At 42.3% G+C, this 144,179-nt stretch overlaps 2 protein-coding genes across 4 annotated transcripts; both read right to left on the bottom strand.

The window, feature by feature from the left end:
• Positions 1-972: 972 nt before the first annotated feature.
• On the bottom strand, positions 973-11,215 carry LOC116242415 (uncharacterized). Of its 3 annotated transcripts, XM_090149886.1 has the most exons (6): positions 10,493-11,215; positions 10,305-10,379; positions 9,826-10,020; positions 9,619-9,741; positions 8,988-9,068; positions 973-1,200 (listed from the first exon to the last, which is right to left on the bottom strand). In XM_090149886.1, exons 3-6 carry the CDS (start codon positions 9,946-9,948, stop codon positions 1,180-1,182), a joined length of 348 nt encoding a protein of 115 aa, XP_090006012.1. In that variant the 5' UTR covers positions 9,949-10,020; positions 10,305-10,379; positions 10,493-11,215; the 3' UTR covers positions 973-1,179. The 3 variants fall into 3 exon arrangements, 1 of the variants encoding a protein (XP_090006012.1); XR_016470881.1 differs by lacking the exon at positions 8,988-9,068; XR_016470880.1 differs by having other exon boundaries at positions 8,988-9,741; positions 10,498-11,215.
• Positions 11,216-41,663: 30,448 nt separating this feature from the next.
• Positions 41,664-129,201, bottom strand: TBX15 (T-box transcription factor 15). The gene is made up of 8 exons (XM_031613137.2): positions 128,857-129,201; positions 76,883-77,096; positions 69,852-69,953; positions 67,581-67,752; positions 67,033-67,200; positions 63,398-63,462; positions 57,002-57,099; positions 41,664-43,563 (listed from the first exon to the last, which is right to left on the bottom strand). The coding sequence occupies exons 1-8, from the start codon at positions 129,056-129,058 to the stop codon at positions 42,779-42,781; spliced, it is 1,806 nt and encodes a 601-aa protein (XP_031468997.1). The 5' UTR covers positions 129,059-129,201; the 3' UTR covers positions 41,664-42,778.
• Positions 129,202-144,179: the final 14,978 nt, after the last annotated feature.

Here is a 144,179-nt window from a genome sequence, read left to right as displayed (position 1 = left end):
TCGAGATTTCATGCAACAGCAGACAGAATTATTCACAACACCTGATTGCCCCTTTCAGAGGAAAATGCTCACATCCCAGGCTGAGAGTTCTTAGTCAAGTATTTGCTCTTCTCTGAGGGCAAAAGTCCCTGAGGAAACAATTCTACTTCCAGTGAAGTTAACTACATGTAACTGAGGCCTGTGTTGGCTCATTTGTCCCATTAAGTCTCCCTAAGAATTGCTGTGAGGCAACAGGCCTATGTTTAGAAGATCTTACTTGTTTTGCCTCCAGAAGTGGTGAGGTCTGCAGTATCAAAATTAGAGAACTCTGGATACTGCCCTCAGCTGTCCCTGAAAGAGAGTTCTACCCATGTTACTCACAACCTTGACGTAAAACACCAGCTGCTTTGCCCTTCTCTCTGAATTTTGACCATGTGCTCTCCAAGGTCATGACAGCAATAGGTCCAAGAAAGTTCAAGTCAGTGCAGTGCCATACCTACTTCCTCTGCTGATGCATCCAGGGCACCCCAGCTGAACATACCATAGATAAGCCCTCTTACAAACCTTTGCCCTTCATCTCAAAGCCTTAGCTGGTCCATAACTATGTTTTTTTAAAAGACTGTCTCGACATTGGCATTGATATCCAAAAAACTTCAAAGAAGAATGCTGGAAAAGCAATTCCAAAACACTGACAGAGCAAAGAGGGATCGTGGAGCACAGGAAGCCAGTAATTCAGTTGCATATACCTGGATTAAGGGGAGCTCATTCCTTGCCCTTTTGTACCACATCATTTAAAAACTGGAAAGAAGTTCTGTCCTTGAATCAGAAACAATTATACAGATAACTCCCTTCTCCTTCTCAAGTTACTACCACCCTGAAGCAGTCGTGGGATGAAATAGGTCTGCATTTTGCATTTTATTAGTCGCTTTGTATTTTATAGACTTGGAAATGTCAGAAAAGAACACCCGCTACATAGATCTTTTATTTCACGTGTCACACTTTATTCATGAACTCACACCAACTGGCTCCATGTGTTGCTGTATTTGGCATCTCCACAGAGGAGGAAGAATCTCCCTTCAGTCCTCTCCCAGGAGGTGACCTCCATTCTCGAGAAACACAGGGATTAGCTGAGCCAGTAGAGCATGTGCATAATGCTGCTGCGGAGAATGGAAAGTGCTGCATGGCTTCAGTGGAGTCCTATTACATGCACACAACTAACAACTGCAAAAAAAAAAAAAAAAGGAAGAGGCTAAGAGAGCATGAGAGGGGACTGAAGCACACAGAATAATGACATGGCTTGTGAACATCACCTTCAAAGTTAAAAAAGACATTGCACTTAATGCTCGATTCTCAAAGAATTCCACAGATGTTCCACCTGCTCTGCAATTTTGTGTGGTTATGGAAGAGGTCATTCTAAAGAATACTTTCAGTAACTCCAACTTAACTAGTGTTTGAGAAATGGATTGTTAAAAATATCAACTTTCTTACTGGTTCAACTGAGTGTTGGTATTTGCTACACTTTTTGAAAGGAAGCATCCTATCTTCTCTACATCTGGTTGTTAAGGCTGTATCCATCTGGAGTGTCTCCTGTTGCAGACAGTCACTACAACAGTAACAGGAATTACTTACATTTTCTGATCTTTCAGGCTGTAAAGCAATCTTAACCCAAATTAGCCAATAGATCCCTGAGTGTTACTGAGGATGGATGGGAAGAAAACCTGGACACTTACATGGTCGGTGATACATATAAAAGAAAAACATTTTAAAAAATTAAAAAGATTTATTCAACTTAAAGGAAGTAAATTGTTATTTTTTGATTGGCTGGTGTACAGAATTGGACTCCCAGACTTATGGATAGTGTCTTAGCAGTGAATGAGAAGACAGGGGAGGTGAAGGACAATCAGTAATTGTACTTCATTAAGGATGAAATATTAATAAGGCAGGCAAAATAACTTGATGACATATGTAGCTTATATAGATGCACACATACAAGTTAATTAGCACATATGAAAGATAAATATCTTGTACAAAATACAAAACCAGAAACATTTAGTCAAATTGTTTTAACAAATGTAAGAAATCCAGTGCAGATTGCCTTACTGAGTATTTGTGGTTTTAAAACCAAATAACTACATGTTGTCAACTGATGGTAAGTAAAATGTAAATAAAAAATAAACAAAACAAAACACTCTCCTTGATTAAGAAAAGATGAAACATAGCTCATTTTTGATGTACTAAACATGGATCTCTCCTTGGAGAACTCCTTAGAGTTTCCTTGGAAATGCATAACTTTCTAGCTGTGATTTTGCACAAGAAATATCATCAAGAAGAGAATCTCCTTTAGACCAGTCATGACCATCATATAAGGCACCAAAATACGGAGAGTTCCAAAATCTTAAAGCAATATCTTCCTCTGAAAAGGATCCAAAACCTGTGCAATTCCTGGAGCACAGAACTTGGAAAGTAGCCCAAAATAAGATCTATTGTTTTAGAGCACTGTACTGGTAGATGTGGCACAGTCTGACAATGGCCAGCTACTGTGAAAGTTTAAATACCTTGAAGTCAGAAGATCTTCATAGGATCATAGAATGGCCTGGGTTGAAAAGGATCACAATGATCATTTAGTTTCAACCCCTCAGCTAAGTGCAGGGTCACCAACCACCAGACCAGGCTTCCCAGAGCCACATCCAGCCTGGCCTTGAATGCCTCCAGGGATGGGGCATCCACAACCTCCTTGGGCAACCTGTTCCAGTGTGTCACCACCCTCTGTGTGAAAAACTTTCTCCTAATACCTAACCTAAACCTCTGCTATCTTAGCTTAAAACCATCTTAGCTTGCAGTCAAGACATTTTAAAGTGGATCGTGAAGCTTTCTGTGATATTGGATTTAATTTCTGAAGTTTTGAGGAACTGGAATAATATCCAGTGAAATATTAAGAAGCTAGTCTGCTGACATTTTATAGTGATGAATAGCCTAACAGGGGAAGTTACAGGTCAGCTAGGGTGATAATGATACTGCGAAAAACAGCAGTGGTACACAGTCAATAAACAGTTCAAATACAGAAATTTAGTGAGTGTTAATAAATGAGGTTTCATGGAAAATGGATTCTAATAAAATAGCGTCACATTGTTTACTAAAAATATTGTAATCCTGGCTACTTAATCTTGGTAATGTAGAGTTCAGTTTCTACAGAATGTGATTTAGAAGTATTTTGCATTCTTATTACAAACTAGGCTAGTGCCAAGACACTACAGCACATATTAAACAAGTTAGAAGTCAGCTAAATGACTGAAAACTGTTTGCTAATGGGGAATCTTCAATGAAGGGGTATGTTCTGTTCAGTTCTCATGGAGTTCTGATTTTAGTCCTGCACTGTTGAATATTTTTGCTGATGATAAAAGCAAGTATAAGAAGAGTTTCTAATTAAGTTATCTGATCACACAGGACTTATGACATGGTAAATGAGGTGAGAGCACGTGATGGATGTAAAGAAAATGGGGTTAATCATTAGGCTGAAAGCAGTTGAACATATGTGTGAATACATCCACAGTAACACATAGAAAAACAAAAAAAGTGCAGATGACGTTTACAAGATGGGAGATCTCATTCTCAAAAATTAATTATTTATTTAATTAATTAAAAATTAAAAAGCTATGGAAAGAACATTGGAAGTGTGAGTGAGAAATGTGTCCACTTAAGAAGCACTTCAGGTAATGCACTCAGGGAGGCCACAGAAGAGGCAATGGGGAAATGGGTGCTTTGGTCCTCATGAGAAACAGGTTGGGCACTGCCACTGTAAGTATCATGAGGAATGCGCATGATGAAGCATGGAATCTGGGAAGCCCTACAGTTGCAGCAGGGCTGTTTCAGGGAGTATTTTAGAATTACAGCTATGGGGAAACCACTAAGATCAGAAACTTCCTGTGGTGTACAAGGTCACTCAGAAATGTCACATCCCCGAAAGAAACTCATAAACTGGCTGGCTTCCTCTTGGTAGGCTTACAAAAGCTCTCTGCTGAGGTTAATTGGGAAGGCTCCCTTGAGGCATTCTCAGTGATCACACTCAGTGATCACAGCACCAGGTGATTTCAATCTTGTTATTTCACTAAGAACAAAGTAGCCTTTGGATGCAGTTCATGGTTGAACTGAAAATCCTGGGGAAGGAAAGGGCAGCATGAGTTAAGTGAAGACGCTGATTAGGCGGGGTGGCTGTTAAGGCTTTGCTTTTGCTTCAGATAACGTCAGCATGGACAGGATCTCAGTTACTGGCAGACCTATATGATATCTAATGGCTTCTATAAATCTGTGAAGTAGGGAGAGGATGATGATTCAAAGTGTCATCTCCTAGGCACCTTACTCATCCTGGTGGTAGGCACTAAGAGGCCAAAAATTAACAGGCAGGCAAAATATTTGGAAAGACTTTGGAGCATTTTTTCTTCTTGTATGTGAATCTTTGTCTCCTTACCTATTTCAGAGTACTTAAATATTTTTAGACCTGGTGTTAGTTTTGTGTTGGAGTACTGATGTACTGATGTTAGAGTAGGCATCAGATTTACAGAACAGAAAGGTTCTGTTCTAAACTGAAATCACCCTACCCTGAGCCTATAAATTCAGTCATTGCTTTGGCTAGCAAAAAACCTGGTATCCCCTTCATATTGTCTCCACAAACATTTATTTTGCTCAGGGTCAGCAGGGTACCTAAGGTCCTTTCCTGAGTTCAGAAATTGAAGGCTGGGAGAAGCAACCAAAAAAAGCCAGTTATCTCAAGGATACTGGCTGAAGGAGTATATTTGCCGTTCCACAGACTGTCATAGTGTTCACCCTCATCAAATTTAAGCATGTCATGGGGGTAGGGATCAGAGACAGCTGTGGAGGGGCTGGCAGCCAGTGGGAAGAATGCAAATCTTCCTTTTGTTTCTGCCTGCAATTCTCTCTGCCCTTGCATGGGTTGGAGCTGTGTATCTTGATACTGGGGAGCAAAAGAAAACTTCAACATAGTGCATTCTGTCATCTTGAATAGGAAATGGGGCTTGTGTAAAGGCCCTCAGTTCTAACAATCCCATCCCTGCATGCAGAGTGGTCTGTGGTACTGGCCTACCAGGCACTCTGTGAAGACCATCGACACTCTGGAGCTTTCTTTAGCTAATTACAAAGATGCCTCCAGGTATTGATTTGTGGAAGGTTTGCTGTTGCTCATCAAGTCTGTTGAGTGGCAGGAGTGGGTGTGCAATCTAATTATTTTACCAAGTATTTTATCTGGATTTGCAGTCTGTACCAATGTTGAGTATATGAAATAGACTGTCTAACCAAAATACAGTCATGGAAGAGTTATTTTGCTAGATCTTCAGGATGCAACCAACCTGAATTGAAACCCTTGCAAAGAACAAGCCTTCACCCTGCAACATACTACCTAAAATGCAACTGTAATGCAGATACATTCAGCTCCAATTTCACTAGAAGGCTGAGTTTAATGTCTTACAGGATCTTTATTTACAAAGAATATATTGAAATGCAAACAGAGTGCTGACAAGCTTCAAGTTTCTGGTGGGAGCTTCTGTTGTTATGGGCTGTTAGGAAGGAAGAGGAGATGATCTTTGACTGATAATTTGGCATGAAGGGCCACATTTTGACAGTGATCTTGACCTGGCCTTGAAACTTGCACCTGCTGTTCTCCAAGCATGGTATTTCTGGGGGAGGGTAGAGAATTATACTTTTCCATTGCTCTAATTTGATTTTGCAGGCGGAGGTACAGTCAGGCCCTTAATACAAATCAGTGACAAGTTCATAAACATACACATCACATAGCTTGTCTGAAGACAAGCTGACAGTGTTTGAATTGTACAGAATTTGGAGCTGTGATTAAAAATAGATCATACTCCACACTTGCACAACACTCAGACGGGCAAGTGAAAATTCACGAGCCATCTTTGAAATGTCTCCCAGTATTTGCATTTCATTCTGTCAAAGGAAAATTGGGTGGTAATAGCATGGCTGGCTCAACAGCAAATCCAAACCTTGCACGATAATTTGAATTACATACTACTAGCCTGGGCTGTAGCTGCCTAGATGGAACTGGTCAGGTAATGAACACCTCCAGGTAAATTCTGGGAAAGGGCTTATGTCAGGTTGACAAAAAAGTCTGCAAGAATGACAGAATTCCATGTGTGACAAGACCAAATTTGCTCAGTGTAGAAAGGAGAAATAGATGAGTGAAAATGATAATAAAAGTAAAGGACATCTGTGAATTTTAGTGGCAACATCAGTTTAAAAGGTCCCCAGGAGATTTTTTTTTACATGGTTTAGAGTGAGCCCATAGTGGTCACTAACAATTGAGGACTGTGTCAATATTTAAATAAGATTAAAAAGTAGCTGAATGCTTACGTGGTAAATGAAAATTATTAAATTACTGTGGAAAATAATCCTAAAATGAATGGTATGAACCAGTTCATTTCTGTCTAGAATAAGAAGGAAGCAGCTTTCCCTGTTGTTCCATGTACACAGACATGCAGTTTCTTCTGAAGACATGAGTATGGAGAGAGGAAAACAGGATACCTTTCATTTCTGTTTGATCAAGTATGCCAATTTTCATATTCCTCCAGAAATAAATGGAGGAGAAACATTTTTAACATGTAATGCCCAAATGAATGATATGAGATCCTCAAAATATATTTTTTTCTGAAGTCCTATTTTGCAAATAAGCAGAATTCTTGATTCTTTTTCTGCTTTAATCATGTTGATGGAAGTGTTGTCATACTAAACTCCCACAAAAAACTTTCAAAAATTCAGCATGATCCACATGTCTTATATCTATTATTCCACACCAAACTTTACAACCTTCTTGCCTTTCACAGCATTTCTGATCAGTCCCTTTGTGGTACATCTTCAGATATTAATATTGATGAGTGAATACTTCAGGCCTGCTCTGAGATTAGAGTACTTACTTTTCCAAAACACACACAAGTTAATCCAGCATCTCATCAAATAGTCAGCTACCCCCTAGCATTTATAATAAATAACAAAAGCTTTTTTGTAAAGCAATCTTGTCATATAAACAGTAGTTAAAAAGACTAGTAAATGCCCTAATACTTTGGAAATGCCTATGAAAGTAGCATTAAACTTCTAGATACAGATTAGGCAACACAAATTGATTCAAGTTATGTTAAGGGAAAAAGTCCATACCCACAAGTAGATTTACAAAAGTCTACTGCTTTTAGATATTGTTCATCAGTATATCAATATGAAAATGTTCTTCATTGGAAAGAAGTGATGATAGACACATATTTCAGGTATACTTTTCTTTCTCTTTATGTAGACATCCCTGCAAACAGACTAATTTCTCATTAGAATTAAAGATATCTAGTTCTCTTATCTGTCAGAGACCACTAAAAACTCTTGTGTGATTTAAATATATTTTATGCTGCATACCAGTACAATGTCCGCTTAATTCTTTGGCCTTATGAAGCCTGTTGACCATCCACATTCTCTGGAGGCTCAGGATGAGGGAAAATAAATGTGAGCATCTTTTCTGAGTAGCTTGCCAGCCCAAGCATAAAGATTGAACCAGATTAAGAAGCTGCTAATGTACTATATCCAAATTCAGATGATGTCTTTGAGCAAGCTGTTTATCAGAGATAAACATCACATCAAGCCTGAAGTGATGGGCATCTCTAAGGCAGAAAACCTGACAAGTCTCGGCACTTTTATTGTAGACTCACAGGCTCTGCAGAATGATGCCTTTGAAGATGTTAAATCAGGATTATCAAGAGTGCTAGAAGAGCTAAGTAAGAAAATATACTGAACCAGCTCAACTGTTGATGGGGTGACAGGTCAGAATACCCCATACTAGGTTGTGCCCAACGGAATTGTTAACAATGAGTTGAGTATGTTGGTATTTGCAAAATAAATAAATTAGAAAATAAATTATGGTAAACATATCTCTATTACTGTAAGCAAGTGAACAATGTAAATGCACACATGTAACAGTGATATGTAATGCAGAGTGTAACTAGATTTGCTCTTTCTTGATACAAAATGGATTTTAGAAGGATTGCTTGTCTGTAAGGCTACTGAATATGAGAAAGGAGAAAGAAAATGAGTCAAGGGGTCTTCCTCTGTGAGGTGGAATAAACCAGAAAGTCTCCTGAAAATCCTCAGAACTTCAGGTGACAGGCAGTAGAAAAGAAAGAGAAAACTAAATTTATGAGTAGAAAGGAAGTGGCTTAATGCAAGATATGTTTTAATGTAGGCTACTTTGCCAAGCCTAGCAACAGTTTCAGAATAGATTTGGAAGAAAAGTGAAACAGATTTGTCACTAACATATTTATTCAGGTTTCCTGTCCTTTGTCTCAGCTCTGTTTAGGCATCATAGATTGGAGTTGACATTCAATGGTGGAAACTGGGGAAAAAATACTTGAAAGTACGAAGAACTAATATCATTTATGACTAAGAAAATAGAAAATATATGGCATGTCCTTCTGAACAAAATGGCAAATATGTGTATCTGTTTCCAAGATCTGTGCTCTCTGAGCAAGCCCTGAGCAGTCTGGTTTGCTCACATAGATGACTCTGCTTTGAGCAGGGTCTTGGGCTGGAGACCTTGGGACAGTCGGGATCCTATGATTCTCAATCATGATCATTTTTATATCAAGGCATCCAGATTTGCCACTTTCCAAATCCTGGCATCTGGACATGCTCTGAATACGTACGAATTGCATGACAGGATGACAGATGATATTCACCAACCCTTACCAGCCCCTTTTTCTTTACAGTTAGAGAGATAGGTGCTCCAGCAGGTCTCCTTGTTTGAATAAGGCAGAGGCTATAGGGACACTGGGATCTCTTTGATGGACAAGCACCCAAAAGTGCTTAGTGCATACTGAAGTTCTGTAAGAAGGCTTTGTCACTGCGATCACTGGGAACTGTTAACTCCACAACAGACTCAAGTAGAGGTCATTTCAGAATCACAGAATCACATTTGCTGAGACTGAGTCTGTTATTCTCATACTTACCTGGTCCCCTGGCAGCTCAGCCTGTAAGGGCATCTGGGGAGTAATGTTCATTGATTTGCCAGCAGCAGTGTACCAGGAGTCCTGTAAACACAACTGCTACCTGTGAATGCTTGTGAAACTTAGGAAGACCTCACATGTCATGCTGGAACAAACAATGCTCTCTTCTTACATCCAAATGAAGCTCTTGGGCATTCAAGGTTATCTCTAGCACACTTTCTTCTGCCTGTAAAGCCCCCAGCTCTTGGTACCTTCCATCCTCTGGCTGCTGAGCTCCAGTGCTTATGCGCAAAGCTGCAGCCCATTTAAATCAATTCTGACACCCAACACCTCTCTGTTTTCTCAGCCTGCCTGCCCCAAATATTTCCCTCCAGCCTTGACAGAACGGGTATTCACAGGGCAGCTAAAGAATAACAAGTTTCCATTTCTGAGACGGTTGTATGGGGAGCTTTGTGGTGTGGCAGCTGGCCAACGGGTGATCACTTTGCCAGGGGAACTCACTACTGGGTAGTTAATTTGACATGCAGAACAGAGGGGTTAGGCTCTCTCCAAAGTCCAGTCAGACACTTCTAGATTCTCAGTATTAAATTATACCTGACATGTAACTCCAAACTAATGGCACTTGAGTGCAAACCTTGACTTCATGAGGCTGATCAGACCAGCAGCAGCTCATTTGCTGTGACACAATCAATTTTCCTTCTTTATAGACATATGTGATTTGCACCACTAGGCTCTCCACAACATCCACATCAGTAAGCTGGAAGAAAAAAGATCAAGATATAGTAGTGACAAATAGTGATGATGAAACCATAAGTATTAGGTTAGAAAGAGCAGGACTTACTTCAGTGTTAACAGTCCAGGCCTCTGAATTCATTCTTTTTCCAGGAACTGCAGAAATTGTAGGAATAGGAACATCACTGCAGAGATGCGTTCCTTCTTTACACGTGCACTTTCTCCATCTCATTTAGGGCTTGGACTGAATAGTCGTTATCACCACATGGTAGCTATCAGGGGCTAGCTGACATGTTATAAAAACCTAATGTAGACAGTGTGTATTAGAATCTTGGCCAACACCTGAATTATTTGCCAGAACACTTTGAGATAGACTGTTTTGTGGTATTTGTATCATTGGCAAGAAGTAAAAGAAATCTGGAAAACATTTCTCAGTGAAAAAAATCTATGAAGTGTTGCAGAGTCTAGAAGCAGATAGATAGTACTGAAATTCTGATTGTTTATTCAAATGGGTGTGGAGTTCAGGAGCCTTTTGGGCTCTAAGATCAGTGATTGATATGTTCTGATTGTGTTTACAGTTGTACTGACCTTGTCCTTTGTGTTCTCTGTGATTCACTGGCCACTCATGTTGCCCAAGGTCTGCACTTCAGTGTTGCGGTTGCTCTAAATATGAAAACGGAAGGATTGTGCCTGCTATTCTCAGTCACTTGGAAATCAGGGGAAAACACTTAGACTATTAATAAGAAATGTATTATTCTGTTTCAGGTGACACTGACCTTACCTGTTTCAGCGTTGTCCCCAAATTATATGAAGGATCCTAAGGCCCCAAGGAAGCACTTGCTATCTGATTAGACATTTGTGGAGTAGGATGATAACTGGACTATAAAATAAAATAGCCATGAAGAACAAACAGTCCATTGGGAATGGAGTTCTAATGCTATTCATATACCTCTCTCACTCTGAGCTAATTGTGAGAGGTACTGTAACACCACTTCTAGAGTCCTGGGATGACAAACGGAGAAAAAAGATGATTCTGCAAAAACAGTTGGAATCTGCAGTACCCACTCACCAGGGAATGAACTTTTCCATCCCCATAGATTGATTACAAAACTATGAGATTTTACACCCCAATAGAATTTCTCAGGTGTACTGACTGATCTCTTTCTGACATTTCTTACAGAGTTTTTTCAACAGATCCAAACTGTATCTGATTTATGAAACTGAACTGGAATTGTTCCACTCAAGGGATAGTTTGGCTTTGTTTGTTTTCTTTCCAAATCCCCAGGAGCTGCAACATATCTCCGGAGACTCTCTGTGTCCACTGCATCCTCTGACAAGGTCTGGGGTTGAGCTTCTTCTTGCTGTTGCTCTGCTGTGGTTTTCCCACACTTTTTCATCTGTGGTCAGATAACTTTCAGTAAGAAACATAACACTTCAATTTGTGCTTTATAAAAAAGGATCAAATATAATTGATCAAATATAATTTCATATTTTTTCCTTTTTTTTTTTTTTTGCCCACTTCTTTAGAAATTTACAGTATCTTTACACCTTTTGCCTGAAAAAAACAAACAATGAACAACAGGAGAATTAATAAGATATGCTTTACAAACATGCAATAAATCTGAGAAAGTGGAAATAGAAGTAATTTCTAATCCAACTGCTAGAAATGCCATGTGGCAGAAAGTCTGGAGAAAAGAGGGAGGTGGGTGCCTGAGACCCAAGGGTGAGAATGATGTTAGGAATCTATGTTGCAACTGAACATGCTCCAGGTGGGAAATACATGCGTTTTGCTGGGAAAGTCCCAAGTGCCAGGCTGAGAATTCCTGCCAGTCAGCTCCTTTTGATCCCATAGAGCAAACACAGCTTGGCCACAGGGTTCCCAGTGATTCTGAATGTTTTGTTGTCACCTCCAAGAAATGTGATTTTTGAAGTCTTCAGGCTTCAGGCCACATTTACAGCAGAGCTCATGAGGAGTAGCAGTGAGGTCCACCAGAATGAAACTACCTTATCCTATAACATCCTATCTTAAAATGAGAATTAAATGCCTATGCTGGTAGAAATGGGATTTTTGATTAGCAGAGGAACCATTAGCGCTATCTGTGTCTTACTAGGCCTGCAAAATAAAAGGTCACAAAATCCAGGAGCCTGTATCCTAAATGACTCTGCGAGTGCCAGACTGGTTCCCTACTGGGTGTTAAGTGAACAAGGAAATCCACATCAAGGTCGCACCAAATGGGAGCTGAAGAACTGACTAGTGCCGTGCTGACATGTCCCTTACCCTGTGTAGCTGTAGGCATTTGACACCTACTTCTAAAGTTCTTGTTCCAAGCACATTCACAGATCACCTTTCTGGGAGATTACTTTGTCATAGGCAAATACGAGGGTATTTGGTACCAAGGGGTAGATCTTTGTTAGAATCAGAAAATCATAGAATATCCTGAGTTGGAAGGGACCCACAAAGATTGAGTCCAACTTCTGGCTCAACATAGCACCACCCTATCTGAGAGGGTCTGAGAGCAGAGTCCAAACATTCCTTGCACTCTGGCATGTTGAGGCCATGCCCACTGCCCTGGGTGGCCTTTGCCATGCCCACTGCCCTCTGGTGCAGAAGCTTTTCCTAACTCTCATCCTGACCCTTCCCTGACACAGCTCCATGCCGTTCCCTCAGATCCTGTCACTGTCATCAGAGAGCAGAGCTCAGGGTGCTCTTCTACTCCTCTTAGAAGCTGTAGGCCACCATGAGGCCTCCCCTCAGCAACTCTGCTCTGGGCTGAACTAACCACAAGACCTCAGCTGCTCTTCATACATTTTGCCCTCCAGACCCTTCCCATCTTTGTAACCCTCCTTCGGATGCTCTCTCACAGTTTTATGTCCTTCTTACATTGTGGCACCCACAGCTGCACCCAGTGCAGGAGGTGAGGCCGCACAGCACAGAGCAGAGCAGGACGACCCCTTCCCCCACCCGGCTGGTAGTGCTGGGCCTGATGCACCCCAGGATACAGTTGGCCCTTTGGGCTGCCAGGGCAACTGCTGGCTCAGATTCAGCCACAACCCCCTGATCCCAGTCAGATCTGGGATCTGCCACTTGTTCTCCAGTTTGTACACATGTCCAGGGCTGCCACATCCAAGGTGCAGAATCCAGCACTTGCTCATGTTAAACTTCATGCAGATGATGACTGCCCAGCCCTTTGATTTATGAAGTTTTCTCTGAAAGGTTTCTCTATCCCTGAGGGAGTCAACAGCTTCTCCCAGTTAAGTACCATCTACAAACTTCCTTAGCGTACCTTTGAGTCCTGTATCCATGTCTTCAATGAATTCTACACAGAACTGGCCCTAAAACAGAGTTCTGCAGAACACTTTGATGACCAGCAAGCAGCTTGATTTAACCCCATTTGTTATAACCCTTTGAGCCCAATCCATCAGCTAATTTCTCATCCATTACATTATGTTTTTGTCTAGCTACAGGCCGGATATTTTGTGCAGAAAGGTACTATGAGAAACAGTACCAAAAACTTTACTGAAATCCAAGAAAACTGCATCCACTGGCTTCCCTTGGTCAGCTACATGGGTAACTGTATCTTGAAAGGAAATTAAGTTCATAAACATGACTTTCCCCTTGTAAATCTGTTTTGGCAATGACCAATGGCTCCATTGTCTTTCAGGTGTTTTTCAGTAACTCTCAGAATAATTTACCCCATAATTTTGCCAGGCACTGAAGTGAGACAGCCAGGCCAATAATTATCAGAGTCTTCTTTCTTGCCCTTCTGGAAAACTGCCAGCCTTCAATTGTCTGGGACATCTCCAAATTCCCAAGATCACTGAAAAATAATTGAGACGTCTCAAGATGCTATCAGCCAGTTCTTGGAGTACTCTGGAATAAATCTTTTAATTCCCTGAAACATGCACAATTCTGTCAGATTGTGGACCACAGATGTTGTTGGTGTCTATACCACTGTGGAGGAGCTGTCCATTTTCAGAATAAAGTGCTCTTAATGAATGATTTTTTGGAGCTTTCTCTATGCTTCCTATCATGTAATGACTACCTCTTTCCTTTTCCTCCCAATTAGTTTAATCTAAACATTACAGTTTGCACCTTAACCTCCATCAGTCTGTTATCCACAGGGAAAGAGTACAGGACATGCATCTAAGTAAAACTCCAACAGTGGCTGATGCCGTAAATCAGAGGGATTTTAGAATCTGATGACAAACCAAATTCCTATCAGAACAGAGTGGAGCTGACTCCTCCCAAACTGTCATCGAAACTGGGCCATAAAAATCACAGCTGTCACCAAAGCATGCTGGGCCTCTGGGGGACATGCCATCCTGGGGACTCATCTGCTATGTCCACGGCCAAATTCCAAGCCCTCAGGCACATTCCACTTGACATTTTGTCACATCTCTTACTGGTGCATCTGTTCAAGAGCATTAACTCTTCCTAAATCACTTTATTCTTTTTTTTTTTTTTTCTCAGTGAAAATCCAAGGGCACAGGAGATGTAGAGGTCTGAGCTGGGGTCTGCAGCAGAAAAGAGTCCATATGTTTAAGAATGGGCTGTGGACAGCCTTGTAGGTAAATAATCCTGTAGGGCATATTGTTAATGTTACCTGTGTTCACATAAATTCATTTAAATATTTTAAATTACATTCATACATTCAAAATGATAGAAAATGTTCTTAGCTATGTCCTCTTGAGTTTTAGCCACAGACAGAGATCTGTTTTCAAAGGAGAGGAGTAAATGTCTAGTTGGACCATGTTGGTTAAGGTTGTCCTGAGATGACTGTGTAGTCAATAGTGGTGTAAACTCGTAAAGACATTGAGGCACTTTTCCGTAACCAGTTGTTGGGTCCAGGTTATAAGATACCACCATGTACGTGAGTGAAAGGAAAATTTATGTGTTCCACCTGTTTATGAGATAATAAGCAAACTGGGCCATATCAATCCTTACATTCTAGGTGCAGTCCTTACACCTAGGATGGATTAAATTTTACAACGTGGACATTAAATGTCATAGTTACAACCTGTACAGTGAGGGAAGCAGAGGTGAAACTGTGTCTCCAGATATCAGAGAGACTGCAGTGTGTACTCCAAAGTCAAGATTTAGAAACATGAAATTTGAATATATGAGGGCTAAACATCTAACTAGTTTCACTAAGGATAGAAAATGACAGACATCTAGCTGAGAGGAACCTGGGAAACATTTGCTGAACTTCTCATGTTCTGTTGACAAAACTTTTGAGAGTTTCTAAAAATAATAATTGGTAAGTTCCTTACACATGGTATGCTGCATCTGCAGTGAGATAACTCAGTGCCAACTCTTGAACAGAACAAAAGGTAGAAGCTAATCTAAAGGTCATTGGTTGCCTGAACACCAGTCACTGCAGAAGTGTATTTGTCATATATGAAAAAAATCACATGAAACAATAATTAATTTTTTTATCTGAAGCTCCAATTCCATTTTCCAAAGCTTTAACTATTCCTGATTAGAAAATTTGGAAAATCCTAGCTAAGCTTTGGAATCCCTTGTGAATCTCCTACCAGGTCAATGGCACAGTCCATCATTGTGTGCATCCATAAAATGTTACAGTGTTGGATATGGATGGAAATATAGCTCAGTGGAAATCAGACTGGTTAAAAAAGCTATCTGGAAGCAGTGATTAAACAAGAAGATGTCACATAAATAAGGTGGAAGTAGCTGATGATTAATATAATTTACAAATTAAGAATACGTGAGTTTTTAAAATGAAAATGAAAATGACCAGTGCATTAGGAAAAAAGAAAAGAAAGCCTGGGTTAATACAGGTCATTTTAGCAGAAAAATTGGAAAGTTGAAGGTGTTTATCTCCCATTGTTTTTCAGTTCTATGGAGAAAAAAAAGGCAGTGGGCAGGTTTTATTGTATATGGTTCTATAGATGGAATAAAAGTTTGCCACCTGTAGCAAAGGAGAATGCAAGATGAATGCTACTTAAATTAAAGAACCTTAAAATAGCTTAGGAGCTTCCTGAGTCATATACATTTCACAAATGTTGGCATTCTGGTATAATTTAGAAGTAATGGAGGGTTCTTACTTTTGCTCCAGTGACTAACAAATACAGACCTACCGGGAAATTTTGAGACTTTGAAATGCCATTTCAATTTCCAGCAAGAGAGCACACAGTTTGGAAAGCAGTGGCTCAGAGAAAGTCACATGCATCAAAGCTCTCTGCAGAAAAAATTATCTCCCTTTGCATTCAGCATTCTGCAAAACCCTTTGGTTCTGTGTAACTCTTCAAACGAGTAACAACTTAAAGCATATATAGTACATCAGAATTTCCTCTAGTTCATTGAAGTTATCCTAAGGGAGGTTTTCCTCGGTGTTGAGCTTACCAGACGTATTATGGTATTCTTTCTGGTTTTTGGGGAAGGAAGTAACATTTTCTTGCTTTGCATTTTTCTAAGGCCTGAGAAATGAGCTAGAGCCAAACTCATCCCTTTGAGGGGGAACTGGTCTCTTCTCTAAAGCAGTTCTGCTTTAGATGCCTTGTGATACCTTGTGCTGAAGGTCACAACCTCAACTTAAGGTGCAAATGGGACTTTGCCAAGACCACAGTTGCATAAAATTCTTCTGCAGAACAGAGTGCACATTGTTTGCAGGGCTGTAGGTTGTGTGCATGGATCACAGAATCACAGAATGGCCTGGTTTGGAAGGAACCACAAGAATCATGAGTCTCCAAACTCCCTACCACAGGCAGGGCCACCAACCTCCCCATTTAATACTAGACCAGGGCCCATCCAACCTGGCCTTGAACAGCTCCAGGAATGGTGCATCCACCCCTGCCTCTCTGGGCAGCCTGTTCCAGCACCTCGCCACTCTCACAGTAAAGAACTTCCCTCTGATATCCAACCTAAATCTTCCCTCCTTCAACTTAAAACCATTTTTCCTTGTCCTGCCATTATCTACCCTTTCAAAGAGTTGACTCCCCTCCTGTTTGTAGGTTCCCTTTAGGTACTGAAAGGCTGCAATGAGGTCACCCCACAGCCTTCTTTTCTCCAGGCTGAACAAGCCCTGTCCCTGCTGGCCACCTCTCTTCTGATGGAGCCCAGGGTACCATTTGCTTTCCGAGCTGCAAGAGCACACTGCTGGCTCATGTTGAGTTTTTCATCCATCAGGACCCCCAGGTCCTTCTCTGCAGGGCTGCTCTCAAGGACCGCCCCTTCCAGTCTGTATAAATGCCTTGGATTCCTCCAGCCCAAGTGCAAAACCTTGCACTTTGCTGTGTTGAACCTCCTCAGATTCACCAGGCCCACCTTTCAAGTCTGTTGAGGTCCCTCTGAATGGCATCCCTTCCTTTCTCCGTATCAACCACGCTACTCAGCTTGGTGTCACCAGCAAACTTGCTGAGGGTGCATGTGATTCCATTGTCGATGTCATCACTTCCTTGCTACTGCAGAAATATTAGCACAGATATTATCTGAGAGGCTTCTATTGTGCCTAGACTTTGGCTTCAGTCAAACTAAAGTTGTGGGACTTAATGTAAAAGCAGCTGGGCAACACATAGCACACCGATGACAAAGAGTAGGTCTCTGCAACCCGGTGGGTCCATCTTTCCTGTGAATCTCTGAAAATACTTTAAAGAGTAACTCAAGAATGTTTTAAACAATTACTAAAATTTAACATTTTAAGATCCACAGACCAGGCATATGTCAGCAGAGAGCTCAAAAGAGCTTTGCTGAAGAGTATTCTGAGCTATTCCAGTTGATATTTCATATGTTCTGGAACACTGAGGCAGCTTGAGATGATTGTAAAGAAGCTAGTTGTTGTCCCTTTGTTCAAGAGGATAAATGGGATTGCTCAAGCAAACACAGGCAGATTAGGCTGGAATCAGTCCCAGGGAAAATTATGGAAAGATTTGTATGAGACGTGACTGGTAAAGAATTAAAGGATACTGATGCATTTAAAGATCATTAGTATAATAATATGGAGAGCAGATCCCATAGGAAAATAATTAAAATCTCTTTTTTGGAGAGTGATTGCAATGTGACTGATAGAAGTATTTCTGGAGGCTAAAGCACTTGATTTTGTGCAGCAACACTCAGATGTAAGTTTCAGCTTGTACCAACATCTAGGCTATGCTTGTTGCTGGAGACTTTTTCCACTGAACCAATTTTTAATAGAGAACAATTATAGTTATACATTTTTAAATAGGATTTAGTTTTATATATTTTTTTTTCTATTTGAGGAATTGAAAACATCTGTTTTGGTGTTGGTCTCTATTGAAATATTTCACTTTGCTAAACTGATGAAAAGCTGTACTTGCCCATGATAATTCAAAGTATCATTGAAAATGTAGATGTAATATGCTCATATATTTTTCTATTTCATCCTATAAGAAGCTGTTTCATGGACACATGAAAGCTCTTTCACCTCCACAAAACATTCTCGTGTCACTGCTGAACTGACCACAGCTCTGAATAAAAACTTATTCTCAGTGAGGAAACCATAAGAACTTGTAGCGCTTACCTGCACAATTTTAAGTCCTTCAGTCTACAGCCAACTCACATAGACTGCATTTAAAGGCCTTTGGGGTTAGAATAGAAAATCTAAGCAGTTCATCACCAGCTTTGAATGCTCCAGATCTCTGAAGCTAGAACCTAAAGCAGCCTTTACCAAATGGAAACGAGGAAGACAATGCTTACTGGAACCTTTTCCCCTGGAGCATCTTATCTGCTAAGCCTTCTGCTGCAAAGGTCTCCCTTGAAAGCAGTTGGTCCATGTCAGAAAGGCAAGAGTGTGATTAATTGCACTATTACTCTAGGTTACAACAGCAGAGCCCAGTGCTTCTGATGACTTATAACACACTCTTTGCTTGCACCACAGCTTTGTGATGACTCACGTAGCCTCTGCTCTGCTTTGCTCATTAGGGCTCCCTTCCTAGTGGCACACGTATAGGTCAGACTGCTACAGTCCTACATAATGGAGAGTGGGAGATCAGTGTTTACAGTTTGGTCTTTAATTCTTTTATGGTTTGTTGCTGCCAGGAGTGAAAATAGTGTGTAATGGTCTTCACTTCCTTTCTTCCTCATTACTATCATTGTTCCTACCACAGTTTTCTCAGTCTTCTCCCTGTGCTCCATTACTCCTAGTGCTTATTTCTTCCCTGTTCTTTGAGGTTCCTCCTTCCTGACCTGTCCTTTTCCTTTTTCTCTTTTGCTTTGGTTCCTTCAATTTTCCTTCCTAATCACCCCTTGTCACCAGCCTCTTTGCCTCACAGACTCACAGCTGGCTGCTTTCCACATTCCTTATCCTTGCTTCTGATAGCTGTTGGATTTTAACCTCTCGGAAACAATTTTTTCTCTCCCATATCCTTTAACCTATTGCATCTGGAGGCTGGTGCTGACACAGCTAGATTCACAGAAGAGACCTTTAGCAAGCTGCCCACTCCCATGGCTTTCACAGCTGCTACTCTGCTTCCCACCTTCAGGCTGAAGGGTGTTTTGTTTCTTTTTGTTAGGTAGGATGGGGGTACATTGAATTTTGCTTCAATTGGAACTCAGTGGTTGCTCCTGAACAGCTCCAATGCAAAATGAAAGGAAACAAAATTTGCAACTTTTATCCTTCAGAAGAAATTAAAGTCACATGCACATTATAGTGAAGAACCATCACAGAAAGGGATTAAATGTTGCACAGTAAATATTGACAGATACGCAGCAAATATGTATCCCACTCTTTGCTTTTGCACTCTCTTCCTCTCCTTCTATCTGAGCAGCCAGCTCTGTTTCTACTTTCTTCCATCTGGCAGCTCTCAGAATAATCTCACCCACCTGTTAAATGAGAGAACGTCAAGTTAAATTTACAGCAAGGCCTGGAAACAGGATGCTACACAGAAGTATTTTAATTAAAATCCTCTAATTGAATGCATGCTTCCTTGTGAAAAGGGAGGTGCCAAGAAGGGCCTTGATGTCACCACCTCTACCCTTGTTTGCCAAAAAAGGGAGACAATTGAAACCAGCTCTCAAGGTGGAAAGAGGAAAGGGCATTTCCAGGGAGTTTTCCAGGGTCACCCTTGCAATGATGTTAGATGGTTCATGAGAGGTTTGCCCTTACCAGAATCAGAGCAGAAGATGTTACAACAGCTCTACTTCTTCTGGCCAGGCACTTTGCAGAGGAACAAGATGCCACATAGTAAAGGATAGGGAATATCTCTATGAAACCTGAACTCTGGATAGAAATGTGACAAATATAAAGCCTCTCTCTGATGTGGAGGTTTCCATGGTGTGAGTTCTCCTGGGAATGCTTCACAAACAGCTTCATTAGGCAAACAAGTAGGATTTTAAAACTCATTTTGTGACAATTGCTGGAATGGAGAGCAACATTTTCATAGGGACAGATGGAAACTGATAGTAAGAGACAAAAGTCTTGGGATCCCATTGGGAGAGTCTGGATTACCGTGCCTGGATGGGGCCAGTGGACCCTCATCCGGACACACAGTCAGCCTGGGATCTGCTGCAGGATATTAAATGCAGTGTTAATATGTTAAATTACAATTGTCCGGTAACCACACAGCACTTGGAGAGCGGAATAACAGAGTGGGTATGTTCAAACAAATAAGAGTGGGAGTCAGGAAGAAGTATTTGGGGAGAAGAGGGAATTAACAAGTGCTGTAGAATTGCGTCACTGCAATGTAATTCTAACTCTTCTAAATACTATGCAAATCCACTGACACTATATACTTCCTGTAAGCATGACACCTCTGGCTTTTCTTTCCTTGTTATACAGTAGTTAACTGTTATGAAAAGAGAGTTATGGAGAACAGAATGCACAGTACATGCCTCTATCTAAAGACACAGTAGCACTAGTTCACTACATTCACTACATTCACTACTTTCACTACATTCACTACTTTCACTACATTCACTACATTCACTACTATTCACTACATTCTGCAGTATTTACAGGTTTTTCCACTAGGCTGCCCACAATGTTTGGAGGGGAAGTTTGGCATCACTGCATTCCTGTGCCTCCATGATGGTAAAGGTCACTTCCCAGGAGCCTCAGGTCACAGAGGAGAAAAGATCCCAGAGTCCTCAGGTGTTTGCCAGCCCTCCTTCCTTGGCAACAGAGAATCCTTTCATAAAACAGATTCATTTTATGTTTCAATATTTTAATGCTTCTTTGGACTATTTAGAAATGGGAAAATCTTACATCCCCTCTTGAGAAATCTGGCAGGCACATTTGGCTCATGCTGGGAAAGCAAAACCACTGGCAAACCATCCAGTCTTCACTAAAATTTAAAATGGATACTCCGAGTGTTAAACACATTTTTAACACCCTTTGGGATCTCTGGGGCATCAAGCATAAAGGACTGAAGACCTAAGGAAGGGTAATTTTAAGTTTTGTTTTGTTTTGTATTGTTTTCACAGAGCATTAGAGCATTCTGGGATACAACAGTGCCTTCCAGACCAACAGTAGGTAACCCAGGTTTTTAGGGTAACGGGGAATAGACATGCCAACACTTGTCCACTTTACCTATATTCTTGTTAAATGGATATTAAGCTTAATTACAGCTTTGAGGAAGTGTTGTTTAGATTAGCAGCACAGTAGCTGTTCACCAGACACCAGCATCAGTGCTTGCCTATTATCCATCAGTTTATATCACCAAATGTGCTCTGGAGAATGCTTGAACATTGATTTGTTGATTGACAGTGGAGTTAGTGGACCAGGAATGCAAAACCAATGAAGCAAATGTGGGCATGTTGACAACAGGGATAGGGGTTGGAGAGAAAGTCTTAGGATGATTTGGAAAAGAACTGATAGTAGAGTTTACTCTGTCAGGCAGAGCTCACATATTTGAAGATACAAAGCATCTTTTAGAAAGCAAGATAATGGAAATCACTAACGAAACACTTAGCAAGGTTTTAAAAGATAAACCTTGTGACTATGCTCCACTGTATGTAGAACAATTCCACACAAAAATGTGCACAAAAATGAAGAGGCTGAAGGTTTCCATAAAAATGTTGCTCTATAGCTGCATTATCCAAAGTGAATTGCAAAAAAGTGTTAAAAGAGTCTGGAAGTGGGGTTCAGATCCTCAGCTGATGAAAACATTTCTGTAGTTGGCAAAATCTGCATTTTGTTTCTTGCTAAAATGACTCAGAAGAGTGCAGACACACAAGAAAAAGTTGATTCTGCCTAAAATCCTTTAAGTATTCTACAGCACTAAGTGTGTTCAGAAATAGACTTAATTCAGACCGTATGAACCTCTGGAGTAATTTTCAAGCAATCAGAAGGTAACAGCTCAAGATCAAGAGACTGAAAAATATAGCTATTGCCACACTGCAAGCCTTGCACAGTATACTCATACAGAGTGCCAGGAATATCTGTTTCTGCCCAGTTGTTATCAGGCTGTTAAGCTGATATATAAAAGACAGTGAGAAGTGTTGTCACTTGCAGCAGGGATCAACAAGGCTGACAGAGCTCCAAAGCAGCAGCTGTAAATGGAAGAGTCGGTGTCATTTTAAAGAAAGTTTTAGAAGCAGAATAGAAGTCGGGAAAGAAAGAAAAATGCAGAAGCTCATATAGATCAAGGCTGAATGAAACCTCCCCACCACCACTTAGTCTCTCCCTGAAGCTCGTGGTGGGGAAAAGCCAAATGTGACCACTGACAGAGGCTCTAGATCAGGCTGCTGTTTCAATAAAGTAAATATTCAACTGGAGCAAGGAGCACTCAGCTGAGGCAAATTGCAAAGTGAGGTGAGCTAGGTAGTGCATGCTTGTTTTGGGTCTCCCATTGAAGCTCAGCCCTATGCTGCAGCAGTATGGCAGTGAAAGGGGTTCCAGTTGGTAGATGCCTGTAAGAAACAAGCCTAGCCAGCATTTGGTGTTGCTATCTGGCTGCCTTCTTGTGGCTTTTGCAAGCCTCAGTAAATGCAGCCAGCATCTGAGAAAGTCAGGAAGACTAGGCTCACCATTCACTGGTAGAAGTTGTCAGTCCAGGTTGGGTGTGAAGTTAAGCTGTGTGGCCAGAGCCCTGTGTAGTCACAAGGAGATGGCTCTGTCTTTCGTCAACTTGCTTGTCTTCCCTGGAGACAAAGTTCCAATTTTTAATGATGTGAACTGGTACATCTCACTGCTCTACTGACCATTTTGAAGGAAAATGTTAATCACACTTATTTGTTACAAAGAAAAGACTCAGCAGTTCAAACCACTCAAATTAGTAGCACTGTTACTGACACACTGTGGAGCTATGTCTGAGTCATCACAATCAGCTAAATGAGCATAATATTTTTAGTGAAGGAGTGCTGCATTTTGCAAACACCAAGGCTTTTAATGGAAGAAACCATCTCAAGTGTGAGTGTGTCTCTGGGGATACCGTATAATCTGCTAAATCAAGATTTGGGAGCTCCAGAAGCTAAAAAAGAGACAGTTCTGGCAGTCACCCACAATGTGAATTATCTGTGTGACATCGCTGAAGGGCCTGTTTGAAGATGAAAGTCCCCAGGCTACATAAAATGGCAACTTCATTTATGCCCACTGCTAGAGTGCTCAAACTCTTTGGGGTGCTTGAGGTCTCGAGAGTATGTGAGTTTCCACTTTTTACCAACTGCTTGCCCATTTCCAGAGCTATGTGGAACTTCCAAAGGGTGTGCTGGGCCATCACTTCCACTGCCAATCAGTCGAGCAAAGAAGTTGTCCCCACTTCTAGTTAAGTGTTACTCAGATAAGGCTTAGTGTGCTCTGAGAAACGCAAACAAACAGGGATTTCTCAGGACAGATCTTCACTCCTCCTGGAATCTCCATATGCACTGCCTGTCCAAAAACTGTGCTTGAATATATCTACTCTGAGCCTTGCAGGGAGCTGTGTGGGCCAACAACTATTCAGGGGAGGAGAAGAAATGTCTCACCCAAGGCAATACTATTCCAAAAGTCAGTATCACCTCTTTGACTCCTTCAGCAAATCCCCTTTGCACTGATGTTGGGTTAAACATCATGTAACTAACACACGGCTTTCGCTGCTTTTACCTATTTCTTCATTTCTATGCCCAAAGGGAAAATTTCCCAGCCCCTGACTTGTATGTGGTTGTTTTCAGTTCAAAATACAGCTGTCAATCCCACATAAAACATAGGCTCCATTTCCTGCTCTTTCATTCCCTGGAGATGGAGGAACTTAGCTTTCCACCCCCTCCTACCACGTCCCTCCCTACCTCCTTAAAGCTGTTCCTTTCCTTTCTCCCACCCCCCTCCCCAAATTTCCTTATAGCTGTACTCTTTTCCTCTCCTCTGCAGTCCTTTCCCTTTCATATCCTCATTCTGAACCACTCTGCCCCATTCTTGCCTTGCCTCACATTTCTCTGCACTCTCTCAAACTCACCCATACCCTTTAGTATTGCATATGGCCTCCTCTTCCCTTGTGCACCCTGGGCTCTCTTGTGCATCCTCAAGCTGTGACTGTAGCTAACAGCTCCCCAGAGTACTCTCACTTTCCTCCCTGTTACCTAATTCCCTGCCTGGATTTCTAAGAAATGGCCCCCTCCATCTGCCTTTTCAGGCTCATTCTCCTCTGTCTATAAGCAGCCTGCCAACCTCTTGGAGGCTTTCATTTCCAGGAGAATCCAGCTGGTGGAAGGCTATCGCTGTCTTGGCTTAGGACCAGCTCAGTACAAAGTTACCAGGAGTGATTGCTCGGTGGTTGAGAGCCTAAAAGAAAATGCTGAAAGATAAAGCTATTCTGAATAATGTGGATTTGTGTCAGCAAATCCTGTGGGAAAAATATCAATATCAGATAATTTGAAACTTGTTAGACATGGTTAGAGGATATATCCTCTTTCTTGCTTCTTTCTTGGGCTTCTCTCTTTCTCCTGTGGATTATTCATCCTTCTCTCTATCCCCGGTGACTTCAGCTTTCCTTTTTCTACCATTTTTCTCCTCTTGTTTTCAGGTTACAATGAGGAGTAAATAAACTGAAAATAAAGGTAAAAAGATGAGTCTCAAAAAATGCCCTCAAGACAATCACAAGCATAGGAAAATATGACCTTGAAATGCCTGTAAAAATCATGGAGCAAAACTCAAAGCTGACTGCATGTAAAACTGAAAACAGGATAGAGGTAGGGGGGAGCAAAAGGAAAATGCATGACAAATCCACATGAAGTGTCCCAGACAGCTTTTGTCTGCACAGAAATGGTTTTATGAGATTCTCTGCAGAAAAAAAAAAAAAAAAAAAGGAACAAAAAAATTAAGGACTTGAGTTCAAAAGATCAAGTTGCATTTTCATTGATCTCAGACTTGTAAGAGCTGCCCCATCAATCACAGTTGCTTAAAAATTCCTATTAATGGCCTTGAGCGCTGGGGCTGCCCATATGGTTCATCTTTGTAACATTTGGGCATCTCCTTGGGAACAGTGTGAGATCTGTCAGTGTCAGCGACTGACGCTCTGTGCTCATCCCCACATCCCCACAACTGCTGAAAGGAATATACTGTCACTACAGGCTTGAAGAGCTCCATATGATTCCTGACAAAATAACAGCAGAGGAGGAGAAAAGAATGAAGACCAGAGGATTTGACTTTCACAGATGCTGGGGACTGTTCCAGACCAAGGTAAAAACCCACTGTGTATTCTAGGAGGTGAATGGGAGAGCTTTAGGCTAAGGTTGCCCAGAGAAGTTGTGGTCTCCTCTTGAAGATCTCTAGAGCCACCTGGGTGTGGTTCTGGGCATCCTACTCTGGATGTCCCTGCTGTAGCAGTGAGATTGGACCAGATGGACCCTGAAGTCCCTCTCAACCTCAGCCAGCTGTGATTGTGTGGAAGTGCTGCATGACATTGCACTGAAATATTCACCAATCTGCAGTTAGGGAGCTGAGTACATGGCTAATATATACTTTAAGACTAGGAAGGAAAATCAAGAGAAGAATTCCCTACCATTATGCTGAATAATGTAATCAACTCCATGGTAGGCTTCAAATCTTGCCATGTACAGTTTGAATTCTTGTTCTGGGCAGTGAAGCCAGCATAGTGGCAAATCCCTGAGTGGTGATTATCAGAACTTTGTACGTGTCTGTAAAGCTGTGCTCCTCACTGGTAGCTAACTCATGCCCAGGGGTAATAGATGTGCTTTTACTGAACTGAAGTTCTCTGGCTGTGGACTTTGGCATATGGGCATCCCTGTTGATATGGACAGAAGATTAGGAATGTACTTGATGCTGAACATGTTTAAGCCTTTCTCCTATTTCAGAGGAGTGTCTCATCAAGCCAAGCTGTCTCTAAAGCCCTTTATGCCATAACATTTCCTTGGAGACAATTCATATCCAAAGCGAAAATTCAACGAAAAAAATTGTTCCCTCTAACAGGCATACATTTCTCTTCATAGCAAGTTCACCTTCTTCCTTGCATTGGGGAAACTGTCATGAGGACGCATTTCTGAACTGGATTTATGTAGTAACAAAACAATTTAGAAATGTACACTGAGAATGATTGTGCTGTAGCCTGACTTTGCTAAGAAGCAGAGCATTCATTTTGCCTGTGATGTCCCAGAAGTTGTGACAGAGCAGGTAGGAACCATCAATGTGGTCAGGAGGTCCTTTGAGTTTCCACTGTTCTTTTGCAGAGAAATCATAGAATAGTAGAATGATAGAACCATTTGGGTTGGAAAGGACCTTTAAGATCATCTAGTCCCAACCCCCTGCTATAAGCAGGGACACCTCCCTCTAGACCAGGTTATTCAAAGGCCCATTCAGCCTGGCCTTGAATGTTTCCAGGGAAGAGGCATCCACAATCTCACTGGGCAACCTGTTCCAGTGTCTCACTGCTCTCACAGTAAATAATTTCTTCCTAATATCTAGTCTAAAATCTGCCCTCTTTTGATTTAAAACCATTTCTGATTGTCCTATTAGTCCAGGACAACATCTGCAGTGGGAGGAAAATATTCACAAACCTCACTGCTCTCGCACACTTGATTTGCTTCAAATGGTTCACAACTTATTTAAAATAAAAGGGAATTGTCTGTAGTTAACCAAAGTCAATGCAATGATGGAGAGAGCAGTCACTTCTTCTGCAGACCAGTTGGGAATCATGTGAGATGCAAAGCTCAGGTGCTACTCACAGTGGTCCCGGGCTAAGCAAAGATCTATCGGCTGAGGGGCAGACAATAGTCTGAGTCACAGTATAAGAAAAACAGCTTTGCTGGAGAAGGAAGAATTGAGTTGAGATTATCAGCAGAATTAGCCCTCCCTACTCAGAGAGCCAGCCTGCTGCGACAAAGTATTTGCAAGCACTTTGGACTAAGTTTATTTAACAGAAACCTGGCTAGTACTGAGTATGCAGTGACTTTTTCCTACTTCTCATCCTTTGTACACACATATACAGGCACAAGCAAGCTTTTTACAAGCTGAATGTCAGCACATGTTCACTATTTCACACCTTTTCATCTTGTCTCCTTTTGCTCAAGTGCCGATGCATCAAAATATTTAGTGATCAAGAAAGGTCATCTGCATTCTGTGGACATGTGTTTCTTGATGGTTCTATAAAGATTCTTTCTTTGTAGCTACAAGAAACCACCCTGGTTATTTTCTCTTGGCCAGTTCGAGCCTGCCTTGCCTGTGTTCACAGCAGCAAGAACACTTTCTGGTGGCTGCCTTAGGATCCCGGCAAGATGCCATGGTCTGTGCAATGAGAAATGGTGACCTCATGAATTGGGGAGGGAAAAGAGGGGGCGAGACTGGATTTTTGGTTTTCTGTATTTAAATCCCATCAGGTTTTGTGTTTTCATTTCAAATTCTTTCCAAAATACTGTATCTATTTTCCTTTGAGATACTATGACTGAAATGACTTTATGCTTTGCCTCCACTGATTATTTTTCTAAATAGAAAGAAGATATTTGTCTTCAAAAGCATTTAAAACTCTTCCCCTCAAAAAAAAAAAAAAAAAAAAAAGAAAAAAAATTAAAAATGGACAAAATGGACTCAGAAGTAAAGCAAAATAAAAATAGGAAGATGTGTGCTTTTGAAACAGGCAAGTTACAAAGGAGTTAAAGTTCTTTACGTGTGGCCAAATGAAATAAGACCTGGAGGGACACATGGTTCTCTCTCCAGCACCCCCTGGACTCTGAGATGTAGACTCATGAAATGCCTGGGAGGCAAAATTGGCCCCCATTGTGTCTTATTTAACTTGGCTACTTGAAAGACTCACTTTTTTTTTTTTTTTTTTTTAATTTGGCTCTTCCTTCAGCTCTCACACCTTTCTTTAATGTAAATGTCCTTTATATTTCAAATATTCCTTTTCCCCAGCCCTCCATACCATATTGTTTGGGCAACTGTCTCTTTTTCTCTGTGCACCTACACGAAGCTGCTGGCACAAGACTTCTTTACACAGTAGGGGAGTAAAATCAAACTGAAGAGCCCTGTAGTTTCCAGGGGTGCATTTTCAGATCTATGTGCCAGTAAGGAGACTGCAGACCCAGATATTTGCACTGGCCAGCAGCAGCATGCTTTGGAGCAGCATGCATTTTCCTGCCTGTGCAACCCACAGCCTTTGCAGGCTCAGCTGAAAACTATTTCACCATCACTTTGCCAGTTCCAGATTATCCAATTCCAAGCTCTTGGTGTGGGCAGGATTGCCACCCACCAGCTCAGGCTGCCCAGTGCCACATCCAACCAGGCCTTGAATGCCTCCTGGGATGGAACATCCACAGCTCCTCTGGGCAGTCTATGCCAGTGTCTCACCACCCTCTGAGTAAAGGATTTCTTCCTAACATCTAACCTAAATCTCCCCTCTTTTAGTTTAAAACTATTCCCCACTGTCCTGCTACCAATCAGACCAAGTAAAAAGTTGGTCTCCATTCTGCTTTTAAGCTTCCTTTAAGTACTGGAAGGCTGCAATGAGGTCTCCCAAGAGCCTTCTCTTCTGTGGATAGAAAAAGCCCAGCTCCCTCAGCCTTTTTTCATCAGAGTTGCTCAAGCCCTCTGATAAACTCTGTGGCCCTCCTCTGGACCTGCTCCAAAAGCTCCACATCTTTCTTGTGTTGGAGGCCTCAAATCTGTATGTAGTATTCCAGATGGGGCCTCACAAAGGCAGAATAGAGAGTGAAAATCACCTCCCTCCCCCTGCTGGCCACCCCTCTTTTGATGCAGCCCAGGATACTGTTGGCCTTCCAGGCTGTGATCACACACTGCTGGCTTATATCCAGTATTTCATTCACCAGAACCACCAAGTTCTTCTCTGCAGAGCTGCTCTCAGTCAGTTCTCCCAGATTGTATACACATCTGGGATTGTCCACCCCAAGATGTACCCACGGATACACCACTTGTTGCTGTCCTCCACCTGTATATAAAAGCACTGATCACAATCCTCTGGCTTGAATGTCTTGATGGTATTGTGGCAGTGCTGTGAAAATTGCAGCTTGGACTATCTGTACTTGATGACGTCAAGAACCATAAACCTCTAAGTGTTTTGACCATGGACTATTGGAAAGAGGAGGCTGTAGGTAGTTTTCTGACCATGAAAAGCAGCAGTATCTCTTCAAAATCAATCAACATAAAATCGAATTTACAGAAAACCTTACATTATGTTTTGTTTCTATACAATAGCCTTTTTTTAGACATCAATATGCCCAACAAATTTGCTGGAAAGCAAACAATATCATTTTCCAACTGAAAGAGAAGCAATCTGCGTTTGCAGCACTGGAAACGTGTTCAACTGCAAGTAAGTACCTATCTCAAAAGGCAATGCCCCAAGTGTATGAGAAAAATGAAAGAATAGAATAAGCACAGACTTCTCAGACCAGGACAAATGCTGTAGAAGCACATTCATCCATGTCACTGAAGACTGTCACTGAAGACTACTGAGTCAGGAAATATCATAACTTACAGAACTGACCATGTCTGGTGACTGCATGGAGTAAAGAACTTTTTACTTTTGGTTTTATGCCACCAAAGCAGTCCTAGAAGAAGGACTTCTGCTGCTACACCTCTTCGGGGATTGAACACCAGCAGCCAATAACATTTTTCTTTCTGTTTTTGCTTTGAAGGGGAAAAAAAAAAATGAAGAAAAAAAACACAGAAGGAAATCTGAAAAGCCAGGAAATATAAATGAATGGCTGGACACTTTTGGGATTGCTACAAGCGGCTCTGGTTCAGTGAGCTTTGCTGAGCTGCCACTTTGCTGGCCTGGGAGATACATTAGAAGATGATATTTAGAAATCATAAATAATCTCATTATATTGCAGCTGCTAGCATTCTGGGAAACATGGATAAAAGTAGTGGAGAACTGAATTAAAAAGTCCCCCAGTGGAACAATTGTGGCAACAGCTGAAGGGAGAAAAAACATAGATATTATGGATGAATTAACCTAGAGAATTTTTTAGGTTTAGATTCAATCTCAATTGCATCTCAGCTGCTCTGAGAAATTGTGAACTCCTCACTTTTCTCCTATGGGCAACTCATGGATACTGTATGTTGTTCCTTCTGGTAGAACTGTTGGACTTAGAAATGGAAAACAGCATGAGCTACAGCCCACCCAGGATTGCTCCTGCACTACATCCTGAGCTTTAGAGCTGTGACTGTTCCACAGCTAAATTCAGCTCAAAATTTTTACTTGACATTGCCTCTTGAATTTTTCTTCTCTTACTATGTCTTCTTTCCTCTATGTTGTGTATGATGAAAGCTAAATCAGAGCTGAAACTCAGTGCTGAGGGCTGTCAAACACATTGAATTGCACATGGCTATGGCTCCATCAGTTAAAATATGACTGACAGACCACAAATAGATCATGAAGGACAACACGTTGAAGAAGAAGCTATGCATGAGGATGAGTTGGCCATAGATAAGTGGTTTTAATGTACTGAATTCTATCCCTATTAAGAGCTTTCTTTTAATATTCATTCTTCCAAACCACTACAATTGAAAATTTGAAAGTAATAGCCAGAGATGTTCTTAACTTTTTTTTTTCCTGTCTACAACCATCTTTTCCAGATCTGAGATTTCCTGTCAGCCATGACATTTTTCAGATGTCCATGGATCCAAAAACCTACCACTTCTTTCTTTCAGTACTGTGTTGGTTTTTGAACTCACAGACTGGTATGCATTAACAGCAGTGCTTTGTTTTATTAGTAAGACATTTTACAAACCCTTCATAATTTTCTAAAGTTTGTTTTTTAAAAAATCACTTAGTCCTCAATGAATTCAAAAAGAGAGCAATGATTTCTTTCAACTTTAGTAATTTGTCTATGCTCTTAGAAAGCTTTTTGCATCTATTTATTTTCTCATATATTTAAAAAAAATCCCTTCTTATTTGCATTTATTCCTTAGCAGATTTCTCATTTTCCTCTTCCTTCCTTCCTTCCTTCCTTCCTTCCTTCCTTCCTTCCTTCCTTCCTTCCTTCCTTCCTTCCTTCCTTCCTTCCTTCCTTCCTTCCCTCCCTCCCTCCTTCCTTCCCTCCCTCCCTCCTTCCTTCCCTCCTTCCTTCCTTCCTTCCCTCCTTCCTTCCTTCCTTCCTTCCTTCCTTCCTTCCTTCCTTCGTTCCTTCCCTCCTTCCTTCCCTCCTTCCCTCCTTCCCTCCTTCCTTCCTTCCCTCCTTCCCTCCTCCTTCCCTCCTTCCCTCCTTCCTTCCCTCCTTCCCTCCTTCCTTCCTTCCTTCCCTCCTTCCTTCTTTCCCTCCTTCCTTCCTTCCTTGCTTCCCTCCTTCCTTCCTTCCTTCCTTCCCTCCTTCCTTCCTTCCTTCCTTCCTTCCTTCCTTCCTTCCTTCCTTCCTTCCTTCCCTCCTTCCTTCCCTCCTTCCCTCCTTCCTTCCCTCCTTCCTTCCCTCCTTCCCTCCTTCCTTCCCTCCTTCCCTCCTTCCTTCCCTCCTTCCCTCCTTCCTTCCTTCCCTCCTTCCCTCCTTCCCTCCTTCCCTCCTTTCTTCCCTCCTTCCCTCCTTTCTTCCTTCCTTCCCTCCTTCCTTCCTTCCTTCCCTCCTTCCTTCCTTCCTTCCCTCCTTCCTTCTTTCCCTCCTTCCTTCCTTCCTTCGTTCCTTCCTTCCTTCCTTCCTTCCTTCCTTCCTTCCTTCCTTCCTTCCCTCCTTCCCTCCTTCCTTCCCTCCTTCCCTCCTTCCTTCCCTCCTTCCCTCCTTCCTTCCCTCCTTCCCTCCTTCCTTCCCTCCTTCCTTCCCTCCTTCCCTCCTTCCTTCCCTCCTTCCCTCCTTCCTTCCTTCCTTCCTTCCCTCCTTCCTTCCTTCCTTCCCTCCTTCCTTCCTTCCTTCCTTCCTTCTTTTTCCTGTGAATGAGAATGTTTAGCAATTGGCTCATGTCTGATATGTTTAGGGACTATAGGCAGTGTATTAATACAATGAAATTTTAAAAATCAGATTTTCTTTCTTTTTTTTTTTTTTAATGGAGTGAATATTCCTTTGAGGTTTTGCTGATATGATTTTTATCTTTGTGGTCCAAAACTAAAGCTTCACCAGATCAGTTTCTTTGGACTATTTCAAATTCTCCAATCAGGGAGGAGGGCAGTTTATTATGTGCTATCTGCACGTATCTCAGCTACCCACTGATCATCTTTCCAGACTATAAGTTATACCCTTTGCTATGTGTTCATGGCCAATACTTGCTCATTTTGGATTTATTTTTCATTTCTGTGTAGATTTCTTCAGACTAACTTGAACTCCTTTTGAATAATATTTTCTTCTTCTTTTTTTTTACCTTCTCTCATTTCAACAAACTTTTTGTTGTTTTTTTTTTTTTTTTTTATTTAGTCTTTTGTACAGTTTGAGACTGCTCTTGGTTTCATAATGTTCACAGAGCTGGAAGTTAGAATAGTAGTACTACATCTAGGAAATAATTTGAGAAACTCAGTGCAAAACTGCTTAAAACTCATGATCCAAAATGTATGTCTCCAACTTTTCTGGGCAGAACCACCTGCATGCAAAGAATGATTAACACTGAACTCCCCCTTCATCTTCTGGCTTTCTTTTTGACAGGTCTTTTATACCTTTCAGAAATCACAGGTATTGAGGCATGAGAATCATGCTTAGTTACCCAACAGAAATCTTAGATGACATTGCTACACATTATCTTCTCTTTCCTCATTTTTTTGTAGTCGCTTTTAAAGCTTCTCTTCTCATGTTACAGGAAGATGAAAGTCATAGAGTACTGTAGTCTTGTTACCATCCTCCCATTTGGTGAAAGCAACACATTTCTCAGTGTTTACCAGTTTCACTGCTGTTGATCACGTCCCTGGCAATCAGTATAGGTCATTATTTGAATCCTTGCTCTTGTATTCCTCTGGTGCTTTTACATACACACATCTGCATTCATACTTTCTTCATACTTCCATAGCAACATAATATAAACCACGGAGTACAGTGCTGGCCCTGCTTTGGATGGTGTTGGCAGGCTATACTTACGTTTATTCTGGGTTAATTGCACCACGACTTGTTCCAGCTTTAGTGGGAGAGGCAGATGCAGGTAATTACATCAGGTTTGCAATCACTAGACTGAGTTATTTATTTAAGACATCAAATTGGCTGCAGTTTTTTTTTTGTGCAAGTTCCTGGGCCAGTTACACCATCTGAAAGTCCAACAATATTAATGTTCAATTACTAGAATGCACATTAAGGGAAATATTATAAAACAGCTCAGGTAGGAGAGGAACTGGAGGCCATGTCACCCCCCTCTGTCACTCTGATTCTCACAAAAGAAGCACTGGGAAGGCAGTGAGTATTGCAGTATGTCGTGAGGGTAGTTGTTGATATGGTCTGGAGAGGAAAACCCACCCAGGTGTAGGTACATTCACTACCTACATGTACAGGCAGTCTTGGCTGAATCAGCACAATGCTCCTAGTCACCTTAAGAAGAAGGCTGATGGCTCAGAAGCCAATACTGGGTCTCTGCAGTATTGCTGAGTCCAGTCAGCTGGAAATAATGTTATGAGGTGCACACAGTGCCAGTTGCTAAAAGGGAGACATGAACTGTCCTGTTTGTGAATGTGTCCAAGAAGAGCACGCAGAAGTCGCTCTATGTATATCAGCAGAGAAGCTGAATGGCAGAGCTTCCAAAACACTCTACAAATTTAGAACATTGCTGGGATAAGAACAGCATCTGTAGGAACTTCAACCAGTGTAAAATTACACGGGCTCCTAATCCTTCTCCCCCGCAGCATACAAGTTCCATATTGAGTTAGAAAAAAAAAACTAGCTTAGTGCTCCAGGGATAGACTCTTGCTATTAGTCCTGCTGTGGAGGCTTATTGAATCAGCTGATGCTGACTGCTATCCAATACAGTAGCCACGCTCATTATTGGGCTGCTGCAGCACAACAGCAATTGCATGCAACAGTGTGAGCTGATTTTTTTTTGTCTAGTTGCCCATTCAGGCAGATCAGAGTTGATGGGGATTACCATCATGGACAGGATCTAGTATTTAAAGAGCTATGCTCCATATACCACTCCCATTATCTGTGATCATATTATTTTTCCGGGTTAATAAGCAGTTACTGACATGAAAAAGCAACACTTGAAAAGACTTTCAGGGTCCTTGACTGTCTTCTATACATTTTCCTATATATTAATTACAGACAAATTACAAGGAGCAGTCAGGAAATTCAGTGATCCACTTCCCCAGCAAAAGTTTTGTGGGCCAACAGTGGGCTACACAACTTCTGCCCAGAAGAACAGTAGATGTACCTCTAACAGTCTTAGAAATGGTCCTGTCGGCAAACTCAAAATGCAGTCTTACTGACCTGGCCAAAAGACCTGGTCCTGCAGGCTAATTCTCTAAAGAAGAAAAAAAGGCTGAAGGAGTCAGATGTTCCTTGGGTGGGAACCAGCTTATTTGTAGCAAACTGTCCCTTCACCACACCAGCGCTCTCTTCACAAAGTTCTGTTGCATTCTTATTAAAGTTGGGTTTCTAGTACTTGAGTTGCATATCATTGGCATGCTCAGGTATCCCTCTGCTTCGCCTTTGGGTGCACTTTCATGTCGTTGTTTTGTTTAGAATGATGTTCAACATGCAATGCCCATCTGCTAATGCAGGCGCAGGATCTAACATATCATCTATGTTCTAGGTGAATGTTCCTAACTGTGTTGAGAAAAAAGCTAAACATTATTTTATTTTATTTTATTTTATTTTATTTTATTTTATTTTATTTTATTTTATTTTATTTTATGGCAAATGACTGTCTGTCAACCCTCACCTACATCAGTAAAGCTTCCACCAGCATGCAATAAATCAACTACATCAGCAGATAACTCACTGTGATTTTTGCTGTGGTATATTTAATATAATGTCACAGAGCACATATCTTAATCTGTTTTAATGTCTGTGCTCTACATATTTTGCTTTAGTACACAGCATTCACATGTACTCCAAGAACACTATGTTGCACTGAGAGCAATGTTCTGGTATCACTGAGCTGCACTGACTGTGCACACAGCAATATTTATGACCTCAGCCTGTCAGTGTATAAAGAAATGAAGCTAAATAAATTTTCAAGGCTTGCTGACAAATCCACTCTGATTATTTTTGCTCCTATCATTTTCATTTGTGTAACAGTATGAAAGGCTTACTTTTGGAAGAGCCTGTGCTTCAAGATGAGAGATCTCCTATTATGGATATTTCCACAACCTTTCCTGACATTTGGATTGGTCTTTTAAAAGGACTCTTCATACAGGAGCCACATGACATTTCATCTTTTTATCCCGCAGTATCTAACTAGGAGATGCAGAGCTTTCTGCACTGTAAGCCAGAAGCCTGGCTAAGAGCAAATGGGTCAGGCATGTTGGAATAAAGACCTCTGGCTTCTGTGACACTTTCCTCTTGATAGATCCTCTCTTGGCTAACACGAATATGCCAAATGGAACTAATGGGAGAGTGTATGCAGGATACCTGGCTTTGGTGTGGCTTTTCTGAATGTGATGATGTCATGTCGCCTTCTCCACACTGACATAAAGAGTAAGGCCTTAGTCCTTCTCCCCTGTCTGATATAGGAACTTATGTCTTTGACACTTTAAGCACTGTTAAAGCTGCTTAAAGGTAGACAAATAGTTCAAGATTTTGTGGTGAAATACGTAAGGAAGGAGAGGAACCACACAACTGCAGCTACTCCCCCTGCTCACACTTGCTTTGCAAGTCAAAGGCTCCTGAGTGAGAGGAAGTCCATGCCAGGAAGGCTGGCTAGCCCTGTGGTTATGACAACTATTCAAGGAGAGGGAGTTTTCCAGGTATGGCTGCTGAATTCTGCGTACTGTGACTCACGTCTCCCATGAGGCAGATTGGTCCCACGTGGGTGTCCCAGACTGGCCCTGGTGCATCTCTCACATTGCTTGGGCATCGCCTCTTTTCTGGAAAGCCTCAGTAAAATGTGGCAAATAGCTCAGAGCCTTCTGTCCCTATGGAGTCAATGGAGAGAGAAGTACCCCTGCTGTACACAGGATATCTCTGTCGCACATGAGTTCACTTCAGACTCACTGTTCTTAAGCTGTCTGCTCAGGAGAGTGTTACGGTGATTTTACCTGTACACCTAACAGAACACTGAGTAATTTATTTTAACTTGCTTTTAAATGTGTCTATTATTTTTGATGCTACCTTCCTAACACTGTTCAACTTCTACTTCCTTCAGTGACAGCCAAGGAAAAAACTTATTGCATTCTTTCCATTTTACTGTCAGCTTCTTTTTAATCCTCATAGAGAATGAAACTTTCACACAGAGTCATATTTATGTTTGTAATTATAACTCTACATTATGGAACAAGCAGACCTTGCTCAGTTTTTTTGCCTATTCCATTTCAGTCCTTTATACTGAATATTCCAGTCTTGGATCAGCAAAGCACTTATTTAAGTGATCTGCTGATATCCTCAGATGGAGTAACTAGTTAATTAAACTTTTAGTTTATATATGTCACATAGCTATATAAGATCTAAATGAGAAAATACTATAAATAGAGTCAGTAAATACGGTCAATAAATACTGACCCTGAGATCAGTAAGTTTTATGCTGAAGGCAGTTGGACAGAGTAACATTATCTCACTATGCTGGAGCTTGGTAGGATCAGGGATAGCCTGCTCAGTACCTTGAAGTGTCACATTGCTGAAGAATTTAGGTGATAGTTTCAAAAGTCTTTCCAGTGTGTTGCTACTAAGAAGAATTTTACTTTAGTCAAATCACGTTCTCTTACTAGTTGGAACACAGACACGCTCATAAAGATTTAAATGGAATAGATAAGAAAAGCAGTATGATTTCTTTCCCTGATATTCAAAAGGCTGCACCAGACTGATGTATGAGAAAGTTTTTCAAAAATAAGTTTATTCGGCTGAAAAGCAGCGAATCTCATTGAGGGGACTCCGTGCAGAGGTGAAGAGAAGACTGGACACTCACAGGTCTCTGTGTCTGGCCAAGGGGCAGCCATTCTATCTGGCAAACAAAACATCTCTGGGGAGCTGTTCTCAGGAAAGGCACCCCCTCTCTTCCTCCTCATTCAAAACTGGGGCAACTCTCAGGCCATAGGTCCCAACTCCCAGCACTGCAGTGTTTTGATCAGTATGGGACGCTCTTAGAATCTCATTACCATGGCTTTCTGCTGTCCCAAGCCACCTCACTGCCTTCTATTCTCAGCCATATATATAAGGGGACTGAGACCAGAATGACAGTTCTGACTGGAAGCAGCCAGTAGTATTACATTGTGAGGTATACAAGAAATTTTCTTTCAAAGAAGGGAGTATGATGCATTCTCCCAGCGAGTAGAGGTGGCTAATGGGCAGGAGAAATTACCTTGAGTCCATGGAGGTGGACCTGCCTGAGATCAATTGAGAGCCTGTGGAGGTGAATCCACAACAGGATGAAGGACTGATGAAACGCATCCACCTCTCTGGGAGAGATCCATGCAATCCTTCACTCTCAGACAGCCTGCAAAGAAACTCTGACCTAATCAAGGGTACTGGGGCCTGTCCACTTTTCCCTAAGTGGCCACCTCACTTTTGATGCTGAGTATTCCATCCTGTAAGTTTACCATTAGCCAGGAAAGTTGGAACTCCAGAAACACCCTTTGGGCTCACACGGCACATCTAATTCCTGTTAATTTTCTTTTGACAGCCGAGGCTCATACAAACCCTTCCTTTCCATTTCTCGCTCTTACCCCTCCTAAAATTCTGTGATCCCTTCTTCAGTGTGTCCTGAGGAAGAGGAGTGGGCAGGGACTGGATTCTTCTCAGCTGCTGTGCTTGGGAGACAGGAGGAGCCTGGTGGAGGGAGCCAAGTTCCATGGGGCCTTGAGGAGATGTCAAAGAACTTACAGAGGCAGTTGTTTCTCTGGAGAAGCAGAAGACTGTTGTTCTGACAGGAAGGTGTGCTGAATTTGGGTTATTTTATTATTCTAGAACTTCATGAAAATACCCTAGGTTACTTTGCTTAAGAATGCTGTGGGACCAAAATTTCTCCCGCCAGGAGCAGAGATCTGTCCCACAGCCAGCAAGCAGCAGGCACATTTTCTGGGAACAGATCATGAACAGTAGAGCAAGATATACTAAATGTCTGAGCTCAGACATGAATGCCAGACCATCATTGCACTTCTGCATTAATGTTTGTAAATAAACAAGAGATCACAGGGGGAAACCCAACAGATACAAAAATTTTCCTGATGGCAGCTGTGTGCATGCAAATTCTCTGCTGTCTTGTGTGGATGTTTTTTTCCTAACATCCAAGCAAATGTGCAAATCCCACCTCTGCTCAAAAGGGGTTGGTGGGGAAAAGCATTATTTCTGCATGAGAAAGGGAATAGTTGCATTAAGTTGCTCCTGCAGAAGAAATGGGATTGCTGTGGCTGTCCTGGGTGTAAGATAAGACAGTGGCTCTTGGCTGGCCTTAGTATGATCCTGAAGGCAAATGCTACATGAGGGCAGCTCCTTTTATAAGCATGAGGCCCCTGCTGTTCAAACAGGTTATGAAACTCAGAACTCCACCCTGCCTGAGGCCATCTCCGTCCTGTACTGCCTGGAGCAGTGTTGAGGAGACAACTACAGGACACAAAGTGCTTATTGCATGAATTTGGATAAATCACTTAGTCCTTTTCTTTTCCTTCCTCTCTCCTTTCTTCCTCAAAAGCTTTAACAGCATTAATTAGAACAGTGCCAATGGGAATTGGGAGGCTTCCTAACATCATCTTAACATAGGCCAAGTGCTGTTACTTTGATGTCTCGAAAGCACAAAAGAATAGCAGCCCACAGTTTAAAAGTTTCACAAGATTAAGTAAACTTTCTGAAATGCTTTTCTAAGAACTAGATAGAACAGCCTAATACTTGTGGAGTTTGCATTTCTCTGGTGTAGACTTGCCATAGGAACTAACCACTTGGAGCTGTGTCAGACGAGAGTCAGACTGGGGATTAGGAAAAGGATCTTTACCAAAAGGTGGTCAGGCTCTAGAACAGGCTCCTCAGGGCAGTGGTCACAGCACTGGACCTGTTGGAGTTCAAGAAGTGTTTTGACAATGCTCTCAGACATAGGGTTTGAATTTTAGGTAGTCCTGTGCAGAACCAGGAATTGGATTCCATGATTCTTGTGGATCCCTTTCACTTTGGGATATTCTGTGATTCTATGATTCTATATATGGAGCAGTTAATCAGACAACATTTTTTCCAGTCTCCTCCTAAAGTCTCAAAGAAGTGAGAGTGAATAAAGAAGGGTGGTAGGTGCTACATCCTGCCATGTCACAGATGAATAACTCTCCTTCATGCCACATGCCAAGACTGTGTGTTTCTGGGACATCATCTCCAAACAGGCACTGGAAGTAGAGAAAAAGATGCATTGGGCAAGGAAACACTTTTCTGAGAATCTGACTGTGTCTTGGTGTCCTGGCTGTGAAACAGAACTTCCCGATCTGCATGTGTGTATCATTCAGTGTCTTTATGCTTTCCTAGTCAGGATTGCATTATCTAATGGAAGTGGCCAGCAGAAAGAAATAGCATTTCATACTAATGTTAATCTACAGAAATTGTTGCCACAGGATTGAGTCAAACCTGAAATTACAGCAAAGCTCAAAACACAGAATTAAAAGTATTTCTTAAAGATTCTGAAAGGATTTTAGATAGCTATAGGACTCTCTTTTGATTTTAAACCAAGATTAAATTTCCTAGAGTAAACAGAAGACAGTGAGAGGAAGAACACATTCTCTCATCAATAATCACTCCAGCCCTTTTCTGAAGCATCCAAGGCTACACACAGTAAAATCTGCAATATCATCAGACAGACAGGTACAGTACTGGGAATGTGGTTGTGTGTTTATCTTCTCCTATAGAAATAAAAATTAATAACCATCAGAGAATTTATCCTTCAGGGTTTTCTACCATTTTAGTGTTCTTTTTCTTTTTGTTAGTTCAGATAAGAAGTTTACTTTACACAAGGAAAACTGTACACTTTGCAGTCATAACTCTTGCAGCCAGATCTGAGGGGCTTCAGTTTCCCCACTGTTTTCAATCTCATATTAGAAACTGTCCATTGGCCAAGAAGGCCAATGCTACTCTGGTGTGCATTAAAAAAGTGTGACCAGCAGGTTGAGGTCCTCCACCACTCCTCTGCACTGGTGAGGCCACATCTGGAGTACTGTGTCCAGTTCTGGGCTCCTTTGTTCAAGATAGAACTACTGGAGAAAATCCAGAGGAGGGCCACAGGGATGACAAGGGGCCTGGAGCCTTATGAGGAAAGGCTGAGAGAACTGGGACTGTCCAGTCTGGGGAAGAGAAGAATAACTGAGGATTTCATCAATACTTATAAGTATCTAAACTGCAGGAGTCAAGAAAATGGGATCAGACTCTTTTTGGTGGTACCTGGTGACAGAAAAAGGGACAATGGTCACAAACTGAAACACAGGAAGTTCCATACAAACATGAAGAAAAATTTCTTGGCTTTGAGGGTGACAGAACACTGGAACAGGCTGCTCAGAGGGGTTCTGGAGTCTTCTTCTCTGGAGATACTGAAAACTCATGTGGAGTCTTTCCTCTGTAACCAATTGTAGGGAGTCTGCTTCAGCAGAGGTTGGACTAGATGATCTCCAGATGTTCCATCCAACCCCTATGATTCTGTGATTCAGTGACATGCAGTGCAAATTATAAACTGACAAATACCTCAAAATTACATTTAAAAATGAAATAAAAATTATACTATTATCTGTAATTACTATTTATATATATTAACTGTGAAAAGTGGCTCTGAAAAACTTTTTATTAGACTTCAACAATCAAAATAATAATTCTAGCAGTTCATAAGACACAATTCCTGTGAAAGCAGACACCTAATAAATCCCAAGTAATTAACAGAACTTCTAGTGTAAATAGTGCTCCTGGGAATGTTTACTAATTACTTAAGCTGATAGACTGCTTGAGAGAGTTGTTGATATTACAAGAGATCTGATTATGATTGATATTGGGGATTTAAGTTATATAAAGCGTCAAGAATTTACTTAGGTCTTCCCGGGAAACAAATTTCTGGGCTGGTAGCTGCAGAACAGTATTTCTGACTGCTAACACTCCTCTTGAGTGATCTGCCCCAACACAAATCCATGCAGATGCTTGCATTCTCTTTAAACACTGTGCCTGGACTTCACCTCGACTTCATTTTTTTGATTCCTCTATAGTGAAAGCGTGAGTGGCAGTACTTTGAAAACTTATGTCTCTAGAAAACTGTTAAAGAAGCCTCACAGACAAAAATAAAAACAAAAATAAAAAACACAAAAGGAACAATTGCAAAGATTTATTTAGCGCATTCTGTGCTTGGCACTTAGAAACAGAGTTCCGTGCATAGGGCAAATCTTTATACACCTTTTTCTTCATACATATTTTACATACCATTTTTATTGCCCTCTTTTATATTCATAATATTGACTCCCCCACTAGGCATATAAATACATTTATCTACAACACCTCACAACAAATCTCAATAATATCTGTATTCTGTTACTTGGTATTTGCATTTTCACACAACTTAAATGCATAGCTTGCACCAAGCTACAATTGTTTTCTTATTTTTAAAGGATTTGAAGAAAGAAAAAAAAACAAAAACAGAAGAAAATAAAACATAAAAGAAAGTTGGTTAAACAGAGATCCCATGGCAGGCAGGAGGTTGGAGAATACTCGACCTCATTGTTACTGAAATGCTATTGGTTTTCTATGGCAATTCTTACATGCAAGGTGAGGGAGGCCAGTTGTACTGCTGCAGAGCAGAGCACTCATTTCTCATTGTTCTTCCCCATGAGTTCAGTCTGGAGAGTTTCCTCCCATTGAGTTGAGTGCTACAAGACACATGTTCCCCACAGAGGCTTTTGTTCTTTTGGCTTGAGTACATCCCTTTAGGGAATGTCAGTAAGAGCTGATCTCTTTCTCCCCCTGTGCATCTTTTCAAAGATGCTTGTGTGAAGCTTCCAACCCTGCTCGTGTCTGAGACTCACAAGTTAAAATTTTTCTTTCTCCTCTCTCTCATCTCTCTCTGCAGACTGAGTACTGGTAGGCTCGACCCTCAAAAAGAAAACACTGGTCGAGCAGAGCTGCAATGAAAGTACAGAAACCTCTTTAGGAAGAGAAGCTCCAACTCAGCAGTGTCATTCCTGTGCTACAGTAGAAGGAGCCATAGGTCACTGATGGCTTCAGAAACAGGCTGAGCTGCTTCAGCAGCCAGGGACAGTTCAGGAAGGGGAAGGCCTTTAAAGCTTTGGCCCATCATGGGCAGTACAGCTTCAGGACAAAGTCTTGGGAGACTGCCTTTCTTCAACACTCAGAGAAGACGGCACAAGGAAATGGCTCTCTCAACACCGAGAGCTCACACTAGCTGAGAGTTAATGCATAAACTGTATATTTGGTTTCTTCACTCCAGCTTCTCATTAAAGTCCTGCCCTTCTCTTTGCAATGTCCAGAAGGAGCAGACACTCCACACCAAGTCCAGAGGCCCTGGATTTCAACAATGGCTGTCAATGAAGGTTTTCCACGAGATTTGGTGGTGCATACCTAGATGGTTTGTGTTCTAATTTATCATTACAATGCTAGTTTCTCTATAAGTTTGAAGGCAGAAAGGTACTAGGATGGTTTTATCCATGGAAACAATGCAGGTCCTATTGCCTTCCATGCCAAGGAGAGGCACTGCTGGTTAGACCATGTGCACAGACATCTGTGAGGAAGAGCCCTGAACAGCACCATACTGTCTGTTGTCGCAGGCATTGGCTGTCTGCTGGTTGCTGGAGGGAGGGCTGATCATGTGCATCCCATGATCCATCCCTGTGGAAAGGTATTGCCTCTCTCCAAAGGCCCCACTGGACGGGGAAGAGCAGAGTAAAGTGCTTTGGGAAGTGGTGAGTTTCTCCGGGCTTGCTGCCAGCCTTGGGGAAGCAGGGAAATTGTATCCATAGAGATTGTAGGGATTGTGCAGGGAGAAGGCATTGTAGGAGCTCTGCTGCATGTGGCTGCCACCAAACATGTGTGAAGAAGAAGAACTGGATGCAGGATTGCCTGCTTGCATGACATACTGAAACTGGGAGCTGGGGAAGGACCCCAGCTGGCTGCTGTAGGCCTCCATCTTGCTGTTGCTGGGCAGAGAAGAAGGAGTTGGCATTCCTGAGATCAAAGATGGAGTCCTCTGAGGCATGAAGCTTTCGGAGGGCTGTGAGGCGGAAGCAGTGCCACTCTGCAGCCGGTTGTAGCCACTGTCGCCCAGCCCTGGGTAGCTCTGCAGGGCAGCCATGTTGCTTCTGGCACATGGAGGGTAGTCAGACAGGTTGAGGTTGCAAAGCTGACTCTCCCGGCAACCAACATTGAAAGTGTTGGGGGCCAGATGGAAGGCTGGAGGGGAGCAGGATGGAGAGAGAAGGTGAGAGGAAGCAGAGGGTGATGGAGTCCCTGTGCTGGAGGTTGTTGGGGAGGTGCCAGTGCTGCCTCCTGCAAAACAAAACACATGGGAGGATGTTCAGAGCCTGAAATCACATGTGCAAAACAAGACAGTCTCATTAAGAAACAGCTTCGTTTAATAAAAAAACAAGGGTGGTAAGATGGCCGCTGGAAAACTTAGTCCCTCTTGGCAAGGGCCTTCACTTTATTAATAGCATCCCTTGGTTTTTCCTGCTGTTTTTTGTTGTGATTTGTTGTTCAGTGGGGTTTTCTTCCCTTTTGAAATAGGAGATGGAAGCAAGCATGCCACAGAGCATTACAGGGTGGAGGAAAAATCTGCAAGGTAGCATTGCTCCCTCATTCAAAAAATCTGCTTTGTCTCCTCTCCTGGACTCCAGGAAGACCACCAGTCAGCAATCTGTATGGCCCTGCTGCAGAAATGCTTTATCATCCATTCCAGGGCCTTGTGGCAGGAAGTGGCTGAAAACACGTTGGACTTCTGCACTGTTCAACAGTTTTCTTAGATGGCTCATGGTGCAGTGGTGCTGATTTAAGCCAGAAGTGACACAAGTAACACTGGAATGAATGGACAGAGTTTTGAACTACTGTCTGTCCCACAAAGCTGATAAAGGGGATATGTAAAGATTTTAACTTTAAAAAGGATTCCATATGTTGTATCACTGATGTTAACAAAATATTGATATTTATGCATGTCAGTATTATCAATACGTTATACACTATTTATTTTACAAATGATACAGTTAATTAGCTCACACAGCAGGGATATTCACATGTTCTGGCCCAGAGAAAAGAGTACTACGTAATACCACCAAGAACAGTAACTAACTGAAGGTAAGTGATATGAATAACCTGGTGGCACAATTCTGAGTTTGAGAAGAGATAATTATTGTCAAGATTGTAAGATACAGAAGGCTTCTTTGGTCAAATAAACCCTTGTTTCTCCACTTAATGGAATGCTGATTTCTAGTGTGAATTTTTTTTTATATTATTATTATTTTATTTTTTTGGTTGAATGGATCTCTTTGCATGAGTGTCCATTTCTGTGTTAGAGAGCTAACAGTGAAGATTCTTATAAAAGGAGCAAAGAGATGCTGGTGAAGTGAGTGGATCAGTGGAATCAGGGAAACTAGAATGACAGCTGGTAAGGCAGCATTTTGGAAAGGCTATAAGATGACAGGTGAGACACTAAGGGAATGGAAAAGAGGGTGGTAGAGTGGGCGACTGAAATTTAGCCAAGGCAGAGATTGCACATTAATAGTCCAAAGTAAGAGACAGCTTTCTCTTGTGATGTGGAAACAAAATCCAGAAGGGTTTTAAGAACCATCTGGGTCTGCTACTAAACAGAAGAGAGACTGAATAAAGGAGATGGGGTGATGGCTGAGGTGATTAAGAGATACACTAGAAAACAATCAGACTATGTCTCATTCTTCCTAAAACATCTAGTATTAAACAGAGTAGGATATAAGGGTAAAAATGGAGTTTTGAGATATTAGTATTTGTGGGGTTTTTTGTTGTTGTTGTTTTGTTTGTTTGTTGGAAACACAAGCCAGAAATATTAAGAAAAGAAGCCTTGGATAAGCACAGCCTGGATTGGCTGCAGTGACTCAGGCAGAAACAAGAAAACTTGTGTTTCTATTATGCTAAGTCAAAGTAGTCATTCCCATTACAGTCAGAGGAGTGAATGTTTATTGCTAAGCCAAAGACTCTTTTGTAATTTATTCAGAAGACTAAAAGAGAAACATTGCATCAAATCTGCTAGAATTAATGTGAAAATTTCAGATTTCAAATAACACTGTGGATTTTCTATATTTCTTTCTTGGTAACACTGAAATGCTGAAACCTGCTAGTGTATTGTAGCTCCGGAGTTCAAAGACCTTTTGTGTGAGTTTATAATTATGTATTGTTTACAAAAAGTGCAATTCTCTGCTTTGTTTAAAATCCCTAACAGATTAGCTCCAGCTATTTTTGTGTCATAGGTTAAGAAGTTACATCCTTTCTCCCTGTCTTTCTGTTACTGGTTGTCAAAACTGCAGCAAAACCAGCAGAAGAAAGTGAATCCTCCTGCACATTTTCATTGAAGGTGAGTTTGAACTCAAGTATACCACTATGGACACATATTTTCCTGTTATATTGGCCCTACAGAAAAGAGGGTAACCTCTGACAGAGAGGACAGAACACAGCTGAGTTCATATATATCATCAGCCTATCAAAATACAGAGGTCACATAATCATAAACCTTATGCAGCACATAAATGTATTTAATCCAGAGATAATCACGCACTTAGACTTGATTCTTTACACCACGTATTTCATGAACAAACTTTGGACTGTGATTAATTTATTTACAGTGTCTGGAGAACACGTAAAAATACATATTTTTAATGATCTGCTTGAAATGTAATACACAGAATAAATGACAGACTGCAATGTCTCCATTTCAATCTGCCATTATCTCTTTGTTAACCTGAGAAAACTATACAAGAAAGGAGCACACACCAGTTACCTTGAACATTAGGTTTTAAATATCTTTAATATTAAAGGAAACTGATTCTGAGGTATGCATATCCAAGGATTTGGCTCCAGAGCAGGAGTAAGGATAGATCCCTAATTAATAAATTCAAGGGTTACTTAATGTTTCCAAAACTGAAACTCTGAACTGCATATTTCAGGTTACCCCATAGGGGTACTACTGTGATTCTGCTCTTAATTATCATCACTATTTGCAGGCCAACAGAATAAAAGTCTAAAGTGACAACATAGTAATTATGAAACACTCAAGGTAAAAAAGATTTTTATCTCTGTAATTTTATCATGATAAGAAAGTGAAAGATCTATCAGCAGAAACAAATGCCAAACATTGTGACTTGCTTTCTCGAAAGCTTTGCTGCAAATGTCAAACATTAAGGACAAGATATACCAAACTTCTACTGCAATAGATCAAGTGCAGAATATTGAAGTTTCTGATCACTTGCAGAATGATCTTTACACCCTTTATGGAATAGAAAACACTAAAAAGCAAGGCCCATTTCAGCTCATCTCTTTAGAATTCAAATAGCTCTGTTCTGCTCTCAGTAATATTTTTGATTCATATTTTCTGGAAGTATGGACAAAATGCAACCTGGACTTTTGTGAAGTTATAGCTTGGACTGTAGCTGTTATGAAGTCAGACAAATATGTGTAGAGATGGCAGCAAGCCCAGATAATATATCCACACCATACTGCAGTCTCAGATGTGCAGATGTGTATGTCATTTTAATGGAAGGCGTGGACACAAACCAATCTAGTTAAACTGATACACAAGGATATGCTTAGGAATGGATTAAGTAAACTGAAACCACATTTAGGCAAGAACAAAATGAATCTGAATGATTCTCCTCTGTTTCTTTTCTCTACCCACTGTTGCCCATGGAAATAATTGCATCAACATCATTTACCGTTGATGCCACGATACTCCTGTCCTCCATGTTTATCATGATTCTAAAGTGGTTAATTACCATTGTGTCTGGTCTTCAGTCCATTTCTGGCACTGCGTACATCATGTCCAGAGCTTAGTCAAGCCCTGGTACCACCTAAAAGGAGCCTGCTCTTTGTCTGAGCATACGAGTGATAATAAATTTGACTTTGAAGGGACAGAACCATTTCCAAAGTCAGGAGGTAGAGAAAGATCTTGTGCAAGAAAGATCAAAATTTGTAAACTGGAATGAGTAGTAAGAAATCACGGGTGAGGTGGGAAGATGGGAAGAAGACTAAAAATATGGTGAAAGAGAAACACCATAGAGAGGGTGGCATGTAAAAGCAAATATTCTTATCCATACCACAGTTCCCTTCTCTTGTTAGTGAGATACAGAAATATGAGCTGTACACCCTAATTGAATACCTATCCACAAGAATTAGGAAAGCACCTACAACTTCTCAGCTGGATAAGAATTGTCATTAAAATTTCATCTTAAGTAGCTTATAACCATCCTTTGCTTCCCATTACATGCTTCCTTAAGTCTTAGTAATGTACTGCATCTCCACATGCTTTTGCTTTTACCTACACTGAGCTTGTGCTAAGGATAATTTCAAGATAAACTGCAGACCCAGACACAACCAATTTAAGAGTATTATGTGCTTTACAAGGAGGGGCAACAGTGCTCCTGAAGCACTCAGCATGCCAGGACATCCAAAGAGCAAAGGGACCAGTTTTGCACACTGCAGGCCACATGTGGAACTTCTAACACTACAGTGTAGTTGGAAAACACATCTGCCAGTAGCCAGTGTTAGCCAAGTGAGCCTCTGGTAAGAGGGAGGTAAAGAGGAGACTATCAGAGCCAAGGGAGTCTGAAACAATTGTTCATGGAAAATCTTCTGGTATCTCTTATGAATGACATCACAGTAGCCAACTGACCCACAACTTATCTCAATGTTCTTTATCTGAAAGATGCACATAAATCACACTTTGGACTCCACTGCAGCATACATTCCTTGCTAATGTTTCCAGACATCAATTGATTCCATCACCTGCAGTTCTTCCATGCAAACCTCTTGGTCCCTGAAGTCCTTATTTAATGCACAGGAAGAGAGCAAACACTAGCTGAAGGTGTAGTCAGCACAAGAATGGCTGAGCACCAAGGAGATGCCCCGTACAATAGCAGACTCTCATCATACAACTGCACAAAAGAGAATAGCTGATCATTCTCCTGGAGGAACCACAGCTCCTCTAATATGTTGACATCTTCACCAGCGAATGGGCACGTGTCTGAGCTCCTGAGGGTGCGAGAAAGGAGCTGTAGCCACTAGTCTCTGTCTCATAGTTCTCTTCATGGTGCTTTGATTGAGCTAATAAGTCCTCTTGAGAGGCAGTTTATATTCAGTTTGGCACAGAGCCATGCTAATGCAATTCTCCAGCTTTCCAAATGGAGCTGGCTGGGAGCTGGCATGTGTCTGGCCAGCACCAAACACAGACTTAGGTACCTATCCATGCAGATGTACTCTTAGTTACTTCTGAATGGTCTGGACATTTATGCATACGTAAAAGGATTTTCTAAAGCATGGGAGAACCCAAGTTTTCTTAATATTCTGATCTTGGACACAACAGTAAATTAATGTGATGATATGCATGCAGGAAAATGTATTAGAACAAAGAAGTAAAATTTCTTTCCTATTGTGTATTCACATGTGAATATACCCTAAGTGTGGCTTAAGAAACATATACTTCATCTTCCAAGTTACTGTACCTTTGGTGGTTGAACAAAAATGGAGTACTAGTCCAAAGGTGGAAAACCAAGATGTTTATGAGGAAGGGATTGTACAGATTGCCAGGAGGTCTTACTGATTATGAGGCCAGATGGTGCCATTCTAATCACCTGATCTCATGTCCTTGAAGATCCAAGCCTAGCACAAGCTTCAATCTATTCCCACTTCAAGTACACATGCTTCAGTTCTGCTTGATGTCTGCTTACACCTCTATGTTTTTAAGTACCACAAAATGAGGTGTCACTCCTGCTCCCACTTTTCATGACAACTTTTGTCTTGTAAGCATAAACAACAGCCTGAGGTCTTTCCTCCTGTTCCTGTCTTTCCCATACTCAAATCCAAAACTGTCAGAAGAACTGAAAATTCCTTCACCATTTCTTTCTTATGGCACTACTACCCCTTCTGAGTTCCATGTTTACCACCATGGAGAACTAAATAGCTTTGATGTCTTCTCCTTGGTTTCTCACAGAGGCAGAGCAGGGCCATCAGGTCTGTGACATGTTGCAGCCTCCTTTCATTTTCTCCCAGTTTCAAGGAATGAAAACTTTCATCTTCCAGGGGAATGAGAGCCATTTCTGCCTTCACAGAGTCTAGCTGTTTGTTTTTTTCTCTAGAGTCCTTGGCCAATTATCAAATTATGCAACTGCTGGTAAAATTTTTTAAAGGCCAAAATGGGCCCCAAAAGTAATTTCATGCTGAATTGCTGTATTGGTAGGGAAAACATTAAGAGTATTTTCTAGTTCTCAGAGATGTGACTTAGCACAAAAATGATGGCTACTACAATATGTGAAAGTGCACAACACTTAGGAATGAAAGGAAACTATCCTGAAGGTTGGTAAATCACAGAGAAAGATACTTTATAAATATAGCTCAAATTACAGAAATCTGTGGACTTAATGGTTAAATCTACAACAACTCTGATTAATGCTTTTCTTTAGCTCTTCTGAACTCAGAAACTCAAATTGGACAGTCAGCAAGTTAGTGATAACAGTTGCTTCAATTATCCTCCAAGATAAAAAAAAATTCAAAATCTTATGTTGAAAATCATCATTTTTTTTTCTAATGTGGACAAGCAATTCAAAAAACTATAGTCTAGGACTTCTGATTTTCATTCCCTTCTATATACAGAGCACCAAGAAATTTTTCCCAAAAGAGACAACTTCCCCTTCCTGTTTCCTATAGACTATCTTTAGTGCAGTCGGTTTTGTTCCTCACAAAAGTACAGTTTTCTAGGGCCAGTTTCACACAGTCTCAGGAGAAGACTTACAGGATGTGGCTTTGTTTTGTGCTGCTGAAGAGCAGATTTTATACCACATTTGTAACATATACATCAGCTCCTACAGAAATGTTTTCTTTTTCTCTTCTTCAGGTGCAGGCATCAAATGGACCAGTACTAGAGATTAATAATGCCCCTAGTTTAGTGGAGAAAATTGCTTACCAGTGATAATTATGCACTGTTTCTCACCTTTGCAACTATTTTTGATAGCTGATGTCTGTGTCATGGAATGGAAGCTGCACCAGGAGACGATGTATGAAAAAGTATGCAGAAAAGGATTCTCTGTGACACAAGCCCCTATGAAAGTCATCACAGTGGCAAATAATTTTGAAAAAAGATGCTGCTGCCAATTTGCAACTGAGATTGACTGACATCATGGTGACTTCTTTGGTGGTGGCAAATGTGAACTGAATTCAGAACCTCTTTTTCCGTTCTTGATGGAGTGTGCTTTGGTCCAAAACAGGCCTTGGAAGCTCCAGCACTTTCAACAGTAAAAAATACAATAAAAACCCATAAAACCCCATAAACACATATGGTTCAAAATTTCTAAATCGAGGAAAAAATGTCAGCATTGTGTCAAGTTCAAAGTACACACCATATTCTACTTGTAAGAAAACATGACGCTCTGAGGAAATTGTGCAGACTTTCAAAGTATCATTGCTCCTTTTCATTCATGTGAAATCTGATCAAGATTAATGGAATAATAGAAATTTAGGCATCAGCAATTAGGCTTCAGGGTAAAAACCTATCTGAAATAATAAATTATTCCATGTTCCTTTCAGGTCATCAAAGAGTGGCAAAAACTCTGACTCACAGACCCTCATGTTACATCTGGGAACGTATTTTAACTATGGAAGATGAGATCTTGGAGCACCAGCAACACCCCTTTCCTGAAGAAAAACTGGCTGCTATTCTACCAGGATGGAGCTGGAACCATTTGTTCTCTGTTGCTTCGTTCAGATGAGGCAATCTACTGGCCATTTGAAGTACAGAGCTGAAACCAAAACTTGATCCCAATAACTCTGGCAACAACTATTCAGTTTCCAATCCCCTCTCAAAAGATTCAAGAGGATAATTGAGACCAAACCTGTATGTCTGACCTCTGCCAATAGCCTGGACCATTCACAATTTATTTCCAAAGGGAAGCAACCTCCAAATTAGCTTGGTGGCACTGCTGAAAAAAACCGATGGTTGCAGTCAGGAGGCAAGTGGCCAAGCAGATGCATTCATGGTTTGTCCAGCTTCCTTTGACATCAGCAGCTCCACTCTTGGGAGACACTATTTTGGGGTTCTGGAATCTCAGATAAAGCCAAACGGAGCTTTCTGCCTCAAAATGCCTCTGAAGTCAAGTTCTGGAGGGCTCAGTCTAGTCTCTGCTTGACACCAATACCTATATGTTCATTCATGGTTTTGTTTGCAGATGGATGCGATCAGATTGGCTCTCTGAGCATGACACCCAGCAAGTACAGTATATCAAAGGAGAAATTAGTAACAAGCAGTACAGACAAACCTTGATGTTGCCTGCGTCCCTATGTGCAGGATCAGGGTAATGCTTACAGACAGAGAAGCTGGAAAATCAACAACACCTCTGTTCAGACTATCTGTCTCCCATCTGCTAATGTATCATGCAGTGAGTCCGCTTGGACTGTTACTACACTGCTTCTGCTACTACAAGAAAATTTTGCTCTTATCCAGCAGTAAATGAGTGGATTGAACCTATTCCATACAGAGGAGTGCATATCCTTGTCAGCACAAGACTGCAGTGTTACAATAATCTCTCTCAGAGGGAGATGGTAGAGCTGTATTCGAATGCCACTTTGCATAAGCATGCTGCTCTATCCTATCAGTGACAGCAACAGCTCTCTCACCAGAGAGGAGCACACTACTTTGCCTCTGCTCTTCCTGTTTAGACCACTTTTAAGCTTATGATGCTAAGATCACCAGTCATTAAGGATGATTTCACGGGCTGCCTAATAGGTGCCGACATAGAAAACTGACGTAAGCATCACACATTTCTGCTGTGCAAGCTCTGCATTTTTCTGTCAAACTTTGCCATAGTATAGTGTTTCCTTCCTCAAAGCCTTAACAAAATGGCTTGACATAGTGACATGGTTTAGTTAGCATGGTGGTGATGGGTTGATAGTTGGACTAGATGATCTTAGTGATCTTTCCATTTAATGATTCTATGAATCTATACTTGAGATTCCCAGGGCAAGATCAACAGAAATATTCAATGTGATAAAGAACAAGTTGAATTTACTGAAAGTAAGTGGCGAGGAACCTCAGCAAAAGTACCTAGTCAACTGAGGAAACACAGTTTGAAAAGAAAGCCTTTAGACATCAGCACTTGGAGCTTGACACTTGCACGTTTGGTGTACATGTATCAAAACAATGATTTAATGGAGAAGTCACATTTTATTTACTGTAATCTTGCTGATAAATCATGTGACTCTCTTACTTGACTTGAACTCTTGCTTGGGAGGTTATTCTTTTCACCAGTTGCCAAGATACATTTGATATAACTTTTTGCCTAAGTCATCAGCTTTTATAGAGAGGTTCCAATGCTGATCACTACTGTAGTATTGTCGCAGTGTCTTTCTAGTCCCTGTGTGCAAAAATTACAGTCACTGATAGCAATCTGCTCATCTCAGCATCTTGTGGGAAACTGTATATCGTATGGGAGCCAGCACTGGCTCTTTTTACTCTTGGAAAGTGACACAATCCAGAGTTACTGGAACTCCTATTTTCTTATCCCCTTTCTCTTCTTTTTTCTTAATGTACCCTGTTAAAATCGAGAAACTGAGCCACATACTTTTAATAATGAGAATCTGGATAAAGTTCAAGCTAAATTTTGAAAATATATTCCAATTAAAGTCTTTAATAGATTCTTGGCTTTCCCCACATCTCATTGCCATGTGCATTCAATAATCCCAAGCCCCCTTTTTCCCTACTAATAAGTAGACTGCAGAGTGGTTGACATCATTCTCCTGAAGGTCAGCCTTTCCTGAACTGCTGTTTTTTGAGCATCTGTAAGGTTCTATTTGGGGGAACTTTTTTAACTATTATCTTGAGTTCTGCTGTGATACTGTCAAAAACAGTACTTGCTGTAGTAAAGCTGTGATGACTTTTGCATTGTGTTGTCCGAAAGAGATTTTGTGCTCAGGCCAGGAAGATTCACTAACAGAAATGGCATGTTCTTCTCTTTGGTAGGATGACACAGTGATAACAGAGCTATGGAGACTTACTGACGTATTTTACTACACTGGAAAGACATGGAAGTAAAGTTTGTGCGCTGCTAGTACCAGTCATCAGACATCTGTGTGAGTAGTTGTGCTATCAGACTCTCCAGCTTGTGTGGCAGCTGAAACCTATCATTGTGTAAATCAGAAAGTTATTTAATCCCTGTATGAAACAGCTGCATCCAATGCTCTGGGTATTGATTCTCTGTGTCATCGTGGCCCTTACTCAACATATAGCTCGGGCCAAATGAATGAGCAAAACTCTCAGATGCATGTTAAACAAGAGAAAAGCTAATGTGGAAAAAATTATAATACCTTTAGATAATTGTATCATGTAGCTGTATCTGGAATACTCTGTGCAAACATGTTTTTAAAGAGATGATTAAGGACACAGAAAACTTTCCAAGAGAAGAGAAATAAAATGACTGTCTCTATTCATGGTGAGAAGCACAGATAAGGGACATAAAAATCTAAAACAATTAATTGTATGAAGAAGATGGGTGGGAGGCTTATCTCATTACCTCCCCCAAAAAAGGGATGAAAAATTCAGCTAGAATTGAAAAACCAGAGCCACCTGAAAGAAGTGTTTCACACAGTTTTGCCATGAAAACATGGAAACCACAGTTACAAGACTCTAGTGAGGGACAGGAAGTTACAACATATTCTTTTCTCTGCAAGATAGCATTGGTCATAAGCATTTCAGTTCTTTATGTTCTCTTTGATTAACTATGCAAACTGAGCTTCCATTCTCAGGGATCTGCTTCAGCCAATATATCATTCTAATTTTTTTCCTCTTAATTAATTTCTTTCCACCCTCAAAAATATGTACAGTAGAAGACAGTATTATAGTGTTTGCAGCCAGGAAATTTTCTCCTGCTTCCCACTATTTTCTTTTTTCTACAGCAAAGATAGTATGTCCCTGTTTATCACTGCTCATCCACCATGACCTCCAAATCTTAGACAGTGCCAATGATTTCCAGCACACTCAGTAGTTATGTACACCCTACATTTTGTTCCTAGGCACTTGATATTGTATCTGGCTGTACTTAGACCCACAATTTGTTTGAATGCATGCAGGTTACCATGCAATCCCTACCCTTCATACTTTCGTCCCCACCATCACTGTTGGCACTGCAGTCTTTATGAGATTTTTATCTTTTATCAAATGTGTAGCTTTATTTGATTCCAGACTGGTTAGTCCACAAAATAGTCTCCACAGAGAAACACTGAGACTGTCCTTATAGATGGTGTTTTCACATTTATCATCAGGCTTCCTATTTACTCATCAGCTTTGAGATTGATCTGCTACTCATTCTTTCAAATGTGCAAACTTTTTCAAGCTGGTACACATGGCAATAAACTAAATGCTCTAAAAATCTTTCACAGCTATCCAGTTATTTCTAACAGTCAAAGTTCTGCCCCAATCAGAACATTTGGTTAGATTTGTCTGACAAATCTGCTTTGGAAAAGGCAGATAAAACATTTATTTCATAAAAAAGCATACCAAAGGGCAAAAGAAAAGGTAAGAATCCATAATAATCCTCAACATGTAAAAATCCAGATAAAAAAACAGAAAATGCACTGTATTTATACTGCTAAAGTCCTAAGCTTCTGTCTCAGAAAGCATCATTTTTCCTACCACAGTAAGGGGTACTCATCCGTAGAAAATCAGGGCTGAATTCCACAGTCTCTGCAGGGAATCTATTCCAGCACTCTGCTAGACTTCATGCAACTGGAGCCTGTTACTTCTTCTCCTATCCAGCACAGACAGCATTTTATTTCAGTGCCATTATGTCCTCCCTCTCTCCCTTCCAGCCTGAACAACTACAACTTGCTCCTCATCTATGGTATCTCTTCCTAGGCACAAGGCCATTTTTACTGCCTTCATTTCAACTCAGTGCAGTAGATGTGCACTTCTCAAGCTGCAATGGACACATCTAGGCATCATGTAAAGCCACAGCAGAGAGGAGAAGGGAGGAAGGACAATACACACATCCCCAAAGTCTCCTTAACCCCAAGGCAGTTTTCTACAGCCAGCCCTGGAGCACTCCTTGCTGGTGCTGGGTGTCAGCAGCTGATTTTCTTCTCATAGCCAGGAATTAAAATAGAGTGTGTTTGTACCTTGGCTTTGCACCTACAGCTGAGACCAGGGTTCAGCATGTCAAAGGAATCACTGGAAAGAGGAGCACTACAGTGCAGGGAGTATTTCAGATGCACTAACTTGGGGCTGTTTAATTTGGCTAAATAAAGAGCTTAAGAGCACTCACAGCACTCACTGTTTTCTAGTGAATTATAAAGTTTTGAGACCAACCTGTGGACACAGCTTTATTTAGGGCTGCCCTGCTCTCACTGAACCGTAGTGCAGTGGTGGTGGTCTGCACAGAGCTGGCTGGTCACAGGGTACTGGCTCGCTTCCTGGCTTTTCAGCTGCCAAACTATATTAAAACAAGCTAAAAATACATTAAATATTTTCCTTTCCTAATATTACCTTACCACGTAAGCGAGAGCTGGACTTGCCACTAGGATGTTATCTGATAACCACTGGGAGGGGAGGGAGCCATGTGAGCCCGGACAGGAGGTGAGCTGGGCCAGCCAGCTGCCAGAGGAGAGAGGCTCCTCCAGCAAGGATGACCAGGAGGAGAGGTTGTTATGTTTCTATTTAGGTGGGTGATGAAAACCATTCTGAATCCCTGCTTTAACCCATCTCTGACCGCACACCCCACCACAAGTGCTTCTTGATGCACACCTCTGAGCTTCTGCAAAACATCTCCTGCCCCCCACACTCTGCTGGATGCCCAGTGGGCAGCCCCCAGCCTCCCTCTGGAGCAGAACACATCATCTCCAGGTGGATCCGAGGTCTGGAGGGAAGATTTGGTTTGAAGTCCAGCTCAAACTAGAGAGGGCAGAGAATGTGCTCTGCTACACCTGGCACCCATTTATTTCTGACTGTTTAACCTTGCAGGTGTCACATCTAAAGATACTTTTGCTTTGTTTCTTTTGTTGTGTTTTTATCAAGGGGAAAAAGTAATAGGTTCCCAGTAATGACTGTGTTTTTAACTAGAAAGAACTACAAAAAAGTCAGTGGGTGAATCCTATCAGCACAAAATAAAAATGATGTTGCAGCCCGAAACTGGAGATGAAAGCCCTGTTTAACAAATGAAGGATATGAAGGGCAGAAGCTATGAAAAGACACAGCATGAACAACTGGGAAACACTTGGGCTACCCGATAATTCTTCCCAGCCTCATACTAACAGAAAGTCTCTCCAGAAGGGCTACTGGGTTTTGCAAGTGAGGCAGTGTGATCCTGGAGGAGGTGTGCATATTTTTGGCCTCCTGAAGCTCCCACAGGACACAGACTTCTTCCCCTTGCGTTTCCACACAAATGGCAAACTCTAACTATAAATGATGATCAATGAATTTGACATGGTGGAACATTGCCTCTGTCTTTGTTTTTAACTCAACCCACGCCATGCATGTGGACTGGTTTATCCAATGCTGCACTCCTTCCTACTCCACGTTTGAGCTCTGAGGACACTAAGGAGTTGAGACAGTTGCACTGCACCTCATAATGTACAGCCAGCCCGATGTCTCCTAGCTGCCATCCAACCTCCCTGTGTCCTTTCACAGCCATCAAGAGTTCAGCAAGGTGCGAAAAACAGAGCATGTCGTAGCTCTTGTATCCTCTTCTGCTTTGCACATCCTTTGTACACTCACCTTGCTGCTTCTGCATGGTGGTGAAATCCTCAAAGGTGAGGGTGCGCACAGGGGGCCTCCAGAAGGCATAGGTCTCCATGATGGCCTCCAGCCCCGTCCTGCAGTATGGAATAAAGCAAGGAGAACATCAGTCAGTCAGCAAGGGTATTGGCATAGGGAAAAAGGGCTCTGACCTCTGGTCTGCTAGTGGCCACCAAAAGGCCACCTTGGCAACTGTGAATTCTTCCAGCAAGCCTTTCTGTGCAGGCACTAAAACAGAATTTCCCCAGTTCAAGACTTCCATAAATCCTAATGGTCTTCCAGTACCTTTTTGTTTTTTAACAAGGATCCTTAACTTCCATTTTGCTTCGCAGGGCCCTCAAAGCACACTTAAACACTTATGGAAGTGGCTTAAACACTTTATGGAAGCAAGCTGTCATACATACAAACATGGGAGATCAGAGATTAATCCTACAGAATCTGAGAGAGTTTTTATGAATGAACCTTCCCTGTCACTTCCCATTTCTGGAGGGCTTTTGGAAGACATCCAAAGAGGAATCTTGTTGGTTTTGTATTTTGACCAGAAATGCAGTAAGAGGCTTTTTATAAAAAGGTCAGTGGCTTCTCTGCTTTAGGTCCATAACTCACTACAGTCACAGTACCAAAGAGAAAAAGCCAAAAATCAAGTGAGAACAGTTTTTCCTCTTAAAGGGCTGGAGTCTCAGGTTTGTGGGGTTTTTTTCTACTGCAGAATGTTAGCATTGCTGGAAGTCTCTAACTCCAGAAGCTCACTGAGAACATAGATGCATTACCAACTGAGGACCCTCTCTGCTCTTTATGAGACAGTATCCTGAGGTTTCTTCCTAGGAAAAATTCCCCTTTGTGGACACTGAACCTTGCTCTGTTCCCAAGGCCTCTCCTTGCCTCCTTTCCAGCAGGAGGTTATAGCCCTTATACTGGCTTAACACAACTAGAGATGCTTTGTCAAATGTGAGACCATATCCCCTTTCAATGCAAAAGGCTCTAACATCCCCAGAGCCTCTCATCAGATGTTGAGCTGATACTGGAGCTGCCTTTTGCTTCTGAAAATGTCTTTCTGCACGTGCCTCCTCTTGCTCAGTTAACTTTCCAAAGTCTCCCCGGAAGCTCAGATGCTTTAAATACATTGGAGTTGGCAAACCAAACTCTGTATTTTAAGAGGAGGTTTAGAAGAGAGGTTGTTGCATGGTGTTTATTAGCTGCTAAGCTGTTAGAAGTAGAAACAGAAGACATCTCTGCATTGCAATCTCACACTAGCACTGAGCACATTACAACAAAACTATCTGGTTAATACAGCAGCCTTTGCCAGCTCATGGAGCTAGGAGACAACGAGGCAGTGCTGAGTGTGAGCCCATCTGCTAAGCCAGGCTGTGTGTGCAAAAAGCAACTCTCAGGCTGCCGGACCACTCCCAGGATTTCCTCTGCCACACACGTGCAGACTCCAGCTGCTTCTCAGCACAGCCAGGAGGAGACTGATGCCTCTCTGCAGCCTCATGAAACGATCCCCAGCACAAATGCTGAGGGAGGACTTTCTGGGACCGTTTATCCTGGAAGCAGAAAATGCCCTGCTGCTTGTGAAGGTCTTTTCCAGCCTAAATAATTCTACTCCAATCCAGTTAAATCCAGCCCCTAATGGGCTTTGGTCAAAGGAAGCATTAAGGTATTGCCTCTGCATCATTTACAACTCAGACTGACTCAAAGTTTAAGCTTCCTAGCAATTAGAGCTTTCAGTCTACAGCTTTCCTTTGCATCAATACAGCTCTCTCATGTACTTTATTATTTGTATTTCTAAAGAAAAAAAGAAAGGAGAGAGAGAGAGAGAGAGAGAGAGAGAGAGAATAGTCAGGAGATAATAAAAGAAGAAATAAAAGTAGAAATCAGAAATAATTTACTTCTTTCAGGGACCGGTCTCAACTCTTTCTGTTACTGAGGATACCAGAGAATGGGGGATGCCATTGGGAACCCCTCTCCTCACAGACCTTCTGCACAGGACAGGAAGAGAACATTCTCCTAGGCAAAAGTGGAGAGCTATCCTATGTGTGTATCATTCTCTACAGGGAAAAACAATCCACAGTTTGCCAATGGAGAGACATTGTGTAACAGCAGTGAATGTTGTTTGAAAAAAAACCTCTTTTCGGAATTTCTGAAATTCTCAGCAGTTTCTTTTGGTCTTTGGTGAGTATTGCTTGTACCAAATGTGCTGAAATTACCCATGTGGCATCCACTTTCTCTTCCAAAAAAAAAAAAAAAGCTCTGAAAAACTGACTTTAAACTGCCTATCAGGCCATAAACGCTCCCCTCTCACAACAACTTTATGAAGGAAGTAAGAAAGTATAAGAAGAGGACTTGCTGCCAGCTTTATTTTAATAAGGTCTGTCCTTTAAAAGGTATCCAAAATTCGCTCTCTCTTTTTCATTCATTTTTTTTAAATTATTTCGAGTGCTATAAAGTTTTAATAATAGGCAATAAATGAAACAGTTCCATTGTCTGAAAAATGAAAAAAGATGTACGAGCTATCTGTGCATGTCCATAATCCATCCCATATGGCTGACCTTGCCATTCCTGCTGCATGCGGGATGCAGGTCATCATTTCATTGTTCACAAGGGAGGCCAAACCGCTGGCTCCAAGCATCCTCCTGACTCTCCTACCCTAAAAAGCTCTAAAAGCACTTCCAACACAAACAGCTTTTATTCACCTCAGCTGCCCATATCTGAAAAGAAAGTGTTGTTGCTTGCCTTCAGCTTTGTTTTTTTCGTCCATCACCCCATTGGGTTTCCAGTCTGTCTCTTCTAGTTTTCTCCAGCATATGGAGCTCCCCTAAGCATCCCACCATCAGATGAACTCTACTCAGTCTCCAAAAATAGGCTCTGTGGTATTAAACCTGCACCACTAAACATTTGGCTAGCTGATCTCTGTGTGTCAAAAAAGCTATTTCTCAATCTCTTGAAGTTCAGGAAAACAAACAAGTAATACCTGGCTCATAAGTACACTGCCCTATTAGAGAAGAACCTCTTTTATGTCGGTGTCCTTTTTCCACCGAGCCCAGCTCTTTTGTGAAACTTTTACAAAAGTTTCATTAAGAGGTAACTAAGCTGAGGCTTCCTGACTCAAGCTAGCGCTCTAACCTATCAAAGTTGATGGCTAGATTGTTGAACAGCATTGGTTAATATTGTTTCAGTGTTCAAAGTCTTCAAAAAAGTTCAGCCACTGAGCTATTTCCATCCTTCCCTCTGAAATACTTCACTGCTCCCTCTTCCAGCCCAAGCACTGCAAAAGAAGGCAACCATGCAAACAGCTGAGGGATATCTAAGAGGAGATGTACAACAAGATCACTCCCTCAGATGGATAAAGTTAGTTATATTGTGATGGGGGTCCCCCAGAGCAGCAGGTTTTTAACACGCTCTTGTACTAATGAAGACAGACCTCACTATAAGGAAACACACAGGAAAGCTGCAAGCTGATGCAAGTGAAAGATTTAAAATGGAATTTAATTTGAAAAAATAGCCAACCCTGTAATTTATGCAGCAAGCAACAATAGTAAGCTATAAGATATGACTGAATAAGAAGGGAGTGAAAGAAAATTATCCCTCTTTGTTTTGTGGAAAAGCCTCAACACAAAGAAGAAAGGCAGTGCCTTCCAGAAGAAGTGACTGAAGATTTCACTTTGCTCTGTTTTTCCCAGTATTTGGATTTTCTTTATCATTTGCTGGCAAACTCTACCAATGGCTGTGCTTCAGCATCCTGATGTGGCTGAGTTGCCCTGAAGCAGTTCCAGGTACTCTGGGGCCTCTCCTGCTACCAGATTATTGGGTTCTTCTTAAGATCTCATACAGAAAACCCATTTGGACAGATACACTCCTGCTTCACAAATTGTGCCTTTCTCCAATTACCCCATATTTTCAGTGGGACATTCTCCAGATACAGCCTGATGCACTGTAGCTGACCAGAAGTGTGAGGATGCAGGAAGATGCAGAGTATCGTGATTGTTAAACTAATTGGCCAGTGATGGGATTTAAATTAATTAGGGGAAGAGGAGGCAATCAGCACAGTTAAGAAAAATCCCATTTCATCAATCCTTTCCACATGCAGCTTGGATCTTACTGATTTTCTCCCTCCTACGTGTATACCTATGTATGTGTGCCCCTGAAAGGTAGCATTTGAGCATCCCAGTATCCTCCACTAGCTGACAGCAGCAGTACAACCTTCGCCAGACCACTGCTTGTGAGGCAGGCGCCTGGCTGCTTATATATGCTTGCAAATACCTTTGCCTGTTTTTTCTTCCTAAAGCCTCAGGCTCCTCTCTTTGATGTGTAATACCTTAAAGATTTTAATTCCTCTTTACATCAGCAGAGAGCCTTACTGAGCCTTCCCCACAGCTGCAGCCATGTAGCAATTTCCTGCCCTTTCTTAAATCAATGAGCTACAAAGATCAGTAATTCCCAACCTTTTCAGGAAACTGTCCAAATTCACTGGGCTTGGACCTTATTAATGCCTTCCATGTTCATCTAGCCCACCATGGACCTGGAACTGCATCAATCCCTCTTCTGAGCCCAGCCTCCAGTGCAGCTGCAGCTGCACACAGGGAAGACCTTGTACAGGGGCATATGCTGTTTCCCCCATGCAGGGATGGAGAGAAGAGTAAAAGGCATGTGTACCCTAAATATCAGAATTAATACTCTTGATGGGGATTAAATAAGGGTTGGAATGCCTTTTCACAAAGCAGCTTTGAGATGGAACCTAGAAAGTTCTCTGGCTGAGTAGGATATCTCCTCTGTGAAGATGTATTTAAATGGGTGATTGAAAACATAGGGAGTTGCCCACTCATTGAAGGCTTCCAAGGCAAACCATGAATGAAATAGTAGTCCTGGTGAAAGCACTCAAGAGTATCATGCAAGTAAAGACTGAATCATGATGCCCATGGGGACAGCAAATGAAGGCGGTGAATGCAACTCGTGCTCTGGTGTGCACACTCAGAGCCTTGCACACTGGTGCTCTTGTAATGTAGTCATATATATGTTCAATTTTCATCATTAATTTAAGGTTAAAAGCCTTTGTTATGCTGATTTAAAGGATGCCCACATCATTTGTAAAACTGAAATATTTAGGCTTATTACATACTGTTGGAGTTGTGCATGGCACCACATTGTCTTCTCCTAATACAAAAGATATTTCAATTAAAGTTTCTGTTTTTACACCGATCTGGTAAAATATAAAGTATTCTAAGTAGTGCTTAAGGTGTTCTACTTAATCTTTTCATAAAAATCCAGACAAAATTTAGTTCGACATCATCAGAGAAAAATTGAAATGTTTCAAAACTAGAATGTTGATGCCCTGTTATCCTGAAACCCTATCAAAAAGTCACTCTTGTCTTCTGATATAAAGCAAGCATTTGTGCTCCTGTTTTTATTATGGAGTTTCCTGTGAAAATTAAAAGATAAATCTATCTTTTAGCCAGACTCATGTGTAATTTATTAAAAAAAAAAAAAAAAAAAAAAAAAAAAAAAAAAAAAAAAAGAGTTGAAGTGTCTAGATCCCTTCTATAGCATCATTAATTCATTATTTTGCAGGGAATTAACATTGCATCTATTTGTCCATTTTCCAAACTGCAGTCCCCTAATTTTCCATCTCTATTCTTCATTTCAACAACAGAAATTTCTGAGAAGCCCTACAGTATCTCCACAGGTTCATTTATTTTACCTAATATTTTTTGTATAATAGTATCATACCAGTAATATATATATAAAAGCCTATCAGAGAAGCTAAAGAATATTTTGATCATGTTCTAAACAACCGGTAGAAAGGTTCAGAGAAACATGGAAAAAAATAGAAATAAGCATAATAATTTCATTATTAAGCTAGAAAAAAAAAAAATCAGCAAAATGAAGATACAGAAGAAAATACCCTGAAAATAGTGGTTATGGAAAAGATACAGGCATAAAAGTGAATATTTAATTAAAGATCCAACAGCAAAAATACACAGTCGCAGAAAAGGAAAATGTAAAGCAGGAAGTGATGCTGTCTTGACAGGTCTAATAGTTTCCAAAAGCCTCTGCTGGGCTTGGGTTTGGGGACTGCAAGACCAAAGCTTCCCTCTACTTTCAGGCAGAAAGAAGAGCAGAACTGGAGGAAGCTTCTGAAAGGAAACAAGTCAGTCCATCTGTCTGGCCTGGAAAGTATTTTCTAAGGAAACCATCATTACTGTGTCCATTTAGGCAAAGTACACAGTCTTCTGGATCCTCTAAGAATCAGTCTAAAGCAAACTGCTCTTATAAAGCTGAGGTAGTGTTGGAAAATGCCGCCCTTGGTTCTTAGATACATGCCTTGTGCACTCATCAAGGAGAGAAATCAGTTTGGATGCACAAAAAATGTCCCCTTACCTGTTTCTCCCAGAATCTCTGAAGCCTTTAGCAAAAGGATTTCTGTCAATTTTTAATCTGGTGATCTACGAAAGAAAAATAAGAGAATTAGCGCATCTCCTCAAAAAAATATTTTTCTTTCAACAAATTAAAATTGTGGATGATTACCACTCTTTCCCAAGACACCTGTATGATTACCTTTCGTATGTTTTGCCACAGGTTTATGTTAAAGTCACCCTTCATTGTCTATGAGTGGACTATCAATTTAGCAAATGAGTGGTGCAGCACCAGGAAATCTGCCTTTGCTGTTTGTCTCTGAACATTTGCTGAGCATAGCACTGGAGATAAGAGGCTATTCCCAAAGGAGAAGCCCTAGGAGCTACAGTCCATTCTACAGTCCCACATTTCAGGAAGCAGGCACACCATTTGCATTTGGCTGGCACTAGGGGTATTCCTGCCTCATCATTCCCAATTCCCAACAGCTGGATGCACTCATGGGCCTTCAAGCAAGGCTGAGGAGAAAAGGCCAGGCAAAGTGCAGCCTACAGTCTTCTAAAGACAGCAGCTGGCCACCTGATCACATGCACAGCTGCTGTGCTGCTCAGCATCTGGGTGGCCTTCAAGGAATTGCTGTTGTGGAAACCATTTTTTTCCTCTTAACAAAGAAGAAAGCTGGACAGTGCTTTTTGAGGAATGTTCCTTTCAGCCTTCTTTCTTTCTTCCTTCTTTCTTTCTTCCTTCTTCCTTTCTTCCTTCCCTCCTTCCTTCCCTCCTTTCTTTTTTTCTTTCTTTCTTTCTTTTTCTTTCTTTTTTTCTTTTTCTTCCTTCCTTCCTTCCTTCCTTCCTTCCTTCCTTCCTTCCTTCCTTCCTTCCTTCCTTCCTTCCTTCCTTCCTTCCTTCCTTCCTTCCTTCCTTCCTTTTCCTTTCTTTTCCTTTCTTTTTTTCTCTTTCTTTCTCTCTTTCCAGAATTTTCATGTTGTCAAGAATGGAAAATAATACTGAGATACCAACTTTGCATTCAGTGGTATCACGCTCCCTAACCTGGTACAGCACAAGAGCTTCCCTGGGTCAATCTCACTTTGTTCCATACACACTGGCTCTGAAAAGGAACCAAGACCTCCAGATCCAGCTGAATTTGAGGTGCTTTTGCTGAAACTGCTCAAAAGGGACTAGTTTAATATAGACTAACCTAAAATGGACTTGCAGGTGTCTTTCTTCTGTCAGAATCAAGCCCTTACTTCTGGATATTAGCTTCAGATATGGAATGCAGTTCCTATTTTTGCAGAAGCTTAATTTGTGAACTTAATTTCCGCTAGGCTGATTTTGCAGCTGTCCTGGGACTTGTGTGTACAGAGACAGAAATGTTCTGTGGAGTATGGAGTTACAGTAGAGGGAATCCCTGTGGTAGCTTTGCTAACATTTTACAACTGTTTCCAGAGATGCTTCTCCCAATAAGGCAAAGTTTTACAGCCACTGGAGGGCAAGTGTGCGGGTTCAGTGGATTTAAATTTATTTTTAATAAAAAAATTTTTTTGTCCCACCAGAATCTCCTTTACTGCTGCTAGAAAAATACCCCCAAAAATGTTTCTGAAAAAAGAAAACACAAATGTTTGGAATTCAGAGATGATAGGAAGAAATTTCAATGCTTTCTTTACAGTAAAGTGGCTTACAGAGTTCCTCCTTTCCCTCTTGCAGATAGTGTCTTATACATCTGATCATCAGGAAAAAAATGACAACATTTGAAAATCTGTCATTTCTTCTCATTTCTTCTCCTTCCTCTATCTTTTTCCTGTGTTTAGTCTACAATTAAAAGTTTATTGAATACAAGTATAGAGCTGTAGAGGAAGAGTAGAAAATTACAAGTGCTACAATGGTAGTGAATCCACCATGGTAGCGTAATGTTTGTTTTTTCTCTCTGCTGGAATAGTTTATTCATTTTGGATCCTGTCTGAAGCCAATTCGAGGGGATTGGACTAAGAAAATTTTAGGAATAGGTAAAAGCAGTCACAGGAACACTGCTCTTATATGTTACAAAACAAAAACTCTGTAAAAATTCACTGGCTAATTGTGAGCTGATTTGAATGACTCTGTCCAAGAGTACTAAGCACACTGTTGTTCACTGAGGTCACTTTCCAGAAGCTCAGATGGCAGCACAAAGAGATGTTTGCCTTACTATTTCTGATTCAAGCTTCCTGTGGAATTTATGGAAGAAAATTGTGTAAATTGTTCTCCCAACAGGCTTTATAACAGATTATTTTTCTTCTAATGTGGCTTGTGCCATCATTCCATCCAGTCCTTTCAACTCACATCTCAAATCTCATTGTTTGTCCTCTCAAACTCACTCTCAAATCTCATCATTTACATAACAAAAAGCTTCATCAACTGAGATTTTGTATGTCACTGCTGGGAAAAAATTACCTCATGCTGAATTTTTAATGCCATCACAACAGTGCCTCCCTCCTCCCTCCCCCCCCCAAAAGGAGGAGTATGACAGGAATAGGAAATGCTGTACATCTCATCTGAGAATAAGACAAAGAATATGTGTACATGAACAAGCTGAGCATGCACCTAAAGCATGGCAGAGGTGGTGCGAAGACTGGGAATGACTGAGGCAGAGGTGGCTGGCAAATAAGCAACACATGAGAAGAGTACAAAGGGAATGGGTGGATATAAGGAGTTCTCAGCATCTACAGTGACCATACCTGCAGAAGCAATGAAGCAGACAACCTCCTCCTTCAAAAGCCTGGACACCACATTTCAAGAGGCCAGTGAAGGAGAAAAGACAGCAAACTTGTGGAATCCACAGGCCAGCCCTTTCCAAAACTTCATGATTTGCTACAGCCTCAAATGCATATTTTTTCAAACGCTCATGTTTTCCTAATAATTGTTTTCCTCTTAAAGATATCTTATATTTTGAGAAGATATAAAATTCTGTAATCAAATACTAGTGTGGACTACATTTGCAGTTTTGGGTGCCAAGAAGTCTAGTTCAAGAAAAAGGGCAGATCTGTCACAAAGCTCCTGCAATCAATGCTTCTGCAGAAAGAATCCCACTGCAACAATACATTTTCCTTATATCTGGATTCAGTAGTAATTCTCTAGTGTGGAAATTACAGGATCAGAATCAAATGTGAATTATGCATGAGAATTTTACTTAGTGTGCAACAAATGGACTGCTGTTGCTCGTACTCAAAGGCTTCTTTTGACAGCAAACCGCTGATGTTCCTTTTCTTTGAATCTTCTACCTTCACTGATAAGAAGAGAAATAAAGTTTTCTCCGTGAAATAATGGATCTGAAGTGGTTGTACTGCTTCAAAATTGCAGTCTGGACAGGACACTGGAGTTTGAACCACAAGGTAGCAAGGAAAAGTGAACAAAATGCATACCTCTGTGGCTTATCTCATCTAGTTATTTTATAGTAAAAATGACAGGCATCTTATCTCCAAGATGGTTGTCTGGGTATATATCTCGTGTCTATTGACTACCTCACAGCAAGCATTTTATTTTTGTACAGAAAAGTACAGTGAGCTTGTAAACTGGACACATTTATTTAGCCATATTTCTTGGAGAAGTTAATGACTCACAAACACAAAAAGCATACCAATGTTTTTATGAACATCCCACAAAAAAAGAAGCTTGAAAGCACATAGCTTTACCTGTTGATTCTGGTAGGCTGTCACTGTGGTGAATACAGTCTCAGGGAAGTTGAAGGTTTTTACCCCATCTCCTGAGGGAACTGGCTTCGTTGGAGAAAGATCACTGCTGAAATCCTTGCGGATGACGTGAACACGAGGCTGGTACTTATGCATTGAATGTAAAATTATCTGAAGCAGATAAAAAGAGGAAGAATAATTTTTTTTTTTTCCTAAAAATTCTTCACCACATCCACAGGTACAAGGACACAGGGATGGAGTGAGGGCTAATACAAATAAAGTTACTGTTGTCTTGTAAGTGCATATGATACAAACATCAGTTGACCTGTCAAATTGGACTGTTTGAAAGAGAAATGGGCTTGTTGCTTTAAAGGGACAAGAACCATCTGAGGAAAACCACTGAAGTAGAGAAAAAAATCTCTACAACCATGGGAAGTGTCTACATGTGTGTGGCCACCGGACAGGGGAGCATTAGAGCAAAAGCATCACTCTTCTGATTCTGGGATGAACAAGGCTGGGAAAATATGAACTAAGATCAGCTTCTAACTTACATGTCCTTGATCATCAAGTTCATTGTTGGTCAGCTTGAGCTTGTCAAAACTGACCACCTGCCTCATCCAGGTGTCTCCAGAAGCCAATGAGTCCGGGTGGATGTAAACCCTGGGGGGCACTGGAGAGTCGGCATTGCCAGCCACCATCCATTTGGAGCTGTGGTACACATACCTGAAAGAGGAAGAGGTGATGGCTAAGAAAAATTGTCACTCAGTCATTGGAAGAACATTTCCAGAGTTCTCCCTCTCCTGCCACCCTACCGCACACACTCCAAGCACTCATTTGCAGTCAGGGGGGAATGTGCTTTATTGCAACCTCGTACCTTCTAAATGAAAGCCAGATTACCTCTGAGCCACTTGTTCGGACTTGATTCCTTATTAAAACCACCTTCACAGTTATTTTCCCTGTAAAACTCTGCCACATGTGCCTCCTTAACTCCTTAACCCTCTCTGAGCCAGAGTAACAGAACAGAAAATAGTAAATAAAGCTCTCTCTGAAAATCACAGAATCACAGAATTACAGAATGTCGGGGATTGGAATGGACCTTGAAAGATCACCTAGTCCAGTTCCCCTTCCAGAGCAGTAACATCTAGATTAAGTCACACAGAAACATATCCAGGTGAGTTTTGAATATTGATAAATGTACATGTAAAAACATGTATTCATCTAAAAAGACCAAAGTCCTATGGATATCACCAGAACAACTGATAAAAAAGAATTTCTCATTTAAAATACAGTGAAATGGGAAATTCCATTTAGTATAACCAATGTCAGGATTAGAGGGAAAAAAATTAAATTATCTTCTGTGTTCCTGACCTAACCATCCTGTGTATGCCAAAAATTACTCTCCTACAGTTCTTCCTAGCTCTTTCCTTGTGTTCTGTGGCTCTTGCAGTCTAAAGTATTTCACAAACAGTCCTGCTAACACCTCTTAATTCTTCTCTGCACTGCCCTTCCTTGGGTCTCTACTCAGCTCTGTGGCTCTGTGAAGCTATTTCAGTCCTTACCTACTTACAGTGATTCATTTCCTGTATTTTTAAAAGAAATGGAAAAGAAAGTTCATTCCTTTCAGCACTAGTTTATTCTGTGTGGCTGCATTAGCTGGCAAGGGCAGAAACAGAATATAAGACAATCTACTAATTTTTGAGTTAAATACTCTCAGAACTACATTGAAGAAAAGAGGCAAAATAACTAAGTGGGTTGAGGGAACAATCTTGATGCTTCCAAAAAATTACTTTCCTGAGAAACACTTTGAGAGAAAAATGCAGTATTTAGCATTTCAAGAAAAGTTCTTGAATCCTTGAAATATGGAGTGGTCAAGACAGTTTTGGGAAAAGAGTTGCTCTCAAGAGTTCCTCCCCAGCTTTCCTGTAGTCCCTCTCTAGCTACTAGAATGTCACTATAAAGATCTCCTTGGAGCCTTCTCTTCTCTAGATTGAACAACCTGGTCTCTGATCGAGGTCTGGACACTCCTCTGATCTTGCTTCAATAGATCCGTATCCTTCTTATGCTGCAGGGTCCACAGCTGAACACAGTATTGCAGGTGGAGTCTCAGGAGAGTAGAGTAGAAGGGCAGAATCACCTCCCTCACCCTATTCGCCATGATTTTTTTGATGCAGCCCAGGATGATTGGCTTTCTGGGCTACAAATGCACACTGCCAGAGAAGGTTGAGTTTTCCAGCAACCGGTACCCCAAGGTCCTTCACCTCAGGGCTGCTCTCAATTCATTCTCCATCCAGCCTGTATCTGTGCTTCTCAATCCAGGTTCAGGATCTTGAACTTGTCCTTGTTGGACTTCAGGAGGTTTGCACAGGCTCACCTCTCAAGCCTGCCAATTCCATCTGGAAGGCATCCCTTCCCTCCTGCATCTTGAGTGTACTAAGAAGTACAGTGCTTAGGGTTCACTCAATCCCACTGCCCATGTCACCGATAATGATATTAAATAGAGCCATTCCCAGTACCCACCCTCGGGTATTGTCAGTGATCATCTCCTGAATATCAAGCTGTTGACTGCAACTCTGAGTGAGACCAATTCCTTATCCACTGAGTGGTCTATCCATCTCAGGAGAAAAAAAGTGCAATGATGTATATTAAACCTTTGGGTTTTTGTCGTATAATTCTGGTCAACTCAATTAAAGTCTTAAACCAACAGTCTCTCCTCCAGCATACTTTTGCAATAGTGTATAATGGCGTATTATACTCTATTGCTTTTCCTGGGCTCTGACACTGATCTATCACAATGTTCCAATCTATATGTCTTAAAAGCTTACCTGTATCTCTTGTTATCCACTGGTACAATGTCCATAGCAATATAATACTGCTGGTGAGGATCCAAACCTGTGATTTTCACCCTCATGGCCGGAAACATTCTCCTAGGAAAAGAAAGGTAGAAATAAGAGAGGAAATGGTGAATAAGGAAGTTGAATGAGCTCTTTGATCTGTCTCTGACACCAGGATCACTCTACAAAGATCACTTGTTGACATGACACATCTGGACTTGGTATGGATAGCAAAGATTGCTCTGGCAGTGGTTTCAATTGTCTTTGTCTTTTTGTGGTGGTGGTGGTGGTTTTTTTGCTTGTTTTTCCATTTAAGAAAAGGAATACCAGGATAAAAGCCTGTGGGTGAAAGTAAGGCACTCTCAGTCAAGCACTTTCTATTTCTGACTCCTACTAGTCAACCCTCCACATAAATTGTCCCTCAAGTCCAGGCTCCTCTCTTGGTGCTTCAGTATAGGTATGAGCAGTACATATATTCTGGAGACTTTTTGTTTTTTTGGTTTTTTTTCCATCTAGCACTATGGTTTCATGTCACACTAAATGCTTACTTTTGAGAAAATTACATTTCAATATGGATTTTAATTGTACTGAAATAATATCTAAAGCAAGACCATCACAGAAGAGTCTCTTGCCTTTATGTTTATAGACACTTAAGAAAACTACGCCTTAAATGAATTTGCTTATTAGGCCTATATTCCAGAATTAATGGAAACACTAGCAGTATCACTATGGCTTTCCTGCAGTCTAATCACTATTTTTTGAAAACATTTTTGTAAATGTCATCTTCTATGTGATGTTTAATCCCATTATGTCTTAAATTTTTCTCTTCCAATAGGTAAGTTATGAAGCTTCTACAACAAAAATTAATTCCTGGTCTTTCTTCTCTTGTCTGAGCACAGAAGAGCTGTGCTGTGCACTGGTCACTGTTCTGGAGATGTGTACAACAAACCTTGCACTGAGATCCCACAAGAGTATTATTCAATTGTACTACTTTTCTCCAGAAGATATGGAGCTTTGTTGAGAGAAACTGAAAATACTTGACACTGATGTGTAGTTACATGCTGATCCTCTGACAGGTAGATGTCTCTATATGGAAGAGAGTAGGTTGGATGGAAGGAGGATATTAAAGGGGAAATAAATAGCATTAAAATAATGATGACAGAGTTACAAAAAATGTATAAAATAAATATTTGTCTACTATTCCCAGAGGCCTCCTTAGAAACCACTGTGACATTTTGTCTTCTGTTTAGTGAAGAGTAGTGAAATGTCTGAGAAGATTTACATATCTACCCAATATTTTTATTTCTTGAAGTATTAACAATAGAGCCTGGAGGAGGGAAAAATGGGAATGTTTGTGAATATTTCCAAACACGCCTTTCAAAAACTGTACTATGGCTGTGAGAAATTATCTTTCCCATCTGCACTACAGAGGGTGGGAAGGAAAAGCTCAATGCTCAGCATTCACCCTGCCCACAGCTTTTCCACTTCAGGCCATTGACAAGTTCTGATGTATTAGTAACTGAAGCTGGCTAGGAAAAGGGCTTTCATTGCAGAGATGGGGAGAACATCACCCAACAGCTGCCAGCACACAGCTAAAGTTATGAGAGATGTAAAAGTGTCAGAAAAATTGCCTACAGAAACCCTTCAAGGAGAGAGTAGATTGGTGCAGCTGATGGTGTGAGTTTGCTAGCTAAACAGTTAAGGGGAAGAAAAAGAAACAGTGGATAGTCTTCAGTGTCTTGAGGGCATTACCTTGTTTCTATTACAATGGCTCATTAAATCTGCCAAACCAAATGGGTACAAAATGTGGCATTTTACAAATCCACTCTTGTTAATTGGATTTAGGTGGCTTGGGAGTAGCTTAAGAGGTGGAGTCATATTTCAGAGGGTTGATGAGAAATCCAGGATTAAATCTGAGTCTCCTTGGGTCTAAGTCTGCACACTACATTGGGAAAACTGAATGCTGTGTGTTCGCAGCAACTCTCTCCAACACTGCAACCCCGTGTAAGGTTGCAATATAGCTTATGGGGTTGTTTGCTTATGAAATACCTTGTAAAAGATTACCACAGAGCATTCAACAGGCTTAGAGGCTAATCTCTAAAATGACCAGAGAAAGCTCAACTGAACCCACCGTTTTCTCTAAGGTTTAAGTATACTTTTATAGTTCTGTAAAATATTACTCTTATGATTTTCTGTGGGTGTAAAAACAACTCGGGTTTTTTGACATAAGGCTGTGGCCTGGGACTATCACAGCAGATCTCCAGCACCATTGCTATGTCATTCCTGGAAAGGGGGAAATGGAAAAGGCAGAAATACTCAAAAGTGACTGAGGGACTCCGATGGAATGTGGGTGGTATGAGTGAGAGAAGTCTACAGGGTAACCTGAATTTATAGCTATTTTATGCCTCATAATTTTTTGTATGTTAAGACTGGTGCCAAATGTTTGTTTTTATAAACAAATATACTTGTGAGGAGTTAAAGTGAGGGACAGGAAGGGAAGGCATGAACGCTTCATCAGTATTCCACAACTAATCCCTACTGCTGCCTCTTACTGAAGAGCACCATGGGACTTGCTTCCTTCCACTGGAAACAGAACAATCATTTGGTAGTATAAACAGCCCCAAATATGTGTTTTGTACAACTCCAGCTGATAGTATAAGGAAGGTGAAGAAAATCCAGTTGAAATACCACTTAACTTATCAGAAGGTACAGAGGAGCAAGGCCACCTCTTGCATTCGCTGCTGTTTTTTAATTCCTCTCTTATTACTGAGCCTAGACTGAGCATCCCTCAGTACAGATATGGTAGCTATGATAAGACACCTATGATTGTTAGCCTCATTTCTGAGAAGAAATCCCAAATTTGCCAAATATAGAATTTGTATCCTGGGAGGAACACCTTCCATTTGCGCCTGTGTGCTTGGTTGCCCTTGTGCAATCACCCCCATGAACTGTACATAATGTTTCCCTTCTAAGGCAGGACTAAAAGTAAGTAGTCACTGTAGTAAATGTGTATTCCCCCAGTAATAATTGCTCACTGCTTTCTCACTTGGGCAGCACTTCTATGCACTGTGCAACTGCAAACCCTGCAGCTCAGATTACCATGGTCTTTAGCTAGGGAATGTGGAGAAGAGTTCAGATTCCTGTGCTGATATTGCTAGTATACATGTATGCATAGTGAAGGAGAGTAGAGAAAAAGAGTAAAATAAATTTTTAGGAACAGTTGCTTAAAATCGGGATGATTTGTGGCTTAAGGTGAGTTTTTGTAGAGGTTAAAGCTTCCTTTCAAACCAAAAGGAGATAAAAGAGATTGTAGATTTGAATGCACTGCAGCTGACAGAAAGACATTTGCATCTTTTGCAAAAAGAACAAAGGACTCTTGTTATAAGAATCTTATTAAGTCTGAATAGCAACATTCTGGTAGAAAGAAAGAAGGGAAAATTCAATTTATGGAAACAGATCAAAAAATAGGCAGCTATAAATACAACTTCAAGAAAGAAAAAAAGACAAAACAGATTTAAATGTGAGTGGAAGTGGAGTTTAAAAGTTAGAAAATGTATTAGGCCTAATGTAGGCAGGATATAGCTCTAGAAATATGTGCATCTATGGGATGCACAGTGTATCACGGAACCCATGTGAAGAAATAGAATTCAGTTCCCATCCATCTCAGGCACATCCTCTATGAAAAAGGGAGTGTTTAATCAAAAAAATATTAAACATTTAACTAGTATATTTTCTTAAAATCTGTAAGAACTGTCCCAGTAAACAGATGTCCTGGGTAAATAAATTGACCAGATCTTCTTGATGTTTTGCAATGGTTAACGTAAAATGTGGTCAGCAGAAAAAATCTCCTTCAATACTGTTAATATTACCACTGGAGATAACATTAAATGGTAAAGACATGTACGTTTAGTAGCTACACATGAAGACTGCTCTGAAAGCAATGCCTCCTATTTTACAATGCCTCCTATTTTATTACGTTGGCCCATGATGTCAGAGAAGAAGGTTGGTGATGTGGTAGTATATATTGGATTTTTGTGCCAATATCTCATTACATTTTGTTGCTGTGTGACAGATGGCAGCTGAGAGGCAGTCTGACAAAATGGTGTCTGACATGAAAATGAAGATGAAGCAAAGATGAGTCATTGAATTCCCCCGTGCTGAAAAAAAATTGTACCCATTGATGTTTATCAGTGTTTGCTGAATGCTTATGGAGACAAAACAGAGGATGTGAGAACAGTCAGGCAGTGAGTGGTGTGTTTCAGCTGCGGCAATGGTGATGAGAAAGACAAGCTGTGTTCTGAACAGCCACACACAGCTGTCACACCACAAAATGAAGAGCATCTCAATCAGCTCATCCCCACAAATCAGCAGAATACAGTCGTGGATATGTTTATGGAGCTGAATATCTATTTCAGTGCATTGGAAATGATGGTAGCAGTGTTGGAATATAACAAAGTTTGTGGCAGGTGGGTCCCGTGAATGCTCACACAGGAACAGAAAGAACATCCTATGCAAATATGTCTCTATTGAACCACTCCTATGAGGCTGAAGGTGGCAGTTTGCTGGATCACAACTTTATCAGTGACAAGATGTGGTATCACAACTACAAGATAAAGTAAAAATGGCAGTCCATGGAGTGGCAACATGAATTCCCCGTAGAAGAAAAAGTTCAAGATGGAACCTTCAGTGGGTAAAGTGATGGTGCACTGACTATTGGGATGAGGCTTCTGGATTTCCTGGAATCCATTAACACTGGCTGCTACATCGGGCCACTGACAAAGATGAAAGGTCAAACTTCCAGAGTCAGGCCAGAAAAGAAGATAATCTTTCTCTTGTAACATGATGTTGCCAGGCCCATACCAGTCTGAAGTTCATGGAGCACATCGCCAATCTTGGCGGGACTGTCCTACCACACCCACAGTGTAGTTCACTTTTGATGCCTTCTGAATTCCATCTATTCAGGCCAATGAAACATGGACTGTATGGGCAATCTTTTCTTAGCAACAGAGTCATCATAGCATCCATGAAACAATGTGTCAGCTTTGCTGTTGCTGATTTTTATGATCCCTATGACATGCAGGGTCTTGCTTATTGCTTGTGAAAATGCAAAGCTAATGGTGGGCAATGTTGAAAAAGTTTTGTAGTTGTCACATTGTGTTATTGTGCTCTTTGTATCTGTTGTAGTTTCCAGGGGAATAAATAGGAGGTATTACATTTGGAGTGACCTACATAGATTTTGTGGGTACGGTCAATGAAGCTTGATGACTATGAAGACTAAAGAAATAATGAACATCATCTTTCAAAGATAAAGTATATGATTTAAAACTGTAAAGAATACATGGTTTGCTTGTATGTTAAGCTTTGCACTGTGGTCCATCAGTTTTTGTTAGTGGAAGAACTGTCAAGACTGGAGCTTGCCAATATTCTCTAACTTGCCACTTGATAATGCCATTAATGGTTTTACAGAAAACCACATATTAAATCTGAGAAATATTTCTTACAACTCTTATAAGCTTTCCTGCATCTATTCTCTTAAAAATAAATAAATAAATAAATGTAAAAATACATATTATTTTGGGTGACTTAAATAAAGTTAGTGTTTCTGTCTTTCTTAACACCTTTGATAGCTCTGATTCCTCTTTTTTTTTTTTTTTTTTTTTTTAAACAAATCCAAACATTTCAGCCTGTTTTGTTTTCGTTTTTTTCCATGAAACTGTTCTCCAGAACCTCTGCCCAAATTCCCCAGGCTTCTGTGAGAACAAGTGTTAAACAATTTGTAAAACTGCAGTAGCTTTGATGTTGCAACTTTTTGAGTGACTATTTTTTTTTTTTTAAGACGCTGCAATGACCGTGCAGTTATTTAAGATCCCGCAGAGTTCAACTACTTAATTCAGAAATGTGATCTTCATATCAACAAGCTCTGCTCATTTTGCTGTGATGTTGTTAAGCCTATCCCCTCCATTTATCATAAAAGAATGAACTCCTTCCCCGCCCCTCAAGAAAATAAATTAAAAAAAAAAAAATAGAAAAAAAATAGGAAAAAGAGAAGAGAAGGAAAGGAAAGGAAAGAAAAGAAGAAAAGAAAAGAAAAAAAGAAAAGAAAAAGAATGATGGAAAATGTGCTCTCCGCATTTCCGCGGTAGGTGCAGAACAGCTCTTGCGACAGCCGCGCGGTTCGCTCCGTTGAACAACCCTGTCCATGGTGCTGATTTTCCTAACAGTAATATTAATCGCAATTAAAATATCGTGGAGGATAGGAAAATTATATTATCCCAAGCACGTCTAAAAATTTAGAATATTTAATACCTTGTGACGTCTAGAGATTTGCAGCTAATTTCAGGTTGTGCTTTGGTGAACAGATTTCTAGCCATTGTTTTAATAATAGACAGCAATGAGACACTCGAAGAACAGGAAGGCAGAGTGAGTTTTAGCGTGGTTTTTTTTGTTTGTTTGTTTTGTTTTTTTAATCTGGCATTTAGTGACTCTTCGTAGCCACGGATGACATGAGATCATTTGCAATAGCAGAGGTAAACACTAAATCTGCTTTTCATTAATAGAAGAAATCATCAGAATTTATCTACTCACAAATGCAGGAATACATTATTTCATAGTAAAGTTAAGTTTAAACTAGACTATGTATAAGATTCAATCAGCTGGGTCATGAAGTGCTAACAGAACTTGAAACTCTAATGGCTCATCCCCAACTTCATAACTCGTCTCAAATTCAGTACAGCCAGCAACAAATGATCATTTCTTTATTTATTTGCTGTTCGGAAGGACTACCCTCAACTGCTTCCTACAGGTGCCATTTACCCTTTGGAGCCACTGATTTAGGAAGAAATATGGAATCACTTTATTGAACTTCATAAAGCTGGTAGGATATGCAGCTGTGAAAATCTGACAATCATTTACATTTCTTCCCTCAGATACTTATTTATGGGCTTTTCATGGAAGAAAATGGTTGTTTATTTGTTTTGTTCTGATTTTTTTTTTAACTACACAGAAAGTCAGAGATATCTTACCTGCCTGCTTTTGTGATGATCATCTCTGTCCCAATGTCATGAAATCTTTTCCAGAGGTCAGCACACTGCAGTTCAACTTGGATCTCTTCCATGGATGAAGGTGGAGGAGGCTGAGGACCCGATCCACCAGATGTAAGGTCAGAATGGGAGCCAAAAGAGCAGGATGTTCTTTCTGCCAACACCTCTGTGTCTGACCCAGTGCTCTGTTCTGAGTCTGCAAAGTAAACATACCAGGTAAGACACTGCAGTTCTACCTGCTGTAAGTTAAAAAGGAAAAGGAAAGCCAATAAGGGAAGTGCTAAAGAGCAATGCAACTGGATTTTTTGTATACGGTATGTCATGATTTATGATCTGATTTTGTTCTTTGAGCTTCCAATGTAACATCTGGTATTCTTGTAAAGCTTTACGAACATATATTAAAAGGCCCTCAACATAAAATATAAATAGTAACAAACATCACTGCAATGCCACGAATGGGACACAAAATATAGATGAAAAAAAGTGAAAAGAAAAAATAATAATAATATTTGAAACCATAGTTTCAATCCAAGATTAAATGGCCTCAATGGAAAACTACATTCCATTTAATTGAACACCCTCCCACAAAACTATTAAAGAATTGGTTATTTTTAAACAACGTTTTTTCCTTTCAATATCCTTGTCATCAAAAATAATGAGCATTTTGTATTTTGCTATTTGGCAGTACCATTTTGGAAATGTGTTTTATTTGTTTCTATAACATTTTTTTGGAACAATGATGTTTCCTGGGAAAATAACCATGCAGCTTTTGGTGAGAAAAATGCTCTAGGCTACTTAACAACAAAAAGGGAAGATAGTAAACATATGGAATATGTTACAAAGGAAAGCAGATGAAGAGAACTGCATAAAACACTACATGAGACAACCGTCTCACTTTAAGGAGGAAAAGAAAAGTAAAGTTGCTAATAAAAAATGAAAGAAAGCAAACAAAAAAATGAGGTTGGAGTAGCTTAAAATTACAGACTGCCATGTTGAGCCATGTAGCCTCATCTTTGCCAAAATATCTTATACATTAGCTAGATATATAGTATGTATATGGTCCTAGCTTTCATACAATGGGCTAAGGTAAATTTTGCAAATAGTAGTGTTTCACTGTGACAGGGTGTACACCCACATTACAACAAAATAATTCACAGTTCATTCTGTAAAGCAGTGTGTTTACATTTAGAATCTGAGTTTTAACAAATTGACACAAGTATTAAATAGATGACTGAGTTAGCAATAAATGGATGTGAAGTGCTCAGTCAAATGGATCAAGAAGAGCTCTATAGATTTCAAAGACAACACAAAATCAATACCATACTTCGTCTGCATTGATCACCGAAGTGCATGCATGCCAGCGAGGGAATAGAACAGCTATTACATAGAAACTTAAGGAGATAAAAAGTAAAATCCGTGTTTAAAATGTGGTGAAATCACCACAGCTAAATTTATTACCATATCAACAAGTGCTAAAGACTCTTTATTACCTCTGAGCTCATGCAGGCTAGTTTCTCAGTTTTAAACCGTCTCTGAGACAGTATCTCCTGGATACTTGCACACCAGTGCAGAATGCCATAGCGAAGAAGAGGCTGGGAGTGCAGATGTCACCTGCAGAACCACCACCCCCGCAGAAACATTCTGGAAAACTTTTACTGCTGCAATGGAATGGTCACAAACAGTTTGGCTGGTAGCATTGGAGAAACTCACAGCCCAAGTGCCATCAGGAAGCCTTTGTTTTCTAGGAGAACTCTAAGTGGATTGAATAATAAATTTGTTTGTAGGACACAGTAAATTTCGACAGCATGTAGGCAATATGCATGTATGATGTAGAAATTCTGTAGGATATTGGAAAGGTTTTGCATGTACTGTTTCCAAACCATTTTGAACATGTGGTCCTTTATGTCTCCACTGACATCCAAGTTGGGCTGAAACTACAACAGATCTCTCTCTCCAGATGAATAGCACAAACCAACCAAGAAAGGACTACGACATGGAGACCAGTATTCCACCTAACACTGGTATCATAGACAAAGTCTAATTCAAGATAATATTAGATAACCTGCTGGGATTCGGTGACAGCAAGCTAGAGAATCAATGTGAAATTACAGAGAGATTAACACATTTGGTGCCTGCATAAGAAGTCCAGTGATGCAGGAGCAAAGCTACTTCCTCTAGTTCAAATGATTCCTTTTTACAGAGCTGCAGGGCATAAGTCTGAATATGCATCATTTGCTTTTGCAGTAATGCTTAATTGCTTTATCCTTTAAGGATAAGCAAGATTATGCTTCTTACATCACTTTAAGACCAATCTGTATACCTACTCATGAGATGAATCATTAACCAATAGTCTTACATCTTCTTTGAGTTCCTAAAAAAGTGAAGGTAAACTGCTGTGGGACAAGTAAACATCTGAGAGGATGGGATAGAGGGAAAAGCTTTCATTCTAGAGTCCTTCTCCTTGAATGAGGTATTAATCTGAGGGTCTGCATACAGATGGAGTATTTTAGGACACATCATCTTTCTGGTTCAGGCACTTAGAAACTGTATGTCCCCTGAAGCAGTATAGTAAACGGCCAACAGATGGCACATGGGTAGATACTGTTCCAGCATCATTCCAGCATTTTCTGGACAGCCTTTCAAAATGGGCGTGTGAATGGAGTTTCAGAGAACCCTGGGAATTAACTGGAATTTCATGCCATGAAAAAATTAAACATCATTGGCTTAAGCCCACTTACAGATTTTATACCAATATCACTAAACTGACTTCAACAGAGCTTTGGGGGATGTTTTTGACAATTGGTGGAAGTGGAAGTAGAACCACATCCTTGAACATAAATTGCCATGCTGGCACAAATCAATAATTGCAAAAGGAATTCACTGATTAGTGATATGCTAACATCTATCCAACCATGCAGTACCGCACAGTACAGAAAAAAAGTATCTTTGTTCAAATTATACTGTTCAGTGCCCTGAAGCATGACCTACAGTACTACAAGTTAAATGCTCAGAACAGTAAGTGCTTCTCTTTCCTCCAGTTTTGGAACCAAACAAACACAAAAACATGCCTGTGAATGCCTTGAAGAAGAGATTGTGGCTGATACTAAATATTGTGTCCAACTAAAGGACAAACAGAAAAATTCCTAAGGATGTTTCTAATAGCTTCTTCTAGCTCCAAAGGGACAAGTCAAGATTCCCTACCTTTACAAGATTTCTTTACTGTCACAGGAACTCTGGTTCTCCAATGCCATGTCAGGTTGCAGTCACCACTTTTGGCTTATGCTGGGCAATCGGCAATTGAAAGAGTTCTGTTTTTCTCTTGCTAGAATGTATTTTTGATAGTGAGACTTGGCCTAATCTATCGAAAAGAGACTGGTTCTTGCAGGAACTGTATTCCAAGGATCTTGAAACTTTCTAGAGGGATGCTACTAAGAAGTTTAGAGAGAAGATCCATGGATTTCAGAAGCATTCAAAATAACTCCTTAAGTCTTGAAATATAGCCATCTTACTGCCACTGTGTGAAAGGTTGTTCCCTTTCTATTCCCCTGTTGCATGGCTTCCTATTATCCTTTGTCACCATGCTAACCACACATCCAGCTCATACACTTTCATACTGCTAGAGGAAAGGAAATGTCTGAGCCCTTTCAGCAACCTTGAGTCTATCAAGAAAACTACAGGATCACTTGGAGAAGTAACACTCAGAATTTCTAGGGATACAGTGGCCATTATTGAGATTATCAACAAATATTGAGCAAGTTCAGATTTTTCTTTCTTAATCCTTTTCTCATTCCCACTATCTCCAGTTCATCCTGGGAAACCTCAGCACATGATTTCTTTCAATCCACAAATTCCCAGGCTTCTTGTTTGCAGACAGGAATAAAAAAACACCATTTTCCCAAGCATAGTGACTCTGAGATCAGCATCTTCACTGAATGGCCCAGGATGATGGTCAATAATACAGCCAGCTTCCTGCACCAACACTATGTGTCCTGGGATCAGAATGCTCTTATACATAAAAACAAGATGTGATTGACTGCCTTATTTCTATAGCTAAGCACTCTATTATTCCCTACATTTTCATCAGCCTGGTACAAGAGACTGGTATGCGAGACATTGAAAGACATTAATTTTCTAAGCAACTTCATGCATGCATCTTCAGCAGAATTTTCTCTGCAGCTTGTACACAGCAGGGACACTGAGCTCCATATTTAACCACTCAAACAGAAAGAGTTCTGTTTAGCCCTTGACCATATCAAGATGCTTCTGCATTCAACAAATGTTTTTCTCCAAGATATCAAAGAATGTAAAATACAGGAGTAAGTACAAAAAGCTTGTAAACATAAAACACCATCTACCCGGAAGTCTTAGTCTCTTTCTTTCTTTTCTCTCTCTTTTTATTTTTTCAAATTTATGTGTAGATCCTGTCAGATTCCATTAGCGTAAAGATTTCTCTTGGGTGGAATGTAGCAGCTGTTACAAGCTGTTGGGGCTTTTGGCATGTTTTTTTAAATTTTTTTTTCCAATTGTTTATTTTTGTTTGTAAAATGTGTGAACATTTAGTGCAACAGGTGATTCTTCCTTCACTCCTACAGTGGCTTTGCTGGCAACCAAGGTCTACAGTTTACAAAGATAGTACATAATCCTGGACATGCATATTCAGAGAAAACTTGGTGGTTGCCACTCCTTTCTGTGAACTCTGCTGAAATAAGCATAGAGCCTTGCTTTTGCATGTGCTGCTGCCACCCCACAGCTGCATGGGAACCATGCATGTGGAAGTATGACATTACTGGAATCCAGATACAAACTGCCAAACCCTATGTAAGTGAAAACACAGAAGAATACTAAGACTGAACAGACTGGAAGAGTAGAGCCATGGCTGCTGATGCAATGACTTCAGATATACAGCTGTTTTCTCCCTGATAACTACCACATAGACAGAAACTGAACAAAGCCACCAGGAACTTCAAAATTACACAGGACGTTCTGCAGCAGCAAAGGCAGCAAGAAAGCAGCAGTGAATAAAGCTGATTTTCAGCAAAGCCATTGAGATTAGTACAGCTGCATTTTATGCAGCTGATCCAGCAATTGCCTTTGCTGCATGCAGAGGCTTCTGAGCAGTTCCCAGGTGATTTTAAACATATGATCAAATAACACAAAGATAATTCTGCAGATATCCTTATGTATTGTATTATTCCTGTGAACTCTTTTGCATTCCTCTACCATACTAATTGTGCTTTCTTTGAGCATTAGGCCCCATAACAATTTCATGCTAGAATTTGTAATATTTATTACTGATAATATCAATTTTTTATTACATTAGTGACCAAAGGTTGAAATTAATTTCAAGATTTTCTAGTCTTATGGCAGTATAAGCATGTATAAGCACCCAGAGCTTCATCAACACCAATGCTACATCACAATCTCAAACAGCATGAAGAAGTGTTAAAATAACTAATTTCCAGAACTTTTTATGAAACCAGAGAAAAACAAAATGGCATTAACATCAGCAAAACTCAAAAAAGAAAAACTAGAAGACAACTATTATTTCATTTCATAGATGGGAAACTATTGTGTAACTGGTCACTCTAAAAACAATGCCTCCTATTTATTTTCATTAAAAATGAACAATAACAGTGTTCGACAGAGCAAATTACAAAGACAGTACTATAAAATACTATCTTTCAACATATGCATTTTTGCTAGTGATGAACAAGAGCCTGCATGCCATGCTCATCAAAATCTGCACCAGCAGAGGTAACATACTGTAACTGTCGCCTCTGCTGAAATGCACCACTCACTGCCTCACTGTGCTCACATCCACTGTTTGGTCTCCATAAACATTCAGCAAACACTGATTAATGTCAACAGGTACAACTTTTTCCCCACGGAGGAATTCGATGACACACCTTTTCCTCATCCTCTCTCCCATGTCAGACGCCATTCTGTCAGACTGCCCCTTTGCTGCCATCTGTCACACACCACAAAACATAGCAGAATATTGGCAGGAAGTTTCAATCTCTACTGATGTATCAGCAACATTTACCTCTGACTACGTGGACCAACTTAATAAAATAGAAGGAGCCCTCTTAGGTAAATGAAGCAACCCAGTATGGCGACAAATGAAAACCATGGGAAACGAGATGACTGTGAAGTGAAAAACTACTTCACCCACAACATTTTCTTCATTCATCTAAATCATAATTTTAAAAGACATTTTCATAAGATTCCTTGAGCCACTAAAGCCTGTGAAATACACTCAAACTGATGGTTATTTGTATCAAAATAAAGACTAACTATAAGGCCAATATGACAGGGAATTATTACTCAAATATGTATATGGCAAACTAGTAGAAGAATATAAAAGCAAATACAACAGCAACAACACAGTGGCTTTGGCTCTAAATGCAAGTCTTGCATCAACTTGACTGTCCAATGCCAAGAACTGACTGCTTCTGCCTTGGCTTACTCCATATAAATTTAAAAAAGGGATAAAAACTCCATTTAAAAAAGGGATAAAAACCTCAGCAAAGAAAAAAATCACTCTGATTTGCTGGTATGCTCCAACTGCTCTGTTCCACTCCAGCAAAGGAAAACAGTTGTAAACCTGGTTTAGCCAGCAAGTTAGATTGGGTTTGTGGCTTCTCAGTTTTGGCAAAGATGTATAAAGCAGCTGGAGATTGCTAGTATACTTAACCTCAAGAGTTCAATCTCAAAAGTTAACTCCATCCAGGAAAAAGAACATCAGTCACAGTTAATCTTTGAAGTGATTTTTAACCTCACAATCTATTGTCTTTTTTAAGACTACACAGATGAACAGAACTTACACATTTTGCCCACATAATCTTTAGGACCAGATATTCAAGAGTTCAGCTCCAGTTTCAAGCTGCATCATCTAAGGATGGAGATGCTGACTGCTGGGCTCTGAATTTATCCTTGGCAAATACAAATTCTCATTACAGAAGTAGAAGCTAGGTGGACAAGAGTGTTCTGAGTAATTCCACAGCACAGGATTTCTTTGTGGGCTTCATGTTTAATCCAAACTAATTATCTTAAAAATTGTCCACAGCTCATCAGTCTGTGCTTTAGATCAACTGAACTGTCACAACCAAAAATATCTCATCAAACAGCTGCCAAACAGAAGACTGTATAATAGGCCCTCTCATCTCTGGATTGAGGCAACTTATTTGCTTAAAGGTATTTCATAAGCATTCCCAATAGAAGGTTTCTGGTAATCATCTTTCAGAAGAAAAAATATCAGTAAGTAACAAAACTTGGACTTTTTATTTGATGTCATGTTGTTGTCTTCCAGAAAACAAAAAATAACTTGGCTCTTCAGTATCTTAAGGAAAATGTAATTTGAAATTTAGTATAGAAGGATCCAAGAGATTCCTAAAAGTCCCGAGGGAAACTCTTTGCAGCTGTCACTCAGCATTACCTTAGACTGCAAAAGAAAGACAGCTCAGTAGCAACCATTCAGAAAGGCCACATTCAAAATGGAAATGGATTAGAAAGAGTATACAAAAACTAAGATTCAGTTAAATAAGTAGATAAAATAAAAGAGTGTAAAATTCAGTAAAATCCAGGAGGGCACGGAGAATGCTAATTTTCAAAAATATGAGAAGTACTAGGGAGAAAGTGGGATGTTATTTAAAGAAGGAAGTAAAATTGATGACAACTTTAATCTGGCCAAGATCCGGAACTTTACAGACTACAGAGAACTTGCCTGGCCAATGTCCAAGAGTTTGTGTAAAATTAAAGAGTGGAAACACACTTGAAAGCTGGAGAAACTTCAAAAAAATAAGATACGTATTAGATATACGCTGCATTCTGTAAACATAGAGACATTGTTCTTACAAATAAAACCATACAACAAATATTTAGAAACCAAACTAAACCAAAATTTTGGCTCTAAGTAACCTCAAATTGTGCAGGAGTACAAAACCAGATCCTAGCCTTGTGGCTGGCCCTTCCCTGGTAGGAACAGGAACAAGCTCTGGTACAGACTGTCTCTGGATTCTGTGGCTTGGACTTCTCTCTGATGGCCATACATATATATATAAGTATGCATATATATACACATATATATATATAAAGGAAACTTAATCAACTCAGGACACAGTCAGCATGCAGAATAAGTGCTGCAGAGACATCTATTCTCTCAGAGACCAGACTATAAAGTCTATAAAGTTTTTCCCTCTTTTTGCAGATAGGAACACTTCTCAGACAAATGAAGACTAACATTTTAAATACTTGCAAGCTGAAGATATTTGGTGGCCTGCAAACCACAGGGAGGGACATATGTTTCCCTATACCATGATGATTATCATGACAGCAGTATCAGGGAGCCAGCTGGCACCTTCATAATGAGAGATGTCCAAACCTTTCCTGACTCCCACTGATAAATTGGCACTGTGGTCATATGGCAGTAAGTTCCACAGTGTGATTATGCACAGAAGAGAAAGTGTCCTTTTTCACTTATAACAACACCTGTCTGTTTACGTTTGAGTGTCCATTTGCTGTAGTGTTATAATGAGATAAATACCACTCCCCATGTTTCGTGTATTTCCTGTCAGAAGATAATCATTTGGAAACATCCATAGAAGTGGTTTTGGCAAGATAAATAAATAGCTTAGTCCAACTGAGCTGAAGTTCTGAGACCAACTTCTTTGCTTTTGTGTAGATTCACAATCTACAATTCTACTTTGGAAAAACAGTACTTATCAGACTAGTTCTGTTGGCTGATGTTTGAATTTGTAACTGTTCAACAAATGATTAAACTCAATTTTTTCATTCACATGCTTCATTATTCAAGCTTTTTTTCATCTGCTGACCCACTCACACATCCCTTTCTGATTCAGGCTTTGGGAACTATCTGCCCTAGTGCAGTTATTACCCTGTATATAAATTTATCAACAATAACACAAATCTTTTAATATTTTATTCATAAGAAAGCACTTCCACGGCTCTAAATGTTTTAATTGCCTACTCTCTGAATCTCATCTCTCTTTATTATATACACAAAGAGAGACATGTATATATGTGTGTATGAGATTGGTTCTTAAAGATGTATTTAGCTTTAGTCAGTGATCTGCCTCTGATCCACATAGCAGAAATTATAATATTTTCAATGGCACTTTCTACCAGGATATTTCTTGCAACCTAGCATTCTGTTTGCTGTTTTGATCACTTTTACAGGGTGACCATATGTTTCCACTAAACCACTCACAATGCACCTGGGGTATTTTTCAAAAGAGATAAACTTTTGAATATTCCTCCTTTCATTTGCTTCACATGGAACAGACCTGCATTCAAACCAGACAGTTTTTCTCCTTCTTACTATGCAGTCATGTGAGAAGGATTGAGAGAGAAGTTTCTCCAGAAAAAACAGAGCACAGTGCTGAGCTCTAGCATTTCAGCAGCCGGCAATAAACATTAAAAATATTTCTAAAACTATGTTATAAAACAGGGATAGGACAACAGTGGCAGAGGCTGAACAGGTTACAGCACTGCATTATGAGACTATGGTGCACGGACATAGAAATAATGTATTAGGGCCCTCAATCCAGCCTACATTGTGAAAGGCAACTGCATCATACAAAACCAATTTAATTTGAAGTCTGACATACATGTGCCAACCCTAAAACAGAATGTCACCTTCAGCTACATCCAAGAAGGCATCTCATATTAATTTGAAACAATTATCCTAATGTCCTAAAAATAATTAGATATTCTGCAAAAGTGAACAGTGCATGTGAGGATGAGGTTATTCAAAAGTAGTTTAAAGTTGTAAAAGCTTTAAAATCTGCAAAAGCCAATGCTTCACTTCATATCCAGGGTGTGGTACCAGATACTGATGTTTAAGAACTTCTAATAAAATCACTGCAGTGATGAGCTGAAAGACAAATGGAGGCACCTGTAGTTGGCAGAAGGCTGGGAAGGGGATGCTGAAAGAGATCATAGAGTAACAGAGTGTAGATGACGTGACTTTCATACTGTGCAGTTTGACCAGTCAAAATAATCGCATGCAATTCTTAATACTGTGTTCAGATGTAAGGAAACTCTGTAGTTAGAGATTTCCCTTTCATGTACAGCAGAAGAGGGAAGTACTGAGCTATGTTCTTCTTCAGCCCAACTGAGAGTTAAGAAGAGGAAGGAGGAGGAACAGATAAACCCAAGCCTCATGCCCATGCCCAACATGCCAGGAAATACTGCTGATGTAGCCCAACAATGAGTGTGAGCTTTTCTTCTATAGAGCCAGAACACAAGGTCATGGCTGAGACATTCTTCAGGCTTACCCCAGCTCTACTGCATCAAGGGCTCAGTGGCAAAGAAAAAACCTTGAGATGTAGCACTAAAGAACATCACCCGTGTTCAGAGGGGATTATTATCTCCTAGTTAAGCCTTTTGAGGGCAACCAACCTCCTTAAAACACAGGAGAGAACAGGAACTGTGCACTCCATGGCTTTCAAGCATTTTGTTCATAAAAGTTGTTGAAAAAAATGCAAGAGTTAAATACAGAGAGGCAGAGCAAGCTTTAGGGATGAAATAAACTTCTTTTCAGAGAAAACGATTTAAGAACATAAATGTCCATAATTACTCTCATTTATGTATAATTACTACGCACAAACACTAAAGGTACAGAACACCAGAGGGTCAAAAAAAAAAAAAAAAGACCAAGGCTTTTTTAACAATCTATTGCCATACTGGGAGTGTTTGCCTATACTATGTTTCAGTTCATCTTGGAAGAGTGATTTTGAAGCAATTGCCTTATCATCCCCAGTCACTACCCTTCAGTTCACATCATGGAGGATTATGGTAACACATGCAACTAGTTTCTTCCAGGTGAGTCTAAACCAAAAGTGACCCTCCAAAAGTACCCAAAGCATCAACTGCTTATTCTCATCCAATCCACAAAATACGGTGTACATAAACTCTCTTCTAAAGCCATACAGCATGGACATCAGGTCTTGAACACCAACCATTTCACTCTGCAGGTGTGTTCCTGTTGGACTGCATGATCTACTAATGCAGGCATTACAGGCAACTGAATTACGTAAAAGACCAAAATCCCACAGCTTCCACATACTTCCAAGGGAAAGAATTGCACAAAACTGGTGTTTAACCTGGAGAATAAGTCTATGTTCATATAATCTTCCCTTTCCTTTTCCTTCAACCTCCATGCCTCTTGGATGTACATTTGTGGCTTGGATTCTCCTCTTCTCTTTGACTGCCCTCAGCCCAGTCTCCCAAAGTCACATCCTGACACAGTTTGCCAACTGCAATACCACACGTCCAAGTCTCTTTGTGCAGTCACACATAATGATTCCAGGAAATGCACACCGGTGTACTTTGCTGACTTCCACTGAGCCACCCTGATTTACACCTGCTGAAGTTATGGACTTGAGAGTAATAACACCTACACCACACAGTTGTAGCACATGTGTGTATACTATCACCCATACAACAGCTGCACCAGCATGCATGCACACACATATCCAAACATCTGGCATTCACAAGCTAACTATAATAACTCCATGAACTTCATTCTTCTTTACAAAGCTCACTAACACTTCATCTATACGTGCACTAAAGAGGCACATAACCTCTTCCACTTCACTGAAACAAATATGTGCTCTTAACCCGGCATTCACAGTCACAAGCAGAAATATAACCAAGCACTTGCACTTAGTCTTGAAGCACTCATTTAATCCTTCTGAATAACAGGGCTTGAATGGCTCTTGACATAAACACTTCACAGATGTTGCACATCATGTTCATATAGATGTACACCTCCTTACTTTTCAGCCATACCTGTAATTTTGCCTACATGACCTTCCCCGCTACGAGGCTCACATTCCTGCTTCCTCACTAGAAATCATGCCAGGAATAAAAGTGATAAAAGGAAATGAAAAATCACTTGCAAACATCCAAGCACAAGTCAAATTAAAAACATACCACTTCTTAGCACAAACTCAGCTTCATAATTCACCATTTCTGAATGTTGGGGGATTTGAATCTCACATCCAAATCTAACCTAAAAGATGCACTCAGAAAACATGTGGGCAAACATGATAATTCATGTTTGGCATTTTATGCAAGATACTATAATCTAGAATACTTGTGTCTGCCTAGATCTCAATTCTGTGCACCGAAAACAATGGGATGCCCCCCTGTGCTGTTCTCAACAAGTTAAATTACAGCAAAAGAGGCTGGAAAGCACACAGTGTGGAAGCTGAAAATTCTCTCAGCTTTGCCCACTTCCCCCCACACCAGTGTCAATGCATAATAACCTACTGGTTCCCATCCAAAAGAGGAGTGATAATTTTCTCTGGGTACGGATACACACACATTTTCAACCACGCAGAACTAAACTGTTCCAGAACTAAACTGTTCCATAACCCATTCTTTTAAACCTCTAAAAGCATGTACTGCATACTATTATATGCATATTTTCAATTTATTGAGTTTTTTTGAAACTATCTTGTCTATTAAAAGGTTATGATTTCTTACAGTGAGAAGAATAGCTGTATCTTACTGCAGATGAGACGAAGAAATACAGTGCATTTTACTTCTAGTAAGAAAATGAGAATGAATATTTTCATGTGGAAAGAAAATCTGCAAAATCCTCAAAATTGCTTTATCTGAACTGCAGATAAGAACGTAAATGTTCCATAAATTCTATTCAAGAAGAAAACAACAATTTCTGTTATCATTAACTGCAATGTTAGCCATCTGGGCTTGAATTTAAAACAACAAAGTTTCCCAAATTTTTAAAATCCCTGAGAGATAAATTAATAAAAGCACCTTCTTAGTGTATTCTGAGCATCTTGGGATATCAGCTCTGAATTATCTCATTTGTTCCACATATCTCTACTCGCTGTTAACTACGAAAACTGTAGGTAAGTCTAGTGATAGTATCACTAAACATTTACAGAATCACAGAATCACAGAATGGCCACGGTTGGAAGGGACCTCAAGGATCATGAATCTCCAACCAGATATTTCCAGAGAATGCACTGATTTCATGGTCTCTTTGTGCCTTCCCAAATGCCTTACTTTGCTGTCCAGCGTTAGAGTTTGAACACTGAGAAACTCCTGTTGCTGTTAGAGGTTTCCAACAAATAACTGTGCAGAAAGAAAACTGAGGACGTGCAACTGCATAAAAAAAACACGGGATGGAAATTCAAAATAGCTCATGCTAGAGTCCAGAGATGGGCAGGTACCCATGGACACCAACACACCAGGAAACTTGATTTCTGGTAATCCTACTGATGCTTACAACCATTAAGCTCATTCCACATGAGAGTTGTTAATAAAAAGAAGGCACTGTTTTCTTATATGCAGGTGATCCCTCACATCCCTCCCAGGCATTGCTGCAGTTTTGTCTTACCTCCAAAGTCTCTCAGAACAAAGAAGCCATGAGGAGTTTTAACTGCCATTGGAATTTCATTACAGGTGGATTATAAATGCACAGGCAGACAATGAGTTCATCTCCTATTAAGACTCTAAACATTTTATTTCATTACTCAATTTATTATCTCTGGTGATCCTGTGCATCCTCTCGTGTCCTACTTATCATTGAAACATCCTGTCTCAAAAATTCCTTTTAGCCCTTAATATCCTATTACATGCAGCAGAGAGAAGCACTAAACTATAATAAGAGATCCATCAGGGGGAAGAGCAAAGGAAAGGACAGTCTCAAAACAATGTACTTCTATCATACTTCATCATCTTCTTGTGTGGTAAAACCTGATGTGGAGCACAGCCCAAGCTTGTCTCCAATGTTGCTGAGCTGGGCAATGTGACTACAGGAGAAGGCAGCAATTTTCTCCCCTGATGCAGTTGCAAAGCCCCCTGGTGATGCTTCAAAGCAGATCTGTGACCCCTCTCTTCCAGCCTGGAGCCCAGTGGGGGCTGAGAAACAGCTGGGCTACTCCACAGGGAAATGTGCTATGGAAAGCAGGGAGAGAGAGGGCAGGGGAGAGAACAAGGGTAAAACAGGAGTTAAAGAAATGTACAGAGTAAGAAAGGAGAAACCAGAATCTAGTGATTAGGAAAGATTATTGCAATTGGCTTCTTGGTGTCAAACACCAAGGGAGAACTGTTCAGGAACCACTGCAATCTTGAACCATACAACTTTTCACAACCACATTAATGTCCGTACTACTCTTTTTTTTACCTTTTTTTATATTGTTTGTCAGGTGGCCCTATTTTCTGTTGCAGACTGAAGGACCGTTCAGGCAGATCAGATCACCTCCTGCTATGTGTGCTGGGTAAGTGGGTACCTCTTGACCCATCTCAGCATCTTCCTGTCCATTGCCATTTTGTGTCAGACAAATAGATGAACATAATAATGAAGTACAGGATTGTTCCAAGAGAATTCCTTCTGCTGCAGGAAACACCCAGATTCTGGCTGGTGGGTCTGTTTTTTGTTTAAATCTTTCAGCTTTTAAGCATAAAGAACCAGGATTAAAAAACTTGCACCCATCTGCAGACTCTCCCAGCTCTGAGCAGACAGGATGTCCCACAACACTTCTCACTACAGACATGGTACAGTGCTGGTAAGTTGTGTGGAGGCACAGAGGAAACAAAAGTAAAAAGCAAGCAAGAAAACAAATGAACAACAACAACAACAAAAAACAAACAAACAAAAAAACCCACAGAAATAATTAAAATAAAATAAAGCAAAACAAAACATTATAAAATAAAATAAAAGTGACTGGCTGAAATTAGATGGCTATATCCATGGCTGAATCTCATTGTGTATTTGCAAAATGCCAGTTTTGCAGCCACAGGTGTCCTTTTGCTGCTAAAAACAAGCCAGGATATTTAGAGAAATGTAAACCAATGCACTTGGGCCACCTCACTGGTAAATGGGAGCAAAAAGTTTCCCCAGGGCGCAGCAAAGCAGATTCAACATTATGTCCCCTCTCTCTGGGGCTTTCTCTGCAACTCGGGCAAAATCCACCCAATCCTATTCCATCAAGTATTTTACAGAAAGATAGCTTAACCTTTTTCCATGTGTCTTACAGCAACAATGTGCTTTTCTCAGAGGGAAGGCAGAGCTGGAGAGTAACCAACTCCATCGGTTATAGAGTGGGAGGATTGGAAAAGGTCACATCCATGAGGCATACTGCATGTAATAACTCTCATGTTTCTAAATTGAAAGGCATCTCCACATGGAAATAGCCGAGGAGGCTTTGGGGTTGCTTAGGTAGAACCCTAATGATTGGGGATAGCAATGAGGTTTTTGAGGTTTCTTTTTTTTTTTTTTTTCCAGGAGTAAAGGACGCTCACTTACACTGCGTGTCAATCAATAAGGAAGAATCTTCCATCCAGAGAAGCCCCTGGCAACACAAAGCAAGTGTCCTGCACAGGGTATTGCTAGGGTAACCTGTAATGTCCCTCCTATTTCCATCCCACCTACCACCCCTACACTCATCCGCCCTCACACCTTCAGAATTGCACGGCTCAGGTCTCTTCTTCCAGCAGCAAATGCTATGAGACAGCTGCTCCTGTCACTCAGTAAAGGCACTGCTCATTTGCTGATTTGCAAGGCCCTCACTCCTTTATGAAACTAGGACAACCAAAATTCAAAGTCCTGCTCACAAAATTTCAGCGAGTCCATGCAAAGCTTTGTTTTGAGGTCCACTGCAAGTTTTCTCCTCAGCAACAGCACTGCTCTATGCTGACATTCTGCAAGAGTCCTGGAGCTGTCTAGGAGGAACCATGGGGAAACTGTCTGCCTGAGATAAGGTACATTAAAAATCACCCTTAGAATTCATCCTTCAAAGATTTTCCATGGCATCATTTAAATTGCCTGTCTCATGAAATTACCTTATAAATAGCTTTCTGTAGGCTTCTCACCTGCCGTGGAACAATTTCAGCCCTAGTAGGAGCTCCTGTATGAGGAGACCTGGAATCATAACTGCTATGCTAAAGTCCTGGGAAGCATGTGGAAAGGGAGAATCCCCCTTTCAGAGGACAAGACCAACTAGATGGTTTGTGAAACAGAAGGAGAAACTGAGATTCATCAAATTCTTCTTAAAGAAGAACTATGATGCATTTAAGAAGTCACCTTGAAGTAGGCATTTTCTGGGTTCTGATGTGCTGCTGAAAGACTGCAAACCCCAAAGACCTGCTGATGCTAATGCTATGTCTTCAAAACTGTGACAGGCTTTCTGGAAATAACTCATCTGAATTGAGGCTGAGATCTTATCAGCCTACCTAACATGGTCTTCTGTTCTGCCCACATAACAGACAGCATCGTCTTCAGGTCCAAACTCTCTGCTTGCCACAAACATAACCTTAAATGGATCCTGCAGTGTGCAAATAAACAGCTAATAATTTCTGCATCACACCTTTTTTCACACAAATTCATACTTTTTGCAAACTCAAGAGCACAGAAAGATCAGCATGGCCTAAAGCTGAAATGTTTATACCTACACATACCTCTATGTAACTTGTAAAATGGACAGGTAAGAAGTATGAGCAGGCCAATACTACCTTTAGCAATGACCTAGGAACGTATCTGCTAGAAAATAGTGGACATCAAATTTTTAGTTTCTATTCCTGGTATAATATTTATCAGCAAAATGAGCGAACACACTAAGGTCCAATTGGGGCTGATGATCAAAAGTTCAAAAGAAGCCTCTTAATGTAAAAAAATTCTCAAGTCTACCATCTGAGCTAGGTAATCAGTTGCTTTTTACATATCAGTGACAGAAGAGTCAATTAAAGTTATGTGCAGGTTGGCTTGCAGAGTGTAATACACAGTGCTAATGATTATTACATAAGAAGACAAATAAAAAGAGATGCCTAATCTGAAATGCTCATTCTGGAAGACTGAATGAAAAGAAGAATGAGACTGAACTTTTCTGAGACAGACACCTCAGTTTATGCCCCTCCAGCCTGTGAGATGTGTGATGAACCATAACCAGCTATCATCACTTATACCTACAAGTGTGAGACCCTGGCTCATAAGGAGAGCTGGACCTGAGTTTCCTGCATAATACATCTATGCAAGGCTTTCTTTGACTTTGTTTCTTAAAATCACATACAGTCAGTAAGCTTTCTCTGCAATTTGAAACTTAGGCAGTGCAAGAAAAGCTTGTGCCTTTTTATGATAAATTCTTAAGTTTTGTCGTTTCTGGCATTTTGACTATTATGAAATAATTTTTCTTGGCACCTAACAGTTTCACCACAGTTACATCAGTTTACAACACTACTGGAGGACAGATATCCACTTGTCACCTGAGCCCTTTGCTGTTTCACATCCCTCTACTCCCTTTCCTTTTTCTACAACACCGTACAAAACTGAAAAATCTTCAGCTTTCAAGGACCTGCTCCACGTTTTTTCTCTTCACCCTATAACCACAAAAGCCATTCGACTGCCCAATGCCAGCACTTATTTGCAGTGTGCTATCGGTCTCAGCAAGGACTCCTCTGCACAAGAGAAGAAACATTTGCGCAGGTCATTGTTCTCCCTCCTACCCTTCCTCCAGACTTGCCTACACTGTCAGGATTTGAAACCCATCAGATCTTGAGATCATCAGCTGACAAGTGACATGGTGATGCTGGGGTCACAGAGGCACCAGGAGGCAGAGCTGAGACCAAGATCACAGAATTACATTTTGTACTTTCTGTCTTTTGTGCCTGATCTCCTGCAACGCTCTGCTGATGCATGAAAAACAATGTCTTCTTTCAGGAGGGAATTTATTTAAAAGACAAGGATAACTACCAGGTGCCTCAGATAAGCCAGAATATCAGCATCTATTTGTGGTTCCCCGTTCTTTCTGCATATAGGACTGCACTGAGGAACTCGGCAACTGAGCAGGAACTCCAAACACGGAACCATTCCTGCAGTGAATGCTTCTTCTGTCCCACTGAATGAGCCCCATGCAAGGACTGTGTACTACTATTTCACACTCACAGTGAGAGTGGCACAGCACTCCACTTCAGAGGAACTGGAGTTATGTGTGCCTCCACCTATAGAATGTTTGTTTAACTGCTATATTCAGCTGCTGGCATGGAGCAAAGCAGCCTTCATGCCGCTTAGCACCTGACCCACTGTTTTTCTGATTTTGTTATATATCTTTTACAGTATCATCGCTATTTCACACTTGATCTCTTTCATAATTCTTAGGCTGTCTGTGAGCTCGTATTGATTTACTGCATGTGATTTCCCGCCATTTATTTATGCACTCAAATACTCCACGGCTTTTTATTTCAAAGGTTTGCAAGGCGCTCGAAAGAATCTGCCAGAAACTCAGAGCTCTTGAGCAGAAGGCTCACACCAGTCAGCCGTACAGGCCAGCACAGTCTGCTCAAGAATGAACAGACCTCTTTGACTTTAGAGGCAGTGTGGTCGACTTGATATTGCAAACCACGAGGAAACACAAACCCCTGTCAGTAGCACAGGCTGTTTTAGTGCGGATTCCAGTAAGTGCTTTAATTGCTGCACACAACTGAAAGCAATTCCACACAGAATTTGTCACAGAGAAGTATAACATGCCGTGTTCTTCAGTGAACTCAAGCACTTCCTAATTCTTTAAGTCCACCATTGGTTTGAGGGGACTTACACTAAAGTTACCATTCCCAAGCACAAAACCAGACGCATCCACTTCCACATGGTTCTCCCAGACCCCAGCCAGGACTGTTTCCCTGTGCCTGTGCAGGGCGCATCCTGAAGGCACCCAGGCTGAATCACACTTACCAGAATTGCTCAGATCTGAGCCATTCCCTTACAGAGGCTATGATTAATTTGCAGCTGCTACCTCCCAAGTAACAGTAAATCTATTAACATTCACCATTGCCCTGACTGCCTTCCTGTGTAAACTCAAAGCCCTTGCACAGAAGGCAGAGTCAGGCTTGCTGACACGTGGGAACTTGCACAAACCATCTTAAGCCATTGCCCACAGCACTGCTATCAATATTAAAGGAGAAAGAGCCACCATATATCCTTACAACAGCTTCACCTTGTTTGTGCCAGCACCACACCGACACTGCTCCAACTCATTTACAATCTCAGGAAAGGTAAGCTTCAGTTTTCCTAAGCTCAATGATCCATACTTTGATTTTTAATAACAAAAAAGTAGTTATTACTTACCATCATGTGAATTTTTAAATGGAGAAAGCAACGTGTAACAGGGAAAATAAGAGTAAGGAGAATAGAAAGAAGAAAAGGGTGGAAGAAGCAAAACGAAAAGGACCTTGGAGGGAATAGCAGATGGATACAGATTTTGTGGTGCTGCTATGAAAAGAAAAACAATTTAAGGGAGGGGAAGAGAAGAATAAACAGCAACAACAGCAGCAACAACAACAAGCCCAACCCCTAAACATAATGAGAGAAAGGAGTAGGGAAAAAGTGCAAAAGTAAAGCAAAAAGAGAATTTCTGCCCACACAGACACAAAATATTTCAGTGACTGCAGACTTGCTAGCCAACAAACTGAATCAATGAAAACATTCTCCAGAATTTTCTACGTGGCCTGGAAGCCAAGGTAAACATTTGGGAGACACCTCTCCTGCTGCGTGGATGGCTACAATAATTTTTATTTGTTAAAATAGCTCTTAAGGACATCCTGAGAAGAAAGAGGGAAACACCACAGGTCACACAGCAATAAGAAGAGGGAAAAAGAATGGGAAAAAGAATGGAAGAAAAGGGGTTAAAAATACAACATTAAATAAATGTATATCAAATAATGAAGACAAATAGACATTAAAAAGACCTTAGGAAGAAATAAAAACATGAAGAAGAAAATGAAAAATATAGGGGGAGGGCAAACAGAAAATACAAGAAATTTGGAAATGATTGACAGTGCTGGATGGCTTGAACAGTTTCCCACTGTCCCTCAGGTATTTTTTCCATACTTCTGTGAAATGCCTACATTGTGTGATATATGCAACCACATTCAGGTGGACACAAAGCCACGTATGCTGGATTATGGAGGACAAGTATGAAACTCTCCTAATGTCAGAGCTCGATCCACCATTGTATTTCTCTTAGTGCATTTAACTCAGAGTGAAATTATTCCAGTTCTCTTGTAAATTACATAGTGGTATTTTTCTTCATTTACAGTGACACTAGAGATGTATAATCATTTTCTATGTTGCTGTCTTTTTGCACAGGTTATAGCTCAGTTCCAGAGACAGCAAAACAAATAAGAATCATCTCTCCAATGCAATATAGTGGAGACCATACTTCCTTATTTCTATCAGCAGGCTCATGCTGAGAATCTCCTCAGACAGCCAAAGTGAAGACGTCACCTACTGTCCTGCGGAAACTCAGGTGGAAGCAGTTGCAGATTGATTTGGAACACATGCAGAGGAACAACCCACAACCCACAGTATGAGATGACTACCCAACATCTGATTTCTTCTTTGGCTTTTCATTAGGCTTGGGGAAGGATAAATGTGGCTCAGGTGGCACTTCTCCCATAGTGCTCCTCCTGCCCTTTAGGGGAAGGTGGAGATGGACACAGGAGAACCATGACACAAAGCTCATGTTATCAAGCAGCACAGAAAGTGAAGGTAAAATGAAACTATGAGAGAAGCTGGTCAAAAATGCTGATGGAATAGTGTTTCTCAGAAGACATAGCTTCTTAAAAGTAAAATTGTGTCAAAGAATTCTTCTTATTTCCTAATTGAAAATATGTCAAAACCCCATATCATTTTTATGATTACGCTGCTCTTCCATGCTAACATTTGTAAAAATGTCAATATGGTCATGCCCTGACATTTTCCTGACTTCTTTAAAATATTCCTGCATATTAAAAATACTTTTCTCAATCTTACATGCAGTGATGCAGGAAACACAATAACACTGTGGAGTAAGAATGGAGGCTGGAGTGCTGCTGTAGGCAAAGGGAAAGGCGAGGCAGTTTTGTTCACTCTCCCCCATAACATGATTTTGCAGCAGGGAGGCTATATGGCCACACACTGTCTATAGTCTGAAACGTCCTGTAAGAGCATGACTCTTCTGAATAACTACTATCAGTAAAAGCAGCAAGGGCTTCTGTGTTCCCCACTCTTCAATCATTCCTAGATTAAATCCATTCAATTTCTCAGTTTACCAGCGATGTGAATGAGGGGAGATATTTTGCTTGGTTTTATTTCTGCTGGTTCTGGAGGGGGGAGGGGGGGCTGATCTTGCAAGCTGGCCTGGGATTGAGGAGCCGAGGTAAGTTCCTTCCACTGAAGGAATTTTTGCAATTGCTTTCTGGTGAAAGGCAGACTCACTTCTCTCATAACAAAGGCAGCAGGAATAGCAAGTTATAAAATTTTGTTTTGTTTTGTTTTGTTTTAAGAAACAGAAATTAGTCTAAGAAAAGAATTTTTCTTCCACAAAATAGAGGCATTGAACCCTGTGCTCCTCAGACTACAACAGATTTGTAATTTTAGCACGGTTCTTGTTTATTTGTTTGCTTATTTGCACAGGTACAGTTTATGAGCTGCAGCTCTGCCCTCTGACTAAGAATTACTCTGAAATGGCCTTCAGAGCACAACCACAGAAGTAAACAACGTTTCAGAAAACATGGAGTTATTACTCCCAGATTCCTCTAAAACCTGTGCAGCAGCACTGCCTTCAGATAAACAGACAGCCCTCCCTGTATGGCGGCCTGATGTAACCCACAGGCTGAAGAAAAGCACTCCACAGCCATTAGCAATGAGAAGCAACGTTTCAGTGCAATTTGCTGTCATTTCTTCTGAGTCTCCAAGGCAGCAATCCAGCTTCGTGAAGCTCCTCCTATAGAGTCAGCAGTCATGAGCTGGCCAAAAGACACAGCGATCTCCTGCACGGTTGCCTGATTTTTGTTTGAGTTAGCAAGGGTTGTTTTTTTTTTTTTAGAACGAGATTTCGATGGAACTGAAAATATCTCATAGCATAAACTCTGCAGCATGCTGTGAGTAATTTACAGCTGCCAAAGCCATCTAAATCAAATCTCACAAGGGATTCTTCTTTCTTCAACCCATGCACGTTAGAAAACAAAAATGGCCAGCAGCCATCCTCCTCCTCTCCTTTCACCAAGCAGATTCCTGCAGCTGGAGCAATGTCATTCGGAGCTGTGCTTGCAGACTCCAGGGCAGAAGCACACGGTTCAGCAATTTAGAACAAGCAGTTCAATACAGAAAAGACCACTTTTCCTTTTTTTTCCCCTTTCCCCCCTTTTTTTTTTCCTTTTTTTTTCCTTTTTTTTCTTTTTTCCTTTCCAAAAATAGGAAGGGAATTAGGAGAATTTGAGAGATAAAAAAATAATTTGAAAAGTTTATTTTTCAAAGCATATTGCAGCATAACATGGCAATGTAATTATTAGTAATCACAGTTTACCCAGTTGCATGCAAAGCCAGCTTGGACCTGAGTTTGGGTTCGAAGTCTAACCACTATTCTCTCTAAAGGTTTTTTGTGATTGCACTTAATTAAAATAGGTTTTTAAGGCAAAAAGTGAGAAGTCAATAAAACTCTACGCAAGCCAAATACACAAAGAGAGTGTTCCAGGTTTTTCCACCAACAGACAGTTTGAAAAAGGTGAGTCTTGATTTATTGATTGAGGAAGTTGTTTTGAAGGAGGCCTTTTTCACTCGTTTTTCAATTTTCAGATTCCAGAGGGAAGCCTGAGGACTGAAGGCCAGGGTAGGTAAGGTGAGAAATTCACCCTCCATAAAGTGATGGAGACCATCTGAATGAAAACCAGGAGAAGAGACAGAGAATTAAATGTATTTCTTGACCATAGACAGATAAAGAAGATATTAGCCAAGCTGACAAAATGCTGGTTGAGATACATTAGCAAATGAAAAGAGCAAACCATAGCAGAAAAGCAGCAAAAAGGAAGCAATGCCATGAGAGACATCAGGAAGAAAAATTAGAAGGAGCTGCTGAACCACAAATGTCACACTTCATGACTGGAGGGCAAAGTTTCCCACCGAGTGCAGTCATGGGGCTTTGCTCAGCTCGAAGGAGACCAAGAGGGAATGTGAGGTCCTTGGGCAGAGTAAAGGTGGCAAGGAGAACTGCCAACAGGATGAGTTTCACTGGGGAGTGAGTCCTAGAGCCATGTCCTGTTGTCTGCTCCCCAATAAAAGTCAGAATTGGCTTTTCTTTTTTTCCTTATTATTATTCTTATTTTAAGAATCTTCTAATTGTCTTCTGAATCCCTCAGACCAAAAGCAATTTTCTCCAGCATTCTTTGTACCACCACCCTCATGGCTTGTGGTAAAAGTTCATATATTTTCAAGGTCCTATTTGGAGATATTTTCAGAGCAAATGAAAAGGAATTTAACAAAGGAGAAAAAAATGAGGAACATGTTAGCTAAAACTGACTTTCATTTTAGAGCCATCAGCAACTGTTGGTAAAGTTAGCACAGAAAACCTTTTCAATTCAGGTTTGGTTTTGCTCTGTAATTCACTGTTACAAAGTCAAGTTGACCTGAGTTATGCCTGCCTAATGCTTCCCCTACGCAGGAGTAGTTTTGCACTGCAATCTCCCCAGCTCTCTATTTTCCAGTATATTTGTGGTGACGCTATTTTTCATACCATTTCCCATGAAATTTTTTTCACTGTGAAAATTCTGTACATATAAACTGGTGATTTTCTTGCCTCTCCTCTTTTATCAGGACAGGAAAATGCACTTCCAAAAGAAGGACTTTCTCACAAGAACCTCTTTTTTCCTCCTTTCCTCAGCCTTCATGCAGTCTGAGAAGGTTTTCTTTTCCCCTACATTAGTTCCTCTTTCATCACCACAAGTTTGTCTGAATGTGATCGGTATTTCAAGAATATCTCCTTTAGCTTTAGAAATGCTTAATTAGAAATAATTATTTCATAGAATCATTAAGCTTGGAAATGATCTCTAAGATCATCTAGTCCAATCATCAACCCATCCCCACCGTGCCCACTAACACATGTCCCTCAGTGCCACATCCATTGTTCTTGAACACCTCAAGGGATGGTGAATCCACCATCTCCCTGGGCAGCCTGTGCCAGTGCTTAAGCGTTTAACTGAAGTTAATAAACAAGGCAAAATTAAACCTCACAGGGAACTCTCCAACTTCACTTTACCCTTTATTTTTTTAAACCAGCCTCAATAAGTCAGATATAAAGTCACATAGAGTCACAGCCTGAACCACTGATTGAGCGTCTGGGGAAAGGACCCAGTGAGTCCTGGGAGCATAGGTGAAGGCAGTTCACCTGTGCTAGTGGAAGGAGTGGAGCCTGGCTGCACCTCTCTTAGGCCTCATTTAAGGGCTGACTGCCACTGAAGAAGCTTCTCTGGTTGGAGATTCCTTCCTTGCAGAGTTTCCCTTAAAAGCCTAGATCTTCAGAGATCTAGAGCGCTTCTCATTTTTCTTTGTAATGCTTTTCTGTTGCACTAGTTCCCTTGTCATTGCATCTCCTGTAACACCATTCCATTGTGTTGATCTTTCTGATTGTTACAACTTCCAACTTATTTCACCTTATCAGAAGCCCATTTACCCCATGGGCCAAATGCACGGGATGAAGGAAGACAGGTCACACAAGAATTCTGCAGGTGACAAACCAGGTCATGTCATCCATAACCCAATCCCTGCCCAGGACACAAGAATCATTGGAGAAGCAACAACAGAGAGAGATTTCCAAATTGTGTAATTAATTATTCTGATAGTCCCCACATGCATGTAACCCCCATAAAGTGAGTGACTGCTTCTTCTTTTCCACCCACATACTCTGTCTCTTAAGGCATGGTCTGTACCTGTATGTTTTCTGAATGGAAGGCATCAGGCCAGCCATACATCATGTTAAATTCACACTTAGGTTTTTATGCTTGCTGTCCTACACTCCTGACATTTGGAAATCCAGCTGTTCTCCTTATATTCTTTTTAACTTCTCTTTTCCACTGCCTCTTACCTCCTTGTTGTGAAAGTAGTTCCTGCATACTGAATTGTCTATGTACAAACAGTATGTATGGGAAGAGTTGGGCCGATGTTCAAGCTTCAGGTGCTGGATGTGGAGGTGGCAGATCTATGTTTGTCCATGCAGCTTCCACCCAAGCCTATGCAATCACACAGACTTGCGGAGTCTGGACACTATTTCAAAGGACACTATTTCAAAAGACATTTGGGGGAAATCATGTATCATCTGAAGTATGGTGCAACCCAAGCATAGTAGAACTCCAATCTCTTTCTTCCAGTCCTCAGTCTCATTTATTGCCCACTCTTACTCTGGCAGACTTTGGAACTTTTATATTTTTCTTGGTAATAAAAGGATTTTCAGTACTTCTAATATTCAAGGAAGATGAGAAAAGATCTTGGATGCGCTACTGTTCATGATTTATAACATAATGCTGATGTGTGTTTTGAAAAAGTTACATTTTGGATTAATTTTAGGTTATGCTGTATTCTAAAGCAAAATGAATGAATTTCAGCAGCACATATGACTGTTTCTAAAGACAGTTCATGTGGGGGAGTGTTTTCTATGGAAGAGGACTGCAAAGAATTTACTCTTTAAAGAAGCAAAGGAAGCAGTTTCAGATAATCTATTTTGTTTCCCTATATTTTGGGCCTATGTGCACATATAAATTTGTACAGATTCACATGTAGTGGCACAAGTTCCATTCAAGCCAAAGAATGCAGGGGATGCTCTGGTACCACACCTTTGTTCCCTTCTCTAGATCTTGCCCTCTAGGAAAAAAGAGGAATCAGCAAGAACTACTTTGATGAAGCTTCTCAAAGAGGCAGACTGCCATTTTAAGACCTGCAGAAACAGCAGGCTCAGGAAGAAGTCAAACCATAGAAACCACTTTTTATCCTGCAAACTTGGCAAACCTTGGGGTAAACTCCAGAGCCTGAAGGTGGAGGCAACAGGCTGCCACATAGTGTGGGTGACGTGTTAATGGCCAGCCCCTGTTCACCAGGGCATGCAAGAATGAAAGCCTTGTGTCCCTGGGGATGACAGCAGGACCAGAAGCCTCCAGTCCAGAAGCAGCTGCAATGCTAATGTTACAGCAAACTATTAGTGTGCAACAGAGCTTCCTGATGGCAGGTGTGAGCGCCTCCATCCAGATAATCACTTTCATGAAAACAGATTGCTTGAGGGACAGGGAAGAAGATTAGCGCTTTTGGTGGTTAACAGCTTAAGGATCAAATCAAGTTCTCAAACGTGACCTGAAAGAAAGTTGAAACTGCATGGGTATTTGTATTTAGAAGTGTTTGTTGCAGTGTTCCAAAACGATTTGAATTTGCGAAGAAAAAAGTAGATTGCTCATAGGAATTAATAGCATGAGGGAAACAATGAGTAAAGGAGGAGATTTTGGGTGGAGTTTCAAATGATCTGAATGAGTCAAGGATGAATTAGCCAAAAACAGAAAGCAACTCTGCACTAGTAAGTAAGTGCAAATGTATCAGGGAATTTACAGACATAACATTCTTTACCAGAAGACAGCAATAAACGTTAGCTGATAGCCCATAAAACAGAATGCCAAATTAGCAAGATCAATGCAAGATCAGATACACTAATATAAATACAAAATAACAATTGCTTACGCCTGGGACTCAGAAGTAAGACTGCATCATTTAAGAATGATGAAGAACATTTATTTTTATTAGTAACAGAGGAGAATGCTAGATAAATTCAGATCGGTCCCCTAGGAAAAAGTATTTTCAACTTGGCAGGCTGAGACCACTTGTGCACAACAATTCTAAATGACTTGGCTGGAGAGATCCCTGGTCTGCTGTGATGGACTTGAATGTATCTTGGAAATGCGGGGAAATGTTAAAGACCAGAATAGTGTCAGCATTCAGTGAATAGGCTGCCTGCTTGGTATCACATCTGGGCAGAAGGATGTAAAAATCTGGAGAGGGGTCCCATTCATAAGATGGGATTTTTCAATTGAAGATATAAACAGTTTTTCAAATGAAGATATAAATAAAGCTGTACTGTGTGGTTCAATGGAACGTAAATCCTGTCAAAGAGAGCATGCTAAATCAGGCAAATGCAAAATTATATGTTTAAGAAAAAAGAATGAAAGCCAAACCTACTAAGTGAGGATTGTGTTTGGAACAGTGGTGTGTCTGAAAAGAGTTTGGGGTCACAGTGACAAGGAACACAACATGGGCACCCAGTGCAGTGCCCTAGCAAAAAACAAGTAATGATGTTTAAACTGGGTAAGGGAAAGCAGAGGTGTTTTTAATACGGAATGCAGTACAGTGTTACTGCCTCTGAAATACCGTATGCGGTCTTGTGAACAACCTTTCTAAAAGATGTTTTAAACATGAATGAGATGGAGAAAAGAAAGAGCAAAATTACTTCAAATCTGGAGAAAAGATGTTAGAGAAGAAGATGCCGGCTTCATGTATTAAAGGAAGACAGGGTGAGTTCGCTACAATGCAGGAATATGATTGCAATACAAAACATGAAGTAGAAGAGAATTCTTTAATTTCCTGGAGGAAGGAATGATAGGAACCAAAGCAGAAAGGCAAAACTCTTTTCAGAGGGAAAGAAGACACATGTTCCTAATGGTAGGGTGATGAATTTTAGAGCAAACTGCCAAAGGTTGGGCTGAAGCACCCAATTTCTGAAGTTTTCAGATTAATTTTTGTGTGCTTTTCTAGAAGATATTGTTTAGCCAGACAAAAGCTGTGACTGAGTAGGATGATGCAGTCTGTGATACATAGAAGGTATAATGGTGACAATCTAATGGTCTCCTTGGTCCTTAAGCACTCTGCATCTCAACTGCTGTTGTCTCATGATTAGAATGTGGGTGGATCTGCATGGTTTACCATAAATGTGAAAGAGAAATCTGTTAGGGTCAAAGACTATTCCTTATCCCATACCATGAAGCTACGAATACCTCAATCTTACGATTTTGTTTTAAAAATTAGGCTTTTTAGTCCCTGATATCATTGAATGTTTATTAAAGCATTGAACTATGAAGAAACTGTTGGCTTTGGATAACACTGAAAACTTCAATGGGGCTTCACAACCTAAATTATGTTAAAGTTTAACCCTCCTAACATTAAAAGGAAATATCAACTAGAATTTCAACATTTTCCGTAGTAGTACACAATAAAAAATAGATAATTGGTGGATATTACTTTGCATTGTAAAGGAAAAGCATAAGCTGTTAACATCATTTAGTGGCAGAAAACAGCGAAGTACTGCAGTTCATAGCATAAGACCAAGAAAACACTACAAGGGCAACTAGGAGCCAACAGTATTATTCAGTGCAGGGTATCCCTGCTGCTAGTGGAAATGCTTTGAAATGCAATGTTAAAGTACATAGACTATTTCTGTTTATTTGCATGAAAAAGAAGAACTCACTGTTGTGAAAGAATATTATTAGAAAGATAAAAGTTCTCTTTGAGTTTCACTGCAAAAGACAGAAGATATCTCTGGTCAGAGCAGTTATCTACTCTATCAAGATCCAGTGAGCTGCAAAGCCACCAATAAAGCTGAATAAAGCTGAAATAAAGCTGAAAAACCCCTAACAAGTCAAGTTAATTCTTTTTCCTCCAACATAGATGAGCCGAATTCCACAATGCCCTTTATCTTCCCCCAAGTGGCTTGATTTCAGAGGATCTCTGTTGAGTAGGGAGCTGTTAATGGGAGTGCATGTTTTCAGCATAACCCATGTTCAAGATGATTCTTTAATACATTGACATAGCAGCAAATTTACAGCAAAGCCTGCACGAGTAATGTAATGTCTACATTAGGTCCTGAGTTTTACTTTGCTATTCCCCTTTGCATTCCGGAGCACTTTTTGTTCAAGCTCATTCTATGCTTTTCTCTGTAGGCCCAGATGGAAAGACCAGAGAGAACTGTTTTTCTCTTTGCACGTTTGCTGGGCTTTACATCTTGCAATGTTTACTGCTTTGATGTGACTTTTTAAGCAAAAGTTTCAGTGGGCTTTGCATGGGCAAATTTACCACATTCTCCCACTTCATGATTTCATCCAAACTGTACTGCAGAAGCTCTGGTTTTAATATCCTACTGCTTTTTTTTTTTTTCTTTCTTTCTTTTTTTTTAAGTTCAGAATCACAGAGAAATCAATGCACAGGAAAGCAACACCCTCAAACTATACAGAGTTCCCCTGTTAAATTACCATCCTGAAACTCTCTTGATCAGGTTTGATTTCCTCTTTAAGCTCCTTTAAAATCTCTTAAGAGCCCTGGATATCACTATGGAGCATATCCTGTTTTCAAACATGCTTTCACAACTGCTCACAGTTTCAAGAGACTTAATAACAACCAGAACTTCCCCCGTCTGGGCGGCAGAAATCTCTCCCGCGAGGCAGGGTGCCTTCCTTGCCTTGACTTTCAAAGAGAGCAAAAGCTTTGGGGACACCCAAGGCCTTCTGCACTGCCAAGTTACCCCGGATGTGGAGGCCCCTTCCATCTGCAGGAAATAAACCTCAAGCGGACACAGTTCTCGTGGCAGCGCTCGGACACCATTTTGGTTTGGGCCCACCACCGCCTGGGTAAAGGCCGTGCTTTCAGCCATGGCCTTCATTGAATTTGTTGATATGGCCACAGATCCACAGGCAAACAGCCACAGGGTGTGTAAGCTGTCAAGCAGAACAGCAGCCTGTGTGCTGGCCAAACCAGTGGAGCTTTTAAAATATTGATGTTCTCTTGTTACCAATGCTTTCCATTTTGTGAGCACCATTCGCTCAGGTGATCATTACCTTCTGCTAACAAGTAACTTCTCATTCTAATTTGCAGTTGTGCTAAGGCTCCAAGAGGCACAGGACACGTGCCTGGAGATCTAGGAGGGTAGAAATAGGGATACTAAGACAGAGACAAGGGACGGAAGAAATTCAAACTGGTGAGGATTCAGCTAAGTGAATGCTAGGGCAGTAATACTCAGTACAGAGGATGCAAGAAAGTAAATCACAGATACTGAGTTGTCTGAAAGGACATCTGAGGACCTGTTATCTATTCTACCATAAAAACAGGGCTTCTGCTGTCGCAACAAGTAGCACTGAATTTGTTATGAAAGCATCAGCTCAGCAGAGTGGTTATAATGCTTACAGTGTGTTAGAAAAGCAACATCTAGAAACCCCGCAGAACACATGAGCCAATTCAAATGGTGTCTTTAAATGTGAAACGGATGGCCACCACTGGGAAAAGAATTTCATAAGAAATAAAACAAAAAATGAAATTGCTGCTATTCAACTACAAGAACCTCCTTTGCAGATCAGTGATGAAGGCTGCTTGAGGTGCAATATGAGAACAGATATATTGCTTCTCAGGCCATGAAAAAGGAAAAGAGGTGGCAGTTTTATTAGTCAAATATCTTCTTTTCATCCTTTAGGATGGTGTTTGAAGATGGCAGATATATTCTGTATTCTGATCAAAGACCTCTGAAATAGTAACTGTAAAGAATGTGTACTCCATATCATTTCACCTGGGGGCAAGTCCTCGTTTCCTCCTTTCCTCCTTTTCCTCCCTTCCTTTCTTTTCTCTCTTTCTTTCTCCCTTCCTTTCTTCCTGAAGATAACAAAGGCAGTCATCTTGTAAGATCCTGATGATATTTGTTAGGCGGTGAGCTCATAGCTCAAGAAATGCACTTACTATTGTCAGTCATGTTACCCTGTTTCATCATTGATGAAACCCTGTTTCTTGTCACTAAAAACTTGTTAAATCATGGAAGTAGCTAGTCAATATCCTCATTCCCTGTGCCTAGATTTTGAAGATCCAATTTTAAAATAAATTATATTTATTTAAACTGAATGGAACTCTACTTATAACACAGGGCAAAGTAAATATTTACAGTTTGTCAGTTATCTAGAAGAAAACATTAAGCTCACTGATATAAAAAAAAATCTGGAGGATGTTTATAATGCAGTGATAAATATTAAAATTACCAGCAAAAATTATTTAAAAAAAAAAAATTGCTGAAGAAAAGGGTGTGATGAATCCCTTTTAGTCTGAGATAACCAAAAATGTTCTAAAAAAAAATAAAAAATAAAAATTTACAAGTCTGTAGGGATTGGAGAGACTGGATTTCCTGCAAATCTGTAAAACAGAGCCAACCTTAAGATGACTAAGAAACAATGTTATGTAAGGGAATGATTGTGGACAGCTTCAAAAAAAAAAAAAAAGATAATATACCATTTTCTTCAAAAGGGATGGAAAAGGACATCTGGTAACACGCTGAGAAGAGGCAGAGGGTGATTAGAGACCAAAACCTTTATTGATTACAGGTCAACTCTCAGAAACCCCACAAGATTTAAATTGTGTTAAGAACATATTTCCCACAGAACCACATGAGAAATAACAGAATTCTTGGATAACACACTTAAAGGGTAGGAATAACATTATTGAAAGTCTGGATGCAAACAAGGCAGCAGAAACAGATGGGTTTATGTCCAAACACTGTGTCGTTATTAAACCTTTTTATCTAGATTGTGCGAAGTGGAGTCCCTCTTCTAGAAGACACAGATAAATATTTGAAACCCAGATAGCAACAAAGCTTAAAACCTGTATAGACTGGAGATGCTATCTCTGGATATAGAAGTATGTTTTGTTAAACAGAATAGAAATTAATAATCACAGCATTAAATGTATGATACTGAGGGTATGCTGAGGACTTGAACTTGTGTTCTATCCTACAGCTCATCCACTCATGAATTGGATGATGGTAGTGTCCTGCCAAAAGCTGATGGCTGTCTGCTTGGGCCATCTTTTCTTTGGCTAGCTGCTTCTCAAAGTAAAGCAGCTGGAGCATGGCTCAGAGGCAGGACCTGATAGAACTCCGTGAAACTTTCTGCACGAGATGCCTCATAAGTGGAACTGTTTGAAATATGCAGATATAGTTCAACTTCTATACAAAAAAAAAAAAAAAAAGATGAAGATAAAATTTTTGTATTTCTGCATTTCCCCAAAAGAACCCTCACGTGCTAATGGTCTAATTGTTAAAGATTCAGTGAGATACCTGCATAGCTCAGGTCTTTTAAAACATAGTGGTATATTAATCTGGAACAATATATGAAATTTAAAATAAAATCAGTTTTTTTAAAAGGGCTTAAAGAAATTGGGTAAGAACAGATTTCTGAGATAGGCTTAAAAAAACTTATGAAAAAATGGATGTCCTCCCTCACATTCTTTTCCCATTTTACTGCTCACTTCTGTGTGTATCAGACAGCTCTTTAAAGAGTCGAAAAGCTGTTGTCATGAATTTCATCTGGCAGTACACAGAGCCAAAACCCAACAGCTCGATACTGTTAAGGCCTCCCACAATGGGAAACTTTACAGGCCTAGAAGTGCAGCATATTATTACACAGCTCAGCTGAAATAAGGAACACATCTGAAGGATGTTTTTCACTTGTGGGCAAAGCCATATTTGTAGATTGATGCAGAATGAGAACAGCATGAGGACATTTCTTAGATGACTGCTGCATAAGAAAGAGATTAGGAGCAAAATAATTAGTCACTTCTTTACTTGGCCTACTCTAATATGCAAGATAAACAGGAAAAAAAGTGTTCTCCCTTCATCTTCGCAAATTTACCATCTTGGTTAGAAATAAATAATCCCTCACTTGTTCTAAGGTATAGATCTGTTTGCACTGTGATAGGTATCACCCACTCAGATTAACTCTTTCCGAGGACATTGTCCAATCTTATGAAGAGGTAACAAAGTAAAAAAGCTCAGTTCAACGGCCATAGCATCAGAAATAATAATTTAACAGCACTTATCTGCCATGTTTGCCCTTCTGAGTAGTTGACATACATGAACTCCAGGAAAAAAGTGGAATAATTTTTTAAAATATATGTAAATTTAATGAAGAAGTAGATACACCAGAACAGAGAATGGGAGAAAGGGAACACATAGGACCTTCCTCTTCAGAGCATGATTTGCTCAAAGAAAACCTAACTAAAATACTGTTTTGCATTGAAATATCTGTCTCAGTAGCATTTCAGTGTAATGGTAACTTTTCCACTGCAGAACCTCTTCAGAAACAAGTTTCTTTTCTGTCATCCTGGGGGATGCCAGGAGCCCAAATTTTCTGTATGCATCTGAAAGGACTAGTCCTTATGGCAGGCACTGATACACCCCAGACTACTCCTCACGTGGAATTCACCTTGTGCAGAAGGAAGAGAGGATATCCTACTTGCTGAAAGACTTCAAGTATGAAATGATCAAATATCAATTCTGCTCCTTTAACCAGCCCTATCCTTTCTTCCTTAAAGAGCAGCCTGCTAATTCTGGAAGATCTTAGTAAGAGAGAAGCAGAACACCACCAGCAAATCATGTTTCTAGAAGTAAGTTAGAAGAAGATGTTCATACGTGTTCCATTCTTTGCTTACACAGAAGATAGGAATTCACCAGATAATGAGTCCAAGTCCCTCATCATGACGTATTTTCTTGGCCACTACTGAATAATATTATGTAGAAGTTATTACATATATATAATAAATAAATTATTCAGTGTTCATATTTTTTTGTGTTTGTTAGCAGGTGTAATTCTAACCTTATATGAATTGTATCATGTTAATGCTCTCATGAAGCTTGAATATTATGTTTTGCAATTTCTGCATTCTCTAGTCATATTTTGGCCTGGGAGTTTTATTTGTCTAAATAGAAAACTGCCTTTGCTGTTCCTTTTGTTTTTCTTTAATGGAAGGTAAATATTCTAGGAAGTGCCTGGCCTAATTGTCATGTGTGAGACAACATCTGGAGAGAATTATCAGCAGTAATGTTGCTGTAGGCAAGAGTATGAGCATGGTGAATTTTCTAGGGAAAACTAAAGACAGATAATTTTGAAACAAAAGGGGAAGCTCTGATTTTAGAGATGAGGTATTAACAAACCAGATTATCAGAAACAGCCAGGAGTAATCAAGAAGGAGCAGGGTTGATGTACTCAAATAACCTGTTTTAATGATGAGTACTTTTTTCTAGCCAGGCATGCACATTCTTGACAAAATAATGTCTCTGGCATTTCATCCCAATTTCCTTCCCTGTAAAACTCCAGGATGAGTAGGAAAGATGTTTCACTGTCTTAATAGTCCAAGGAATTAAAAGACAGTAAATGTGCAATGTGAAATTAATGTCTCAAAGTCATGTGTCAAGCTCTTGCATATTACCGACAGGCAGTCATAGGCACACAGAAGAGATGCAGTACAGCCTGACCTCATCTGTACAGTTTCCACTGTGCAATTCTTGATTTTACTGAACAAAAATAAAGGGAATTTATCTCAGATTACAAAGATGATGTCTATCTCACTACTGTTTTGCCCAGTCGGCTGCTACTTTCATACTTCTGTCTTTCTAGGTCAGTATCACGTAATGTCAACAAGTGAAAATTCACTCAGGTCACCGGCGTAAATCTATAGGCACAAGAATGTGGTTTTTGTCTTTGTTTTCCTTTGTGCTACTTCCTCACTCCCTTTTCATCTTACATTTTCTCCACAGTAATTTTTTAAAGATTTCTTTCCCCGGCGCTCTGAAGCTTCATGCACCCAGTAGTGCAAAGGCAGATACAACTGACTTCAAAGGCTGCCCAACTGCAGCCAACATTGTGTTGTATGAACCTGGCCTGCTGAGCTCATGAAAGCAAAATTTCATCTGTTTTTTGAATTGCGCTTTTGACCTGCCATAAAAATAAATGATATCTTCTACAGTTATTAAATGGTAGACTGTTTCTTGTTACTACTGTTGTAGAAGTGTCTCTTCCATATGCCTGTCATTAAAAATAATAAATTGGGTTCCCTTATCTTATGGAGATCTCTTACTTTACCCCCTTGTTTTGGTCTCTTGCTCATTTCCAGTTATTGTTGCTGACAGACTTTCACAGTTAAGGTTAAAACAAAGTGCAGCAGCCTTTCTTCCTCTTACAGTAGAAACAGTAGCAATTCACACCTTCTTCTGATATTCCACTTCACCAAATGTACTCTACAAATACATAATGGGAATGATGTGAACAATAGGAGAGGAGACTAACTTCCATACAAAGAGAGCATTCTCACTACTCTTAACAATTGTTAAAGCATTAATCAATTCCTCATTTAGAATGCTGCCATTTTGTGTAGCTCTTTGCTATTTAATTTGGTATATATTCTTAGGAAACCATTAAAACTGTAAGTGTCTACTTATACCATGCAATAGCTGACCAGAATCTTAAGTGCTATAGAGACTGAACATCGTCAATAACAATGTCATTGTTTTGTAATGACCAGTTATCAATTATCACTAATATTTTCCACATTGTCATGTTACTGACATGCAGCTAATACTCGATAACATTCTTTGTCCTCTAGATTTAGTTCTTATTCTTCCTCCTATGGTGAGCAATATCCTTTCCAGTGAATGTACGAGAAGACAGGGTTAGTTTTCTGTCTAGTTATTCATCGAATAGTTGAAACAAGTTTAGAAATCCTCCCATTTCAACATTTAAATTAATAGTTTCTTATTTTAAGGCTGGAAAGCCACAGGTTTTTCTTCCCCAGAGAAAATATCCTTTACCCTATTCCACATCCAGATGTCAGCCATTAAAGATACTACCATGATCTTCCTTCTAATAGACAGCGAAAAACCAAGTGCTGCAGAATGCAGGACTTATTCAAAATAACACAGGGGCAAACTATTCAGCAGGAAATGTGATGCTCCATCCTAATGCCCAGGTCCACAAAGGTATTTAGGTACCTCACATGTCCCATTGATGTTGCACCTCTGATATCTGCGGCCAATGGGCATTCACATACTTTTCCAGACAGGATCACAACTAGAGATGATTTCCATCTTGTATTTTTGTCCTTCCTATCCTTTTGTTATGGCTAGTTTAGTTCCTCTGTTCTAAACTGTTCTGTGGAAAAAAAGAGGTAGTTTTTGAAGACGTTAGTTTCTCTCCATTTAAAAGAACTACACTAAGCTCTGGTTTAGGTTGTCTTCTTAAAGTAGTCTTACACTATTTTTTACATCAAAATATGAAAATTAAAGCTTCTCAGTACTTATTACTGATTTCTGTGGTCATATTTTCTTTCCTATTACCTACCATGATCCTATTTCCATGTCAGGAATCACGGTATTCTGTATAGTGTTCTGCTAGTCAAATGCATTAAAATGCACCAGGAAGCTGTGTTGTGGAGTACAATGGGAATTAATTAGTCACTTGCATGTGCTGAGTTGCTATTCAGAAACATTTCTCAACTCCATCTATATAATTGGCCACCCAGATTCCTTGAAAAAAGAACAGTTCATGGAATAAAACAAACTGTTGCCACAATGGTTTTCCCTTGCAGCCAAGAAAAAAAAAAAAAAAGAAAGAAAGGCAAAATATTTAATGTTTATTTATTACTTTCGTCTTCACATTCTCCTTTCTTGCTTTTCTCAGCTTTAGTTGTGCTTCCAGACTGTTTGAACAGTGATCTGTAAGTTCAGTTCCACTGCTACTGAATGCAAGGACTTAACCTTGGTAGTATTAACTGTAATAGGTGTGGAAGCTAGCTCCATTGCAATCACATGGATTGTCATTAGAAAACAACAACAACAACAACAACAGCAAAAAACTATAATTAACGTTATTGGTGATTTGAACTCATTTTTTATTGAATTCATCTGCTAAGTATTTCTTTACATTTTCTCTATGGCATTTCCACACATTGTTCCACTCTCTCCCCAGTGTTCAACCAGAAGGACAATGGGAGAAAGCAGTTCCATATTTTCAGCTATCTGTACACAAATGAAGCCAACCCAGGCTTCTATTTTATTCTTTCCTAAAAAGCTCCCAGGGCAGGAAAGGAATGCTGGATCAGTCCTGTCCATAGTCGCATGTTCCTGAGCATCCCACAGAGGGATGTTGTTGCTATTATTTTAACAGCAGATCTCTGCTGTTGTTGCTATTTTAATGGCAGATTTTAAAGCTTCCGCTGACATTGGTACAGACCCTGAAGCTCAGCTAGAGAAACAGAGGTGGCGAGCAGATGGTGGTACAAAGGAGGAATGTTGTATCTATAAATATTCTAGTGAAATTCACATCCAGAGCTCCACGCAGGAGCCAACAAACGACTCTAAACCCTTAATGCTGGGTCTAAATTAGTCTTAGCTGGTAAATGCGTTCTTAATCTGAGTTTCTCTGCCAAGGAGATTTTCACTCGTGGGATCTATTTATTTATAGAAAATCACTGGGGGGAAAAAATAATAATAAAAAAAAATTTTATTCAGTATTAATTTTCATTAGAAAAATGTTAGCATTTACCAAATAAGGGGAAACATTTCCCTCTGGGTTGTTGGGGCTTCTGAAGCATCCCAAAGGATGGGGCAGTGGTGAAGACATCCATCTCCAGGAAAACATTCCTGAAGGTTTTGTCAGATAATGTTACAGTACATCAGTTGAATCTGTGATAACTCAAACCCACTCCCTAAAACTCTGGAGTGTTTTAATACTCAGCTTCTGAATGCGAGGATTAAGCACTAAGTTTTGCATTCAAATGGCATTCTTGATTTTGCCATAGGTGAGAGTGCTTTGGATTTAGGGTGATGAGTCACAAACACTGTTTTCTTATTATTGATTTATCATGGACTGAGTATTCAAATGCTGCCTGAAACAAAATGAACAGGTTCAGAAACATCTTGGCCTGAGGATGATGGAAGGTCAAGCAAAAAGCAAGTGGCACACATGGAGCCAAGCTCAAACCATATATTAGGTTTAGGCTGGGGGTTAAGAAAAGGTTTTTCACCAGAGGATGGTGGAGCCCTGGAACAGGCTCCCCAGGGCAGTGGGCATGGCCCCAAGATGCTGGAGTTTAGGGAGCGTTTTGATGTTGCTTTTAGACATAGGGTTTGTATTTTGGGTTGTGTTGTGTGGTGCTGGGAGTTGGACTTGGTGACCCTTATGGATCCCTTCCAACTTGGGGTGTTCTATGATTCATCTCCTTGGTATCCACATCCCTCCACCCTTGCCTCCAGGAAGTGTAACATCATCTAACCTGAGTAGCACAGAGCAATCTATGCTATGGATATCCATGTGAATCTGAAAAGCCTCAACTGGGAGGGATGAGTTCTGGCATTTAATTTTTATCTTCAAGTGTCAATTTTTTTTGCTAGTTGTGGTAAAATGCATCTTCTTAACTATTTCTCTACTCATTGAATATTGTGAAAGAAGATCAACTATTGTGAAAAGGGGATTTTGTATTTGGCAGATATATATCAGTAACAAGAGAGTGCAGAATCCTTCATCATTGGGTATCCTTTTACCAGCAGTGAACTGGCATTATGCAATTGGTTTTCTTTCCTCAAGTGGCACTCAGATCTCAGCATTGAAGAAATTATGGCAAAGCTGTGTGGAACTGTGAAACATTATTTGGTCATTCTCCTTTCATAAGCACATACAATACCTAAAGTGTCCTTTGAACACAAGGATGAAGAATGGAAGGGCAGAGAAGATTTGTCTATATACCAAATATTTTTCTTATATTTTCAGTTTTTCCTTTGCACTGAATGTTTTGGACCTATAGTTCCATACTGACTGGTCAGCTTCAACTATGTTTGACAGAGGAACAGAGGTTGCAAAGAAATTCAGTTTTGGCAAATTCTGTAAAAATCAATGGCTATATGAAAGAAGGGGACCAAATTAGAGAACAGTTGAGAGACAAATTTAGCTATTTGCTCTATGTTCAGGCAGGGCATGCCAAGACTGAGAAAAATATTATAGAAGGTCTTGCCTATACTCTGCAAATCAGCTGCGCTGCTGTAATAGAAGAAAGAGCAGGGCATAAAGATTGCTATGTTTCTCCATAAACATCCTGTGACTGAAGTCCAAAAGTCAAGTAATAGCAAAACTCATTTCCCTGTCTTTTATCTCAGATTGATACTCAGAAACAAAGATAGTTTTTTACCTAATGGCTCATCTCCCTAACTGTTGTTAATCATACTGAGAGTGGTGGAGTTTTGTGCACCAGCTGTACACAGTTCTGTCAAATGACAGAGGGTTTATACCCAACCAGCTCCAGCACAGGCTAAAACTAGCATGCTAGACTTGAATTTTGAATTATGGTCATGTATGTCACTGTAATACTTAAAATTTTGATGGCATTTTTTAATGCATATAAATGATATATATTTTTTTATTTCAATTTTGAATACAATTTAAGACTTTAGATTTAAGTAAACATGTAAATGGCATCTGTTCTACAAGTATTTTCCATCTCCCAGGGTCAATTTTTCTGAACAAGGACATGTGAGAGATCACAATTTCACTTTTCTTAACATTCTGTCTTGCACTGACACCATAAAAGATGATGGCAGGTGGCTTCTAAATGAACTTGAGTTCCATCATCAGAACTGCCAAACATGCAAAATAAGATCATGCACAAAGGGAAATAAAATCAAAGCTCCGCTAACGTCTAATGGCAAGCAGGAGTCGGGCTCAACAATTTTATGTTGAAAGGAAAATATGGAATGAAAAGAAAGAGTGTGGTGGTTCATCACCTCACAACTACAACAATTTCAATCTGTGCTATGGCCAGTTCTGCTTAAAATTACATACTTATAAGATGAAAAATTACATTCCTTTCTGAAGGGTCTATCCCTTACTAGAGTTACACATCACATCTAGAATTCCTGCAATTGAAGTACTAAAGAAATTACATTTCAGCCTACATCCTCTATTGTTTACTTTGTGCCACTGACAGAACTTGATGCAGTTTCCATTTCCCCTACAGTCAGGCACTGATCCTACACACACACGAGTGTGAGCTCACCTTTCCTGCTGGGAGTGATTTCAATGGGAGACTCGCGGCAGCGAAGGACGGGAATACATTTTGGCAGGATCGGGGCCTCAGATAGCAAGGAGGAAACTGGCTAACAGAAACCACCTTTGCAAACACAAAAAGTGGAGCAGGAAAGATCCCAGGAACAAAAAATTGGAGTTCAATACACTTTTAAATGCCAGCCAGCATTTTTAAAGGGAGCGCTGCTGGAGCTGGAAGATTTCAGAGCAGATCAGGCTTCTTTTATGTTCAAGTTGAGAGTGTCTCTTTAAGGGTTTATGGTATGGCACAGCCCAGGGTTTGCTTGGTATGACTTTTCCTAAACTATTATTTTCTTTTGCTGGGAGACTCAGCAACCAAAAGTGCAGCTTTTTCTTCTTCACAGCTGTTGCTCCCATACTGCTAAATATTTCCCCTCCAGCTTTTGCCCTTGCCTCGTTCACGGGATGTAAATGATGCAGGAATTTCTGCTGCTCTGCTTCAGTTTAGCAGAGTGATAATCTCTGGCAAATGATGGCAATCTGTCTTTCATTAAAAAGAGGGTTTTGCACTTCTGTTTAGCACAGGGAATTTTTTGAATTGTCCTCCTAAGGAAGGATTTCACCCCCACTTTTGCCTTGAGGGAAAGCCCTTGCTGCCTCGAATATATCTGCTAGATCCATGGGAACGCTGCTGCTGTTGAGTGACTCCCACCAAAGACAGCAGCAGGGCGACTTTCATGTCTTAAATCCTTACTTCAGGTAATTGCTGCGAGATAAATTGAGCAAATAGATGGATAAAGAGATGCTTCTCCCATAAAAACGCAAGACAATTCTTTGCTTAGACAAAAAAAGTGTGCTTAAGTTCCGTGGGAAAACAAGTGCCACTGCTGGAAAAAAATAAAATAAGATGTAAGTTGCTTTTTTCACCAGAGCAGAACTATCCTATTTCTGGCCATCAAATATGATGCCGAAATCAGTTACTGCTTAAACAAACTGTAAGGGCTAAACAGAAACACAAAAGACAGGTATTTCTCAAACGCTTGAAAAAAGTTAAATGTTCAAATTCAGGACTTTAGTCAGTCCAGATTAGACCACACTCTTATTCAGAAAAACACACATACTCAGAATATTATTAATATAATACATCCAGTATGCAATACTATAAATCTGTCTATATAGAGGGACTTACACATGCACACAACATGAGGAGAATATATAACAAGTAAAATGGAGATTTGAATGCAGATGCTTTGCTGTTCACTCTTTGACAGTCACTTTTACTGAACTGGAGGAATTTCCTCCCTGCGAAAATCCCCAATTTTAACAAAAAGGAGAGAGAGAGAGAGAACTGCATTCACTATAAATGGGTGAGAGTAGATATTTGGAAAAAAATCACGGCCACTGCACAGCCTCTGCTTAAACACGGTGATATGATGACTGGATTGCTCAGCTGCTTGCTGAGTTTGGCCCTAAATAGGTATCTAAGGACTTATTTAAAGAGAGAAAGGGAAGATTTAAAATAAGTTTTGAAAAGCGTAAAAAGTAAAAAATAAGTTTAGCTGTTTGAGCTTAGTCAAAATCTTATAGGGGAGAGAAAAATTGATAGATTCGCACTTTCAAATGTGCTGTATATAAGTGGCTCAATCACTGATTCCTTACCAAACTGGGAAGCCCTCCGAGGCAGCAGCGTCAGCTGGGAATTCTGTGACTTTTAACCAAATGAGGAACGTGAAGAGGAAGAAATAACAGAACTCTGCAGATGTGGCCTTCTCCTTTTAGATTGCTCTCTGCATCCACAGATGAGAAATCACTGCTCTCCGTTCCCTTACTTATGTTTAAGATACGCAAAATGTACAGGTATCTCTCTCAGCATCCTAGGCAGAGGAAGGGGAACTGCATGTCAGGGATTTTCTGATATAGTTCACAAAATATACCTTTATAAAATGAAGATTTAATCTATGATTCATTGTGCTCTGAACCAATGCAAGACCTCTGTTCTGCTTCACAGATTTGTTATTTCTTCATTCTTCACTTTGGGTTTTCCCTATACTGTGAATTCTGAGTTCCTGTCCCAGTATCATCAGGGGTCACTTTGAATTTGGTATTAAATGATGCCAAACTCACCCCTCAAGTAGAATAATGATGGATTCTAGTTGAAGTCTCTATTCCCCTCACCACATAGGCAGCAGGGAAGAGCAAGGGGCATTTCACCTCCGTGCTCAACACAGCAAATTATGTTTCACCTAATGAAGTGCACATCTCAGTATGTATGTGGGAATAAATGTTATCCAACCGCAGTGTAAATGGCTGGTGGAAATGCTGCATTATTAAAGGGAGGTGACTAACCAGCAACACCTTCGAAGCATTACTCTTTGTACAACTGCAGTTTGTCCCAAAGCCCTCATCATGGATTGGCGCTCTGCAGTAATGTTAATGCAAACAAAACCAACAAGAGAGCTGATCCAAAGAGCCACTAGTGTAAGTAAGTATGTGTAATATCTTAATTGCTAACAGTGAATCGTCTCGCACTCCACAAATAAAGGGAGATGAGCATCCTGATTTGCAGGAGAAAACGTGATTAATGTCATGACTGAGACTCAAAATAATATTATGAATCTGGAGTAAAGCAAAAGAGAAATGGAAAATAGGGGGGAAAAAACAGTCTAAAAAAGCCACACTTGTATTTTTCAGGAAAAAGAAAGCAAATTAGCTAGCATAAAATTCACTGATGACTATGGTAAGAATATTTTTCTTCCCACGTATCTACACAACAAGCATCGCTGTGTTGCAGTGAATAGCAACTGTCTGAGATGTAGCCATGTAGATCCCAGCTCAGGATCGCCAAGCGTTTTCATGAATAATCAGCGAGCATCTCAATTTTCATAAGTAAAATGATGAAGGGTCGATTCATGAACAAATACACAGCTATTGTCATAAGAAATCATTATCGTATTCATAATTCTTCATTTAGACCACGAGGCTCTTGCCAGGCTGCACAAAGGAACAGCATTTCCAAGAAATTCTGCTGCTGCGCAAAAATCCCGTCTTCCTCCCCCCTCTGTTCTCAGCCCCAGCAAAGACACAGAAATGCACACAATCACAAGTAGAAATTGGGAGCAGAAGGAGAGACTGAGTTTTCTGGAGTAGCCGATTACCGTAAGTAAACTTTAATTACTTCCTTAACGATATGAAATGCGCAACGCATAATTTAATTAGCAATTAGAAAATGCCTCTAGGTATACCTATATAATAAGAAACTACACCCATTGCTATAATGGCTGACATGCTCCGTAGGTCACATAAAAACACTTCTATTTATGGATTATTTAAATATGAATAATATAAGGAACAGAAAGCTCTGATTTTTACACACAAAGGAAATCAATATTATGCAAGAAATACAACTGCATAATTGCATAGACGTAAAAAAAAAAAAATCCACACACAACTTCTATTGACTATAAAAAGGCTGAAGCTCTGAATAAAAGTGGCAAGTAGGATTTAAATTTTTTTTCAAAAAAGAAAAGAAAACTTCTATGGAGTTCATTGTAAGTGAGAATATTTCATTTAAATATTTCTCCTGCAATTTCTGATTTCTTTTACATCAAAACATGGAGGACAAAAACCATGGTAAGAAACCTTGATGGTTGGTTTCCAAAAGCTTCTCTATGAGAGGTTTTCCCTTCTTATTTCAGGGCCCTCACATATCTGTGCCATACAAAATGATTATGCATTTGTCTGGTACAACGTACTGCTTTCATAAACCCTATAACCCTATTCACTATAACAGTATTTTGCATCTCGAGGAGACATGCCATTCATTATTTTGGGGGGAAAACAACATGATGCATCCCAGATGCAGGGGTAAGCCTGAAAATAGTCTCTCAATTCTCCCCACACCACAGCCAGCCATTGGGTTAGGAAACAAAACACTGAACACTTCCTTCTTCCTCTGACCTTTCCTGTCTTGTTTCTCTTGTTCCTTCCCAAAAGAGATCCCCTTTTGTACCTAGTTTTCTACTCCTTTGCCCCTTTTACATCCTCTCTCCCCGTTTTCATAACCATTTCATCCCCACCAGTGTCATGCAAAGGGGAACTTCAGCGTCAGAACGGAGCTACTGCAGCAGTTGCCCAATGACATTCTTTGTCCCACAGCACAAAAGGAAAGAGGCAGCAAATATCCCAAACATTTTCTATTCCCTTTTGGGGCTGAACTGCTTTTTTTGATTGATATTTAAAGAATCAATTATTCCCACATTACTCTGAGTAAATGATGCTCAGCACCTTAATATTATTTGAGCAATCCATCTTGAAACACTCTTAATAAACAGCTACCCTACAATCAGATCTTTCATTCCAAGGAGCAAGAGGGGAGTTTTTCCTCAACCTTCATTATACGACCCTATTTTCACAAGAGCTATCAATTATTGACCATTCCTGTAACAGCACACCACTGGCAATCTTCATGGCCACCCTCCCTTCTCTCACCCCCAGCACAATTTCCTGAGTCCTGCAGTAACCAGAATTGCTCTGCACAGAAAAACCAGAGAGGGCTGCAAGGGCAAAGCTGGATTTGCAGCGCAGGGACCTGCACAACAGCACCCTAACATTATGGCTGCGTGCAGATAATGGCAGTAAGGAGTGGGGCTGCCACACCAACAGACTTTGCTGGAGCTGTCAGATGGTAAATGAAGACTTTTTGTGCTTGCTCCAAGGAGCCTGGCACAGGAAACACCCAAATCCTACAATAATAGATCTTCTGTTTATCTTCTAAATTCTGAAGTGAAATAAAAACCATTAGGCACCACAGCCATGTGCTGCACTCGACATTTTTCCAGACTTTCTACATCCTTCAGGCATAAGAAACAAAAGGACAACTTCTCAGTTTAAAAAAGCAGCCTTGTCGCCTTGTATGGAGCACTGCAGCGTTGCTTTACACAGCTCAAAAGCAGGAGTGCTCAGACACAACACTTTTCCTACTACCGTACATTTGCAGAAGAGCTGAAGACTAAAGGAAAGCACGGTCCTTTCGTAGCATAAAAATGGTCATCCTGGTGTTACCCTCATAGTCATGATTATTTATTCCTACAGACAGACCCAGCGCTCCAGTAGACCAAAAGAAGCCCAGGAAACACAACGACTGCAGTTCTGACAGCCTCAGCGTGAGCATTGCACAGCAAAGAGCAGGAAGCAAGAAAGGGTCTGATTTGTGCAATTCACATCTCTGCAAAAAGAGATGTCAACTGAAGTTTAGGATTGGATTTAGGATTGCCCATCCCGGCTATTGAAAGGCATTGTGCTACAAGTTAGGGCAGCGGCAGAATCCATATAATTTCAGGTCTGAAGTCTGCTTTTTAGAAAGCTGGTAGGAGTGTTTCCATCGAGGTCTGAGTCCTCGTGAATACTCAGCAGGTCTCCTCCTTCTGCCTTTTCATCCCAGTAAAAAAAAAAAGTGCTTGAAGTGCAATAAAACTGCCTTTACCTCTCGCTAGTGCAAAGTGCATCTACGGCGCTGAGACAACTTCTTCTCTGAAAGCAGAATAGAACAGTAACACCTATGCACAATGAATCATTTCACTTAAAGAATCATCTGAGCGGGACTGAGGGAAGTCAAAGCGAAAAAAGCCCATCTCTAAATCTCTCCATCTCTTCTCAAGGTCCTTTCTTCCTCAGCAAATTCAAACCTACAGAACTTTCAAAGTTTCCCTTCCCTCTTTGTACGGTACACCATATATTGCTAAATATTACCGTATATCCCTTTGGAATTATTATCTGCCCAGAAGCATCCACACGGTCAGTCAGCACTTTCAATACCTTGATTAGGAATGCTGCTGTGTCTTCTTAAGAAGTTTTCTATGCTCTCCGCTCTCATTTAAAACAAAGGCCCTCTGATGTCTTCAGTTCTCCTGTCAGTTTGGGGGCAGGTTTTTTGATCTGACCACTCTTTATTTTCCAAAGTTCCAAAAAGTAGACACTTGGTTTTGTTAATTCAACGGTCATGGGAAAAGCATTCACACCAGCCAAGAGCACACCCAGCCATCAGAGGAAGTCGCAGCACCTTAAGTCATTCATAATTGCTCCGTATGCGCTCAGCAAGTATTATTCAAACAACTTTTGCCGTGCTGATTTCTATCTATCTACTGATTGTTATGATTGTTTGTGTTATGATTGTTTGTGTACAGCCATTAACGTGATCTTCTGAAACTGTAAATCGGTTTGTCAATAATTTCTTCCCAAATTCCTTTTCCAAGAATCATACACACATGTGGACATCACCAAAAATGTCCGTTCAACAATATTCGATGATTTCCTGTGCTCCCTCACAAAGGAAGAGCACTTGAGAACAAGCGGGTGCGGATACTCCATAGTGAAACTATCCCTTGTGACAGGTTTTTGTTTGGTGTTTTTGTTTTGTTTCGTTTTAAATACAATGAATTGACAAAGAGAACATGTCTTTGGAGAGATGAAAAATTAGGTATGTTGGATTTGGGAAATCACTTCATAAGAAGAAGAAAAATTAACAGGTAGGTTCTTTTAAAAGCTCAAATACTTGATTTCATCATTATGAAAATCAAAATCTCTCTCTTTTTTTAAATTTAATAGACATTTCAAAATTAATTTTAAAAATATTTTTAAATTAATTTAGACAGCAGGTCTCGGAAATAATTTTTAAAATGGTTGTGTGATTCAAAAACAAGAAGCATTCCGATGACACAAAAGTAAGTATTTTTTAAAGGTTGGCCAAAACCGAAGTTTTCCCACTTCTAAATTAAATTAATAAAAAAGAATTAATAAAGAAAAAAGAGAAAAAGTAAAAAAGAATGAGAAAAAGGGGGAAAAAAAGAGCAGATGAGAAAGGAGCTTCAATTCAACCAAAGCTCCTCAACATCTTCCCTTTTTTGGGTCAGCCTCCCCACGAAAGATCTCCCACTGATTTGGGTGCAGGCAGGAGATCCCCCCAGCCCGGACTCCCCTCTTGCTGTGAGTGCTGACTTGGAGCGTCACACCCCCCATGCACACCCAATGCGATGTTGCACTCACACACACACAGCAAACAAGGAGCAACTCTTTGTCACTCCTTTTCAAACGGGAATATTTTTTGCAACAAATGCTTTTGTCGCTCCTCGTATTCATTTACTAATTCGTTGCTGTGTGATCGTGCAGAATGCGCAATTAAAGGATGCCAATGGCGTGAATGTCGTAGCTGGAACTTGAACGGGCGCTGTGTTTCCTATCAGTATTAAAATTTCTTAACCGGTTTCCAAAGTGATTTTCATTACCAGAACACCCCTTTATTTGTCCTTAGCCCTCCTCAACGGAGCATGCGACGGGATAGACAACAGGTGCCCAGCAAGCAGAAAGGACGGGGTGGTAACCTGCTTTAAATGGTGATGGAGCGAAGAATTAAGCGATGATGGAGCAATCGTTTTGATGGGGGAAGGAAAAAAAGAAAAAGAAAAAAAAAAAAAAAAAGGAAAAAAGGAAAATGAAAATAAAAGAAAGAGAGGAGAGAAAAAAGAAAAGAAAAGGAAGAAGAAGAAGAGAGGAAGAAAAGAAAAAAGGAAAAAAATTTCAGCGTCGCCTCTCGGGACCCCGCTCCGCAGCGCCCAGCGCCGCTCCTGCCGAGGGCGAACATCGGACGCACAGATCCCGGTCCGCCGCCCGCCGCGTTCCAGAGGGTCGGGACTCGCCATTCCTCACCAATGCCCGGGGAGGCGTCGGGGAGCAGGGAGCTGGCACCGAGTCTTGCAGTTCCCTCAGCGGGCACAGCCCCTCCGGGCATCTCTATCGATCTCTGGAACGTGGTCAGTGTTAGAAAACTGAAGCTTTTTCCACTAAGCCTTGCTTTACGTCAGCAGTGCAAACTACAGATCTCAGTGTGAGCACTCAGGGTGACTGAAACCGCATGTGAACAGATTTTGCTTACAGCAGGGACTGATGTAACTGCCCTACAAGCTGCTTGCAATGCACCCGGGAATGTTCCGAATGCTCCCAGACTGATTTTAGTGCGTTTTTTGAACTATTGTAAGCTGTAATCTAGAACAGAACACTATATATGTGTGTGTGTATATATATGCATACGTATGAACAACATAACACAGTTCTTCGAAGCTTGAAACCACGAAAGTGGAAGCAGAGCCATACGGGAGGTGAGCTGGAGGGACGCCGATCTCCGACCAGAGGTGACCAAAGCGGTACTGCCATGCTGTGAAACGATGCAAACGCTCTTTCCTGCACTCTAGGAAGACATTTTTCGACTTTTCCATCTGAAAGAAAGCATCCGTTTCCTAGGAGGCAGATAGGGCTGAAGGGAGACGCTGCTGCCCGAGGAGGGGCCGATACTCGATACAGGCGCTCGGTCCCGAACGGGAGGAGGGAGCGGTGATGGATGGTGCGGAAGGAATCACAGACCTGTGCCGGTCCCACACTTCTTGTTAAAGACAAGAAATGTCGATTGATCTAACAGCTTTCCACGCGGATGGAACTAAACTTCATTAAAAAAAAAAAAATAGCGACGATTTAAAATACATTAAAAGGAGGACATGGGTTAATGCCTTTTGTCTTGCTTCGCATCCGTAACGCACCGCGGGCTCCGCACCTCCTCGGGGCAGGCGGGACAGCACCGCTCAGCCCCGCGCACCCCGCGCACCCCGCGCAGAGCTCACTCCGGCTCCGGGATTCCGACCCCGCCGTGGTCGCAGCCCGAGCCCCCGGGCTTCGCATCGCCGCGCGTGGGATGCATGGGGTCGGGATGGGGTGAGATGCTGCGGGGGTGGCCTCGATGTCCCCCGTTCGAGAGGGTGCAGCAGGTGGGAGGGAGGAACTTCTGCAGCCCCGCTCAGAAGTGAGATGGAAAACTCGGTGCCAGAGCGGGGGGTTCTGCCAAGCACAAAGCCGACGGTTCCTCGACACACAGCTCGTGGCGGCGGAGCGCTGGTCGGCTGCCCGGCCCCAATAAGACGCGAAGGCCGCCGCGCTCCGCTTCTACCCCACACAGGCAGAGGGCAAAAAACCCTTCGGAGCCCCACGTCCACACCGCTCCGACAACAGTCGGAGCGAGAACCGGAGTCACCTCCTGGGCACGGCCAGAAACGGAGATGCACCAGGATGAGCAGCCAGAAACAGATGTGTACGTCGAAACAAACAAACAAAAATAAAATGAATCGAATTCCTCGTGCTTTGAGAAAGCGTTCTCCCCTGCAGCGGGGGAGGGAACTCCGGTCTCTCAGCGATGCGGCCCCCAGGCTGGGTGCGCGCCCCTGGACGTGCCGCGCTCTGCTCTCATATTGATCAATACCGCTTCGGGCAGCGCACCGGGCTGAAAGTAACTGACAACGCTACGTCTTCGCTGATGGGCAAAAATCACACCCTCGAAAATGTGGGGTTCGGGGGAGCTGGTTTGTTGGTTGGTTGGGTTGATTGTAATCGAGGTGTTCTTTTATTTGTTTATTTTTTACTCGAGATGAGGCTGCAGTGGAGGAATTCGCTTAGGAACACGCTGACGCCTTTCTATCTGCGTGGACGACACGGGCACCGAAACGCACGGAACTGCTCATTTCCTACCGCACTCCTTCGCTTTGCCCCTGGAGCTCCTGCGGGTCCGCCCGTGTGAAGCGGCCGCGTTTCGGAAGGGAAACCCCGAACTCCCATTGGAACTTTCCCCAAAGCCGGCTGTCGGCTGTTCGCCGGGCCGAAATCCCCCCTCGGTCGGGAGTGAATCAGAGACACGGCGTCGCCCAGGCCCCACGACGCGCAGCGGGGGCTCTCGGCTCCGCGTGGGGTTGGGGCAGCGCTAAAAGAGCCGCCGCCTCCCACGGTCCCGCATCGCCCCACGCGCGGCTCCTCCCGGCGCGACGCGGAGGCCGTGGGAATCTCTCGAGGTTCCCCAGGCAAAACGCGTTCCCCAGCGCTGCGGCACGGAGGAACAATCTCGTTTTTCTCACGGTACTCGCGCGCGGAGACCGAAAGGAAATTCACGATGGACGCAGAAAAAGAGACATTCCCAGAGAGGGGCGGCGAGGAAGAGGACGGAACCTTCCTCTCCCTCCCTCGGGCGACACTCCGTTCCCTGGGGCGGACGAAATGCGGCGCGGCGAAGCCCCGAGGGCTCGGAGTGAATTTTTGCGAAAAGTTCGATAAATCGGGGCCCGTTCGCTCTCTGCTGCGCCGAATCGATGCGCGTTTTTGCAGCGTTCAGTTCGATGTTCGGGGCCCGCACCAATACGCCTCCGGCACAAGCGCTATACCCGCGCTATTTCCTACGCCATTCAAAGCAGCGATTTGGAATCGGGAAGGTTTGGGACGCTATAAAAGTTCCCTCCTCCAATTTTTGGTATATCGCCAGAGATTTGGCGACGTTTAAACGCTTGAGGTGTAAAGTTTGTTCTTAATGGGACCTTATAAAGCCGGAATGTGGGGGCCATTACGCGGCCGCGAACCAATTTCCACCCGGCAGCAGAAGTGCGCTGCGCGGGATTTGGTTTTAATGAAGTGAGCGCGCAAATTGCAGCCCGGACTTCGTTTAAAGTCTATCAGCCTTCCCGAAATGGTTTCCCGAACTGTTCTTGATTTCCTTCGCTTTATGAAAAACACCACAGCGGCTCGCCGGGCCCCGGACGCTTTGCAGCCGTTCTCTGCAGTCGCCCACCCGGTGCGCAGGAGTGTTGAGGTTTTTATTTATTTATTTATTTTTTTTCCCGAATTCGTGGAGAAAAGGCCAAATTAAACTTCTAGACAAACACAAATACATTGTATAGACGCCGGAAATTAGTGAGAAACGGCACTAAGAAAGACCAATGAGCGCACCTTCTCTGCCTTGGCAAAGCAGGTTTTTGTCTCTTCCTTTCCGTATTTGTTATTTTGAAAGAGGAATACCCCAAAGCCGTGATTTCTCTCCTCTTTTTTTTTTTTTTTTTTTTTTTTTTTTTTCCTTCTATTTTCCTCTGTTCTCGCTGTTCGTTGCTGCCGGGCAGCCGCTACACTCCGTCTCTCCGAGACGGTGCCGGTAGCACCGCGCAACGGGCGCGCAACGGCGGGGACTGCGCAGCGTCGGGCCTCGCTCCCTCCGGAAACACCCGGCAGGGTTTTTACTACAAACTTCTTTCAGTTAATCGTTTGGTGATCTGTTGCTTTTTTTTTTTTTCTCTTTACGTTTCTCTAAGATTTTTCACGACGGCCTTTCGGCGGCTGACACAGTAAAATCGCCAAATGCATATATTTTGCAATATATACAGTACAATACGTAAATTGCAATATATACCGTGCAATATATGTATATTGCTGTAGGTGTATGTATACGTTACAAAAGGATTCAAGCGCGGTGGAGCGGCCTGAGAGCGGGAGGGGAAGCTCCTATCCTTTCTCCTACGTGGTGGCAGCAGACATCCTTTGGCCTTCTCTCCCCCAGCACCCCAATACTGAAGGAAGAATAATTACCGAGAGCGACCTCGCTCCGAAACCGAACCCCTCCGGGGCAGCGACGTGGCCCCGTCCCGTTCGGCGGCGCTCAGAGCCGACGCGCACCCACCCGCGGCTCCGCGGCTGCGTTGGAGGACCGGAGAGATGTGGCCTTGGGGGAGAGGGACAAGAGGAGCCTGGAGCCGAGGGAGCGCTCCGGGCTACCGTCTGCCTTTCAAATAAAATAGGACGTGCAATAATAGTAGCGTATAATAATAGTAGTGTATCATAACCATCGTAACAATCATAATAGCGTAGAATAATAAGTGTGGTAAATAATCGTGGTAATATTAATGGTAATAATAATCGATTACAAGAAACGGGAGCGGAGTCCCGTGCTCTCCGTCCCCAAGCACCACTCAGTCCCTTTTCCCCCATCCCGCCGCCCCCCGCTCCCTCCCTGCCCCTGCGGGTCCCGAGCTGGGCACGGCGCTGCTCCGGGGCTCTCCTCCTGTGCCCGGCACCCCGCTCGGTGCCCATGGGGCAGACTCAGCTGTGACGCGATTTTTGTGCACCCCAACCCCCCGCGGTGGTGGGGGACCCGGGCGATGCGGCGTGCGTGTCCCACCGCGATCAGCACAGAGCACAGAGTCGGGAGGGAGAGAGGGAAGGAGGAAGCGGGAGACACTCGGAATCCGAGAGAGATTTAGGACCGGGAGGGAAAGCGGGAAAGAGCTGCGGAAAAGTCACTGTAAATCGAAAATACTAAGAAGAGAAATAACACAAATCCGAGAAATCTCCTCACAACGCCTCTCCCCCACCTCCCTTCCCTCCCCGACCCCCCCCCTGCCCCAGCTCGGGAGTTTCCCGCAGCGGCTGCCGGAGAGCGGAGCGACACTGACCGGGGTTGAGGTCCAGGCATTGCGTCGGGTCCTCGCCGTCGCCCAGCTGGCCATTGGGGCTGAGGCTTTCCATGGACAAATCCAGCCCCTTGTCCTCCCAGTCCCGCAGTTTCCTCTTTTTATTCGTCCCAATCAAGGCTTCGACAGAGAATGCGTGCGCCCGGGAGCTGAGGGCCACCGCCGACCTCCGCCTCTCGCTCATCTTCCCCCCGGCCCGGCCCTGGGCGGACGGCCCCGCGGCTCCAGCACCAGCGGCACAGCCCCGTCCTACATGGGGCTGCGGTGCTCCGCGGGCAGAGCGGGAGCTGTGCTCTGCTCACAGGGGCCGCGGGCCGGGTTTCATCTTTTTTTTTTTTTTTTTTTTTTTTTTTGCCTTCTCCCCTTTCCCTCTGTCTCTCTCTGATTGATCCAAACTTCTGGGATTTTTTTTTTTTTTTTTTTTTTTTTTTTTTTTCTCCGAGAGTTAGGCAGGCTGCGTGCGCCTGTCAAGAGGGGGAAAAAAAAAAAATAGTGAAAATATATATATCGTTGACCAATGGGAAAGAGGGATCGGGAGAGACCCAAAAGCTGTGGACCAATGGGAAAGGAAGGAGAGCCGGACTTCGGAACGAGGAATTTTGGCCGTCCACGGCCCCCGAGCACCGGGCGGGGAGTTAACCCTTCGCGGAGCGCCGCGCTCTGAGTGAGGGGAGGTATCGGCTGTTGCACTCCTGCTCCGTGCTGCCCACGGGCTCGGGAACGAAGCCCCCGAAAATTAAAAAATAAACCACGTGAAGTGCTCGAAAAAGGCCTTAAAATCTGGGGGTGCCGGACCGGAGGGTGCTTCTCAATCGTCATTCACGCTCTGTGTCGTGGGGTCGGCAGTGGGGTTGGCGGCAGGAATTTCTCGCTATGTTTTGAAGCGAAATTTACAACGTTTTTATTTTAATTTTATTACTCTACTATATCCTACCCTATCCTATCCTATGCTATCCTATTCTATTTTTGTTATTTAATGTAATTTTGGCTTATAGTATTTTACTTTTATTATTTTTTTCTGTCATTTTAGACATTGAGCGAACGAACCCTCCAGGCACAGCTCCGGGAAGCGGTAGAGATGGCATCGACCCCTCTGCCTGCTCTGCCCCAAACCCTTCGAACTCGCAGGGAAAAGGGAAATCGGGGCCGAATTCCGAGAGGGGGAGGCAGCTCTATGATCGGAGCGCGGGGATCCGTGCGATAGAGCGAAACCCCGTCTGGGGAAGACGTAGAGGGAGTTACATCGCTTCCGAGGATGGAGGGGAGGCTCGGGATAAACAATAAATAATTCTGTATGATGAGTTGGGCTTAGTGTGGATGGAGCCTCTTAGGGCGGTGGATTGCGGGGAGAGGTGTTTGGGATCGGAGGCTGCGGAGCGCCGTGGGGACGAGCGGTGGGGACGGCTGGCGACACTGCCGCGGTGACGCGTTTAGGGGTACGCGGAACACCTCGGACACCTCTGCCCGACCTGAAGCGGGGTCCTCCGGGGTTCGAGTGGGGGAAGGGGGATTCGGGCAGAAAGGCGAGAAAGGAACGATTTCTTCGGGAAACGCCGGCAAAGCGGAGTGCCGCTATCTAGGCCGAGGAGCGGGTTTTGTGCGGCCCCGCCGCCCGCCCCGCACCCCCCGCCGCTCCTTTCCCCTCCCCTCCCCTCTGGGGCATCGCCTCTGACGGGTCGCGCCTGGCCGGGGCTGCCCCAGTCCGCGGGGAGGGAGGTCGCGTCCCGGATCCCGGGGGAGAGAGGGAATGTGGGGGGAGAACAGGGAGTGCAGTGCGCTCGGAGGGAGCGCTCGCAGGGGGCCGCGGCGCAGCGCCGGCACCGGGGCCGGGACAGAGTGAGGGCCGCGCAGAACACCGCCGGCCCCGGGGCCGTGGAGAGGGGCTGTGGGCCCAACCAGAACCCTCTCCCTCATTTCCGAGAGGAGACGAAGAGCGAAGAGGGCTTCTAAAGGAGCTGGAAGGGAGAGTTTAGAAAGAGAGCCCAAGAAAACAGAGAATTGTTTATAGCGTTTTAGCAGGAGGAAATAGTGTTGGAAAGGCAGAGCGACTGCAACGAAATTTGGGGGGCGATGCATAAACACCGAGATAGATCTTCCCGGGTTTCAGCGCGGTTTTGCTCATCTAGCGTTTCCAGCACCCCGACCCCTTCTCGGTCTTTGGCCGAGGGACAGAGCCCCGCACCGCACTGGGAGAGCCGGGAGCGAGGGCAGCGCCCAGCACAGCTCCCACCCTGTCCGACCCCGGGTGTGTGTGGGGGGGGGGGGGGGGGGGCAGCCCCTCCACCGGCCCTTCGGCCTCAACCTCCATTAAATCCAGGAAACCGCTCGCTGGAATCGAGCGGCGAGAGAAGGGGTCGCAGGGCCAGGCCCGGAGATGCAGAAAGAAATCATTCACTCCCGCTCCTTCCCGTTGCCTGAAAATATTTGTTTGTGGATGGGAATGTTTGCAAAGGAGAGAAACGGGGGGTGGCGGCAGCGGCGGAGTGCTGCACAGATGTGGTGCTCGAGGGACTGAGAGCAGCCTGCAACGCTGCTGCGCGATGGGTATGGCACCGAGGGTCCCGCAGTCGCATCGCGCACGGGGAGTTCTTCTTTTTTTTTGTTTTGTTTTCCCCGTTTGTAATTGAAAACAATGCTAAAACGAGCGTGGGCTGAGGGCTGCACGATAACGGGAGCACTGCTTTTTAGTCCATCGATCGCCTTCATAGCGCAGCGGAGCAGCCGAGGCGATGCCCTCGGAAGAGGTTTTGGGGCGCTTCGAGCCACGAGCGGGGCTGCGGCTGCGAGCAAAGCAAGGCAGCGGTCTGTTTTATGGTCCGCACAAACGGTATCGCTGCATATGATGAACTAATTCCTAATTACGTCCCTACTGTGGCGCCCATTCGTTGCCCATTTCCGCTCCCCCGCTCTTTTCGGGCTCAGAGAAGCGAAGAGCCGCACAACGTTTACGGTCCGGGTGTTTTTAAATGGGCTTTGTTTGTGCTTTACGGAATGAAGCTCTCAATGAGTGTTTAAACAAACACCATGCCACTCTCCTAAGCCTTCCAGATGTTTGCAATAAAATGTCAGGTTTTGCCTTTGGGACTCGAAATAAAATTTAACTACCTTCACCCTGTAATTATTCTCTTAGCTCTCCCTTCATAAATTTATCTGCTTTCTATCAGGATAGAAAAAAATCCGATTATAAACTCGGACCATAAAACAGCCATCGCTTTCCCTCCATTTTACCAGGACCTCTCCTCTCTCGTTGCTTTCCTGCTTTCGGCGGGTTTCCCGGGCACAAAGCAGCAAAATGTCCCGTCTCCCAATAGTGATCCCGTGCCTTAGCCCGTCTACAGAGCCCCGGCACCGTGTCGGGAGCTGGGGCTGTCCCCATGCTGTAGGTAACGATGATGAACCCTTCGGAGCAGGCGGGTCCCTCTCCCAAACAAACGCTTGCAGAGACCTCTGACTTTTGGCTGCTACCTTAAAACAATGAAGGCAGAGCTAAGAGCCCTACATCGGGTATTGACCAAAAGTCCGAACGTCCCGGAGAGCTAAGCGATGTTTTTCTCCCTTTCTTTCTCATTTTTTTCGTTTTCAGCCCTATTTCGTTCTGCGGAGCTTCCGCAGCGTTCAGTTTTTGCTTCCCCGATGACCCCTCCATCCCCTTCTCCCTGCGCTCCGCCGGAGTCTCAGACCCCGCACACACCGGTGGTGGCTGCCGCCCCACTCTTTTATGATTATCATCGTATTCCCTCACACTTTGCAGACGTACCTCCCGTCCCGAGCAGGTGAGTTCTCGGGCCGTGAGAGGCCCGAGGCCGGGCGGGAGCCTCCCGAAAGGGCTTCGGAAGAGCCCTTGGATCGGGACGAGGGGAGCGCTCGGCCCAGCACCGGCGCCCGCTTCGTGCGGCCCCATCGGCCCCTGTGAGGAGGGGAAGGGGAAGAAGCGGCAGCCCTCGGGGGTCTCCAGGTGTCCTCCAACCTCCTGCCCCTGTCCCCTGTTCGCAGGTGGACTCAGAGGCTGTGTTGGCGAGGGGACTAAAAGAGATCTTAGAACGGCTCCTGGTGTTCGTTTGGTCTTTTTTTTTTTTTTTTAATTATTATTTTCTTCCTATTTATTAGGATTTCGGGTGTTTCGAGGTGTTCTGAAGATTTATTTTCTGTCCGAACCGGACAGAGCTGTGCCGCTCCCCCTCGTCCCCACGCCCCGCCCGCCACAGTCCCCAATCACCGCGGATCCCGCACACAGCGGCTCCCGCACGGCCCCGCCGCACACAACGGCCCTTTGTTGCACCGGGGTTCGGTGCTCAGGGCGGAAAGCCGAGCTGTGCCGCGTTCACTGTGTGCACAGACTAAAAAAAATAAATACGGGGCATTTTTTTAATTATTTTTCTTCGAGGCGCAGCTCTTTGAACCTGCGCGCTCCTCCGCCTCTCTCACGACGTGTTACACTGTAAACGATCCCGTTTAGCGCCGATCCTAAAACTCAGCAGACTTTAATGGCATCATTCAGGGAGCGGGGGCTGAAGGATGCCATCACTCCACTCCCGAGTTCAGGCGTTTCCCCACAAGGCCACCAAAGAGGGAGAGCCGCCTCGGCCTCCTCGCGGCCCCGGCGGCTCCGCACGGTGCGGATCTCAGCCATCTCACGCTGTCGCGGACTCGGCTCCGGGTTCCAGAGCTCGGCCACGGAGGCCGCCCCTCACGGCCGCCTCGGGCCACAGCCCGGAGTTCACCCACGTGTGTTGCAATGCGTGCCGCGATTATTGCTTTGAGCGAATTCCACGAACCAGAAAGCTGCAGGGTTCGGGCTGTGCCGGGGCCATTTGTTTGCAGTGACCCTCGCAGAGCGGTTTTAATTTCCGATTGTTTTTGATTTTTATATTCGAGGAGCGGAACGGGAGTGGACCTCGTTGCCACCTCGGTTCGGCCTTCCTACGGCCGCATAGCAACCGGGGAACACCATGCCGGGATCCCCTGGCTTTGCCTCGGTGCGAGGCGGCTTTTGGCCGGGTCCCTCGGCGTTACGAATGTATACGCCGCAGTGATGCTCTGAGCGGGTTTCTCTTCTCGCCCGCATCCTGAAGCCACCGCGACCTCGGGACCCCGCAGCGCGTGCGGCCCCGTGAGGTGGGAGAGCCGGACGGGTGGGGGCACACGGCGGGCAAAGGGATTTCGTGAGGAGTTGTGGCAGCCCCGGAGGGGGAACTAGGTGCGACCGTGAGGGTTCTCCACGCAGTGGGGACCGTGTGGGATGCGGACTGCCGAACGGATACTGCGACGAGTATTCTAGAGCCGCCGGGCAGTCGGACTCTGTGCCTCGCAGTCAGAAGCACCGCCGAAGAATTGGGGTTTCGTCCTTGCAGACGTGCCGCCGATCCTACCCCCCCTCCCCGCCCTCCCTCCCCGCTGCTCTCTGTGATCCCGCCCTGCTGCGTTCTCTCGCCCTACTCTGCTGTGGTTTTCCCTCTCGCCTTTCAGGATTACACAAATCCCTCTGTCCCGCTCCCTCTCCTCTCCTCTCCTCTCCTCTCCTCTCCTCTCCTCTCCTCTCCTCTCCTCTCCTCTCCTCTCCTCTCCTCTCCTCTCCTCTCCACCTCCCCCACTCCCTCCAAAGGCCTCGGAGGAATGTTGGCTGAACCTCCCCAGCCACTGCCATCTTTTCCCTACGATGGCAAAATCGACGTCGTTTGCGGACTTGCCCAACACAAACATCGCATTAAGGAGTATTTCGAGGCACTTAATTGTCGCCCTGCAACCCTTTGATGTGGTCTATAGGCACCAGTGGTTGATTTCACCCTACGACATTCCGTTGTCCGCATCCTGTACATCGCGTTGCCCCCACACCCTGCTCTCGCTTTGTAAAAACTCCATCTACTCCTGCACGGCCGCAGCATAACTCCCGCGGCGGCTCCATTCCGCACCGCTCGGCCGCCTCCAGCGGCACCGGGCCGCCTCTACGCTGCACACGGAGATTTCTTCGCTCGCAGCTCCACACCGAGGCTGCGAGAGGGGACACCCGTGTCACCGTGTCCCCACAGGGCAGCGGCATGGCACTGAGCTCCTCGCGGTCCAGAAGGCGGGTGGAGCTCTGCGGGTCCGTCCCCAACCGCGCAGCTCTAGAGATGCGCAAGTTCCGAGCATCCCGAACGCAGCTCCCCGGGGAGGAGCTGGGAACATCCCCACAGGAATATGATGGATGGGGGGGTGGGGGAGAGCTGCAACGACTGACCCAAAGCGATACTGCAGAGATGGATAGGAAAACCGAGAGGAAGACCAGAGGGAAAATCCTCCGAGCCCACACGCGAGGCTGGAGGCGCGCATCGTGCTGGGCACAGCGTTTTCGGCTTTGGAACAGCGGTGCACACTGTCCCTGGGGGCCTCTCCCAGCTCCTTCGCGTTTCATTTCCCTCCTTATGAATAGGGCAGCTCCGAGCCTATCCTCGAGAGGGAAAGTGACCGAGAAGTCCCCAGCCCCTCCCAGGGATCTTTCCCTGACCGCGAAGGACCTGGGTAGCGCAGGAGACGGTCACAAGGATGGGCATGTACTGGAGACATCGAGAGGCCGGGTCCTGGAGCTGCAATGCCATCCCAGCCCGGCATGCGCGCCCCTCACCGCGGCATCGCGCTTCGCGGGTGGGCGCGGGGCAAGGATCGACCCCGCACGCTCTGTGAGCCGTGAGCACTGGCAGGGACATTGCCCCGGTGAACAAACGCGGATGTTACGCTGGCCCCGAGCAGATGTTCCCGCATCCACTGCCCGCCCAGTCCCAGCTATCTCGGCACTCCCTGCCCGCCAACTGCCCCCCCTTTCCCCCCCAAGGTGACCTCATCCCCTGCATGGTTGCCATTACTCGTCGAGTTACCCAACCAGTTAAAAAAAAAAAAAATTAAAAAATATAAATTGCTGGTTTGGAAGATCAAAGTGAAGATTTGTGGTGCATCTGGAGACTGGAGAAAAAAACGGAGCGGCAGCAGTTTCACGACTTCAAAGTGCTTTTAACAATGATTTTTTTTTTCCCTTCCTCTCCTCCCCGATCTCTCAAGCATCAGATAAAGACAATGGGCCCCGGGGCGGCTTTCCAAGAGGATAACCTGCCCGAGGGTCGCACGGACCGCGGGCAGCCGGGAAGCACCTTGCGTAGCTCTCTTCTTCCTACCCCTTGGAGACCATAGGAAAGCCGAATTCTGCTCGCCCCAGAACGGTGTCTGCGAGCCGTGTTATAGCAGGGCAGGGCAAAGACGAAGTCTTTTTTCTTTTACGGAGGCTGCTAAAAGCTCGCACACGCCCCGTGTAATGCAACGGCCGTAACCCAAGAACCTCTGGGGAAGGAGGTTTTTCCAGCAGGGAGGTTTTCTCCAGCGGGCGCCCCCGGCAAGGAGGACGGAGTTGAAGACAGCGGGAAATGTTCCCTCCTTTGGTTGCTCGAGGGACCTCGAGATGAATGGTCCGAAACAAAGCTGGGAAAATGGGGAAGGGAAGATGAGAAAACAGCGAGCTGCTTACTGCTGCTCTGCTCCTCGTCCCGTTCGCCCCTTCGGGCGGACCGTCGGGGACCAAGGAGAGCGAACCCAGGAGTTGCAGCGGCCTCGACCCCGCGCTGCTGACCCAACTTCTGCCCTGCCCTCGGCCCTTTGCCCCCATGGAGCCACAGAGCCGAGCCTTTGGGACAGGAGCAGGAGGGGAGAAACCCCTCCGGAGTGGGCTGCCCACGAGGAGGAAAAGGCGACGAGTGTCGGGAGGGGAAATCTTCTGATAAAAGCTTTTAGGGTTCATGGCAAAGCTGGAGAAGGGATCCACCGGAGGCCGCCTAGCAGCACTCGCGGCGCTCCTGTCGCTGCTGTCAGACGCGGAGCTGCCTCGGCCTTACGTGCCGACCCCGCAGAAGGCCCGACCCGCCCCTAGCAGCGGGGCACGGACGGGTCACGGCCCGCTCTGCTCCCTCTGCGACCTGCTTTTATCGCGTCTCCGTCTCCTCGGCTTTCCGCTTGTTTTTTTTTTCCTTCCCCTTTTCAGTCGTTAAGCGCGCGGCTCGGTCTAGCCGCTGTTAAGGTTTATTCCCCTTCGCTACAGCACAGACTGCACGGCTGCCCGTCTCCTCTCCAGGTTTCAGGTTCCAGGACCGCAGGACCCTCCCGAAGGCCGCTCCCGTTTCACCCCAGCACCGCAGCGCAACGCCGCGCTGCCCGAGCCGGGCGCGGTGACGCTGCGCTCCCGTCCCGCAGTTCCGCAATAGGGCACAGAGAACAGCCTGGAGCGAACCTTCGGGCGGGACGCTCTGCTCCATCCTCCCCCGGTTTTGCGGCTCTCCCCCCCCGCAGAAGACCTTTATCTTAGCACAGTGCCGTTTCCCCGAAAGCGTCTGCTTACAGGCAAGACCGGGCCGGGTGTGTCAGCTCTCCACCTCTCGCCGTAACGCAAGGGAACACTCGTTCCCGTTTGCAACAGAACAGTGAAAGGGGAAACACCGGTGGCAACACGAACCACTGCCGAGCTCAACTCATGTTTATTCCCGAAGGAAAGCATCTGCAGCGCGGTGACCCATTCATTCACGTGCCCTACAAGGACTGGAGGTGATCTCCTCCCGCACCGCACACTCACGCACCTCCCGGTTACGCTGCGTGGCGGCTCGGGGGCTTTATCCGCTCCATGTCCACGTGTACGCATATAAACACAAATACATTTCCCTCAAAAAAGCCCTTTCCGACTGCCGCGATCAAATTTGATTTGAGGGCCTCAGCAGCTCGGGAGGGAGACGGCTCTTTGGATGCGCCGTTTCACAAACGAGAACTAGTAGTGAGGGGGAAAAAAGACAACAAAATAAAATGCTAAAGAGGCAAAGGGTGTACCTGAGCATTCACCGGCTGAATGTAGGTTTCCTCTCCCAGAAAGCCCAACCCGAAGGACAGACAGACGGACACACAGACAGAGAGACGGAGGGAGTCACAGTGATTTTGCAAGCGAGAAAACGCGTTTAAGCTCAGCCCGGAGAGGGGTGGCACAGTGCAGGGGGTGCAGTTCGCTCGGATTTGTTTATTTGGACGGAAGCACTCCGCACGTTCGTCGGGGTTGCTTCGTACCAGCTCTTGTCCTTCCAGCGGTAATGCTGCTGCTGGGAGTCTGCGGGTAAAGCCCCACCACCCGGACTGGAGGCTCGGCCGCGGCTCCGGAGCCACCCGTACTCACCCCTGTGTCGCGCTCGCGGGGACGACGGGGACAGCGCTGCGGGGCCGCTCCGCACAGCGCCCGGTGGGGAGGGCGGCCCGAGCGCACCGCACACGGAGAGCTCTCCCACGCGATACACCCACGGGGAGACACGAGGGTGTGAAGGGGCCGAGCTCTGCTCCTGCCGGGGCAGCAACGGCGGGGACACCGTCGCTCCTTTTGGGGACGCTCCCAGTGCGGGTTTAGGGTGCCTTCCCTTTTTATTCATTTCTACTTATTAATCAGTTAGTAGCGTGTTCGTTTTTATCATTTATTTACCCGTCCACCTATCTATTTATTTGCTTATTTGTGTTCACGTGGGGACTTAACTCTAATTCTTGGTCTGTTCACTACAGCCGTCCGTTGCTCAGTGCTTTGCCTGCTTTCTCTGAGAGCAACGAATCAATCCCAAAGATGGTACTGTTTCCTCGGAGTCCTCTTTAAAACGTATTTCCCCGAGATTTTATTTAATCCCTCCGCCCAAACAGATCTCCCAAACTGCCCTACAAACCCTACAATGTGGAAGGAGTCAAATTCTTATGAATACGCCTTTCCCAACTCGCAAGAATTAGGGGAGAAAAAACTAAACCATATGTGTACAACGCCACATTCCGTATGCACTATGAGATAAAGAGCTTTGCGGCATTGGTTCCATGGAAGTCATTAAAAAGAAAGCCCAGAGAGATTATATCTGCGTATGCGAGGCAAGGGCTCGTTTAGAACAATTATTTCGGGCACAGCAACACTTCAACGCCGAAAATAAAAGAATAAAAGGCAGAGAGGGCATGGATGGCGGTGACGGGCTTTGGGGGTTCCGCTTCTCGAAGCGTGCCATCTCGCTAATTGTTTTCTGCGTTCTTTTTCTCCCCTATATTGGTTTTCGTCTGCGAGCGCTTGGCAATTCTCGGCTTTATTCCTCACCGCGGTACAACCTGTCCGCCTAAGCCGGAGCGGGACGGAGGCAGTCGGAGCACCGCTCTCCACCGCCGTGAAGGTCCCGATGGAGGCTCAGAGGCCGCTGCCCACCAGCGAGTGGGGCCCGGAGGGCTCCAGAGCAGCTTTTAAGGCCGAGAGCAGAAGGGCTGTCCGAAACCTGTAGCTTCGCTTTGGTTTCAAAGGAACATACATTGGTTAGCTCTGTTTCAGCACAGCTTTTTGCACGACTTTTAGCTGTTCAGCCATGAACGAATAGAGCCGAGGGGATGCTTGTCAGAGCCCGTCCTGCAGCAGGAGTAGATGCTGCTTCATCTACTCACACACCCATGGTGCTGTCGCTCGCTATCAGGGTCAGGTGTATTTGGCCCCATTGGTCCTATTGCATACCCTGTCTCTAACACGGAATAACACAAGCTTCTCCCTTTCCCCCTAAGTCAGGTAGGCGATGATTCGGGCCGCCTATTTGTCTTTTTTGGGAAGCAGGAGGACTTAATCAATAACCCTCGATGGGCAGAAATGACCGTGTCTGAGCAATCCCCTTCCGGCCACTAAAATCCTCCCCATTCCCCGACTTGCTTTACGGAAAGTGCTGGGGAATAGTGCTCGGGAGGGGATGGATCCAGGGGGCCGGTCCCGGCGGTGAGGCTGAATTACGGGTAGGGGCTGCTCCGTTTTCTGCTCATTAGGATGCCGGCACCTCGGGCTCTCATACGCGTACGCCAGCATCCTTCCGGAGGGATGCAGGGAGCAGACGTGGACTCGCAAAGGCGAAGCGCGACTTGGGTACCGGGCCGTCCTCTTTTCGCTCTCGGCGCCTGACAGGGCTTCTAAGCGCTTAGGGATGGTTGAGCGCCAGGGGCGCGGGGACATCGCCCTTGAGCAGCGCCGGGACCAGGAGCCGACGGGAGAACCGGAGCTGCCCTCCACCGCCTCGGTCCGAGAGCGCCCCGAGCCCCGCGGCCGCCCCCTGCCGCCCTGCGAAGCGGTGCCGGCCGAGCGCTGCTCTCGCTCTCGGGTTTGGGACTTGCGGCAGCAGCAGCCTGGCAGATATCCACCGACAGAGCGAAAGCGTTCCTCAAATCTAAAATTAAAAAAAAAAAAAAAAAAAAAAAAAAAAAAAAAAAAAAAAAATCCCCAAATCCAACCCCAAGCTGTTTACTATTCAGGAAATTTGGTAATTATTTTTTCCCTCCCTGTAGTGGCATTACCCTTCTTTTGATATTAGATCCTCGCTAGAGGCCCTCACTTTCGGGCTGCAGACAGGAGACAAAGATTAAGGAGCAGCAGCAAAGGTTGTAGTGTAAGTTGCTTTGGGGATGTTTTCAGGCTTTCTTTTTTTTTTTTTTTTTTTTTTTGACAGAATCATAAGTATCGTGCTGGAGTAGGATAGCCTGCAGGTTTCCATGAAGCAGACAACTTTGATGCTTTCGTTGGATGCATTATTTATTACTTGGGATTGAACTATCTGCCCTCCAGCACTCTCTCTGTGTTCATCCATGCCACTAGCATTGCTAACCGTGCATCTCAGGAAGAAGTGCTGTAGCTCAAAGCCAAGTCCGTCTTCAGCTGGAACTCTCAGAATGCTCAGCAAACATTAGTTTAGCCTTCCTGTAGCTCTGCTAGGAAGGCTTGTATGCCTTATTTTACAGCAAAGAAAAACGGAGGCAAAGCAAGCTAAACAATTTGCTCAAGGGCATCAAAGAAACAGAAGGTAAAACACAGTTTCAGATTTTGTTTGCTCACAGAGAGCAGAACTCTTTCTGTAGAAATAATTCTAAAGGAGCTGAATACCAACAAAGATCCAGTCATGTTGAAAATGACAGACTGCTATACACATTTGGTTGTTTTCTATGAAACCGTAGAAAAACATTCAACAAAGTTGATAGAAAATTCTCTCTAGCTATTTTAATTTTCAGCTGCTGATATTCAGCTGCAGATACAGTATACATTTTCTTAAGCTGAGGAGAGCTAAGACAACTCCCCCAAACCTTCCAGTATCCATTAAATCTTCTCAGGCCACCCAGTGATCTCTCCTGACAACACACTCATCATCCACTAAAGCATCCTCATAAACCACAAAGGTGACATTCACACTTCAACTCATCCATCTCCTCAAAGCCAAAGTAGAGAGTAGAGTGAAGCCCTACGAAGGGTTTTGCTGGCTGAAAGATGTGAAAAAGTGGAGTTTCTACTCCAAGGGAACCTACCAGCATGTGGTATGGGTGAGCAAGATGGATTAAAAGAGCTCTGATGCTCAGCACTTCAATTTTGCTTTTATTCTCTACGGGTATACTGTAAATTTGAAAACTGTTTTAACAATACCATGCGTCTGCAGTAAGGAAGGTCCTTAGAAATGAAAATTCTGCAAAAGCAGATTTAATCTCTAGGGGAGTCAGTATAACATGCTCCCCCGTGTGATTCAGCAACACACCCAAATCCAAGATCTCCAGCATATCCCAGAGCTGTTTCTGCAATTTTGGGGGTTGGCAAGCAGTTATGTCAGCATGAGGAGGCAGTTGAGGGCAGCTGAAGAATGGGTGCCATACAAACACTCATGGGTTACTCATGTCCCACCACTCTAAACAGAATATTGCTGCTTTTCCTGACATTGCTGTGAGAACATCTGCCAGACAGGCTGTGAAAGAATGAATGTAGGCAGAGGAAGCCCCAGCCCCTGCTTCAGAAGGTCTTTCTTGGTACAAGAACCACTTATTGAGGTCTTTGTTATTCACTCATCAAACACCATGAAAAAAATCTTGGTGTACATTTGAACAATTCTTTCCAGTCACAATATTTCCCATCAATCCCACAACATTCAACACACAAAATCTTTCTTTGGTCAGTAAGGGGTATGTTTTAGGGAAGAAAACGTGAACATAAACAGAATGAATGCAGTCAGTGACCACCTGAATCAGAAACTCTGGGTAACACCAGACAGTAACATTGTTTTATAAATTTCATCTGTATTTAGCTTAGCAATATGTTTCTGCAAATGCTAGGGCATCAAGAAAAAAAAATTTCACCAAAGACATGAAAGAGAATGTATATTTCATGCTTCTATCAGGAATTTCATTAGCTTTATCAGTACTGGAGCACTGTTTCATGTGGACAGATGACAATAAAACCACATTAAGACTGGAGACACTTAGGTATGTGCACAAGTGACACTGCCAATGCAGGAACTCCAGCTGCACTTAGTGCAACCTGAAGTTCCTGCCTGATCTGTACACATTTTGTTCCAGAATTATTTAGGGCAGTAAGAGAGATCTGGTGCCATCTTGCTGTGCAGAAAGCTGCTGCTTCTTACCCAGTGAATCCGTTGACTCTTAGATTAGATTCACAATGGCTTTACATCGCATCAAGAAAACAGATGGCTTACTTTACCTCCAACACACAGCCTTGTGACTTCTCATGTCAGCCATATGAACAAAGCTATGACCATACTCCCATACCCAGGCTTTTACAAGCATGCTGTTACTACCAAACATTTAATAACTTTTAAGGACTCCAGTGCTGGAACTCTTGTCCTGACATTTTGTCTTGCAGATAGACCAAATATAGCACATCTGGAACTGATTGAGCCTTCTGGTGTGGCATAGATTTGCTGTTCCTGCCTCACAGCCATGTTGGAGTGCTGTGAGCACAACAGCACAACAGACGTTAAGCTCAGGGCTTAGCTTCATGTTCACAGACACTATGAGACCACTCATGTAGTGGATAATCTCATCTTCATGTCATGGTGTTCTGCAACAGCAATTTACCACAGTAGCAAAATCTACCCAGATGCTAAACCATTTGTTAGAAACTAGCACACGGGATCATCCCTCAGTGTGGGTTGGAATTTCATGTTATGAAAAATAATTGTTGAAACCAAAGCTGCTTAAAAGCAAATGATCCTTAGATTGTCCATTTGCGTAGCAATAGGGAAGTGTTGTAGGTAGAATGACTTTTCACTGTCACTAAACATAATACATACTTTTCTGTCAAATCTTCTGCAATATAGCCATTAGCACAACAACAAGAAGCCAACCAACAGAAAACAGCAACAAAAACAAACAAACAAACAAACAAAAAACAACAGAAACCAAACAGAAAAGATGGTGGGAAGCAGCACCAAATCTTTCCTGTCAAGAAAGGGAATCTTCCATTATTTCACGTCTTGGTCTTTGATGATTTGGAAGCTAAGTTAAAGCACTTAGAAAACAAGGAGGTGATCTGTGACAGCCAGCACAGCTTCACCAAGGGCAGACAGTGCTTCACCAACCTTGTGGCTTTCTATGACAGCATTGGTGGACAAGAGAAGAGCAGCTGAAGCTGACTGTATTCCTGCAAAACCTTTGATATGGTCCCATACCACATCCTTATCTCAAAATTGAAGAGATGTGGATTTGAAGGCTGGACTGTTTGGTGGATAAAGAATTGGATGTTGCAGCCACTGGACTGTGATCAGTGGTTCTGTGTCCAGGTGGAGGTGAGTGATAGGTAGGTTCCATCTTGCTATCAATACTCTCCAACATCTTGATCAGTGACATAGACAGTGGGATGGAGTACACCCTCAGCAGGTTTGCAGATGACACCAAGCTGACACAGTGGAAGGAAGAAGGCAGTTGACACAGTAGAAGGAAGGGATGCCATCCAGAGGGACCTCAACAAGCTTGAAAAGTGGGCCCACATGAACCTACTGAGATTCAACAAGGCCAAGTACAAGATGTTGCTCTTGGGTCAGGGCAGTCCCAGATATGTGTACAGACTGAGAGCAGAACACATGGAGAACAGCCCTGTAGAAAGGGCTTGGGGGTCCTGGTGAAACAAAAGCTTGTCATGAGCCGGCAGAGCGTACTTGCATCCTGAAAGTCCAGCTATATCCTGGGCTGCATGAAAAGAGGGATGGCCAGCAGGGAGAGAAAGATGATTGTCCCCCTGTACTCTGCCTTTGTGAGGGCTTGCCTGCAGTACACTGCATGTAGACCTGGAGCCTCCAGCACACAAGAAAGATGTGGAGATGTTGGAGTTGGTCCAGAGAAGGGCCACAGAGATGATCAGAAGGCTGGAGCACCTGTCCTGTGAGGAAAGCCTGTTGGAGATGGGTTTGTTAAGCTCGGAGAAGAGAAGGCTTTGGGGAGGCCTCATTGCAGCCTTGCAGTACTTGAGGGTTTGTTTGTTTGTTTGTTTTAACCAG

The sequence above is a fragment of the Phasianus colchicus genome, chromosome 1, assembly GCF_987193195.1.
Source record: "Phasianus colchicus chromosome 1, bPhaCol1.hap1.1, whole genome shotgun sequence".
NCBI classification, from domain to species: Eukaryota; Metazoa; Chordata; class Aves; order Galliformes; family Phasianidae; genus Phasianus; species Phasianus colchicus.
The sequence above is the reverse complement of the archived record's forward strand: the minus strand, read 5'-3'. Positions and strand labels throughout refer to the sequence as shown.

Bases quoted from the DNA above. Each gene is read 5' to 3' on its own strand.
- LOC116242415 (XM_090149886.1), bottom strand. From the start codon at position 9,948: ATGAGATGGAGAAAGTGCACGTGTAAAGAAGGAACGCATCTCTGCAGT. The intron at 9,742-9,825 runs GTAAGTCCTGCT...TTTTTCTTCCAG, and splicing joins CCTGGACTGTTAACACTGAA to CTTACTGATGTGGATGTTGT. The intron at 9,069-9,618 runs GTTTGCACTCAA...TTGTGTTTACAG, and splicing joins ATCAGCCTCATGAAGTCAAG to GACTCCTGGTACACTGCTGC.
- TBX15 (XM_031613137.2), bottom strand. From the start codon at position 129,058: ATGAGCGAGAGGCGGAGGTCGGCGGTGGCCCTCAGCTCCCGGGCGCAC. The intron at 67,753-69,851 runs GTAAGCTTTTAA...TTCCTCTTTCAG, and splicing joins GTGGATAACAAGAGATACAG to GTATGTGTACCACAGCTCCA. The intron at 67,201-67,580 runs GTAAGTTAGAAG...TATCTGCTTCAG, and splicing joins AACTTGATGATCAAGGACAT to ATAATTTTACATTCAATGCA.